Raw genomic sequence first — 144179 nt, 5'->3', positions numbered from 1 at the left:
TAACATGCCCATGATGTTGCTCAAGTATGTGGACTCTTAGGTGGTTACATGCTGAGAAAATAATTATGTGCTACCTTCATTCATACACTGCAACTCGTCCTTGCTCATGGTGAGCATGCAGGGTGCACGTGTGACGCTTAGCATGATAAACGTCAGGCGACATCCGCTCATGTACTGAGAATATGTCTACTCCAGAATGCTTAAATAACTGAATCAATCATGAAAAACAGCCAACTCAAAACAACCTGAAAGGAAAGAAGCACCACCGACCCTTAAAGAAAAAGAAGACAAGAAGAAACGGGTTAACTATTTTACATTGTTTTCCGGTTATCCAAAAATAAGTTTGCATGAAAAAAGGTCCGAGACAGGCTGCTGTTTCTTACACTTTCAAGATGACATCAACACTACTATTGTTTTACAATATAAAGTAAATTTTTATTACACCACATCCTCAGCTTCAATTAAAGTTGTCCTTTCTGGGTGACCTGTAAAACCAAAGGTGCAATACAATTAATTATACGGCTATGTTGCTCGTATGAACGATTAAAAAAAGCACTAAAATAAACATGGCATAACCCAGGACCTTTGTTGTGTTGTTTTTTCATTTTGTGTTATTTTTGTCCTACTGGCACAATTTCAGTTCTTGAAACCGACTTTCGTGAAAAACCTATTGAGCACGATTTTCTATAACAACAAATATTACATGGCTGCACAATACTTTTTGCCTGAATGAAAATGTGGCTAAGAAATTTATTATTATTTTGAAGCAGCCAGTTTTTATGGCCAGTCACAGAAAATGGAGCAGATGCCGTTGGTGCTGTGCTGCATGCGACCACACCGTGTAAAGTGGTGTCCATAAATGTATTTCTTCCTGCAACAAGATGTTGAAAAGTGTGTGCTTGAGATCGTTATTTCCGACTCTTCCCGCAATGCTTTCGGTACAATTCCAGGTTAGTTGCATGTGTTTTAGAGTGATTTCTACCTGTTTTTGTCGCGTCCATATGTAACATAATTTTCTTTGACTGCAAATGGTTGAAGCACCAAGGAGATTACACAGGTCTTACATTGTAGCTACATGAAATCGCATCATTTCTCGTCGCAAGTGCGAACACCGCCTCATCTCGCGACATGCGTCGCGCACCCGACGTGCCCGTGTTTCGGCTCGGTTTCGGCTAGCTTGCTCATAGGGATACATTAACACAACGTCTTACATAACCACCCGGGAGCGTCCGATCTTGAGCTGGCTAGCGCGTCGTAAGAAACTTCTTTTCTTTCATATAGAACAGACACATTTGAACATCTTGTTGCAGGAAGAAATAAATTTAATACGCACGTTTGCTTCCAACACCTGTATCCCAGACCGCAAAGTTCGCGTCTTTTAACAGACGCAGAACTTCTGGAACCTTGGAACTCCACGATGAATCTCTATGGGTGTTTGTTTACTACTCGCCGACAGAGGTACGACAAGGCTGCAAGTCAGCCTACCGTCCCGCTATGCATCCAAATAACTACGAAGATGACTTGGTTTGACAAGTCAAAGTAGTTTTTTCGCACTGATGAGTCCCACGCTGTTCGTCGATTGGTACATGTGTACGCTGAAGCCACTAAGCAAAAAGGCGGTGAGCACCAGAGCCGTAGCCAGAAAGTTTTTTCGGAGGGGGTTATGGGTTATCGGAAAGGAGGATATTTGCCGAAAGGGGCGCGAAGTCTGGCTTACGGGCTTCTTGGAAAAACTTTCGGAGAGAATTCCGACCCTCCAACCCACCCACCCCCCTCCTCTCGCTACGTCCCTGGCGTTGGTAGTGTTGAGATTGCTTGAAGGGGGAAAGTACGTGCGAGGTTACGAAGTTGGTCTTGCAGGGAAAAAAGACTGAATGAGACTGACGGCGCATGCTATACAAATGGTGGTCGAACCGTTTTGTCAAGAACCATCAACCATTTTTTTTTGTTCAGTTCCAGCTCGGGTTCAGAGGGCTAAAAAAACAATGCACGCCGATCCACCCTGTGAGGTTACTGGGAAAGCAAAGCTGTAAACGAGACCCACAACAGTTGCACTTGCGACGTTACTTGAATTCACACACGTGGCTCTTCAAAGACTGAAACCAGAAACAAGTGAAATGCACTTAACCACACCCTTCATTACTTTGAAGAGATATCCTTTGCTAAGGTTTACTAATGATTTACATGATTGCATGATTTACTAATGGTGAGTAAATTAGTGATGATGAGGTTTATCGTGCCGACGCTACTCAGGTGATGAGGCGCGCCATAGTGGAGGGCTCCTGGTTAATTTCGACCACCTATGTATTTTTAACGGGCGCCAAAATCTTAAACACATGGGCGTCCCACTAATGGTGGTTGGTTGAGTTGTATTGGTGAATCACATGAGAGAAAACTCTTCTTTTATAAAATTAAAGCAAGCTCAAACCCGGTGTTAGACGAACTCACTTCTCCGTCTCTGCCGCCACCGACGGAGGCCATGATATCGGCGACAGAGACGGAGAAGTGAGCAGTCATACGTTGGTGTGAGCTTTTTTTAATTTTTACTAACTCCTAGCGCATGCGCAAGGCGCGCACGCTGCTGCTACACGTGCCGTGGGCGTGGGCGTGCTACACAGTGGCGCGAGAGGTCGCGTGACGCTATCACGTGGCATTCAGCGACAACGCAGGGGGCAAACCTAGAGATGCGCTCGGTATCGGCAAGACAACGGGCTACCGCTTTGCTTCCCAATTCGTTCCAGGTTTGATTCGTGGCGGTGCCAGTAACTTCTTTTATTTGTTCGCGGCAGTTCCCTGTTGACACCAATGGTCGCGACAGAACCTTTGGTGGGTAGAGGTAAAATCTTCGCTTGAATAATGGTTCTGGTTCAGTTCACGCACTCACAAGCGCAGACATAACACACACACACACACACACACACACACACACACACACACACACACACACACACACACCCTGAACCGCCATTAAGACAACTCTAAAAAACCATGATGGTTTGTTCGTCTTATCAGAAGCCCTCCCCAAAAAAGAATCAGCAACACGACCAGGTTCATGCAAATATCTTGCTTGAAGACAATGAATGAAGTAGATTTACAATGGAGGAAAAAGAAAAAAATCATTTGAGTGCGCAACTTAATAGAAGACTGTCTTCAAGTGCTCTTGCCTCGTTTATTGCAGTCCAAGTGACGACGGAGAGCGTACGCGCGCTACCTCAAGTGACAACACAGCAGAAACAGAGAGGGAACTCCTTGCTTCCGCGGTGGTGACGCGGTAGGACTTGCGACAGGAACCAACGCGAACTCACATTGTCCCACTGAGCAAATGCATTGGTCAGGAGAGCTGCTACGTTTGCGAACAGGAAGTCTCTGTCGTTGCTTTTTCTTTTACTTTTTATAACCCCTAGTTTTGCACCTCTCTTCTCCAGAGCAGAGCGGCCACAAAACGTGCCCTCACTTTATTATTTGGTTGCTTTGCCGCTGGCTCCGCGGGTTGAAGGGTGGGAGAAGTGGTAGCTTTATCCGCGAGTTTGATTGAAGCTGTGGTTTTCTTTATACTTTTCTTACCCTCTGGTCGCGTGAATGCCTCGCTGCACCCCGCGAAGACTGTGATATTTGCTAGCCAGAATTGCCAGCAGTAGGGGTCACCCTGAAGTGTTAGTGTCTAGCGAAGAGTACGTGCAAGGCTGTTCGTCTTAAGCGATTTTTTTTTCATTGGGTCACCCCCCCTTGCAGTTTTTCAAATCAGTTGTTTGCCAAGGTCTTTGTTAGTATCTCACGTGGTTTTAGGGGCGAAGCTCCCCTTGCTCGGGCCCTGTCCCGTCCCTCGTTGATGCTGTATACGGCACGGCACATTAATGATGATTGCGGCAGGATCCCCCTAGGGATTGGCTAACTAAAGTTTGGCCGATGAGGACAAAACGTTGAACGCGTTAGTTGCTACCCAACAAGGAGAAGAAGAAGAAGAAGAGGTTGTCGTTCGTCGCCCGCGAGAAGGCAACGCATCGGTACAGAACGGAATTCAAACACGGTCCATTCGTGCACGTCGGAGACTTCAACGTGGACATCATGGCGGTTGTCCCGTTACGGTCTCTGGTGCAGCTCGAAGGACCACAAGCGTCCCACCAATGTCAGAGGGACCTGTATCGATATTGCCTTCTCTAACTTCCAAATACAACCTGTCATCCAAGACCCTCTCGCCACGTACTTCACCGACCACGAAATTATAATCTTCAAAGGAAAGCGCTTCCCACAGTTTTGTAATCAGTATTGTAATCCTTGTATATAATTTCATCGATATGTAAATGATTATACCTTGTGTGTATATAAGTGTATAGAATTGCATCGATATGTAAATAATAAACACCATGTATATAAGTGTACATGAAGACACCCCTACAACAACGTGTCGAGTCTTCAAATGATGTGCGGGCGAATGTTTCACGCTTTTACTGATAAGCATTCGAGCTTCGCCCCCCTCATCACCATTCACTTTGTGGAGATGGCGGAATTTTTATGCAGTTCTTTTTACCAGTGATTTTTCTTTTGAGCTCACCCATCATGTAATGCCTGTTGTCCAGGCCTTTGAGGTATCAAAATAAATAAAAATAAATACATAAACCAAACATTCATATATGCTGTTCGGCATAAGCGAGAATTCATCTTAATTGAATTTGTGTTAGCGGGAATTCACTTTATATTGAACCACGTCGACGAAACAGCAACGGTGAATGCTGACGTTTCAGCTGGAGGACTAGTCCTAATTGGTTCTCATCAGAGTGGTGTTCCGCTAAGCTTCAAAAAAATAACAGGCTTGAGCCTGGCCTGTTATTTTTATAGCTTAACTCAGTGTTGAACAAAAATAACAGGTAATGTTGACTAGGTATGCGGAGAGGCGCCCTTTTAAGATAGGGAATGAAATACTAGAACAAGTAGATTATTGCAGTTTGCAAGTACCTTTTGGCAAATTATCAGGAGTGAAGTAATGAATGTGTGCTTTTGGGGATGGCTTATGCGGTGGAAACTTGGCATGTCACCAAGCGCCTTGAACACAAACTTTAACCGTCCCGACGAACCACACACACACACACACACACACACAAATAAAATGATACTTCGAAATAAGAAAGCAGCAGCATTCATCAGGGAACGAACTCACGCAGAAGGTATTCTGGTGCAAGACAGGCGAATAAAGTGGGGTTGGGAAGGCCATGTAATGCGCAATAAGGACAACAGGTGGACTCTCCGTCATTTACCCGAACGGCTAACAAGGGGCGGCACACGAAAGTCTGGACGAAAAGATGGGCTAAGAAAATTCGGGGCGAAGGATGGACTTGTTGAACTCGCGGAGCGGAAACTGGTTGGAATCTTTGAGAGACGCCCTTGCCCTGCAGTGGACACAAACAGGATACTGATGCTGATTATGATAAGGGTGATTCAGTGTTGACTAGATAAGGTGGTTGTGGACGAACTGCCGACACGCTTCTCAGGAAGCTGTCAAGATGAGGGTTGGTGCCTACTCACCGGATGGGTGGGAGCTTTTAGAAGACTGTGGGAGTGTTCAGTGCTTAGCTCAAAATGGCGTCATCATCAATGGCGCAGAACTGAATCTCTCTCTACGCTTTTTGGAAACCTGAACCGATGCGAGATAGCAGAGGATAGAATATACATACTAAAACGCATTCTTAAATGCACTGGTGTACGTGTTCGAAGTAAAGGCCTACCCCATTTCAAGCACTCAGGATGGCTGAGCCGTCACAGTGTAGGACGGTGCGTGATGCACGCACCGTTGTAATACTGCCAGTTTACGGCGCAGTACTTTGTTGCAGAACTTGCAGAATGCACCATGTACAACGTGGCGTTTCCACCCATACAGAACAGCGTGGCTGAAGCTAAAGAATTCCGTTTATTTAAATATCTTAACGTTTGTATACACTGTGTGTTGCAGTAGATCTACTACCCGCTGTTGGCTGTTGAAACATTCCGAAATGGAAGGCATCACAAATTGTTTCATGGCTTATCACTAAGCCCCCACCGCTTGTGTTGCCGGTGTGCGAGAATGAATTTAGCCATCTACAAAGCAGTATTTTTCCTAAAAAAGCACGGTCTCAAATAAAGGCCGCAGAGATTGGGCTCGGTTATATTAATAATAATAATAATAATAATAATATAATAATAATATAATATAATAATAATAATAATAATAATAATAATATTATTATTAATAATAATAATAATGAAACTTTATTTCTGTTCCACAAACACAGCTTGGCTCAAACATGATTGGCTCTTCAACCTCTATTTCAGCCACAGGAAAAGCAGGGCCGCGTTTCGCATCATGTGGCCCCACACTTGGTACACGACGGTCTTCCAAGACCCGCGTCGTAGAGGAAGCTTGGCCAGGCATCGCTTCACTTGGCCCCACACCTGGCAGACGACGTTCTTCCAAGATCCAAGATCCTCGGTTTTTTAGGAAATTGGGGTGCTGGATCCCCACTTTGGTGGGAGAAGGGCGGCCAAACGGCGGGGTACACGCCCTCGCCCTCGCCCTCGAAGGTGTCCACTAACTGCCCCTCGTCGCTGCATTCCCCTCCGTGGCTGTGAACAAGGCTGCCAGTCTGGAAAATGTCATGACATTTTTGGTAAGGGAACTACAATTAATACGTTTGAAACACAATTACACAACAATGCAACAATTATTCCTGCACCTTTAAACCAGAAGAGCCTTGCCAATAGTGTTGATACTATATTTCCATTAAGCTTTAGCCAATACTGACATTACGCTAACCGTACCATTCATCACTGTCAATCACTATTAACTATTACTTCAATCCTGAATAATTTTAAAACACCATAATCCGCCGTAATAGATCTTAAGCAGGAGTTATTCCGCCTAATTTACTTTATTCCCGCCTTACTAATCTAATTTACTTATTCCCGCCTTACTAATCAACAATTCATTCACTTTGGCAATAATTATCTCGGATGGCATCCTTTTGTTCGCATGTGGCCTTGCTTTGTTCACTTGGGTTTTTCATCAATCTAGTCGGCACCAGGGTCATCCAAGGTCAAGCTTCCAATAAGACATAAGGATTTCGCCTTTAAAAAGCGGGCGTGTGGTGCCCGTAACAGACAAACGCCTCCTGGTGCGGCGCTCCGTAGCACGAGGCATTCTATGTCGCGAGGTGCAGCGAGCCAAACAGCCGGCGTGCATAGGGCACCGGTGTCCCGGATCAAAAAAAATTCGCCGCGTATCTGCTCCTTTCGTTGCAAATGTCGTCAAAAGACGATAGTCTTTGTAGTCATTTGCCGAGGAAAGGCCCCCCCCCTTTTACTTTCCCGCACACATGTCACGCTGTTCCTGTTCTGTCGCGCTCATCCCAAGGTACACACACTAAAGGTTTGCACAAGGCGATTTGAATTTACCGCGTTCCACTGCTACAGGCCGGGTTCCTCGATGCCAGCGCTGCAGTACGGCGGAGACGCGCGTGAATGGAGGCGGTCGACTACAAGGTTCATAGAACCGCGTGGCCGTGCTCCACGTGCGTTCCAAGCAGAACGTGGAAACTAGTTAGTGGGGCCTTTCGTTGCTGTTGCCGCGTGATTTTTCATATGCCGCCAGGAGGTGGCGGTTTTCTGCGGTAGATGTAGAATATCATTTGCTATCGAAAACCAAACACCCATGAATTTTTATTAAAGAAACACCGTAAATCTCCCTTGTGTACTAATTTTCTGTCTTATATTTGCGTAATGTCTTGTTCTTGTACGACAAAGTTGAGAAGTATGAACATATAAACCGGGCTTAGACATTTACATTTGGCTGTGAGTATATAAGACTATATCGGAATATCAATTTTTCGTTGGCCGGGTGGCTGAATCGAGTTACAGACAGACAGACGGACAGACAGACAGACAGACAGACAGACATACATACAGACAGACCAAAATTTCTGGGTTTAAGTAGCCCAAGAAAGACTATCGTCTTTAAAAGGCCCACTCGAGCGGCGTTGCACAGCGCGCGAGTTGCACTCGGCAGTAGCGAGAGGTGGCCGTCCCCGCCAGTACATAGCAGAAGAAGGGAGGGGAAGAACGAGCAGCGAGCATCGGTGCGAGGTGTAGGAACTGGAAGCACGCGACAAGACTGCAAAGCCCTACGACAACGAGAGGCGAAAAAACGGCGTCTCGGCCTTTCAGCTGGAAATTCACGATTTCTCGTTCACAGCCCATTAAAGGTGCTTAGGTGTGCTCGGGTATTTTTGTTTTACGAGAAACGTGCGCCAGCGCCACAAAGTGTCGTTTCTCTCACACCATCCTGCCCCGACAATTAGATGACGTCGCAGCTGCGATCACACACACGCAAAACCGCAGGAGTAAGTATGGCGGCTTTCTTGCAAGTTTCACCTACACATGTGCAAGGCCGTGCATCCGAGGTCCAGTGCGTCCAAGCTAGCTCATCGAAACTGTGCACGGCCGGTTTCCTTACCTTGCTTATTATGGGGTCCACGGTCTTGCCTGCCGATTTCTTTTCCGCGGCCACCTCGTCCGCGTCACTCCGCGATGGAGCTGGTACGTCTGTGGCTTGGGGGCAGTCGGTGCAGTGAAAGGCTTTGGTCGACCTAGCGCTAAGTTGCGCCAGGAGTTGACGCTCTTGGTCCTCCTCTGGGTGCAACTTCCGGCACTGTTGGACGTGAACATCCAGCCATCCTTTGAGTACTATGTGAGACGGGATTAGAGGACACACTAGCAACCTGTCCTCTTCACGTCGTGGAAACATACGCCGCTTGGCGTCCAACTCAGGGTGTAGCAGTCTGCACTGGTTGACGTGCACCTGGTACCAACCTCTCAGGATGAGATGGGCCGGATCGATTGGGCATCTGCTCAGCATCCCAGCGTCGTTCATGCTTGCCATCAAGGTGGAACAAATGTGCCACGTGCCGATTTGTCTTGGCTGGGCTGCTTACTTTGAGGATGATTGCGGGCACTGTGGCGTGGCACGTGCACGCGGCCGGGGGTGGGGGATCTGCCAGTGAACGCGGGACCCTTGGACAGCCTCATAGGGCATCCAGAAGTGCTGTTTATTAAGGCGAAATCCTTTCCACGGCCGGTCTGAACGCTCTCGCTTGCTCCGCGCTCGCTCGCTCGCTCCGTTTTTTTAAATGCAGAGCATTTCAGTAACTCACGATGTCACCCGCGTTGACGTCTGTAGTCGTAGTCCGCACCCCTCCCCCTACGCTATATAAAAAAAATACTATCCGGCGCCTGGTTTCGATCCCTCGACCCTGCGGGCGGAACGCGATCTACATGGTGCTCTACCCACTGCGCCTCAAAGCCGACACAGAATGGGAGGCTACGAACGCGCCTTATATCCTTGACTCATTCAAACTACGTCAAGAAGCTGCTGATACAACGCATTCACTACCACCACCTCCCGAAAAACTAAACGTTAACGAAATACACCTACACCCTATGCGACGCATTTACTCGAGTCCCCCTCGCGGGGAGATGGGTCCAATTTTTTGTTTGCCGCCCGAGCAGCGGCCGCGATTACATCAGAGCTGTTCGTATACAGACATGACTGTGCGCTCTGCGTGAGGGCATATCGAGGCAACCCTTCGCAGGGTGCACGTGCGCTTGCATCAAGGCGCCCTAACCCTTCAATGCGCGTTGCGCCGCGAGCGCATTACTCCTATTAATTGCTTTTTTTTACAGCGAAGAAGCGTGCCTCTAACCAGCCAAGGAAATTTTCGTATCCGCGTCAGCTGAAAACTCCCAGGCTACTACTGACTACACAAACAAACTATTGGCACCGCCAGGGAACGAGCCTGGGCCCGCATAGAGAACAGGAGCAAGAGCTCGTCGTACTTGCCGGCTGATACCCCTTCTAACGGTCCTTTCGAAGGCCTTCGAACGCATTGTCTATCGAGGGAACTGCCAGTCCGCCCTGTCTACACGGCACACCTCAAAGGCCGTTGGGTCAACTGTCAGTTGAGCCGTCAGAGCTGCTGGAACTCCGTTGAGAGTTTCGATGGCCGTTGATACGTGGTTGGCACAACCTCGTCCACAGCGGTGATGCAATAGCGTTGCGTGAAATAACGTGGTTAAGGTGAACATTTTGACAGACCTCTTTCTGTTTGGGAAGTTACTCACCAAACTGAAATTTAATCATGCTCCAACCAATACGTAGACAAAACCCGACGTTTCGAAGCCGGCTCGGCTTCTTCTTCAGGGGTGACTGGGGCCACGCTGCAGCTGCGTCTTATAGTCTTTCACTGTTGCTGCCCTCGCGCAAAGCCCTTCGCTGCGGCACGTAAGCCCTTCGATGTACACACAAGGATTACGTGCGCAGCGAAGGGCTTTGCTCGAAGGCAGCAACAGTGAAAAACTATAAGACGCAGGTGCAGCGTGGCCCCCTCACCCCTGAACAAGAAGCTGAGCCGGCTTCGAAACGTCGGGTTTTGTCTACGTATTGGTTGGAGCATGATTAAATTTCAGTTTAACAACGTACGTGCAAAAAAAAAAAACGGGCATAAAAAAAACCACGTTGAATTTTCTGTTTGTATCAGCTGCAGCTCGAGGGGCGCTAATTTTATACCCTGTAACTCAATATATAGGGACCGGGCGGCCGTTGTAAGGCACCACCGTCGCTTCAGCGAACAGCGCCGCCCGTGGCGAACCGTTCGTCAGTGGAATGCCGGTGGCGGTCAGCGCAGTGTTATTGTGCATGGATTTCTGTCGTTTTTCTGCGGTGCGGTTTGCAAAGCGTAGATAACTACAGGGGCTTCTTTCAGATCGGTAAATCTTGAGCGCGGATATGACCTTTACGAGGCATGCCATGTGTGTAATTTACGCCCATACTCAGTATTTACAAATAGCAGACGAAGCCCAATGCGCCAAGCTGGAATCAAGCTGGAAGTGAAAGTCCTCATGTGCAGCTTTCCCGCTCATAGCAGTCCTTTGAACAGTGATTACTCTGTAATTTTTTATTAAATTCAAAGTTCTTTTGCGAAGCTAATATTTGGGGTGAAAACGTGCTTTGTGCACAGTTTCAAGTCGCGCACGTTGCGCGACTAGGTTCCTGATCCATGGAAAGCATCCCTTAGAAATGCATGGGACATAAAATTTGGCAGCTAATTATACAGATAATATTCAGAATGCTTGAAAAATCTTTCAGAGTTTTGATCTTCACGTTGACTTCTGGCTTTGTGCCAAATATCACTTTCCTGAAGTAGTTTTGCTAGGTTCCTGAGAAGTCGGAATTTTGAGCGAGAAAGCTGGGTATGTTCCTTCATGCAATTTTTTTATGCCTGCATGCAGTTTCGCGTATCGAGGAGTATATTTCAGCTAAATGCTCCCACAAAGCTGGTGTGTGCGACCGATTCAGGAATGCTGCGTCGCTGGCCTTTGGCAGTTGACGAAACAGCATCGTGCACAAGCGAAAGACAAAGTTGAGGGGAGCCTTCTATGATTTACCTCAAAACAGAAATTGTGATGGACGATGCTTCCGTAAATTCATTAGCTGCGGCTGAAACGTGTTTAATTTCTCAGAAATGCTCTTACTACAGTCATCGCGAATTGTTTACAGAATAAATACCGCATGATAGAACGTTATTGCTTGTCGCGGAGAAGCATTGCTTTACAAGAATTGCAACGGTTGCTGGCTAGTATTGGTTAATGGTTTTTCAAAAATCAATTCCTGCGTGGCTGAAGGACGATAGACAAAGGGTGCCGGAAACCTGTGCTCAGTTTTACAACTGAATGCTGCGGTCGTTTTACAAGCTGCCTCGTACTCTTGAAAAATCATGCACTTCTCCATCTAACGACGATGACGGTTTCTCGCAAAACTTTCTGGTGCGGCTTTCATTGGTGTCCTTCTGGAATTAAACTTTGACTACTTGAGCTTCGAATTTGACCAGCACGCAGTTTGGTCTTTTAATCGCAGCGTGTTTGACCAATTCCATTCGATTTCGCGCGAAGAAATCTTTGCGTTCAGCCATGGTGATCATTAGACGGAGGGCTAGATGATTTTGCTGCTTAATTTCGAACTTCCGTTTTTTAGGCAACTAATCACGCGGTTTTGGCGTCTTCACAAGGCATTACACGATTTTTTAGGAACTCTGTAAATATTACTTAAGCATTAAAAAACACCGGCTGACGTTAACACTGCCACATTTTTAACTATCGGTGCCAGAATTTATTTTATGCAGGTGGCAAAACGGGAAACGGAGGAGGGATGATTTGTAGCTTGGGCAGTTGTTTGGGTGAATAACTTTGGCTGATAAAATGACCACCACAAACGTGGGAGTTCCACTTTTGCATTCAGGCTCCCATGCTGTCACAGTGTTGCTCAACAAAACCGAAGGCACAAAGCTCACGGTTACAGGAAGTAAGTGTAAACTACCGCAACATTTCTACGGCTACACGGTAATCTAGCTCGTACGCAAGTGACTTTCTCTTCAAAGCACACGTATGGAGGTATCCCAGCGCTAAGGCTGGAGTGGAAACCAGAGTCATTAGAGCCATTGAAGATAATTTAAAATGGTTGAAAGGAATAGTAATATTCATAATAGTTTTATTCCTACTCAGATCGCGCGGAGCCCTGTGCAGAGCGCTGCAAAAAGCGCTCATGTCAGTGTAGACCGTTCCGAAAGTTAGAAGCGTCAGATAAGTTTATGTAGCTGTTAGTGCATTTGAGAGGAAATTAATACTAATAATAGCACTTTTATTCTCACTCAGAACGGGTGGAGCCAAGCGTAGATCTCTGCAAACAGCGCTCATGCCATTGTAGCCGATACCCAACTTTAGAAGCGTCCGACAAGCTTGCGTAGCCGTTACTGCATCTAAGAACCCAACACATCTGTCTAGATTTCGTTTCATCTCACATGTCCGCCCACAACACCACCAAAACATTCAAATCACCGAAGCAACACGACAAAAACAACAGGGGACTGTGTAGTCCAATGCACCGGCTCACTCCACTCACGAGGGGAGCGCCGAGAGGAGGCGCCACCCGTCCAGCTTGCCGGACCGTTGCGAAACTCCGCTTCAGAATCCGGGCGGCGCTAGCTCCCCTGCTATGGTGGCTAGAGGCACGGCCGCTGGATGAGAGCGCACGCAAGGTGCGGCCTGCCGCGTCGCCCGAATTTCAGCGGGCGAGGGAGTGAGTGGCGGTGTTTACGTTTGCCGCCGCTTGACTCCCTCACGGCGCTAGCGTTCGGGTACTGGTTTCGGGCCGGAGCGGGGCGGTCCGAGCGCTTGCGCCGACTGAGAGACACCGCCAAAGCACGGGTTTTAAAGATATTGTTGTCCTTCCTGGTGTACTCAACCGCGAAAACTGTCTGTCCGCATGTATGTATGTCTGTCAGTCTGTCGCTCGATTCAGCCGCCCGGCCGTGACTGAATCAGCCAGAAGTTCAAATAATTCTTGAATGAGATGTAGGCAATGCATTTTCAATCTAGCAAATCTAAAAAGATGCTCCACATTCGACAACATTGTTAAAAAAAGATAATATTCGACAAAAAGATAGTAACCAACGGTTAGCTTTGTCTGAAAACGTCTCACACATAGCGCGTAAACCGCGCGTTGCACAGTTTAAAGCCGCGAGTTGATTAGTTACAGTTCAAGCGGCAGCTATTTGGTGGGACTTTGTTCGTCCGAAATTTCAAAAATGTCCCCTTTTCTTGGGAAACGCGGTGTCGACAAATGGGAGAGCGACGAATATTTGCCGGCGACGGAATAAAGCTTGCCTTAAAGACACTTTATTGCAAAAACATGTCGGCCGGCCAGAATGCGCACCTTATAAAACGGGGACACGCGATAGGATGGTTGAAAAAACGATTTCAAAAGACTATACATTTTGCTATGCGTGTCTTTTGATAGTTGTATAGAAAGAAAAATAAATGCGACGTGCTGTGTTCGAGAGACAGTGCGTACGGTCCACTCTCCTAGCTGCTAAGCATTTATTAAACTTTGCGATGAGAACTAGCGCTAGGTACATTTCCTCCAGTATTCCATCGCCGATTTAAACCCATATGCATTTATCCCTGAAACTAGCGGCCGGGCTCCTGGAGCAGCACCAGTATGGGCTCAAATTAGTGCGCTCTAAAGACGTTGCGGTAGTTTTGCTCTGTGAACATACTGCGCTTCAATTCGAAATATTTTCGTAGCGTAGGAAATTTTTCACATACGTTATTATTACGTCAGCTTTCTTTTTTGTGTACCCAATCATAATCTCTACGTAATGCAAGAAGTGTAATGCCTTGTATCTGCACAAGAAATGCGTAATCCACGCAGTTTGAACAATAATAATGATATTCTAGATGTAGATTGTTGGTTTAAAATAACAAAGAAAACAAAAAAAGGTCGACTGTTATGCTGGAGAACGCCCAGCGGAGTTGCGATGATTCTGAATCAACTACCTCATGCGGAGTTAACAAGGGGCCGGTACCCATGGATGCTTCATTTGGTCAGACACTGGTGGAATCAGCATCCATGGAGCCGAACAAGCGAGTGCAGATTCAAGTGCTCTTTGATATTGGGGACTTGTTGTCCCGTCACGACATCCCTGAGTTGCTGCGGGAGCTCGTCTTTTTGGTCTAAGCTGTAGCGCCAGAACTTTTGGGAAGTAGCTTTTCCCTCTTCCCGCATAGAGTGCAGCAGGCGCAGATTATGTTCGGCAAGCTTAGTCTGCACTAATGCTTGCACTCTGCGTTTGAGAGTTAGGTAGTGTTGCCAAGTCGTTATTGCCGCCTCGGCGTCACCCGCTTTGACTGCACTATGGTGTTCACGGTTTGCAGCACGACGCGCTTCCCACGCGGTTTCCACCTCACAGTCCCACCAGCGATTCAGCTTTGGTCGGTTGGATCCGCGTGCTCTCCTCATGTGCCGCTGTATAATGGAGCGGAGGACTATCAGAGCATCATCGTACGTAACTGCCTCGCTTCTTCTGTGGTTGCTCTCAAACTCTGCGGCGACTGACTCGATGGCCCGGTCTGGCAGGTAAGTTTCCGTGGTTTCACATGGAAAGCTGTCACGCCTTTTCTGGCCACCATGTGCGAAGTTAAGCAGCAGGCGGTTTTCGTCGCTCCCCAGGATGTGCACGCCAGGCTCATCAACACAGAGCATTCGGAGAAGGTTAGTAAGAAAGGGAGACACCAACGCATAATCAATGGTTGTAGCACTGCCACGCGCACAGTAGGTGAGTGGCCCTTGACAACGTTGACCACGGTTGGCGGTTGCTAACTGCAAGTCACCCGCCAACTGAAGCAGCAACCTGCCATTTGCATCGGTGAATCCATCCAGTTCAGTTACGTGACCACTGAAATCGCCTATAATGACTATTTCTTTGTTCTTGGCCCATTTTCTTGCATCATCTAAAACGCAGGTGAGCAGTTCCGCGTTAGCTGCCTAGCGCGTTGATACAATTAACAGACAGGTACAGGACGCACACTGCCGTAGGTACGCCCAAAAGTTCGCCAAAGGCCGAGAGGTGGTCACGGCACTCCCCCATTTGACGTTTCCAGCGGAGGCCGCGTCGCTAAAGCAAGCCCGTACCTCCACCTTTGCGATCATTTCCCGACCTATTCTGGCCTGCACAGCACCAGTCCTGGTGAATAGACGGTTGCATCTTTATCACGGAGGTACGTTTCTGCTGCTACGTAAACAGACATGCCTTCCTCCTCAAGAGCACGATACAGTTCTGCCCATTTCTGGGTACGCTGGGCATCGTTCATTTTAAATAAGCCTACTTTTATACACCTACGATGTGTGCGTCGACGACTGCGGTGGGTTCACTGCAGCCTAATTTTTCTCCCTACTGCACGCACTGTTGGGTCATGTGGTGGCGAACGAAGTCGCCGACCAGTCGGAACAGGTCGAATCTCGCACTGGGTGGACCCGTTAGCTGCGGGGGTGTTGTCAACAACTGAGGTAAAGGTAAATGTTGGGCAGGAGGAGGAGGCTGGGGCTTGGGTATTATCCCTTAACCCATGGGAGATCCGTACTGCCGCAGGTGCAAAAGGGGTTGGGGGCGGTGACCTTTCCCAAGGGAACGCCTGTGACCAGAGAGGAGTAGCCTGGTACTGTACTTGGTGGTGTGGGTGGGGTGGTGCGTTGACGCTGTGGTCGTTTTGCGTTGCCCTGTGCCCTGGTGACGCAAGGGACTTGCGCTGCTTCGGCGTTTTGGAGTCTTCCGAAGACTGCGGTTTCCGAGCCGTCGTGCGGCCACGGTGGAGTCGATGACCTAAAAATAAATTCCCTCGCACTTCCCCGAGGGGGAGAGTGTGTAAGTGCGAATGCATGGTTGTTGATTGCGCGATTACGGTGGATATCGTGATCTTAATGAGTAGTCGAGAGATTACACACACGCAAACAACTGTAATGTTTGCGAAAGAGAGATCACACACACACACACAACTACAAAGAAAGAAAGATGCATTTATTCACAGACACCTATTTGTGTTGTCGTTGTACTTGATTGCTAGAGCGGATCTCAGCTTTGAAATTTCGTGTCAGTGCTCCTTTAAGCGGGTGCATTAGCCCTCACGCCCGATTCCTGGCCAATCCCCCACGTGGGTATGTGCCATGCACAGACACCTATTTGTGTTGTCGTTGTACTTGATTGCTAGAGCGGATCTCAGCTTTGAAATTTCGTGTCAGTACTCCTTTGGCCGATCCCCCACGTGGGTATGTGCCATGTCAGCGGCCTGGCAGCGCGTGCCCATCTCCCCCCGTTGCCAAGGAAGACGAGGAGATTCTTGGCCAATCCCCCACGTGGGTATGTGCCATGTCAGCGGCCAGGCAGCGCGCGCCCATCTCCCACCGTTGCCAAGGAAGACGAGGAGCCGGCGCACCCGCAGCTGTTGCTATGCGGACGGCGGCGGACGCTTCAGGCTCGCTTAAGAAGTGCATTCGCACTTAAATCCTCTAGTAGCTTGTGGAGAAAGGGACGAGCCGCGGAGCCCCTCCCGATGATGCCTTTAATCGAACACAGTTGACGATGATGATAGTGGGGAACGAGAGAAGGATATCCACTTATTTCACAACATCCTCCCCCGCGCGACAATGAGTATGGTTCGTGGCCAAGAAAGTGTCCAGTCCATGGAGAGCTAATTTCATGTCCGAGTGGGCCAAAAGAGTTCAACACATGCCGGCTTCCACCTCCATCGATTGAAACAATGCCTTGGGTTTTGCGGACCCCTGAACCAAGGTACTGCAGCCCCTTGATGCAGTCTTTTGCTTGTCCGGGTTGAAGGTATTTCTTTCTGTTTCCACAAGTCATTTTCCTTGTTGGAGGCACGTGAGGCTGCGCGTGAGCTGACGTGCTCAACATCGGCTCCGCAGTTAGTGGCAAATTAACAGTGCCAATTCGTGTGAAGAGCTAATCTGTTATTCCCAGCGTGTTCGGGATGACGCAAGGCATCGACTGACACCAATATCGACTAAGGCAAGTGCTTTTTTGTCGATTTGTGGAACTTTGAAGCCATCGAACGGCGCTAGGCCTAGGCGTGGCCGCCGAGGTTCGGCCCTGCGCCGCGCCGGTCGGGGTTGGCTCAACCTTCGAAGATGACAAGTTTAGACGCAGAAATGGAGCCGCCCATTCCATCTACTAGCAATTTCGGCAAGATGAGCGTGGAAGTGGAGGGCGAAGACATTTCGCCGGAGGCAATGAACGAGGCAGGATGGAAAGTTGCCGGTGACCGACTCGCCCGTAGCCAGCAACGAGAGACCGCTTCGGTAACAGACAAGAACGCTACCGCGGCTAGGAAAGCGGCAAATATTGCAAGAAGAACAAGGTCATCAGCAATCAAAGCGGCGAGAATGCCAGCGTTACCCAGGGATAATATCAAAATCGTCATGAGGCCGAGAGGCGAAAATCAACGTGGCCAAGTTAGGCCTGGTCGAAGTGACCGCGGCCGTTCACGCAGCGGCGGGAACCGCCAAGGAAGCCGAATACGAAGACACCCTGTGCGTAAACGCGCAGCAGAATATCATCGTGATCTGCACAGCACAGGAAGAAAGAGCCAGCCGCTACAGCCAAGTCAAAGAGATCGCAGTGAGAGGGCAGAAGTACGAGGTGTGGGCCTACAGAACCGCCCCACATGACACAACCAAGGGAGTCATCAGAGGAATCCCGGCAACCGAAACTCCCGAGGACATCGATGAAAGGGTAGTCAACCGACGCAACCCGCTGGCGCTAGGAACCAAGAGAATAGGAGAGACGACGACGGTCATCGTCGTCTTCAAGGGAACGAAGGTGCCAAACTACGTGAGGTACGGATCGGCGCTGCTACGATGCTCTTTGTACTGCAAGAAGGTGGACGTGTGCTACCAATGCGGTCGAGTAGGCCACCGAAAAGACGTGTGCCCAAACCCGAGCGAAAAACGATGTCCGGGCTGTGACAAGCTTGCCCCGGGGGAAGAACACCCGTGCAAGCCGAAATGCAAGCTATGCGGCGGAGAACACGTGTCGGGCGACAGGTCCTGCAAGGCGCGCTTCAAAACGCCCTAAGTGGTCAGGAAAAGATATTGGGAGCGGCGCCTCGCGTCCGCAGAAGAGGAGCGGCTGCCGCTGGAGCTAGATTTCCCGAAACTGAACCCCGCAAGAAAGGCGAGGTCCCCATCCAGGGGGTCCTCAGAATCTAGAGGCAGATCACCCTCCAGCGGCGGCATTCTACGGAGGCAAAGTCGGAGTCCCAGCGTCACGCGAAAGGGAAGGTCTCCGTCGAGGGAGCGCGTGAGCTGGGCAGACAAGGCCAAGGCTACAAGGAGGACCGGCGAAAAAGAGCCCAAGAAGCAGCAACAAAAGCAGAGCAAAGAGAACGAAGCCATGGAGACTCTTCGAGAAGAGAACAGGGAACTGCATAGAATGCTGGAAGAGATGAAAAAGACCATACAGAGCATGACGGAAACCAATAACCTGGTTGCTACCCCGAGCCCCCCGGTCGCGGCGACGGCAGAACCCCCGCCCAAAGCGCAGCCGATGGATATAACGACCGACGTCCCGGAACCCAGAGAGCCGGCCATAAAGAAGAGAACGGTGGAAAAGCGCGCCACCCAGGATATTAGTAGCATCGACGCCGGCATGGAAGAAAGAATGAGCGGCATCGAGGCGCGCATGGACGACAGATTGAACAAGCTGGAAGCGAAAATGGAGCGGATGTTCGAGACGATAAAGGCGGCCATCGCAGAGAAGAGCAGGCTGGACCACGAGCGGTTCGTAAAAGTAGAGGGGGCCGTCCAACACCTACAGAGCCACATGCAAGCAGTTATCCAATATCAGGACCCGCGCAGCGCACCGCAGGGAGGCATCGCTAGAACGGAACAAGCATGGACCCAGAACCAACAGTGATCATCTGGCAGTGGAACTGCCGCGGCCTGGAAAGGAAGGGGGCGGTACTACTGCAGCACGTCGAGAACAGCAAGAAGAAACCGGACGTGATATTACTGCAGGAAACACTGGCGACGCATCGGCCGCTCCACGGCTACAGAGCGATCTGGTCCGACGAGAAAGGCAGCAGGGGACTGTGCATCATGACCAAAAAGGAGCACACTATGCTGGAAATTCAACTAAAAAATGTCGCAGTCGACCACGTAATCGCCGAGGTGGTAATTGGCAAGAAGGGGAAAGAGAGCGTCTACGTCCTCAACGTGTATAGCAACCCGAGCAAGCGCAAACAACGCTTCAGGGAACTCCTGCACAGGGCGAGCTCGCAGGCAAACGGCTCCAAGCTGCTGGTCTGTGGCGACTTCAACGCCGCTGACCAGTCCTGGGGGTACGCCAAGAGCAACGCCAAGGGCAGGAACCTGGCGCAAGACGCGATCGACAACGGATACGTCCTCGTCACGGACCCCGCCAACCCGACAAGAACGGGAAACTCGGTATCCAGGGATACTACTCCCGACCTCACTTTCGTCAAGAACGTTGCAGCGGAAGACGTCGTGTGGAGAAACACGGGGACGGACTTGGGCAGTGACCACATGATCGTGGAAACTACGATTCGAATGAAGGGGGCTCAAGCGGCACAGACGCGAAAACACACGTGGATCGATTGGGAAGCGTTCAGGAAGCAGAGAAATGAAAGTGCGGAGGGAGATCAACAGATAGAAGACATCGGGGCCTGGATGGAAAGAATCGCCAGTGACGTCAAGGCAGCCACGAGAGAGATCGAAACGGAAGACCAGGTAGACGGCATGGACAGCAGACTGGCCCATCTTATCGAAGCTAAGAAGTCCATACAGGAGAGGTGGACGAAGCAAAGGCTAAATAGGAGGTTGCGAAAAAGGTCGCTGAACTTAACCGCAAGATAGAGGAGCACTGCCGCACGCTCGGCAGCCAAAAATGGGACGAGATATGCAACGCGGCAGACGGACAACTGCACAACGGAAAGACCTGGAATCTGTTCCGGCATCTTCTGGACGCGACAAAGACCAAGTCTCACCAGAGGGACAGGCTGGCGAAGATCATACACGCGGAAATCAAGGAGAAGGGAACGGTGGCGGTGGAAAAGAAGCTTCTGGAGAAGTACATTCCCACCACGCAGAAGGTCTTTCACGGAGGCTATCTCGGAATACCCAACGAGAAGCTAGATAGAGACATTAACGTAGAAGAAGTGCGCACTGCCCTGCAAGAACTAAACAGCAGGTCGGCGCCGGGCCCGGACCGCGTACCGAACAGGGCGCTCAAGAACCTTGACGACGTATCTATCGAGGCACTGACTAAATTCTTCAACAAGTGCTGGAGAACGGGAGTCGTGCCGAAGGAGTGGAAGCACTCGAAGATGATCCTGATCCCCGCCGAGCACAGACAACCTCCGGCCCATTTCGCTCACGTCATGCGTGGGCAAAGTATTGGAGCATGTATTGATGGCGCGATGGCAGGACTACCTGGAGGACAACGACCTCTATCCCGACACCATGATTGGTTTCCGAAGACACCTGTGCACGCAGGATGCTATGATCCAGCTGAAGCACCTAATCGTTGACAGGGACTCCTGGGACTCGAGGGCCATAATGGGTCTCGATCTGCAGGGAGCTTTCGACAACGTCAACCACTCGGCGATTCTAAGTCAAGTATCGAAGCTGAACATGGGAGAGAGAACCCATGCGTACATCAGAAGCTTCCTGACGGGTCGGACGGCAGAGATCACCGCGGGTGACATTGCAACGAATGTCAAAGAGGTCGGGAGCCGAGGCACCCCGCAAGGGTCGGTGATCTCGCCACTCCTATTCAACCTAGTTATGATCGAAGTCGCCAACAGACTCGCAGAGGTGGAGAACGTCGGTCACACTATATATGCTGACGGTATCACCCTGTGGGTCGAGGGCGGCAGTGATGCTCGAGTGGAAGAGGCCCTGCAGCAAGCGGTGAGAGTAGTCGAGGACAGCCTGGAGGGCACAGGCCTGAAATGCTCACCGACCAAGTCCGAGCTGTTGTTGTACAGACCCAAGGAAGGCACGCGCGCCGAGAGAAGGGAACGAGAAGAAATCGCGGTCTACACCAAAGACGGCTCAGTGATCCCCAGGGTATCAGACATCCGCGTCCTGGGCATGCTCCTCAACGAACGCGGAAACAACGGAAGTACGGTGGCACGGGTCGTCGGCAAGGCGGCCAATGCCATCAGACTTATCAAGAGAGTGTCAAACAAAAAGAGGGGGCTACGCGAGGAAAACCTCACAAGACTCGTGCACTCTTTCGTAGTGAGCCACATCACGTACGTGGCCGCCTTCCACAGGTGGAAGAATGGCGAGAAGAATAAGTTGGAAGGGACCATCCGAAAGGCATACAAGGCGGCCATCTGGGTACCCGAGTCTACAAGCACCGGGAGACTGCTCAGCTTAGGCATCCACAACACCCTAGATGAAGTGATTGAAGCTCAGAGAACGGCGCAGCTGGAGAGACTGGCAACAACTAAGACTGGAAGGAGAATCCTCGAACGGCTGGGGCTTCGATACCACGAGCAACAGGGAGTCAAGATGCCGATCCCGGACGAGGTCAGCGGCATGATCCGGGTGGATGCGATCCCGCGTAACGTGCACCCCGACTACAACGAGGGCAGACGAAAAGCGAGGGCCAAGGCACTGGCGGAACTACACGCCGGAGACGCCGGTGCCCGCTACGTAGACGCAGCCGAGTACGAGAACGGAAGCGGTTTCACCGTAACCGTGGTCGACGCCGAGGGCAGCGTCAGGGCGGCGGCCAGTACGAGAAGCGACAAACCAGAAGAAGCTGAGGAAGTGGCCGTAGCACTGGCCCTTAAAGACCTAGGATACACCACTGTTCTCAGCGACCCAAGGCAAGCGGTCAGGAACTTCGCACGAGGAAGGGTCTCCCGAGCTGCGGAGAAAATCCTGAGAGGGGCGCCAACAATCGTGGAAAAGAAGAAAATCAAGTGGTTCCCGGCACACGCAGGAGAGGTGTCGGACATCAGTGCGAACCACAACGAAACCGCACACGCCCGGGCGCGCGAACTATCAGGCCGCGCCGGGCCAAGCGGGGAACGCCCGTGGCACAGCACGAGAGACAGAATGACGGGATACAAGGAAATAACCCAGGCTTATCGACTCGCGAGACGAACGCTCCCACCGCCCTGTAAAGGGCTGAGTAGAGAACAAGCAGTCGTGTACAGGCAACTCCAGACAAGAACGATCATGAGCCCGTCCCTAATGCACAAGATATTCCCGGAGACGCACCCAGACGATACGTGCAGGGTGTGTCGTAAAGCCACCGCGACCCTCGAGCACATTGTCTGGGACTGTCTCAACTTCCCGGAAGAATCCACGACAGGAAGACTGCCACCCGCCTTTGAGGAGGCGAAGCGATCCGATGACCAAAACCTCCAAATCCAGGCCGTCCAGCGGGTCCTCGTAGCGTTGACCAGGCAGGAGCCCGAGCGACCCGATGACGGGAAGCGAGGCTAGGGCCTGGCGGCGACGGCGAGGGCGACTCCGGCCAAGTCTGAAGTCTTAGTGTAAGGCTTTAACCGCCGGCCCAATAAAAGTTTTTCCAATCCAATCCAATCCAATCCAATGTAGCAGCCGGGTGCACGCGAGTCGTACTCTCGTTGCGGGTCTTTTCAGAGCGCACGGTTCGGTTTCTAGTGTTCGCTGCTGTTGCAGTTCTGCGCTTTGAGCAGTGCTTCACTGTGCGTGTTCTTGCATGAAGGTGAATATGTTTCCTTCGTATTCGCAATGTCAGCTGGCAGCGGTGATTGTTTTCAAACATTGGAAAATTATGAGCACAACTATTTTTCAGGACCTCTGTCATTGACCAATTGTTTTTTGCAATCTCTTTCTTTCGCATGTGCTGCTTTCCCAGCGCCTTACGTTTGATCATTGGAGAACAAAGTACTTCGGGCCATAACAACTCTATCATTTTGTCTTCGCCAGAGCAATCGGCGTCTCCACCATTGGTCACTGGAAGCACTGTCTCCCCATCACAAGAAGGCTTCTCTTGGGACATCTCTGGTATAAGGACATCCATGTGAAAGTTCTTCATGGTTTCTTTTGTTTGCGATAGTTCAGTCCTGGTAGGAATCATTGCCTTTCGTTCCAGGAATGTATTGGTAGTGGTCCCTTCTTTGTATTCAGTCTCTTCGGGAGAAAATACAACATACTAGATTCCATTCGCGTTATCTCTGGAAAACTCTCTTTCATTTCCTGCCGGCCTCGATCGTTTTGCGCTCCATGAGTGTGATTCGCATTTGATGATACGTCACTTTCCAAATATCTGGTCCGATTCTCCCGGTGCTTCCTATGTTCTGCTTGAATTCGGTCTTTCATAGACGTCCTTCGGTTTTCTCGAGCTTTCTTTGTTTCATTAATTTTAAGTTCAAGCTTGGATTTCGCCACACAAACTAGATAGTCAAAGTTGAATGCATTTTCAAACTCGGCCTCCAGATTATCACTGTCTGCAGAATATTCCACTTCTCGGTGATCTCGCGTAGTTCATCATGAAGTACTGTTAACTTGGTAGCAAGCTCATTCAACTCACTCATTAAGGGTCGTGTCATTGGGAGGAGGTCTTCAACGTAGCCGATGAATGCCGTGATGTCTTGACGGACGATGCGCCGCCTTTCGAGAAGGGCCTCCATGGTACGGTCCAGCGTCAAGTCGCTTGTAATAGCTGGTGACCGGGCTCAGAAGGCAGAAGACGGCGTCGTCTCCGCATCGGTTGTGTCACTGCTCACGGACATCTCGTGCTCTGTCGGGCAGATATCTCTTGCAGCTGGGTTCGTTCAGTCTTCTTCATCTTCTTGTGCTGCCCCGCTCTCTTCCCAATCGGCTTCTTCCCTGTGCGGCTTCATTTCCGATCTCTAGAGGTGAGGATGCGGTCGAACAGAAGCGGAGTACGCTCGCTGTACCTCACCTCTGGAGGTCCCTTCTCCCGGGCTTCACGGCACCAACATATGTGGAGAAAGGGACGAGCCGCGAGAAAAAAAGCTCGTGAAAGCTCGTGAAAACCTAATTGCTTCTCTCAAAGAACGAGTTCGCGCCGAACGCAGGGAACGCCGGGATAATCAGACCAGATATTTGGAAAGTAGCAAAACTTCATATGCAAATAAAACTCATGGAGCGGAAAATGATGACGGACGACAAGAACTGAACAGGAATTTACAAGATATTACCCGAATGGAAGCCAACGGTCTTGTGAATTCTCCCGTAGAAACTGGAAGCGAGGGAGAGACAACTACCACTACGTTCGTGAAGCGAAAGGCAATGATTTCTACCAGAACTGGACTTGTGCAAACAATGGAAGCCACCAACGACTTGAAGACCGATGACCTGACTCCAAAGATACCCCAGGAGAAGCTTTCTTTTAATGTGGAAACAGTGCTCCAAGAAACCAATGATGGAGAGGGCAAAGGTATGTATCCCGCGATGTTTGACACTGATTTTCCTGGCGAAAGGAAGAGTATATGTTCGTTTAAACCTGACGTACTTAGTCCTCCATTGCTCAAACGTAAGGCACTGAGAAAGCAGCCTGTGCGAAAGAAAGACGGCACTGCTAAAATGAATCGTTCAAGGACAACGGACCTCAATGAGGGCGCTCATAATTTGCAACAGTTTAAAAGGAATTACTGCCGCCAGCTGACGTTGGGAACCCGACGGAAGAATCTTCATTTTCTTGCAAGAAGATGCACAGTGAAGCACGACTCAAAACGCAGAACTGGAACAGTACGGAACACAACAAACCGTATCGTGCGCTTTGAAGAGAGCCGCAACGCGAATGAGACCCACGCACATCCGTCTGCAACAAAGAAAAATGATGCCTCGTCCACACGGAAAGAAATACCCGCCACCAAGACACGCAAAAGCAGCTCAACCAGCCTTAGAAAAGTGCATCTATGCACTTTAGTGTCTCGGTTCTTGGGCCCACCAAATCCAAGACATTCTTACCATCGGTGGAGGTGGAAGCTTACATGTGTTGAACTCTTTTGGCCTACTCGGACATGAAACTAGCTCTCCATGGACTGAACAATTTCTTGGACACGAACCATACTCATTGTGGCGCGGGGGAGGATGCTGTGAAATAAGTGGATATCCTTCTCTCGCGCTCCACTATCATCATCAGAACTGTACTCGATTAAAGGCATCATCGGGAGGGGCTCCGCGGCTCGTCCCTTTCTCCACATATTTTGTGTGTACATCAGCGTGTGGAGGATCCAAGAGAGAAGCACGACCCAGCACCCGTTCTCGTAAGGCGATGGAACAAACTGTGAGCAAGGCAGTGGGCGCAGCTTCGTCTTCTTCATTTCCCCAGCTATCGCCCTCTCCCTGCGCCCATCTTATTTATTTACAACACACTCCCCCCCGGCCAGAAAGGCAAGGACTGGCCTTCAAGATGAGCCTTCGTATGGGGCGCCTGAATATTGTCCCAGTGATCAGGCGAAAATAAATGTTGTCGGACTGTACGCACGGGCGGTGCTTGGAGCGATGATTCGCATCTGATGCTGCGTCCCGCAGTTGCTGTGATGTTCCCTGTGCATCAGGATCACCCGCTTCGCACTGTAGGTCTTGGGGTAGCCGCCGGGGTCGTAAGGAACTCCGATGAGTCGTTGTAGCTCGATGTGCGTCTTGATGACGAGCACGTTTTTGAAGCTGCAGTGGTTGGTCTGTGTGCAAATGACAGCGGCTGCGACAAACCAAACCAGTCTAGCATTAATATAGTTGGTGGGCTTGCCACAATCTCTGGTTCTCAATCTCTGGAGTCGAAGTGACGGTGATTCTGCAATATGCCGTATTGGACACCATCGGGGGAGGTGCCAGGTTCGGAAGCGGTATGCCAGCCGGAGCTTCAAAACTTGAGAAGGAATAGATCTGGGCAGGCATCTGCGGACGCGGTAAAATGTCTGGTGTCTAGCTGGTTCTCGGTCGCAGCTATCCACAGTATGGCGCAAGGCGTGGGTACTCATCTTCCTTCGGGATGGTCGGCGTCGATTCACCTCCTCCCGTCGCGATTTCAAATGGGCCATTTCCTGACCTTTAGGAGCATCGTATAAGTGCATTCTGAGGGTGGCGTCGCCAGGTGACAACTTGAGCACGCAAGGAAGCTCGCTGTGCTTGCTCTCCCCAGGATCACTGAGTTCCCTGATCTGTTTCGTACGCGGATATGCCTCACGAGAAGGGTTGACGGCATGGTCATCGGTTGCAGAAGTGGACGGCAGGAACGCGTCTGCCTTATCGTGACCCTGCGTATCATTCTTGTCGCTCGAAAGCAGCATGATCTCACTGTCGGGGAAGACGGCGAGGCTGGTATTTGGAGGGCATATCGGAACAGTTATTTGACGCTGTGTGAGGTCCTCTGCTTCCATTATACTCGGTTGCGTTGCAGGTGACTCACCGTGAGTGGCGTTGACAGCAGAGTCACCAGGTGCCATCCAAATGGACGAGCCGCTGTTGCCTGCGTGTTCGTCGTGCATGGTGTGCTCGGGCTGTTGTTGGCGCGTCTCTGGCTGAACCCTCGGAACAGCGACAAAGTAGGTGTTCTGCGGTACGTTGGGAACACCCGTGCGCTCTCGATTGTCACTCCTCCAGGTGGTTCGGACGTAGCCATCGGCGGCTGAAATCACAGTGGCTTTGCCAACCGGGTGGAGCATCACGCGCATTTGACACGAGCGCATTTTGTGGTCAAAATGCTGGGATACGGTAACGTCTTCCTTTAGCTTGTCTCCGGTCAGGTTTCCTTGAATTGCAGCGTCGAGGGCCCGTATCTCGCTCGGCGTGTCGTGGAAGTGGTAAATGTTGGCGGTAAGGTCGGTCACATGCAGAGCCGGGTCCTGGAGAAGGGCGTCGATTGCCGTAATGAGCCCTGTAATTTTCTCTCGCAGGAGCCTGCGGCGCAGCTTCAGGCGTTCCAATGGAAGGGGTGGCGTAGAAAAACGAGGGTCGGCTTGGGCACGAGCCATCATTGGCAGCGGTCGAGAGCAAGGCCTCCTGGATCAAATAGCGCGAAAGTTCCAGGCCCCGCGAGCCTCGCAGCCGCTGCGCCGTCAAAGTCAGGTCCGCTCGTGCCTCGAATCCCGGGTTTCGGCACCAGCGTGTGGAGGATCCAAGAGAGAAGCACGACCCAGCACCCGTTCTCGTAAGGCGATGGAACAAACTGTGAGCGAGGCAGTGGGCGCAGCTTCGTCTTCTTCATTTCCCCAGCTATCGCCCTCTCCCTGCGCCCATCTTATTTATTTACAACACAGATTTCACAGATCCTTTCACCGACGAAGCTGATTCCTTGAGGACTGTAGCGGACGCCCTCTTTTTCCCACATCGTGGCGACCCAGCCTTTGTTCAGGTTGACGAACCTATGTCGGGCTCGCTTGCACCATTTTCGCAGCTGGGAATTAGCAAGCAGAACGGCTGCCCGTACCTCTTCGCCCTGATTGGTGACATCAGGTATGGAGCATACCAGCAACCTGGTCGAGCGGTCGGTGCCGCCATCCAGCGCACGCATTACCTGCTCGGGCTGGACTTTCATCACTTGAGTGAGCCCGACATGCACAATACTACAATACAATACATTACTACAATACAATACAATACAATTACAATACAATACTACAATACTACAATACTACAATACAATCCATGTACGATACATGTACAATGCTACTACCCATATAGCGCCATCTATGAGGCGCTGTCAGAAACGACGACTGCGTCGTTGGGAGCAGTACTGCCGAAGTTTAGAAAAGGTCCCCACCCGACGTAATTTCTGCATAGATCAAGTGGGGAGCTAAGTGGACCGACGCGCCGGACCTACCGATGGCCTCACTTTTCTGCTACAACGGGAGCGGCCGTGGTGGGACCGGCTATCCACGCGTGTGTGCGAGCGCGCACGTGCTCGGTGTGTACGTGTGTAGTGTGTGTACTGTGTACTCTGACACTCGTGGGGCTTCCTGACGGTGAAAAATAAAACTACTGTGCCAGGAAAAGCTCTGGTGGTGCTGGTGCAAATACTCGATCCCAAACACCACACCACGGGTGGCAACAATTTCTTAACAATTTCTCCGTATGTGCAAAAAAATGTTCGAACTTCCTGTGGCGCTTGATGTGCCTGTATAGTGTCAAAAAGGATCAGGACCACGAACTTACTTACTAAATGCGCCCGAGCTTGCTTGTTGGTGGGCTGACGAGCAGCAAAGTACCTGGCTTCGGTAACAGCAAAGTTTACGCTGTAGTCATGGGCGTGAAGTAGGTTATGGGTGCCCACATACAGGGCCGTTTACGACACGTTTGAGCATGTAATCGAGGCAGGAACAGAAATTGCGCGGGCAGCCGGTGCATAACGTTGATCAACATCGTGTGTCGGGCCGCCCGCGTCATTTTTTTATTTTACTTTTGAGTTTTGTGTAATAGAGTATGTATCTATAGTAGCCACAAGCTGTCCATTCCTGCGTATCGCCAACTCTCTAAATAATATCCCACGTCGGCTTTATTCGCCTTAATAAGATTTCTCACGCGCCAGATTGCTCAGATCTCGCAAGGTCTCTCATGGCTGCAGGTGGTACAATGTGTCGGGTTCGATTCCCGGCAGCCAAGGCTGCGTTGAATTTACGATGAAGGTGAAAAATTACTGGGCGTATCAGACGTTTCGATCAACACTAAAGATCCCTGAGTGAGATGTCTAATACGCTGCCCCGTGCCTCTTAGCGCGATGTGGTTTCGGCGGCGCACAGAACAACAGTTTTGATTGACTACGCACCAGTTAACAAAAGCATGTTCTACAGGAATACTTGAGTACAAACGGGGGAACGCGCACCTGTACTTTTAGCTCGTATGGGTTCGTAACCCTTGCCTCGAGCTGTTAAAGTTGGCTTTTCCGCAAGGCTGTTAAGCTGTGCAAGAAAGTCACCGGGGCTAAACGTGATTCTAAGAAACGCTTCTGATGTAAAGCAGCTCATCCACAGTGTTTAAGAAACTCTTACGACGCATTATTTTGCAGTGTGACCCTTAAACGTTTCACATCCCTCCTCCAACTCAGCCTTATTTTGGCAAATAAAGGCACTTTCATCATGCAGACACAGGAAAAAAGAAACAGGAAGATGTATAGAACTTATATCCTGCATTCTTTCACGTGCACAATGACACATGCTAGCAGTACCGTTTGTCCAACATGGTTTCCGTTGTGCATTGAAGCAGTTTATTACCAAGCTCTAAAGACTCGCCTAGGCAATTTCACATCACGAATGGTAAAAAAATTATCTCCCTAATTATGTGGAAGCAATGCCCATCCCCATTATTGACATTTTCTAGTTTATCAGAGCTGCTGCAGCCAAGCATTATGGTATTTATAAACTAGAAAATACAGAAAGAGGCCATTTCTCAGTAGAAGGAAATATATACTTATTAGCATCTGCATTGTTTGAATTGTATGCTTTCCAACTGGCAGGGCAACTGCTATTATTTCTATGCCACATTAGATGCCCATGATGTTGCTCAAGTGTGTGGACTCTTAGGTGGTTACATGCTGAGAAAATAATTATGTGCTACCTTCATTCATACACTGCAACTCGTCCTTGCTCATGGTGAGCATGCAGGGTGCACGTGTGACGCTTAGCATGATAAACGTCAGGCGACATCCGCTCATGTACTGAGAATATGTCTACTCCAGAATGCTTAAATAACTGAATCAATCATGAAAAACAGCCAACTCAAAACAACGTGAAAGGAAAGAAGCACCACCGACCCTTAAAGAAAAAGAAGACAAGAAGAAACGGGTTAACTATTTTACATTGTTTTCCGGTTATCCAAAAATAAGTTTGCATGAAAAAAGGTCCGAGACAGGCTGCTGTTTCTTACACTTTCAAGATGACATCAACACTACTATTGTTTTACAATATAAAGTAAATTTTTATTACACCACATCCTCAGCTTCAATTGAAGTTGTCCTTTCTGGGTGACCTGTAAAACCAAAGGTGCAATACAATTAGTTATACGGCTATGTTGCTCGTATGAACGATAAAAAAAAGCACTAAAATAAACATGGCAAAACCCAGGACCTTTGTTGTGTTGTTTTTTCATTTTGTGTTATTTTTGTCCTACTGGCACAATTTAAGTTCTTGAAACCGACTTTCGTGAAAAACCTATTGAGCACGATTTTCTATAACAACCAATATTACATGGCTGCACAATAGTTTTTGCCTGAATGAAAATGTGGCTAAGAAATTTATTATTATTTTGAAGCAGCCAGTTTTTATGGCCAGTCACAGAAAATGGGGGCAGATGCCGTTGGTGCAGTGCTGCATGCGACCACACCGTGTAAAGTGGTGTCCATAAATTTATTTCTTCCTGCAACAAGATGTTGAAAAGTGTGTGCTTGAGATCGTTATTTCCGACTCTTCCCGCAATGCTTTCGGTACAATTCCAGGTTAGTTGCATGTGTTTTAGAGTGATTTCTACCTGTTTTTGTCGCGTCCATATGTAACATAATTTTCTTTGACTGCAAATGGTTGAAGCACCAAGAAGATTACACAGGTCTTACATTGTAGCTACATGAAATCGCATCATTTCTCGTCGCAAGTGCGAACACCGCCTCATCTCGCGACATGCGTCGCGCACCCGACGTGCCCGAGTTTCGGCTCGGTTTCGGCTAGCTTGCTCATAGGGATACATTAACACAACGTCTTACATAACCACCTGGGAGCGTCCGATCTTGAGCTGGCTAGTGCGTCGTAAGAAACTTCTTTTCTTTCATATAGAACAGATACTTTTGAACATCTTGTTGCAGGAAGAAATAAATTTAATACGCACGTTTGCTTCCAACACCTGTATCCCAGACCGCAAAGTTCGCGTCTTTTAACAGACGCAGAACTTCTGGAACCTTGGAACTCCACGATGAATCTCTATGGGTGTTTGTTTACTACTCGCCGACAGAGGTACGACAAGGCTGCAAGTCAGCCTACCGTCCCGCTATGCATCCAAATAACTACGAAGATGACTTGGTTTGACAATCAAAGTAGTTTTTTCGCACTGATGAGTCCCACGCTGTTCGTCGATTGGTACATGTGTACGCTGAAGCCACTAAGCAAAAAGGCGGTGAGCACCAGAGCCGTAGCCAGAAAGTTTTTTCGGAGGGGGTTATGGGTTATCGGAAAGGAGGATATTTGCCGAAAGGGGCGCGAAGTCTGGCTTATGGGCTTCTTGGAAAAACTTTCGGAGAGAATTCCGACCCTCCAACCCACCCACCCCCCTCCTCTCGCTACGTCCCTGGCGTTGGTAGTGTTGAGATTGCATGAAGGGGGAAAGTACGTACGAGGTTACGAAGTTGGTCTAGCAGGGAAAAAAGACTGAATGAGACTGACGGCGCATGCTATACAAATGGTGGTCGAACCGTTTTGTCAAGAACCATCAACCATTTTTTTTTGTTCAGTTCCAGCTCGGGTTCAGAGGGCTAAAAAAACAATGCACGCCGATCCACCCTGTGAGGTTACTGGAAAAGCAAAGCTGTAAACGAGACCCACAACAGTTGCACTTGCGACGTTACTTGAATTCACACACGTGGCTCTTCAAAGACTGAAACCAGAAACAAGTGAAATGCACTTAACCACACCCTTCATTACTTTGAAGAGATATCCTTTGCTAAGGTTTACTAATGATTTACATGATTTACTAATGGTGAGTAAATTAGTGATAATGAGGTTTATCGTGCCGACGCTACTCAGGTGATGAGGCGCGCCATAGTGGAGGGCTCCTGGTTAATTTCGACCACCTATGTATTTTTAACGGGCGCCAAAATCTTAAACACATGGGCGTCCCACTAATGGTGGTTGGTTGAGTTGTATTGGTGAATCACATGAGAGAAAACTCTTCTTTTATAAAATTAAAGCAAGCTCAAACCCGGTGTTAGACGAACTCACTTCTCCGTCTCTGCCGCCACCGACGGAGGCCATGATATCGGCGACAGAGACGGAGAAGTGAGCAGTCATACGTTGGTGTGAGCTTTTTTTAATTTTTACTAACTCCTAGCGCATGCGCAAGGCGCGCACGCTGCTGCTACACGTGCCGTGGGCGTGGGCGTGCTACACAGTGGCGCGAGAGGTCGCGTGACGCTATCACGTGGCATTCAGCGACAACGCAGGGGGCAAACCTAGAGATGCGCTTGGTATCGGCAAGACAACGGGCTCCCGCTTTGTTTCCCAATTCGTTCCAGGTTTGATTCGTGGCGGTGCCAGTAACTTCTTTTATTTGTTCGCGGCAGTTCCCTGTTGACACCAATGGTCGCGACAGAACCCTTGGTGGGTAGAGGTAAAATCTTCGCTTGAATAATGGTTCTGGTTCAGTTCACGCACTCACAAGCGCAGACATAACACACACACAGACACTGAACCGCCATTAAGACAACTCTAAAAAACCATGATGGTTTGTTCGTCTTATCAGAAGCCCTCCCCAAAAAAAGAATCAGCAACACGACCAGGTTCATGCAAATATCTTGCTATAAGACAAAGAATGAAGTAGATTTACAATGGAGGAAAAAGAAAAAAATCATTTGAGTGCGCAACTTAATAGAAGACTGTCTTCAAGTGCTCTTGCCTCGTTTATTGCAGTCCAAGTGACGACGGAGAGCGTACGCGCGCTACCTCAAGTGACAACACAGCAGAAACAGAGAGGGAACTCCTTGCTTCCGCGGTGGTGACGCGGTAGGACTTGCGACAGGAACCAACGCGAACTCACATGGTCCCACTGAGCAAATGCATTGGTCAGGAGAGCTGCTACGTTTGCGAACAGGAATTCTCTGTCGTTGCTTTTTCTTTTACTTTTTATAACCCCTAGTTTTGCACCTCTCTTCTCCAGAGCAGAGCGGCCACAAAACGTGCCCTCACTTTATTATTTGGTTGCTTTGCCGCTGGCTCCGCGGGTTGAAGGGTGGGAGAAGTGGTAGCTTTATCCGCGAGTTTGATTGAAGCTGTGGTTTTCTTTATACTTTTCTTACCCTCTGGTCGCGTGAATGCCTCGCTGCACCCCGCGAAGACTGTGATATTTGCTAGCCAGAATTGCCAGCAGTAGGGGTCACCCTGAAGTGTTAGTGTCTAGCGAAGAGTACGTGCAAGGCTGTTCGTCTTAAGCGATTTTTTTTTCATTGGGTCACCCTCCCTTGCAGTTTTTCAAATCAGTTGTTTGCCAAGGCCTTTGTTAGTATCTCACGTGGTTTTAGGGGCGAAGCTCCCCTTGCTCGGGCCCTGTCCCGTCCCTCGTTGATGCTGTATACGGCACGGCACAATAATGATGATTGCGGCAGGATCCCCCTAGGGATTGGCTAACTAATGATTGGCTGAAGAGGACAAAACGTTGAACGCGTTCGTTGGTACCCAACAAGGAGAAGAGGAAGAAGAAGAGGTTGTCGTTCGTCGCCCGCGAGAAGGCAACGCATCAGTACAGAACGGAATTCAAACACGGTCCATTCGTGCACGTCGGAGACTTCAACGTGGACATTGTAGAAAAGAAGGACGAAGCGGGCGTGAGCACGCGCCAGGATCATCATCGGTAGTTGTTCGAGGACAGCCAATAAAGAAACACGTATCGCTCCGTCTAGGGCTCTGGGCCGTGACTCGCGGTAGCTTCCGCGACATCTTTGGTGCCGAAACCCGGGAAATCGCCCTTCGGAGCATCTCCGCATGGCTTCGTCGATCGACCGCCTTCGAAAGACTCGTGGCGTTGTCAGGAGCGGCGTTACGCGAGCTCTCAACCAGCTGAACGACCTGCTGCAGCAGCCCTATCCCGATGCGGCGACCCTTAGCTCCCACGTCGACTACATCGTGCAGCAAGACGCTGAGCTCACACCGCTCAACGAGAAGATCGCCGAGGCAACGGATGATGACGCGCTGGAGCAAGAGCTCGAGGGAGCGGCAGAGTACAACCGCAAGGTTTCGTACGCCGTCTCTCGGGCACGGTTCCTTCTCAGAAATGCCCAGCCGAACGCTCCCGTAGCCAGCGAAAGCGGGACAGCAGCTGCTTCAGCCCACGATCTGACGGATACGTCATCACGCGTCGTGCCTGCATCACGGCATCGGACAGTCGCCCTCCCGAAACTTCAGATTCCAGCGTTTTCGGGAATTCTGCACGAGTGGCAACCCTTTTGGGATCACTACAGCGTGACCATTCATGACAACGTCGAGCTGACAAAAATCGAGAAATTCAAGTACCTGCTGACGGACTTGATCGGTGATGCCAGGCGAGCCATCGAGGGCATCCGACTCTCGGAAGCAAACTACGACGTTGCGGTGAGCGCCCTCGTTCAACGCTTTGGCCGTCCAGAGTTGCTCATTAACGAGCATATCGATCAACTGCTGGCATTCACACCGATACGTAGCTCGACGAATATCGACAGGCTCCGCGAGTTGTACGACAAGGTACATTTCCGCGTCAGCGCCCTGGAAGCCCTGGGAGTTCCGCAAGAGCAGTATGCCGTGGTTCTCAACCGCGTGCTCCTGCGATGCCTGCCCGATGACATAACCTTGATGTACCGGCAGAGGGCTAAGGAATTGGGCCAAGGGTCGACTGCTGGATCCGCGACGGAATCTGCAATAAAACAAGGACAAGGTTGCCAGGTGAAGCGACTACTGGAGTTCTTGAGGATCCAAATTGAGATTCGCGAGGAAGGGAAGCAAGGGCAGCCTCTATCAACCGCAGCTCATCGGTCCGTCCAGAACGCCGACTTGAACCCCCCAGGACAATCGGAGACACCCGTTCCCTCAGCACTGGCATTGACCGCGGAGACCGAGTCCCCAGCCACACCGGCGTGCCCCTTATGCGACAGCCGCGGTCACAAGGTGGCGGACTGCCGGGTCAGCCAGTCGGCGGCCGAGAAGAGGGCACGATTGCGCAACGCTCGCTGCTGCTTCCGGTGCGGCAGACGCAACCATGTGGCTCGTCAATGCAGAGCGTCGCGCAACCTAACCTGCAGTACCTGCAACGGGCGTCACCTCACCGTGCTGTGTGACGTGCTCCGGCCGTCTGACCACACCACGCCCAGACGAACGCCGCAGGTACAGGCTGGACAAGGTGCACCCCCAACTGTGGTGACGGCTTCGAGCGGGCACTCCGGAGCAACGTCAGTTCTGCTGCCGACGGCTCGAGCCTGGGCAGAGGGTGCTCGACGACGTTTGGTGCGAGTACTTCTGGATACCGGAAGCCAGCGGACGTTCATTCGTCAGGATCTGTCTAAGGCCCTTAAATGCACTGTTCTGGACACAGAAGAGCTAGCGTTGGTAACGTTCGGCAGGACAAGGGCTCACCAGATATTACGCTGCCGGCGAGTAGAGGTGACGCTGCGTGGACAAGCTCGTGGAGATCTGGTCACTTTGGAAGCCTTGGAGGTCCCTGAGATTTGCTCCGTGACCAGTCCGCACCTGGACAGCGCGTCTGCAATCATCCTGGATGAAAGGCGGTACGACATCGCCGACGCCTTCCACCCTCACACATGGAAGGCAAATGAAATCGGCATACTGGTTGGATCGGACGCCTACTGGAAGGTGGCCACAGGCAAAATAGACCGAATCAATGCAGATCTCACAGCTGCAGAAACGGCTCTAGGTTGGACAATTCAAGGAGCACTCAGATCTACGGCTTGTAGATTTACTAGCGCCATGGTCCTCTCGGGTGGCACACAACGGCGTTTAAAATTTGGCGCACGTGCTGTGTGGCGACGGCGGAACTACTGTTCCAGTTCATCGCATGAACCGGAGTCGCCTAATGCCTACCCGAACACTTGCAAGGGATTCAGCGCCAAACGCAAGGTAATTGAAGACGTGACGATGGAGAAAGGGGCGGAAGAAACGGATAGCTCTAGCGAGCAAACACCGAAGGAAGAACCTGCCCAGAAGATGCCCACTTATCAATCCACACGTGGACGCAAGAAAAATCGATCCCCCGAAATGGCCCCGAAAGAATATGCACCTAAGAATCCGACGTCGAACCCGAGCGCGTTATCGAGAGAGGGCACCGCAAGGGCAAGCTCGAGACGGGTCAGTTCTGGAAGTCCAGCAAAGGGGGAGACAAGGACAAACCGAACGCGCCATGCGTGTTTAGCCAACCGTAAACATACGCACGTGGAGAAACGCCAGAAACTTAGTTTGGGCAGCAGCAGCGAAGGAACCAACAGGCAGAGCGTAGAGCGCATCAGCCGTTTCTCAAGGAAAACCGAGGCCAAACAGTGTGCACAGCCATTTGTGTCTGCAGAGCCGGAATGTCAGGTTTCGGGTGGCCGCAAGAACCATCATACGCGGGCCTGTAACCGGAAGGTTTTCACGCTGTCGACTCCATCCCCAAGCGAAGGAAGTCACACGTCCAATACCGACGATGGAGTTGGACGCCATCACAATCGTGATCCTGGGCGACAAGGCTCTTCAATTGCAATGGGGACTTCGCCAAGTGTTACCGCCACATGAGAAGTTTCATGTGCAATCTTCCTGTGTAATAACTGCACGTTTTTGAACTCGCCGACTGACCATCTTGGGCGCGCGGGAAGATGTTGCAAATGAAGAAGAGGGGAAAGCGGGCAGGGGCACGCGGCGCATTATCATCATCGGGAGTTGTTCGAGGACAGCCAATAAAGAAACACGTATTGCTCCGTCTAGGGCTCTGGGCCGTGACTCGCGGTAGGTTCCGCGACAGACATCATGGCGGTTGTCCCATTACGGTCTCTGGTGCAGCTCGAAGGACCACAAGCGTCCCACCAATGTCAGAGGGACCTGTATCGATATTGCCTTCTCTAACTTCCAAATACAACCTGTTATCCAAGACCCTCTCGCCACGTACTTCACCGACCACGAAATTATAATCTTCAAAGGAAAGCGCTTCCCACAGTTTTGTAATCAGTATTGTAATCCTTGTAAATAATTTCATCGATAGGTAAATGATTATACCTTGTGTGTATATAAGTGTATAGAATTGCATCGATATGTAAATAATAAACACCATGTATATAAGTGTACATGAAGACACCCCTACAACAACGTGTCGAGTCTTCAAATGATGTGCGGGCGAATGTTTCATGCTTTTACCGATAAGCATTCGAGCTTCGCCCCTCTCATCATCATTCACTTCGTGGAGATGGCGGAATTTTTATGCAGTTTTTTTTACCAGTGATTTTTTCTTTTGAGCTCACCCATCATGTAATGCCTGTTGTCCAGGCCTTTGAGGTATCAAAATCAATAAAAATTAATACATAAACCAAACATTCATATATGTTGTTCGGCATAAGCGAGAAGTCATCTTAATTGAATTTGTGTTAGCGGGAATTCACTTTATATTGAACCACGTCGACGAAACAGCAACGGTGTATGCTGACGTTTCAGCTGGAGGACTAGTCCTAATTGGTTCTCATCAGAGTGCTGCTCCGCTAAGCTTCAAAAAAATAACAGGCTTGGGCCTGGCCTGTTATTTTTATAGCTTAACTGAGTGTTGAAAAAAAATAACAGGTAATGTTGACTAGGTATGCGGAGAGGCGCCCTTTAGAGATAGGGAATGAAATACTAGAACAAGTAGATTACTGCAGTTTGCAAGTTCCTTTTGGCAAATTATCAGGAGTGAAATAATGAATGTGTGCTTTTGGGGATGGCTTATGCGGCGGAAACTTGGCATGTCACCAAGCGCCTTGAACACAAACTTTAACCGTCCCGACGAACTACACACACACACACACAAATAAAATGATAATTCGAAATAAGAAAGCAGCAGCACTCATCAGGGAACGAACTCACGCAGAAGGTATTCTGGTGCAAGACAAGCGAATAAAGTGGGGTTGGGAAGGCCATGTAATGCGCATTAAGGACAACAGGTGGACTCTCCGTCATTTACCCGAACGGCTAACAAGGGGCGGCACACGAAAGTCTGGACGAAAAGATGGGCTAAGAAAATTCGCGGTGAAGGATGGACTTGTCGAACTCGCGGAGCGGAAACTGGTTGGAATCTTTGAGAGATGCCCTTGCCCTGCAGTGGACACAAACAGGATACTGATGCTGATTATGATAAGGGTGATTCAGTGTTGACTAGATAAGGTGGTTGTGGACGAACTGCCGACACCGTTCTCAGGAAGCTGTCAAGATGAGGGTTGGTGCCTACTCACCGGATGGGTGGGAGCTTTTAGAACACTGTGGGAGTGTTCAGTGCTTAGCTCAAAATGGCGTCATCATCAATGGCGCAGAACTCAATCTCTCTCTACGCTTTTTGGAAACCTGAACCGATGCGAGATAGCAGAGGATAGAATATACATACTAAAACGCATCCTTAAATGCACTGGTGTACGTGTTCGAAGTAAAGGCCTACCCAATTTCAAGCACTCAGGATGGCTGTGCCGTCACAGTGTAGGACGCTGCGTGATGCACGCACCGTTGTAATACTGCCAGTTTACGGCGCAGTACTTTGTTGCAGAACTTGCAGAATGCCCGATGTACAACGTGGCGTTTCCACCCATACAGAACAGCGTGGCTGAAGCTAAAGAATTCCGTTTATTTAAATATCTTAGCGTTTGTATACACTGTGTGTTACAGTAGATCTACTACCCGCTGTTGGCTGCTGAAACATTCCGAAATGGAAGGCATCACAAATTGTTTCATGGTTTATCACTAAGCCCCCACCGCTTGTGTTGCCGGTGTGCGAGAATGAATTTAGCCATCTACAAAGCAGTATTTTTCCTAAAAAAGCACGGTCTCAAATAAAGGCCGCAGAGATTGGGCTCGGCTATAATAATCAATCAATCATTTGATTGATTGATTGAACAAAAAAAATAATAATAATGAAACTTTATTTCTGTTCCACAAACACAGCTTGGCCAAACATGATTGGCTCTTCAACCTATATTTCAGCCACAGGAAAAGCAGGGCCGCGTTTCGCATCATGTGGCCCCACACTTGGTACACGACGGTCTTCCAAGACCCGCGTCGTAGAGGAAGCTTGGCCAGGCATCGCTTCACTTGGCCCCACACCTGGCAGACGACTTTCTTCCAAGATCCAAGATCCTCGGGTCGTTTAGGAAATTGGGGTGCTGGATCCCCACTTTGGTGGAAGAAGGGCGGCCAAACGGTGGGGTACACGCCCTCGCCCTCGTCCTCGAAGTGTCCACTAACTGCCCCTCGTCGCTGCATTCCCCTCCGTGGCTGTCAACAAGGCTGCCAGTCTGGAAAATGTCATGACATTTTTGGTAAGGTAACTACAATTAATACGTTTGAAACACAATTACACACCAATGCAAGAATTATTCCTGCACCTTTAAACCAGAAGAGCCTTGCCAATAGTGTTGATACTATATTTCCATAAAGCTTTAGCTAATACTGACATTACGCTAACCGTACCATTCAACACTGTCAATCACTATTAAATTATACCTCCATCCTGAATAATTTTGAAACACCATAATCTGCCCTAATGGATCTTAACCAGCCCTAATTCAGCCTAGTTTACTTTATTCCCGCCTTACTAATCATTACACTCAATCACTAATCAACAATTAATTCACTTTGGCAATAATTATTTCGGATGGCATCCTTTTGTTCGCATCTGGCCTTGCTTTGTTCACTTGGGTTTTTCATCAATCTAGTCGGCACCAGGGTTATCCAAGGTCAACCTTCCAATAAGACATAAGGATTTCGCCTTTAAAAAGCGGGCCTGTGGTGCCCGTTACAGACAAACGCCTCCTGCTGCGGCGCTCCGTAGCACGAGGCATTCTATATCGCGAGGCGCAGCGAGCCAAACAGCCGGCGTGCATAGGTCACCGGCGTCCCGGATCAAAAAAATTGGCCGCGTATCTGCTCCTTTCGTTGCAAATGTCGTCAAAAGACGATAGTCTTTGTAGGCATTTGCCGAGGAAATGCCCCCCCCTCCCCCTTTTACTTTCCCGCACACATGTCACGCTGTTCCTGTTCTGTCGCGCTCATCCCAAGGTAAACACACTAAAGGTTTGCTCAAGGCGATTTGAATTTACTGCGTTCCACTGCTACAGGCCGGGTTCCTCGATGCCAGCGCTGCAGTACGGCGGAGACGCGCGTGAATGGAGGCGGCCGACTACAAGGTTCATAGAACCGCGTGGCCGTGCTCCACGTGCGTTCCAAGCAGAACGTGGAACCTAGTTAGTGGGGCCTTTCTTTACTGTTGCCGCGTAATTTTTCATATGCCGCCAAGAGGTGGCGGTTTTCTGCGGTAGATGTAGAATATCATTTGCTATCGAAAACGAAACACCCATGAGTTTTTTATTAAAGGAACACTGTAAATCTCCCTTGTGTACTAATTTTCTGTCTTATATTTGCGTAATGTCTTGTTCTTGTTCGACAAAGTTGAGAAGTATGAACATATAAACCGGGCTTAGACATTTACATTTGGCAGTGAGTATATAAGACTATAGCGCAATATCAATTTTACTTTGGCCGGGTGGCTGAATCGAGCTACAGACAGACAGACAGACAGACAGACGGACAGACAGACAGACAGACAGACCAAAATTTCTGGGTTTAAGTAGCCCAAGAAAGACTATCGTCTTTAAAAGGCCCACTCGAGCGGCGTTGCACAGCGCGCGAGTTGCACTCGGCAGTAGCGAGAGGTGGCCGTCCCCGCCAGTACATAGCAGAAGAAGGGAGGGGAAGAACGAGCAGCGAGCATCGGCGCGAGGCGTAGGAATTGGAAGCACGCGACAAGACTGCAAAGCCCTACGACAACGAGAGGCGAAACAACGGCGTCTCGGCATTTCAGCTGGAAATTCACGATTTCTCGTTCACAGCCCATTAAAGGTGCTTAGGTGTGCTCGGGTATTTTTGTTTTACGAGAAACGTGCGCCAGCGCCACAAAGTGTCGTTTCTCTCACACCATCCTGCCCCGACAATTAGATGACGTCGCAGCTGCGACCACACACACGCAAAACCGCAGGAGTAAGTATGGCGGCTTTCTTGCAAGTTTCACCTACACATGTGCAAGGCCGTGCATCCGAGGTCCAGTGCGTCCAAGCTAGCTCATCGAAACTGTGCACGGCCGGTTTCCTTACCTTGCTTATTATGGGGTCCACGGTCTTGCCTGCCGATTTCTTTTCCGCGGCCACCTCGTCCGCGTCACTCCGCGATGGAGCTGGTACGTCTGTGGCTTGGGGGCAGTCGGTGTAGTGAATGGCTTTGGTCGACCTAGCGCTAAGTTGCGCCAGGAGTTGGCGCTCTTGGTCCTCCTCTGGGTGCAACTTCCGGCACTGTTGGACGTGAACATCCAGCCATCCTTTGAGTACTATGTGAGACGGGATTAGAGGACACACTAGCAACCTGTCCTCTTCACGTCGTGGAAACATACGCCGCTTGGCGTCCAACTGAGGGTGTAGCAGTCTGCACTGGTTGACGTGCACCTGGTACCACCCTCTCAGGATGAGATGGGCCGGATCGATTGGGCATCTGCTCAGCATCCCAGCGTCGTTCATGCTTGCCATCAAGGTGGAACAAATGTGCCACGTGCCGATTTGTCTTGGCTGGGCTGCTTACTTTGAGGATGATTGCGGGCACTGTGGCGTGGCACGTGCAGGCGGCCGGAGGTGGGGGATCTGCCAGTGAACGCGGGACCCTTGGACAGCCTCTTAGGGCATCCAGACGTGCTGTTTATTAAGGCGAAATCCTTACCACGGCCGGTCTGAACGCTCTCGCTTGCTCCGCGCTCGCTCGCTCGCTCCGTTTTTTTAAATGCAGAGCATTTCAGTAACTCACGATGTCACCCGCGTTGACGTCCGTCGTCGTAGTCCGCACCCCTCCCCCTACACTATATAAAAAAATACTATCCGGCGCCTGGCTTCGATCCCTCAACCCTGCGGGCGGAACGCAATCTACATCGTGCTCTACCCACTGCGCCTCAAAGCCGACACAGAATGGGAGGCTACGAACGCGCCTTATATTCTTGACTCATCCAAACTACGTCAAGAAGCTGCTCATACAACGCATTCACTACCACCACCTCCCCAAACACTAAACGTTAACGGAATACACCTAGCCCCTATGCGACGCATTTACTCGAGTCCCCCTCGCGGGGAGATGTGCCCAATTTTTTGTTTGCCGCACGAGCAGCAGCCGCGATTACATCAGAGCTGTTCGTATAGAGACATGACTGTGCGCTCTGCGTGAGGGCGTATCGAGGCAACCCTTCGTATGGTGCACGTGCGCTTGCATCAAGGCGCCCTAACCCTTCAAAGCGCGTTGCGCCGCGAGCGCATTACTCCTATTAATTGCTTTTTTTACAGCGAAGAAGCGTGCCTCTAACCAGCCAAGGAAAGTTTCGTATCCGCGTCAGCTGAAAACTCCCAGGCTACTACTGACTACACAAACAAACTATTGGCACCGCCAGGGACCGAGCCTGGGCCCACACAGGGAACAGGAGCAAGAGCCCGTCGTACTTGCCGGCTGATACCCCTTCTAACGGGCCTTTCGAAGGCCTTCGAACGCATTGTCTATCGAGGGAACTGCCATCCACCCTGTCTACACGGCACACCTGAAAGGCCGTTGGGTCAACTGTCAGTTGAGCCGTCAGAGCTGCTGGAACTCCGTTGAGAATTTCGATGGCCGTCGAAACGCGGTTGGCACAACCTCGTCCACAGCGGTGATGCAATAGCGTTGCGTGAAATAACGTGGTTAAGGTGAACATTTTGACAGACCTCTTTCTGGTTGGGAAGTTAATCACTAAACTGAAATTTAATTATGCTCCAACCAATACGTAGACAAAACCCGACGTTTCGAAGCCGGCTCGGCTTCTTCTTCAGGGGTGACTGGGGCCACGCTGCAGCTGCGTCTTATGGTTTTTCACTGTTGCTGCCCTCGCGCAAAGCCCTTCGCTGCGGCACGTAAGCCCTTCAATGTACACACACGGATTACGTGCGCAGCGAAGGGCTTTGCGCGAAGGCAGCAACAGTGAAAAACTATAAGACGCAGCTGCAGCGTGGCCCCCTCACCCCTGAACAAGAAGCCGAGCCGGCTTCGAAACGTCGGGTTTTGTCTACGTATTGGTTGGAGCATAATTAACTTTCCGTTTAACAACGTACGTGCAAAAAAAAAAAAAACGGGCATAAAAAAAACCACGTTGAATTTTCTTTTTGTATCAGCTACAGCTCGAGGGGCGCTAATTTTATACCCTGTAACTCAATATATAGGGACCGGGCGGCCGTTGTATGGCACCACCGTCGCTTCAGCGAACAGCGCCGCCCGTGGCGAACCGTTCGTCAGTGGAATGCCGGTGGCGGTCAGCGCAGTGTTATTGTGCATGGATTTCTGTCGTTTTTCTGCGGTGCGGTTTGCAAAGCGTAGATAACTACAGGGGCTTTTTTCAGATCGGTAAATCTTGAGCGCGGATATGACCTTTACGAGGCATGCCATGTGTGTAATTTACGCCCATACTCAGTATTTACAAATAGCAGACGACGCCCAATGCGCCAAGCTGGAATCAAGCTGGAAGTGAAAGTCCTCATGTGCAGCTTTCCCGCTCATGGCAGTCCTTTGAACAGGGATTACTCTGTAATTTTTTAGCAAAATGCAAAATTCTTTTGCGAAGCTAATATTTGGGGTGAAAACGTGCTTTGTGCACAGTTTCAAGTCGCGCACGTTGCGCGACTAGGTTCCTGAGCCATAAAAATCATCCCTTAGAAATGCATGGGGAATAAAATTTGGCAGAAAATATTCAGAATGCTGGAAAATTCTTTCAGAGTTTTGATCTTCACGTTGACTTCTGGCTTTGTGCCAAATATCACTTTCCTGAAGTAGTTTTGCTAGGTTCCTGAGAAGTCGGAATTTTGAGCGAGAAAGCTGGGTATGTTCCTTCATGCAATTTTTTCGTGCCTGCATGCAGTTTCGCGTATCGAGGAGTATATTGCAGCTAAATGCTCCCACAAAGCTAAGCTGGTGTGTGCGACCGATTCAGGAATGCTGCGTCGCTGGCCTTTGGCAGTTGACGAAACAGCATCGTGCACAAGCGAAAGACAAAGTTGAGGGGAGCCTTCTATGATTTACCTCAAAACAGAAATTGTGATGGACGATGCTTCCGTAAATTCATTAGCTGCGGCTGAAACGTGTTTAATTTCTCAGAAATGCTCTTACTACAGTCATCGCGAATTGTTTACAGAATAAATACCGCATGATAGAACGTTATTGCTTGTCGCGGAGAAGCATTGCTTTACAAGAATGGCAATGGTTGCTGGCTAGTATTGGTTAATGGTTTTTCAAAAATCAATTCCTGCGTGGCTGAAGGACGATAGACAGAAGGGTGCCGAAAACCTGTGCTCAGTTTTACAACTGAATGCTGCGGTCGTTTTACAAGCTGCCACGTACTCTTGAAAAATCATGCACTTCTCCATCTAACGACGATGACGGTTTCTCGCAAAACTTTCCCGTGCTGCTTTCATTGGTTGCCTTCTGGAATTAAACTTTGATTACTTGAGCTTCGAATTTGACCAGCACGCACTTTGGTCTTTTAATCGCAGCGTGTTTGACCAATTCCATTCGATTTCGCGCGAAGAAAGCTTTGCGTTCAGCCATGGTGATCAGTAGACGGAGGGCTAGTTTGCTGCTTAATTTCGAACTTCCGTTTTTTAGGCAACTAATCACGCGGTTTTGGCGTCTTCACAAGGCATTACACGATTTTTTATGTACTCTTTAAATATTACTTAAGCATTAAAAACACCGGCTGACGTTAACACTGCCACATTTTCAAAGGGACAGACAACCGATTTCTGTCGCGTCTATGTTCTCTAGCTCATATGAAAGCCAGCGTTTTATATAGCCCGGTAACCACAAGCAATTTCTAAACAAACTGGCGGAAATAATTTTAATTTGGCAGCAAACTTCCTGAAATCGGAAGGGTGGCGGTTCGTAGTGTCGAAACTTGACACTACAATATGTGTCCCTGTCACGTGACCTGCAAACCTAGCAGCTACTGTGACTGCTGAAACGTTTTTACGTATTGAAAACCTTTTAACACAAGTATTTGTACAAGGTTAAATAGTATATGTATTTCTAAACATTACTTTGAAAATTCTAAAGACACGCCGCCCGCCGCCGCTGTGTTGCTCTCAGTGTGGCTAACTGAGCCACCGTGCCCAGAATCAACGGCAGCGTTCAGTGAACAGACCCAGCGAAGGAGCTTTGACGATTCTGTCCGAGTCAGGGGCGTTTATTCTGCCAAAATATTTGATTCCAGTTTCCAAATACGCCAACGGCAGCTTAAAAAAAAAGAACATCGCGCCCGGGGAGAATCGAACTTCCCGCGCCTCCACAACGTGAAGCCAGATTCTACCTATCGTCTATCCCAACAGATGGCGCATTCGTGCAAAATAGACCGTTGCATTAAAAAAAACACGTAAAGGAACAGGAAAGCCTGTGATTCAAACGTTTTTAGCTGGGAAGAAGTTTTTAAATATCGTTTTTTATTTCGCATACAGACAAAAGTATGTTCGAGCTACTCTATGTCATGGTTGCCAGCATTAGTTTTTTGGAGGGACACATACGGCTCGTAGATCAAAAAATTCGATTTAAAAAGTTCTAGAGCGTTATCAGCAAAACCGTTTCTCGTCAAGGTGCTTTAAGTGATGCCCTTTCATTTGGGATAGAGAATAATACTCGACAAAAATCGGTTGTCTGTCCCTTTACCTATCGGTGCCAGAATTTATTTCACGCAGGTGGCAAAACGGGAAACGGAGGAGGGATGATTTGTAGCTTGGGCAGTTGTGTGGGTGAATAACTTGGGCTGATAAATCTACCACCACAAACGTGGGAGTTCCACTTCTGCATTCAGGCTCCCATGCTGTCACAGTGTTGCTCAACAAAACCGATGGCACAAAGCTCACGGTTACAGGAAGTAAATGTAAACTACCGCAACATTTCTACGGCTACACGGTAATCTAGCTCGTTTGATTCAAGCTGTGGTTTTCTTTATACTTTTCTTACCCTCTGGTCGCGTGAATGGCTCGCTGCACCCCGCGAAGACTGTGATATTTGCTAGCCAGTATTGCCAGCAGTAGGGGTCACCCTGAAGTGTTAGTGTCTACCGAAGAGTACGTGCAAGGCTGTTCGTCTTAAGCGATTTTTTTTTCATTGGGTCACCCTGCCTTGCAGTTTTTCAAATCAGTTGTTTGCCAAGTTCTTTGTTAGTATCTCACGTGGTTTTAGGGGCGAAGCTCCCCTTGCTCGGGCCCTGTCCCGTCCCTCGTTGATGCTGTATACGCCACGGCACATTAATGATGATTGCGGCCGGATCCCCCTAGGGATTGGCTAACTAAAGATTGGCCGAAGAGGACAAAACGTTGAACGCGTTAGTTGCTACCCAACAAGGAGAAGAAGAAGAAGAAGAGGTTGTCGTTCGTCGCCCGCGAGAAGGCAACGCATCGGTACAGAACGGAATTCAAACACGGTCCATTCGTGCACGTCGGAGACTTCAACGTGGACATCATGGCGGTTGTTCCGTTACGGTCTCTGGTGCAGCTCGAAGGACCACAAGCGTCCCACCAACGTCAGAGGGACCTGTATCGAATCGAAACTGCCTTCTCCAACTTCCAAATACAACCTGTCATCCAAGACCCTCTCGCCACGTACTTCACCGATCACGAAATTATAATCTTCAAAGGAAAGCGCTTCCCACAGTTTTGTAATCAGTATTGTAATCCTTGTATATAATTTCATCGATATGTAAATGATTATACCTTGTGTGTATATAAGTGTATAGAATTGCATCGATATGTAAATAATAAACACCATGTATATAAGTGTACATGAAGACACCCCTACAACAACGTGTCGAGTCTTCAAATGATGTGCGGGCGAATGTTTCACGCTTTTACCGATAAGCATTCGAGCTTCGCCCATCTCATCATCATTCACTTCGTGGAGATGGCGGAATTTTTATGCAGTTCTTTTTACCAGTGATTTTTCTTTTGAGCTCACCCATTATGTAATGCCTGTTGTCCAGGCCTTTGAGGTATCAAAATAAATAAAAATAAATACATAAACCAAACATTCATATATGTTGTTCGGCATAAGCGAGAATTCATCTTAATTGAATTTGTGTTCGCGGGAATTCACTTTATATTGAACCACGTCGACGAAACAGCAACGGTGTATGCTGATGTTTCAGCTGGAGGACTAGTCCTAATTGGTTCTCATCAGAGTGCTGATCCGCTAAGCTTCAAAAAAATAACAGGCTTGGGCCTGGCCTGTTATTTTTATAGCCTAACTGAGTGTTGAAAAAAAATAACAGGTAATGTTGACTAGGTATGCGGAGAGGCGCCCTTTAGAGATAGGGAATTAAATACTAGAACAAGTAGATTACTGCAGTTTGCAAGTACCTTTTGGCAAATTATCAGGAGTGAAATAATGAATGTGTGCTTTTGGGGATGGCTTATGCGGCAGAAACTTGGCATGTCACCAAGCGCCTTGAACACAAACTTTAACCGTCCCGACGAACCACACACACACACACACACAAATAAAATGATACTTCGAAATAAGAAAGCAGCAGCATTCATCAGGGAACGAACTCACGCAGGAGGTATTCTGGTGCAAGACAAGCGAATAAAGTGGGGTTGGGAAGGCCATGTAATGCGCATTAGGACAACAGGTGGACTCTCCGTCATTTACCCGAACGGCTAACAAGGGGCGGCACACGAAAGTCTGGACGAAAAGATGGGCTAAGAAAATTCGCGGTGAAGGATGGACTTGTCGAACTCGCGGAGCGGAAACTGGTTGGAATCTTTGAGAGACGCCCTTGCCCTGCAGTGGACACAAACAGGATACTGATGCTGATTATGATAAGGGTGATTCAGTGTTGACTAGATAAGGTGGTTGTGGACGAACTGCCGACACGCTTCTCAGGAAGCTGTCAAGATGAGGGTTGGTGCCCACTCACCGGATGGGTGGGAGCTTTTAGAAGACTGTGGGAGTGTTCTGTGCTTAGCTCAAAATGACGTCAGCATCAATGGCGCAGAACTCAATCTCTCTCTACCCTTTTTGGAAACCTGAACCGATGCGAGATAGCAGAGGATAGAATATACATACTAAAATGCATGCTTAAATGCACTGGTGTACGTGTTCGAAGTAAAGGCCTACCCAATTTCAAGCACTCAGGATGGCTGTGCCGTCACAGTGTAGGACGCTGCGTGATGCACGCACCGTTGTAATACTGCCAGTTTACGGCGCAGTACTTTGTTGCAGAACTTGCAGAATGCCCGATGTACAACGTGGCGTTTCCACCCATACAGAACAGCGTGGCTGAAGTAAAGAATTCCGTTTATTTAAATATCTTAGCGTTTGTATACACTGTGTGTTGCAGTAGATCTAAACATTCCGAAATGGAAGGCATCACAAATTGTTTCATGGTTTATCACTAAGCCCCCACCGCTTGTGTTGCCGGTGTGCGAGAATGAATTTAGCCATCTACAAAGCAGTATTTTTCCTAAAAAAGCACGGTCTCAAATAAAGGCCGCAGAGATTGGGCTCGGTTATATTAATAATAATAATAATAATGAAACTTTATTTCTGTTCCACAAACACAGCTTGGCTCAAACATGATTGGCTCTTCAACCTCTATTTCAGCCACAGGAAAAGCAGGGCCGCGTTTCGCATCATGTGGCCCCACACTTGGTACACGACGGTCTTCCAAGACCCGCGTCGTAGAGGAAGCTTGGCCAGGCATCGCTTCACTTGGCCCCACACCTGGCAGACGACGTTCTTCCAAGATCCAAGATCCTCGGGTCGTTTAGGAAATTGGGGTGCTGGATCCCCACTTTGGTGGAAGAAGGGCGGCCAAACGGCGGGGTACACGCCCTCGCCCTCGCCCTCGAAGGTGTCCACTAACTGCCCCTCGTCGCTGCATTCCCCTCCGTGGCTGTGAACAAGGCTGCCAGTCTGGAAAATGTCATGACATTTTTGGTAAGGTAACTACAATTAATACGTTTGAAACACAATTACACAACAATGCAACAATTATTCCTGCACCTTTAAACCAGAAGAGCCTTGCCAATAGTGTTGATACTATATTTCCATTAAGCTTTAGCCAATACTGACATTACGCTAACCGTACCATTCATCACTGTCAATCACTATTAAATAATATCTCCATCCTGAATAATTTTGAAACACCATAATCCGCCCTAATGGATCTTAACCAGCCTTAATTCAGCCTAGTTTACTTTATTCCCGCCTTACTAATAATTACACTCAATCACTAATCAACAATTCATTCACTTTGGCAATAATTATCTCGGATGGCATCCTTTTGTTCGCATGTGGCCTTGCTTTGTTCACTTGGGTTTTTCATCAATCTAGTCGGCACCAGGGTCATCCAAGGTCAACCTTCCTATAAGAAATAAGGATTTCGCCTTTAAAAAGCGGGCCTGTGGTGCCCGTAACAGACAAACGCCTCCTGCTGCGGCGCTCCGTAGCACGAGGCATTCTATATCGCGAGGCGCAGCGAGCCAAACAGCCGGCGTGCATAGTGCACCGGCGTGCCGGATCAAAAAAATTGGCCGCGTATCTGCTCCTTTCGTTGCAAATGTCGTCAAAAGACGATAGTCTTTGTAGGCATTTGCCGAGGAAATGCCCCCCCCCCCTTTTACTTTCAGGCACACATGTCACGCTGTTCCTGTTCTGTCGCGCTCATCCCAAGGTAAACACCCTAAGGGTTTGCTCAAGGCGATTTGAATTTACCGCGTTCCACTGCTACAGGCCGGGTTCCTCGATGCCAGCGCTGCAGTACGGCGGAGACGCGCGTGAATGGAGGCGGCCGACTACAAGATTCATAGAACCGCGTGGCCGTGCTCCACGTGCGTTCCAAGCAGAACGTGGAACCTAGTTAGTGGGGCCTTTCGTTGCTGTTGCCGCGTAATTTTTCATATGCCGCCAAGAGGTGGCGGTTTTCTGCGGTAGATGTAGAATATCATTTGCTATCGAAAAACCAAACACCCAGGAATTTTTTATTAAAGGAACACTGTAAATCTCCCTTGTGTACAAATTTTCTGTCTTATATTTGCGTAATGTCTTGTTCTTGTTCGACAAAGTTGAGAAGTATGAACATATAAACCGGGCTTAGACATTTACATTTGGCTGTGAGTATATAAGACTATAGCGCAATATCAATTTTTCGTTGGCCGGGTGGCTGAATCGAGTTACAGACAGACGGACAGACAGACAGACAGACAGACAGACAGACATACATACAGACAGACCAAAATTTCTGGGTTTAAGTAGCCCAAGAAAGACTATCGTCTTTAAAAGGCCCACTCGAGCGGCGTTGCACAGCGCGCGAGTTGCACTCGGCAGTAGCGAGAGGTGGCCGTCCCCGCCAGTACATAGCAGAAGAAGGGAGGGGAAGAACGAGCAGCGAGCATCGGCGCGAGGCGTAGGAACTGGAAGCACGCGACAAGACTGCAAAGCCCTACGACAACGAGAGGCGAAAAAACGGCGTCTCGGCCTTTCAGCTGGAAATTCACGATTTCTCGTTCACAGCCCATTAAAGGTGCTTAGGTGTGCTCGGGTATTTTTGTTTTACGAGAAACGTGCGCCAGCGCCACAAAGTGTCGTTTCTCTCACACCATCCTGCCCCGACAGTTAGATGACGTCGCAGCTGCGATCACACACACGCAAAACCGCAGGAGTAAGTATGGCGGCTTTCTTGCAAGTTTCACCTACACATGTGCAAGGCCGTGCATCCGAGGTCCAGTGCGTCCAAGCTAGCTCATCGAAACTGTGCACGGCCGGTTTCCTTACCTTGCTTATTATGGGGTCCACGGTCTTGCCTGCCGATTTCTTTTCCGCGGCCACCTCGTCCGCGTCACTCCGCGATGGAGCTGGTACGTCTGTGGCTTGGGGGCAGTCGGTGTAGTGAATGGCTTTGGTCGACCTAGCGCTAAGTTGCGCCAGGAGTTGGCGCTCTTGGTCCTCCTCTGGGTGCAACTTCCGGCACTGTTGGACGTGAACATCCAGCCATCCTTTGAGTACTATGTGAGACGGGATTAGAGGACACACTAGCAACCTGTCCTCTTCACGTCGTGGAAACATACGCCGCTTGGCGTCCAACTCAGGGTGTAGCAGTCTGCACTGGTTGACGTGCACCTGGTACCACCCTCTCAGGATGAGATGGGCCGGATCGATTGGGCATCTGCTCAGCATCCCAGCGTCGTTCGTGCTTGCCATCAAGGTGGAGCAAATGTGCCACGTGCCGATTTGTCTTGGCTGGGCTGCTTACTTTGAGGATGATTGCGGGCACTGTGGCGTGGCACGTGCACGCGGCCGGGGGTGGGGGATCTGCCAGTGAACGCGGGACCCTTGGACAGCCTCATAGGGCATCCAGAAGTGCTGTTTATTAAGGCGAAATCCTTTCCACGGCCGGTCTGAACGCTCTCGCTTGCTCCGCGCTCGCTCGCTCGCTCCGTTTTTTTAAATGCAGAGCATTTCAGTAACTCACGATGTCACCCGCGTTGACGTCTGTAGTCGTAGTCCGCACCCCTCCCCCTACGCAATATAAAAAAAATACTACCCGGCGCCTGGTTTCGATCCCTCGACCCTGCGGGCGGAACGCGATCTACATGGTGCTCTACCCACTGCGCCTCAAAGCCGACACAGAATGGGAGGCTACGAACGCGCCTTATATCCTTGACTCATTCAAACTACGTCAAGAAGCTGCTGATACAACGCATTCACTACCACCACCTCCCCAAACACTAAACGTTAACGAAATACACCTAAACCCTATGCGACGCATTTACTCGAGTCCCCCTCGCGGGGAGATGGGTCCAATTTTTTGTTTGCCGCCCGAGCAGCGGCCGCGATTACATCAGAGCTGTTCGTATACAGACATGACTGTGCGCTCTGCGTGAGGGCATATCGAGGCAACCCTTCGTAGGGTGCACGTGCGCTTGCATCAAGGCGCCCTAACCCTTCAATGCGCGTGGCGCCGCGAGCGCATTACTCCTATTAATTGCTTTTTTTTACCGCGAAGAAGCGTGCCTCTAACCAGCCAAGGAAATTTTCGTATCCGCGTCAGCTGAAAACTCCCAGGCTACTACTGACTACACAAACAAACTATTGGCACCGCCAGGGAACGAGCCTGGGCCCGCATAGAGAACAGGAGCAAGAGCTCGTCGTACTTGCCGGCTGATACCCCTTCTAACGGTCCTTTCGAAGGCCTTCGAACGCATTGTCTATCGAGGGAACTGCCAGTCCACCCTGTCTACACGGCACACCTCAAAGGCCGTTGGGTCAACTGTCAGTTGAGCCGTCAGAGCTGCTGGAACTCCGTTGAGAGTTTCGATGGCCGTCGATACGTGGTTGGCACAACCTCGTCCACAGCGGTGATGCAATAGCGTTGCGTGAAATAACGTGGTTAAGGTGAACATTTTGACAGACCTCTTTCTGTTTGGGAAGTTAATCACCAAACTGAAATTTAATCATGCTCCAACCAATACGTAGACAAAACTCGACGTTTCGAAGCCGGCTCAGCTTCTTCTTCAGGGGTGACTGGGGCCACGCTGCAGCTGCGTCTTATAGTCCTCCACTGTTGCTGCCCTCGCGCAAAGCCCTTCGCTGCGGCACGTAAGCCCTTCGATGTACACACAAGGATTACGTGCGCAGCGAAGGGCTTTGCTCGAAGGCAGCAACAGTGAAAAACTATAAGACGCAGGTGCAGCGTGGCCCCCTCACCCCTGAACAAGAAGCCGAGCCGGCTTCGAAACGTCGGGTTTTGTCTACGTATTGGTTGGAGCATGATTAAATTTCAGTTTAACAACGTACGTGCAAAAAAAAAAAAAAAACGGGCATAAAAAAAACCACGTTGAATTTTCTGTTTGTATCAGCTACAGCTCGAGGGGCGCTAATTTTATACCCTGTAACTCAATATATAGGGATCGGGCGGCCGTTGTAAGGCACCACCGTCGCTTCAGCGAACAGCGCCGCCCGTGGCGAACCGTTCGTCAGTGGAATGCCGGTGGCGGTCAGCGCAGTGTTATTGTGCATGGATTTCTGTCGTTTTTCTGCGGTGCGGTTTGCAAAGCGTAGATAACTACAGGGGCTTCTTTCAGATCGGTAAATCTTGAGCGCGGATATGACCTTTACGAGGCATGCCATGTGTGTAATTTACGCCCATACTCAGTATTTACAAATAGCAGACGAAGCCCAATGCGCCAAGCTGGAATCAAGCTGGAAGTGAAAGTCCTCATGTGCAGCTTTCCCGCTCATAGCAGTCCTTTGAACAGTGATTACTCTGTAATTTTTTATTAAATTCAAAGTTCTTTTGCGAAGCTAATATTTGGGGTGAAAACGTGCTTTGTGCACAGTTTCAAGTCGCGCACGTTGCGCGACTAGGTTCCTGATCCATGGAAAGCATCCCTTAGAAATGCATGGGACATAAAATTTGGCAGCTAATTATACAGATAATATTCAGAATGCTGGAAAATTCTTTCAGAGTTTTGATTTTCACGTTGACTTCTGGCTTTGTGCCAAATATCACTTTCCTGAAGTAGTTTTGCTAGGTTCCTGAGAAGTCGGATTTTTGAGCGAGAAAGCTGGGTATGTTCCTTCATGCAATTTTTTCGTGCCTGCATGCAGTTTCGCGTATCGAGGAGTATATTGCAGCTAAATGCTCCCACAAAGCTAAGCTGGTGTGTGCGACCGATTCAGGAATGCTGCGTCGCTGGCCTTTGGCAGTTGACGAAACAGCATCGTGCACAAGCGAAAGACAAAGTTGAGGGGAGCCTTCTATGATTTACCTCAAAACAGAAATTGTGATGGACGATGCTTCCGTAATTTCATTAGCTGCTGCTGAAACGTGTTTATTTTCTCAGAAATGCTCTTACTACAGTCATCGCGAATTGTTTACAGAATAAATACCGCATGATAGAACGTTATTGCTTGTCGCGGAGAAGCATTGCTTTACAAGAATTGCAACGGTTGCTGGCTAGTATTGGTTAATGGTTTTTCAAAAATCAATTCCTGCGTGGCTGAAGGACGATAGACAAAGGGTGCCGAAAACCTGTGCTCAGTTTTACAACTGAATGCTGCGGTCGTTTTACAAGCTGCCTCGTACTCTTGAAAAATCATGCACTTCTCCATCTAACGACGATGACGGTTTCTCGCAAAACTTTCTCGTGCGGCTTTCATTGGTGTCCTTCTGGAATTAAGCTTTGACTACTTGAGCTTCGAATTTGACCAGCACGCAGTTTGGTCTTTTAATCGCAGCGTGTTTGACCAATTCCATTCGATTTCGCGCGAAGAAATCTTTGCGTTCAGCCATGGTGATCATTAGACGGAGGGCTAGATGATTTTGCTGCTTAATTTCGAACTTCCGTTTTTTAGGCAACTAATCACGCGGTTTTGACGTCTTCACAAGGCATTACACGATTTTTTAGGAACTCTGTAAATATTACTTAAGCATTAAAAAACACCGGCTGACGTTAACACTGCCACATTTTTAACTATCGGTGCCAGAATTTATTTTATGCAGGTGGCAAAACGGGAAACGGAGGAGGGATGATTTGTAGCTTGGGCAGTTGTTTGGGTGAATAACTTTGGCTGATAAAATGATCACCACAAACGTGGGAGTTCCACTTTTGCATTCAGGCTCCCATGCTGTCACAGTGTTGCTCAACAAAACCGAAGGCACAAAGCTCACGGTTACAGATAGTAAGTGTAAACTACCGCAACATTTCTACGGCTACACGGTAATCTAGCTCGTACGCAAGTGACTTTCTCTTCAAAGCACACGTATGGAGGTATTCCAGCGCTAAGGCTGGAGTGGAAACCAGAGTCATTAGAGCCATTGAAGATAATTTAAAATGGTTGAAAGGAATAGTAATATTCATAATAGTTTTATTCCTACTCAGATCGCGCGGAGTCATGTGCAGAGCGCTGCAAAAAGCGCTCATGTCAGTGTAGACCGTTCCGAAAGTTAGAAGCGTCAGATAAGTTTATGTAGCTGTTAGTGCATTTGAGAGGAAATTAATACTAATAATAGCACTTTTATTCTCACTCAGAACGGGTGGAGCCAAGCGTAGATCTCTGCAAACAGCGCTCATGCCATTGTAGCCGATACCCAACTTTAGAAGCGTCCGACAAGCTTGCGTAGCCGTTACTCCATCTAAGAACCCAACACATCTGTCTAGATTTCGTTTCATCTCACATGTCCGCCCACAACACCACCAAAACATTCAAATCACCGAAGCAACACGACAAAAACAACAGGGGACTGTGTAGTCCAATGCACCGGCTCACTTCACTGACGAGGGGAGCGCCGAGAGGAGGCGCCACCCGTCCAGCTGCCCGGACCGTTGCGAAACTCCGCTTCAGAATCCGGGCGGCGCTAGCTCCCCTGCTATGGTGGCTAGAGGCACGGCCGCTGGATGAGAGCGCACGCAAGGTGCGGCCTGCCGCGTCGCCCGGATTTCAACGGGCGAGGGAGTGAGTGGCGGTGTTTACGTTTGCCGCCGCTTGACTCCCTCACGGCGCTAGCGTTCGGGTACTGGTTTCGGGCCGGAGCGGGGCGGTCCGAGCGCTTGCGCCGACTGAGAGACACCGCCAACGCACGGGTTTTAAAGATATTGTTGTCCTTCCTGGGGTACTCAACCGCGAAAACTGTCTGTCCGCATGTATGTATGTCTGTCAGTCTGTCGCTCGATTCAGCCGCCCGGCCGTGACTGAATCAGCCAGAAGTTCAAATAATTCTTGAATGAGATGTAGGCAATGCATTTTCAATCTAGCAAATCTAAAAAGATGCTCCACATTCGACAACATTGTTAAAAAAAGATAATATTCGACAAAAAGATAGTAACCAACGGTTAGCTTTGTCTGAAAACGTCTCACACATAGCGCGTAAACCGCGCGTTGCACAGTTTAAAGCCGCGAGTTGATTAGTTACAGTTCAAGCGGCAGCTATTTGGTGGGACTTTGTTCGTCCGAAATTTCAAAAATGTCCCCTTTTCTTGGGAAACGCGGTGTCGACAAATGGGAGAGCGACGAATATTTGCCGGCGACGGAATAAAGCTTGCCTTAAAGACACTTTTATTGCAAAAACATGTCGGCCGGCCAGAATGCGCACCTCATAAAACGGGGACACGCGATAGGATGGTTGAAAAAACGATTTCAAAAGACTATACATTTTGCTATGCGTGTCTTTTGATAGTTGTATAGAAAGAAAAATAAATGCGACGTGCTGTGTTCGAGAGACAGTGCGTACGGTCCACTCTCCTAGCTGCTAAGCATTTATTAAACTTTGCGATGAGAACTAGCGCTAGGTACATTTCCTCCAGTATTCCATCGCCGATTTAAACCCATATGCATTTATCCCTGAAACTAACGGCCGGGCTCCTGGAGCAGCACCAGTATGGGCTCAAATTAGTGCGCTCTAAAGACGTTGCGGTAGTTTTGCTCTGTGAACATACTGCGCTTCAATTCGAATTATTTTCGTAGCGTAGGAAATTTTTCACATACGTTATTATTACGTCAGCTTTCTTTTTTGTGTACCCAATCATAATCTCTACGTAATGCAAGAAGTGTAATGCCTTGTATCTGCACAAGAAATGCGTAATTCACGCAGTTCGAACAATAATAATGATATTCTAGATGTAGATTGTTGGTTTAAAATAACAAAGAAAACAAAAAAAGGTCGACTGTTATGCTGGAGAACGCCCAGCGGAGTTGCGATGATTCTGAATCAACTACCTCATGCGGAGTTAACAAGGGGCCGGTACCCATGGATGCTTCATTTGGTCAGACACTGGTGGAATCAGCATCCATGGAGCCGAACAAGCGAGTGCAGATTCAAGTGCTCTTTGATATTGGGGACTTGTTGTCCCGTCACGACATCCCTGAGTTGCTGCGGGAGCTCGTCTTTTTGGTCTAAGCTGTAGCGCCAGAACTTTTGGGAAGTAGCTTTTCCCTCTTCCCGCATAGAGTGCAGCAGGCGCAGATTATGTTCGGCAAGCTTAGTCTGCACTAATGCTTGCACTCTGCGTTTGAGAGTTAGGTAGTGTTGCCAAGTCGTTATTGCCGCCTCGGCGTCACCCGCTTTGACTGCACTACGGTGTTCACGGTTTGCAGCGCGACGCGCTTCCCACGCGGTTTCGACCTCACAGTCCCACCAGCGATTCAGCTTTGGTCGGTTGGATCCGCGTGCTCTCCTCATGTGCCGCTGTATAATGGAGCGGAGGACTATCAGAGCATCATCGTACGTAACTGCCTCGCTTCTTCTGTGGTTGCTCTCAAACTCTGCGGCGACTGACTCGATGGCCCGGTCTGGCAGGTAAGTTTCCGTGGTTCACATGAAAGCTGTCACGCCTTTTCTGGCCACCATGTGCGAAGTTAAGCAGCAGGCGGTTGTCGTCGCTCCCCAGGATGTGCACGCCAGGCTCATCAACACAGAGCATTCGGAGAAGGTTAGTAAGACGGGGAGACACCAACGCATAATCAATGGTTGTAGCACTGCCACGCGCACAGTAGGTGAGTGGCCCTTGACAACGTTGACCACGGTTGGCGGTTGCTAACTGCAAGTCACCCGCCAACTGAAGCAGCAACCTGCCATTTGCATCGGTGAATTCATCCAGTTCAGTTACGTGACCACTGAAATCGCCTATAATGACTATTTCTTTGTTCTTGGCCCATTTTCTTGCATCATCTAAAACGCAGGTGAGCAGTTCCGCGTTAGCTGCCTAGTGCGTTGATACAATTAACAGACAGGTACAGGACGCACACTGCCGTAGGTACGCCCAAAAGTTCGCCAAAGGCCGAGAGGTGGTCACGGCACTCCCCCATTTGACGTTTCCAGCGGAGGCCGCGTCGCTAAAGCAAGCCCGTACCTCCACCTTTGCGATAATTTCCCGACCTATTCTGGCCTGCCCAGCACCAGTCCTGGTGAATAGGCGGTTGCATCTTTATCACGGAGGTACGTTTCTGCTGCTACGTAAACAGACATGCCTTGCTCCTCAAGAGCACGATACAGTTCTGCCCATTGCTGGGTACTCCGGGCATCGTTCATTTTAAATAAGCCTACTTTTATACACCTACGATGTGTGCGTCGACGACTGCGGTGGGTTCACTGCAGCCTAATTTTTCTCCCTACTGCACGCACTGTTGGGTCATGTGGTGGCGAACGAAGTCGCCGACCAGTCGGAACAGGTCGAATCTCGCACTGGGTGGACCCGTTAGCTGCGGGGGTGTTGTCCACAACTGAGGTAAAGGTAAATGTTGGGCAGGAGGAGGAGGCTGGGGCCGGGGTATTATCCCTTAACCGATGGGAGATCCGTACTGCCGCAGGTGCAAAAGGGGTTGGGGGCGGTGACCTTTCCCAAGGGAACGCCTGTGACCAGAGAGGAGTAGCCTGGTACTGTACTTGGTGGTGTGGGTGGGGTGGTGCGTTGACGCTGTGGTCGTTTTGCGTTGCCCTGTGCCCTGGTGACGCAAGGGACTTGCGCTGCTTCGGCGTTTTGGAGTCTTCCGAAGACTGCGGTTTCCGAGCCGTCGTGCGGCCACGGTGGAGTCGATGACCTAAAAAAAAATTCCCTCGCACTTCCCCCAGGGGGAGAGTGTGTAAGTGCGAATGCATGGTTGTTGATTGCGCGATTACGGTGGATATCGTGATCTTAATGAGTAGTCGAGAGATTACACACACGCAAACAACTGTAATGTTCGCGAAAGAGAGATCACACACACACACACAACTACAAAGAAAGAAAGATGCATTTATTCACAGACACCTATTTGTGTTGTCGTTGTACTTGATTGCTAGAGCGGATCTCAGCTTTGAAATTTCGTGTCAGTGCTCCTTTAAGCGGGTGCATTAGCCCTTCTCACGCCCGATTCCTGGCCAATCCCCCACGTGGGTATGTGCCATGCACAGACACCTATTTGTGTTGTCGTTGTACTTGATTGCTAGAGCGGATCTCAGCTTTGAAATTTCGTGTCAGTACTCCTTTGGCCGATCCCCCACGTGGGTATGTGCCATGTCAGCGGCCTGGCAGCGCGTGCCCATCTCCCCCCGTTGCCAAGGAAGACGAGGAGATTCTTGGCCAATCCCCCACGTGGGTATGTGCCATGTCAGCGGCCAGGCAGCGCGCGCCCATCTCCCACCGTTGCCAAGGAAGACGAGGAGCCGGCGCACCCGCAGCTGTTGCTATGCGGACGGCGGCGGAATGCGGACGGCGGCGGACGCTTCAGGCTCGCTTAAGAAGTGCATTCGCACTTAAATCCTCTAGTAGCTTGTGGAGAAAGGGACGAGCCGCGGAGCCCCTCCCGATGATGCCTTTAATCGAACACAGTTGACGATGATGATAGTGGGGAACGAGAGAAGGATAACCACTTATTTCACAACATCCTCCCCCGCGCGACAATTAGTATGGTTCGTGGCCAAGAAAGTGTCCAGTCCATGGAGAGCTAATTTCATGTCCGAGTGGGCCAAAAGAGTTCAACACATGCCGGCTTCCACCTCCATCGATGGAAACAATGCCTTGGCTTTTGCGGACCTCTGAACCAAGGTACTGCAGCCCCTTGATGCAGTCTTTTGCTTGTCCGGGTTGAAGGTATTTCTTTCTGTTTCCACAAGTCATTTTTCCTTGTTGGAGGCACGTGAGGCTGCGCGTGAGCTGACGTGCTCAACATCGGCTCCGCAGTTAGTGGCAAATTAACAGTGCCAATTCGTGTGAAGAGCTAATCTGTTATTCCCAGCGTGTTCGGGATGACGCAAGGCATCGACTGACACCAATATCGACTAAGGCAAGTGCTTTTTTGTCGATTTGTGGAACTTTGAAGCCATCGAACGGCGCTAGGCCTAGGCGTGGCCGCCGAGGTTCGGCCCTGCGCCGCGCCGGTCGGGGTTGGCTCAACCTTCGAAGATGACAAGTTTAGACGCAGAAATGGAGCCGCCCATTCCATCTACTAGCAATTTCGGCAAGATGAGCGTGGAAGTGGAGGGCGAAGACATTTCGCCGGAGGCAATGAACGAGGCAGGATGGAAAGTTGCCGGTGACCGACTCGCCCGTAGCCAGCAACGAGAGACCGCTTCGGTAACAGACAAGAACGCTACCGCGGCTAGGAAAGCGGCAAATATTGCAAGAAGAACAAGGTCATCAGCAATCAAAGCGGCGAGAATGCCAGCGTTACCCAGGGATAATATCAAAATCGTCATGAGGCCGAGAGGCGGAATCAACGTGGCCAAGTTAGGCCTGGTCGAAGTGACCGCGGCCGTTCACGCAGCGGCGGGAACCGCCAAGGAAGCCGAATACGAAGACACCCTGTGCGTAAACGCGCAGCAGAATATCATCGTGATCTGCACAGCACAGGAAGAAAGAGCCAGCCGCTACAGCCAAGTCAAAGAGATCGCAGTGAGAGGGCAGAAGTACGAGGTGTGGGCCTACAGAACCGCCCCACATGACACGACCAAGGGAGTCATCAGAGGAATCCCGACAACCGAAACTCCCGAGGACATCGATGAAAGGGTAGTCAACCGACGCAACCCGCTGGCGCTAGGAACCAAGAGAATAGGAGAGACGACGACGGTCATCGTCGTCTTCAAGGGAACGAAGGTGCCAAACTACGTGAGGTACGGATCGGCGCTGCTACGATGCTCTTTGTACTGCAAGAAGGTGGACGTGTGCTACCAATGCGGTCGAGTAGGCCACCGAAAAGACGTGTGCCCAAACCCGAGCGAAAAACGATGTCCGGGCTGTGACAAGCTTGCCCCGGAAGAAGAACACCCGTGCAAGCCAAAATGCAAGCTATGCGGCGGAGAACACGTGTCGGGCGACAGGTCCTGCAAGGCGCGCTTCAAAACGCCCTAAGTGGTCAGGAAAAGATATTGGGAGCGGCGCCTCGCGTCCGCAGAAGAGGAGCGGCTGCCGCTGGAGCTAGATTTCCCGAAACTGAACCCCACAAGAAAGGCGAGGTCCCCATCCAGGGGGTCCTCGGAATCTAGAGGCAGATCACCCTCCAGCGGCGGCATTCTACGGAGGCAAAGTCGGAGTCCCAGCGTCACGCGAAAGGGAAGGTCTCCGTCGAGGGAGCGCGTGAGCTGGGCGGACAAGGCCAAGGGTACAAGGAGGACCGGCGAAAAAGAGCCCAAGAAGCAGCAACAAACGCAGAGCAAAGAGAACGAAGCCATGGAGACTCTTCGAGAAGGGAACAGGGAACTGCATAGAATGCTGGAAGAGATGAAAAAGACCATACAGAGCATGACGGAAACCAATAACCTGGTTGCTACCCCGAGCCCCCCGGTCGCGGCGACGGCAGAACCCCCGCCCAAAGCGCAGCCGATGGATATAACGACCGACGTCCCGGAACCCAGAGAGCCGGCCATAAAGAAGAGAACGGTGGAAAAGCGCGCCACCCAAGATATTAGTAGCATCGACGCCGGCATGGAAGAAAGAATGAGCGGCATCGAGGCGCGCATGGACGACAGATTGAACAAACTGGAAGCGAAAATGGAGCGGATGTTCGAGACGATAAAGGCGGCCATCGCAGAGAAGAGCAGGCTGGACCACGAGCGGTTCGTAAAAGTAGAGGGGGCCGTCCAACACCTACAGAGCCACATGCAAGCAGTTATCCAATATCAGGACCCGCGCAGCGCACCGCAGGGAGGCATCGCTAGAACGGAACAAGCATGGACCCAGAACCAACAGTGATCATCTGGCAGTGGAACTGCCGCGGCCTGGAAAGGAAGGGGGCGGTACTACTGCAGCACGTCGAGAACAGCAAGAAGAAACCGGACGTGATATTACTGCAGGAAACACTGGCGACGCATCGGCCGCTCCACGGCTACAGAGCGATCTGGTCCGACGAGAAAGGCAGCAGGGGACTGTGCATCATGACCAAAAAGGAGCACACTATGCTGGAAATTCAACTAAAAAATGTCGCAGTCGACCACGTAATCGCCGAGGTGGTAATTGGCAAGAAGGGGAAAGAGAGCGTCTACGTCCTCAACGTGTATAGCAACCCGAGCAAGCGCAAACAACGCTTCAGGGCACTCCTGCACAGGGCGAGCTCGCAGGCAAACGGCTCCAAGCTGCTGGTCTGTGGCGACTTCAACGCCGCTGACCAGTCCTGGGGGTACGCCAAGAGCAACGCCAAGGGCAGGAACCTGGCGCAAGACGCGATCGACAACGGATACGTCCTCGTCACGGACCCCGCCAACCCGACAAGAACGGGAAACTCGGTATCCAGGGATACTACTCCCGACCTCACTTTCGTCAAGAACGTTGCAGCTGAAGACGTCGTGTGGAGAAACACGGGGACGGACTTGGGCAGTGACCACATGATCGTGGAAACTACGATTCGAATGAAGGGGGCTCAAGCGGCACAGACGCGAAAACACACGTGGATCGATTGGGAAGCGTTCAGGAAGCAGAGAAATGAAAGTGCGGAGGGAGATCAACAGATAGAAGACATCGGGGCCTGGATGGAAAGAATCACCGGTGACGTCAAGGCAGCCACGAGAGAGATCGAAACGGACGACCAGGTAGACGGCATGGACAGCAGACTGGCCCATCTTATCGAAGCTAAGAAGTCCATACAGGAGAGGTGGACGAAGCAAAGGCTAAATAGGAGGTTGCGAAAAAGGTCGCTGAACTTAACCGCAAGATAGAGGAGCACTGCCGCACGCTCGGCAGCCAAAAATGGGACGAGATATGCAACGCGGCAGACGGACAAGTGCACAACGGAAAGACCTGGAATCTGTTCCGGTATCTTCTGGACGCGGCAAAGACCAAGTCTCACCAGAGGGACAGGCTGGCGAAGATCATGCACGCGGAAATCAAGGAGAAGGGAACGGTGGCGGTGGAAAAGAAGCTTCTGGAGAAGTACATTCCCACCACGCAGAAGGTCTTTCACGGAGGCTATCTCGGAATACCCAACGAGAAGCTAGATAGAGACATTAACGTGGAAGAAGTGCGCACTGCCCTGCAAGAACTAAACAGCAGGTCGGCGCCGGGCCCGGACCGCGTACCGAACAGGGCGCTCAAGAACCTTGACGACGTATCTATCGAGGCACTGACTAAATTCTTCAACAAGTGCTGGAGAACGGGAGTCGTGCCGAAGGACTGGAAGCACTCGAAGATGATCCTGATCCCCGCCGAGCACAGACAACCTCCGGCCCATTTCGCTCACGTCATGCGTGGGCAAAGTATTGGAGCATGTATTGATGGCGCGATGGCAGGACTACCTGGAGGACAACGACCTCTATCCCGACACCATGATTGGTTTCCGAAGACACCTGTGCACGCAGGATGCTATGATCCAGCTGAAGCACCTAATCGTTGACAGGGACTCCCGGGACTCGAGGGCCATAATGGGTCTCGATCTGCAGGGAGCTTTCGACAACGTCAACCACTCGGCGATTCTAAGTCAAGTATCGAAGCTGAACATGGGAGAGAGAACCCATGCGTACATCAGAAGCTTCCTGACGGGTCGGACGGCAGAGATCACCGCGGGTGACATTGCAACGAATGTCAAAGAGGTCGGGAGCCGAGGCACCCCGCAAGGGTCGGTGATCTCGCCGCTCCTATTCAACCTAGTTATGATCGAAGTCGCCAACAGACTCGCAGAGGTGGAGAACGTCGGTCACACTATATATGCTGACGATATCACCCTGTGGGTCGAGGGTGGCAGTGATGCTCGAGTGGAAGAGGCCCTGCAGCAAGCGGTGAGAGTAGTCGAGGACAGCCTGGAGGGCACAGGCCTGAAATGCTCACCGACCAAGTCCGAGCTGTTGTTGTACAGACCCAAGGAAGGCACGCGCGCCGAGAGAAGGGAACGAGAAGAAATCGCGGTCTACACCAAAGACGGCTCAGTGATCCCCAGGGTATCAGACATCCGGGTCCTGGGCATGCTCCTCAACGAACGCGGAAACAACGGAAGTACGGTGGCACGGGTCGTCGGCAAGGCGGCCAATGCCATCAGACTTATCAAGAGAGTGTCAAACAAAAAGAGGGGGCTACGCGAGGAAAACCTCACAAGCCTCGTGCACTCTTTCGTAGTGAGCCACATCACGTACGTGGCCGCCTTCTACAGGTGGAAGAATGGCGAGAAGAATAAGTTGGAAGGGACCATCCGAAAGGCATACAAGGCGGCCATCGGGGTACCCGAGTCTACAAGCACCGGGAGACTGCTCAGCCTAGGCATCCACAACACCCTAGATGAAGTGATTGAAGCTCAGAGAACGGCGGAGCTGGAGAGACTGGCAACAACTAAGACTGGAAGGAGAATCCTCGAACGGCTGGGGCTTCGATACCACGAGCAACAGGGAGTCAAGATGCCGATCCCGGACGAGGTCAGGGGCATGTACCTGGTGGATGCGATCCCGCGTAACGTGCACCCCGACTACAACGAGGGCAGACGAAAAGCGAGGGCCAAGGCACTGGCGGAACTACACGCCGGAGACGCGGGTGCCCGCTACGTAGACGCAGCCGAGTACGAGAACGGAAGCGGTTTCACCGTAACCGTGGTCGACGCCGAGGGCAGCGTCAGGGCGGCGGCCAGTACGAGAAGCGACAAACCAGAAGAAGCTGAGGAAGTGGCCGTAGCACTGGCCCTTAAAGACCTAGGATACACCACTGTTCTCAGCGACCCAAGGCAAGCGGTCAGGAACTTCGCACGAGGAAGGGTCTCCCGAGCTGCGGAGAAAATCCTGAGAGGGGCGCCAACAATCGTGGAAAAGAAGAAAATCAAGTGGTTCCCGGCACACGCAGCAGAGGTGTCGGACGTCAGTGCGAACCACAACGAAACCGCACACGCCCGGGCGCGCGAACTAACAGGCCGCGCCGGGCCAAGCGGGGAACGCCCGTGGCACAGCACGAGAGACAGAATGACGGGATACAAGGAAATAACCCAGGCTTATCGACTCGCGAGACGAACGCTCCCACCGCCCTGCAAAGGGCTGAGTAGAGAACAAGCAGTCGTGTACAGGCAACTCCAGACAAGAACGATCATGAGCCCGTCCCTAATGAACAAGATGTTCCCGGAGACGCACCCAGACGATACGTGCAGGGTGTGTCGTAAAGCCACCGCGACCCTCGAGCACATTGTCTGGGACTGTCTCAACTTCCCGGAAGAATCCACGACAGGAAGACTGCCACCCGCCTTTGAGGAGGCGAAGCGATCCGATGACCAAAACCTCCAAATCCAGGCCGTCCAGCGGGTCCTCGTAGCGTTGACCAGGCAGGAGCCCGAGCGAACCGATGACGGGAAGCGAGGCTCGGGCTTGGCGGGGACGGCGAGGGCGACTCCGGCCAAGTCTGAAGTCTTAGTGTAAGGCTTTAACCGCCGGCCCAATAAAAGTTTTTCCAATCCAATCGAATCCAATCCAATGTAGCAGCCGGGTGCACGCGAGTCGTACTCTCGTTGCGGGTCTTTTCAGAGCGCACGGTTCGGTTTCTAGTGTTCGCTGCTGTTGCAGTTCTGCGCTTTGAGCAGTGCTTCACTGTGCGTCTTCTTGCATGAAGGTGAATATGTTTCCTTCGTATTCGCAATGTCAGCTGGCAGCGGTGATTGTTTTCAAACATTGGAAAATTATGAGCACAACTATTTTTCAGGACCTCTGTCATTGACCAATTGTTTTTTGCAATCTCTTTCTTTCGCATGTGCTGCTTTCCCAGCGCCTTACGTTTGATCATTGGAGAACAAAGTACTTCGGGCCATAACAACTCTATCATTTTGTCTTCGCCAGAGCAATCGGCGTCTCCACCATTGGTCACTGGAAGCACTGTCTCCCCATCACAAGAAGGCTTCTCTTGGGACATCTCTGGTATAAGGACATCCATGTGAAAGTTCTTCATGGTTTCTTTTGTTTGCGATAGTTCAGTCCTGGTTGGAATTGTAGCGGCATCATCGCGATCGCAATCATCAGCGCCACTATCATCATCCACATCCTTTCACCACTATCATCATCAGTGGACTGGCACATCAGCAGTGCCACGCGCCTCGCGAGAAGGAAACTAGATCGAACACGACCGTGCAGCTGGGCGGCAGCTTGTCCACGCCGCTCCCACTCCTGGCCGGGCCTACGCGCACCAATAAAGTGTGGGAAGCCTCATCAACCACAACGACCGAGTCTGCTTCCTACAAGTGGTGACCCGGACGTTGCCTACAAGTGGTGACCCGGAGGTTCCGCGCCTGATACCCGGCCAGCGGCACACCGACATGGTGACGTGGGGGGACCCGCCGATACCAGCGTTCGAGCCACGGCACCTCAGGGGATGGTTCTTTAAGTTCGAGGCTACCCTCTTGCTAAACCACGTCACTGTACAGCCTCTGAAGAACTCCATCCTTTGGGAGACGCTTCCGCCCGAGCTCCGCTGCGTCCTCGTCCTCCCACCGCCCAGCGCCACCCCCTACGACGACCTTCGCGCTGCCGTGCTCGCGCACTACGGCCTCACGGACGACCTGTTTCGGCCCGCACCAGAGGAGGTACACGCACGCTCTCCGCACACACAGCAGCCGCTCATTGTACCCTCTGCGCCATCGCCTTCGTCCGCGGCCACTAGTATCGGCCACCTAGACGCCACCTCCAGCGCGGCAGCCGCCCCTACACCGACGCCACCGACGACACTTGTAGCAGACGACGTCACCGAAACCCACCAGTCACAGCCCGCCTCTGCCCCTTCTACCGCCTCATGCGAGGGCTCTGGTGAGCTATTTTCCGGTGTTACCACGAAATCCGTTCCAACCTCGTCACCCGCTACACCACCATCGCTCGTCATATGCCCCGCTAAGTTGACAGACTGCCCTGCTCCGCTGCAGTCACAGCATGACTCACGTGAGACGTACGTCGTGGCATCCAAAGCCAACGCAAACGAACTGACGTCTCTCATAGTGACGCCGTCAACGCCTAAGCCGAAATCTAAAGGTAGTGAAGCCGCTAACCATGCCGACAACGTTCCGGCTTCCCAACCTTTAGAACAACACACCCAAATCCTTGTTGAAGAGACCGTTGACAAGGCATCTACGACTACAGCGCAGCTGCATGCGTTGCAAGAGCTTTCTCGCGTCCACGACCAGCAAGCGCTCACAAAGCCCAACGCTCCGGCAGCACGCGCCCAAGTGCGTAACGGCTCGATGTCGCCACCAGTTCAGCGTGCTTCCGCCAAGCGGCACCGACATCGCCCTAAGCACCTGCCGCCAAAACAAGCTGCATCGCGAGCACTCCTGAGGCGCACTCCAACAAGCCATCAGCGCGGTCCTGCCCAGCACCGTTCATACACGCTCTGCCAACAGCAACTGCTGTTTTGGGCCCATCATCGCCATTCCGGGTCTCGGGCGCCTCGAACTCACGTCACGAGGCGGCTGCACCCGAACCAGTGCTCAAAACGTCGCCGTCAAGGCTATAAACCTGCTCGTACTAGCAGCCGAACGCAAGCGGACATTCGTCACAAAGGGCTGCGCGTAGAGCGCCGGTTCTGCAAACATCGCCTTGTCGTCCGCGCAGCGGCCGCAGCTCGCGTTACTCTTTCTTCGGGGCTGCTCCACCCTGCGCCAACCCGTCCCAACCCCCACTCCCAGTCTCGTCCACCAGAGGTTTCCCCACATCCCGGACGCTACCTCGCCGACAACCAGGACCGTGCCGTTAGTCAACCCCTGCCACTTGACCACTGCCTGCCCACGGACTCTTCCTGACAACGCACAAATTGGCATACCTGTACATAGTTTGTTTCCCGCCACATCTTTCATCTGTCTTTCAACCGTTATACATCTGTCATCTTAACGCGCTACGCGCTAGGGGGGGAGCCCTGTAGCGGCATCATCGCGATCGCAATCAGCGCCACTATCATCATCAGTGGACTGGCACGTCAGCAGTGCCACGCGCCTCGCGAGAAGGAAACTAAATCGAACACGACCGTGCAGCTAGGCGGTCACTTGCCATCGCCGCTCCGACTCCTGGCCGGGCCTACGCGCACCAATAAAATGTGGGAAGCCTCATCAACCACAACGACCGAGTCTGCTTCCTACAAGTGGTGAGCCCTGTAGCGGCATCATCGCGATCGCAATCAGCGCCACTATCATCATCAGTGGACTGGCACGTCAGCAGTGCCACGCGCCTCGCGAGAAGGAAACTAAATCGAACACGACCGTGCAGCTAGGCGGACGCTTGTCTCTACGCCGCTCCCACTCCAGTTCCGGCCGGGCCTTGCGCACCCCAATAAAATGTAGGAAGCCACAGCGCACCTCACCGAGTCCACGGCTCCGCTTTCCTACAAGTGGGGACCCGGACGTGATCCCCGGCCAGCGGCACACCGACATGGTGACGTGGGGGGACCCGCCGATACCAGCGTTCGAGCCACGGCACCTCAGAGGATGGTTCTTCAAGTTCGAGGCTACCCTCTTGCTCAACCACGTCACTGTACAGCCTCTGAAGAACTCCATCTTTTGGGAGACGCTTCCGCTCGAGCTCCGCTGCGTCCTCGTCCTCCCACCGCCCAGCGCCACCCCCTATGATGACCTTCGCGCTGCCGTGCTCAGGCACTACGGCTTCGGGGACGACTGCTTTCGGCCTGCAGCAGATGAGGTACCGGCACGGTCTGCGCACGCTTCACCGCCGCATGCAGCACACGAGGTACCCGCACGGCTCGCGCATACTACGACGCCACACACGGTACCCTCCGTGCAACCCAGCACGGCGACGTCCTCCACCACCGAGGCCGGCGACCCACTCTCCATCTGCAGCACGGCAGCCCCACCTTCACCGCCCGGAGTTGAACCAGACGGCATCGCACGCGCTTACCGACCACCTCCCGCCTCGCCCGCTTCTGCAACGCCACGCCAAGGCACTGGTGAGCGAAACAATATTGAAACAGCCGAACCTACACCTAGCGCACTTCCAGCGGACGACGTCACGGAAACCCACCAGTCACAGCCCGCCTCGACCGCTTTTACTACTCCAGGCGAGGGCTCTGGTGATTGCCGTTGCTCTGTGACCGTGCAATCTTGCCGATACTCGTCGCCAGCTACGCCAGCGTTGCACGTGAAGTCTACCACGACGTTGACGCTACGCCCGGCTCCACTCCAATCAGGGCCTGACTCGGGTGCAACGTACATCGTGCCACCCTTCGCGGAGACCAACAACACAGCCACGACTTCTGCTCCGCATCAAACGCCCCGAGAGCACCTCGTGAACCGCGACGTGCAGGATGACCAGGAGTGCGTTCGTGAAACTCAACGCCGACGTCGCCATCGACACCTTAAGCGCCCGTCGCGGAAACGAGTTTCATTGCTGGTACTTCTGCGACGCACTCTTACGAGACCTCATCGCAATCTTGACCAGCGTCTTTTCTACACCCGCTGTCAACGGCGACTGCTGTTTTGGGCCCATCATCGTCATTCCGGGTCTCGGGCGCCTCGAACTCACGTCACGAGGCGGCTGCACCCGAACCAGTGCTCAAAACGTCGCCGTCAAGGCTATAAACCTGCTCGTACTAGCAGCCGAACGCAAGCGGACATTCGTCACAAAGGGCTGCGCGTAGAGCGCCGGTTCTGCAAACATCGCCTTGTCGTCCGCGCAGCGGCCGCAGCTCGCGTTACTCTTTCTTCGGGGCTGCTCCACCCTGCGCCAACCCGTCCCAACCCCCACTCCCAGCCTCGTCCACCAGAGGTTTCCCCACATCCCGGACGCTATCTCGCCGACGACCAGGACCGTGCCGTTAGTCAATCCCTGCCACCTGACCACTGCCTGCGCACGGACTCTTCCTGACAACGGACAAATTGTGCATACCTGTACATAGTTTGTTTCCCACCACACTTGTTATACATCTGTCATCTTAACGCGCTACGCGCTAGGGGGGGAGTCCTGTAGCGGCATCATCGCGATCGCAATCATCAGCGCCACTATAATCATCCACATCCTTTCACCACTATCATCATCAGTGGACTGGCACGTCAGCAGTGCCACGCGCCTCGCGAGAGGGCCACAAGATCGAACACGACCGTGCAGCACTTGTAGGAAGCAGACTCGGTCGTTGTGGTTGATGAGGCTTCCCACATTTTATTGGTGCGCGTAGGCCCGGCCAGAAGTGGGAGCGGCGTGGACAAGCTGCCGCCCAACTGCACGGTCGTGTTCGATCTAGTTTCCTTCTCGCGAGGCGCGTGGCACTGCTGACGTGCCAGTCATCATCAGTGGACTCTGATGATGACTTCCCAACCGTGACAGCGTGCTGTCACGGTTGGGAAGTCCCGCAGCAAGGTGGCGAACGGTTCATCGGCAACTGTAGCACAGGATGGTGCTAGATTAGCGGCTGCCTCCGCTGACACACCTTGCACTGAGAGGAGTGTGGTAGCATCAAGTAGGCGCTGCCGCTTTAGGTCGACGAGAAGGCCATGTTTTGCGAGGAAGTCGGCACCGAGGATGGCGGTGCGAACGTCGGCGACGAGAAAAACCCACCGGAAAACTCGGCGGAGCCCCAGGTTTAGAGTGAGTGAGCGTTGCTTGTAGACGGGTATGCGCGTGCCGTTCACTGCTTGTAAATGCGAGGTGGCACGAGAAGCACGATCCGAGCGTGTAGCGGGCAAAACGCTAACCTGGGCACCGGTATCCACGAGAAACCTCTGTCCGGTGGTGCGGTCGGTGACGTGAAAGAGGCGACATTCCTGTGTTGGGCCGAGATCGCTTGTCGCCGTTAGCGGGAGCCCTGTAGCGGCATCATCGCGATCGCAATCATCAGCGCCACTATCATCATCCACATCCTTTCACCACTATCATCATCAGTGGACTGGCACATCAGCAGTGCCACGCGCCTCGCGAGAAGGAAACTAGATCGAACACGACCGTGCAGCTGGGCGGCAGCTTGTCCACGCCGCTCCCACTCCTGGCCGGGCCTACGCGCACCAATAAAGTGTGGGAAGCCTCATCAACCACAACGACCGAGTCTGCTTCCTACAGAATCATTGCCTTTCGTTCCAGGAATGTATTGGTAGTGGTCCCTTCTTTGTATTCAGTCTCTTAAGGAGAAAATACAACATACTAGCTTCCATTCGCGTTATCTCTGGAAAACTCTTTCATTTCCTGCCGGCCTCGATCGTTTTGCGCTCCATGAGTGTGATTCGCATTTGATGATACGTCACTTTCCAAATATCTGGTCCGATTCTCCCGGTGCTTCCTATGTTCTGCTTGAATTCGGTCTTTCATAGACGTCCTTCGGTTTTCTCGAGCTTTCTTTGTTTCATTAATTTTAAGTTCAAGCTTGGATTTCGCCACACAAACTAGATAGTCAAAGTTGAATGCATTTTCAAACTCGGCCTCCAGATTATCACTGTCTGCAGAATATTCCACTTCTCGGTTATCTCGCGTAGTTCATCATGAAGTACTGTTAACTTGGTAGCAAGCTCATTCAACTCACTCATTAAGGGTCGTGTCATTGGGAGGAGGTCTTCAACGTAGCCGATGAATGCCGTGATGTCTTGACGGACGATGCGCCGCCTTTCGAGAAGGGCCTCCATGGTACGGTCCAGCATCAAGTCGCTTGTAATAGCTGGTGACCGGGCTCAGAAGGCAGAAGACACCGTCGTCTCCGCATCGGTTGTGTCACTGCTCACGGACATCTCGTGCTCTGTCGGGCAGATATCTCTTGCAGCTGGGTTCGTTCAGTCTTCTTCATCTTCTTGGGCTGCCCCGCTCTCTTCCCAATCGGCTTCTTCCCTGTGCGGCTTCATTTCCGATCTCTAGAGGTGAGGATGCGGTCGAACAGAAGCGGAGTACGCTCGCTGTAGCTCACCTCTGGAGGTCCCTTCTCCCGGGCTTCACGGCACCAACATATGTGGAGAAAGGGACGAGCCGCGAGATAGAAAGCTCGTGAAAGCTCGTGAAAACCTAATTGCTTCTCTCAAAGAACGAGTTCGCGCCGAACGCAGGGAACGCCGGGATAATCAGACCAGATATTTGGAAAGTAGCAAAACTTCATATGCAAATCAAACTCATGGAGCGGAAAATGATGACGGACGACAAGAACTGAACAGGAATTTCCAAGATATTACCCGAATGGAAGCCAACGGTCTTGTGAATTCTCCCGAAGAAACTGGAAGCGAGGGAGAGACAACTACCACTACGTTCGTGAAGCGAAAGGCAATGATTTCTACCAGAACTGGACTTGTGCAAACAATGGAAGCCACCAACGACTTGAAGACCGACGACCGGACTCCAAAGATACCCCAGGAGAAGCTTTCTTTTAATGTGGAAACAGTGCTCCAAGAAACCAATGATGGAGAGGGCAAAGGTATGTATCCCGCGATGTTTGACACTGATTTTCCTGGCGAAAGGAAGAGTATATGTTCGTTTAAACCTGACGTACTTAGTCCTCCATTGCTCAAACGTAAGGCACTGAGAAAGCAGCGCGTGCGAAAGAAAGACGGCACTGCTAAAATGAATCGTTCAAAGACAACGGACCTCAATGAGGGCGCTCATAATTTGCAACAGTTTAAAAGGAATTACTGCCGCCAGCTGACGTTGGGAACCCGACGGAAGAATCTTCATTTTGTTTCAAGAAGATGCACAGTGAAGCACGACTCAAAACGCAGAACTGGAACAGTACGGAACACAACAAACCGTATCGTGCGCTTTGAAGAGAGCCGCAACGCGAATGAGACCCACGCACATCCGTCTGCAACAAAGAAAAATGATGCCTCGTCCACACGGAAAGAAATACCCGCCACCAAGACACGCAAAAGCAGCTCAACCAGCCTTAGAAAAGTGCATCTATGCACTTTAGTGTCTCGGTTCTTGGGCCCACCAAATCCAAGACATTCTTACCATCGGTGGAGGTGGAAGCTTACATGTGTTGAACTCTTTTGGCCTACTCGGACATGAAACTAGCTCTCCATGGACTGAACAATTTCTTGGACACGAACCATACTCATTGTGGCGCGGGGGAGGATGCTGTGAAATAAGTGGATATCCTTCTCTCGCGCTCCACTATCATCATCAGAACTGTGCTCGATTAAAGGCATCATCGGGAGGGGCTCCGCGGCTCGTCCCTTTCTCCACATATTTTGTGTGTACATCAGCGTGTGGAGGATCCAAGAGAGAAGCACGACCCAGCACCCGTTCTCGTAAGGCGATGGAACAAACTGTGAGCAAGGCAGTGGGCGCAGCTTCGTCTTCTTCATTTCCCCAGCTATCGCCCTCTCCCTGCGCCCATCTTATTTATTTACAACACACTCTCCCCCGGCCAGAAAGGCAAGGACTGGCCTTCAAGATGAGCCTTCGTATGGGGCGCCTGAATATTGTCCCAGTGATCAGGCGAAAATAAATGTTGTCGGACTGTACGCACGGGCGGTGCTTGGAGCGATGATTCGCATCTGATGCTGCGTCCCGCAGTTGCTGTGATGTTCCCTGTGCATCAGGATCATCCGCTTCGCACTGTAGGTCTTGGGGTAGCCGCCGGGGTCGTAGGGAACTCCGATGAGTCGTTGTAGCTCGATGTGCGTCTTGATGACGAGCACGTTTTTGAAGCTGCAGTGGTTGGTCTGTGTGCAAATGACAGCGGCTGCGACAAACCAAACCAGTCTAGCATAAATATTGTTGGTGGGCTTGCCACAATCTCTGGTTCTCAATCTCTGGAGTCGAAGTGACGGTGATTCTGCACTATGCCGTATTGGACACCATCGGGGGAGGTGCCAGGTTCGGAAGCGGTATGCCAGCCGGAGCTTCAAAACTTGAGAAGGAATAGATCTGGGCAGGCATCTGCGGACGCGGTGAAATCTCTGGTGTCTAGCTGGTACTCGGTCGCAGCTATCCACAGTATGGCGCAAGGCGTCTGTACTCATCTTCCTTCGGGATGGTCGGCGTCGATTCACCTCCTCCCGTCGCGATTTCAAATGGGCCATTTCCTGACCTTTAGGAGCATCGTATAAGTGCATTCTGAGGGTGGCGTCGCCAGGTGACAACTTGAGCACGCAAGGAAGCCCGCTGTGCTTGCTCTCCCCAGGATCACTGAGTTCCCTGATCTGTTTCGTACGCGGATATGCCTCACGAGAAGGGTAGACGGCATGGTCATCGGTTGCAGAAGTGGACGGCAGGAACGCGTCTGCCTTATCGTGACCCTGCGTATCATTCTTGTCGCTCGAAAGCAGCATGATCTCACTGTCGGGGAAGACGGCGAGGCTGGTATTTGGAGGGCATATCGGAACAGTTATTTGACGCTGTGTGAGGTCCTCTGCTTCCATTATACTCGGTTGCGTTGCAGGTGACTCACCGTGAGTGGCGTTGACAGCAGAGTCACCAGGTGCCATCCAAATGGACGAGCCGCTGTTGCCTGCGTGTTCGTCGTGCATGGTGTGCTCGGGCTGTTGTTGGCGCGTCTCTGGCTGAACCCTCGGAACAGCGACAAAGTAGGTGTTCTGCGGTACGTTGGGAACACCCGTGCGCTCTCGATTGTCACTCCTCCAGGTGGTTCGGACGTAGCCATCGGCGGCTGAATTCACAGTGGCTTTGCCAACCGGGTGGAGCATCACGCGCATTTGACACGAGCGCATTTTGTGGTCAAAATGCTGGGATACGGTAACGTCTTCCTTTAGCTTGTCTCCGGTCAGGTTTCCTTGAATTGCAGCGTCGAGGGCCCGTATCTCGCTCGGCGTGTCGTGGAAGTGGTAAATGTTGGCGGTAAGGTCGGTCACATGCAGAGCCGGGTCCTGGAGAAGGGCGTCGATTGCCGTAATGAGCCCTGTAATTTTCTCTCGCAGGAGCCTGCGGCGCAGCTTCAGGCGTTCCAATGGAAGGGGTGGCGTAGAAAAACGAGGGTCGGCTTGGGCACGAGCCATCATTGGCAGCGGTCGAGAGCAAGGCCTCCTGGATCAAATAGCGCGAAAGTTCCAGGCCCCGCGAGCCTCGCAGCCGCTGCGCCGTCAAAGTCAGGTCCGCTCGTGCCTCGAATCCCGGGTTTCGGCACCAGCGTGTGGAGGATCCAAGAGAGAAGCACGACCCAGCACCCGTTCTCGTAAGGCGATGGAACAAACTGTGAGCGAGGCAGTGGGCGCAGCTTCGTCTTCTTCATTTCCCCAGCTATCGCCCTCTCCCTGCGCCCATCTTATTTATTTACAACACAGATTTCACAGATCCTTTCACCGACGAAGCTGATTCCTTGAGGACTGTAGCGGACGCCCTCTTTTTCCCACATCGTGGCGACCCAGCCTTTGTTCAGGTTGACGAACCTATGTCGGGCTCGCTTGCACCATTTTCGCAGCTGGGAATTAGCAAGCAGAACGGCTGCCCGTACCTCTTCGCCCTGATTGGTGACATCAGGTATGGAGCATACCAGCAACCTGGTCGAGCGGTCGGTGCCGCCATCCAGCGCACGCATTACCTGCTCGGGCTGGACTTTCATCACTTGAGTGAGCCCGACATGCACAATACTACAATACAATACATTACTACAATACAATACAATACAATTACAATACAATACTACAATACTACAATACAATCCATGTACGATACATGTACAATGCTACTACCCATATAGCGCCATCTATGAGGCGCTGTCAGAAACGACGACTGCGTCGTTGGGAGCAGTACTGCCGAAGTTTAGAAAAGGTCCCCACCCGACGTAATTTCTGCATAGATCAAGTGGGGAGCTAAGTGGACCGACGCGCCGGACCTACCGATGGCCTCACTTTTCTGCTACAACGGGACCGGCCGTGGTGGGACCGGCTATCCACGCGTGTGTGCGAGCGCGCACGTGCTCGGTGTGTACGTGTGTAGTGTGTGTACTGTGTACTCTGACACTCGTGGGGCTTCCTGACGGTGAAAAATAAAACTACTGTGCCAGGAAAAGCTCTGGTGGTGCTGGTGCAAATACTCGATCCCAAACACCACACCACGGGTGGCAACAATTTCTTAACAATTTCTCCGTATGTGCAAAAAAATGTTCGAACTTCCTGTGGCGCTTGATGTGCCTGTATAGTGTCAAAAAGGATCAGGACCACGAACTTACTTACTAAATGCGCCCGAGCTTGCTTGGTGGTGGGCTGACGAGCAGCAAAGTACCTGGCTTCGGTAACAGCAAAGTTTACGCTGTAGTCATGGGCGTGAAGTAGGTTATGGGTGCCCACATACAGGGCCGTTTACGACACGTTTGAGCATGTAATCGAGGCAGGAACAGAAATTGCGCGCGCAGCCGGTGCATAACGTTGATCAACATCGTGTGTCGGGCCGCCCGCGTCATTTTTTTATTTTACTTTTGAGTTTTGTGTAATAGAGTATGTATCTATAGTAGCCACAAGCTGTCCATTCCTGCGTATCGCCAACTCTAAATAATATCCCACGTCGGCTTTATTCGCCTTATTAAGATTTCTCACGCGCCAGATTGCTCAGATCTCGCAAGGTCTCTCATGGCTGCAGGTGGTACAATGTCTCGGGTTCGATTCCCGGAAGCCAAGGCTGCGTTGAATTTACGATGAAGGTGAAAAATTACTGGGCGTATCAGACGTTTCGATCAACACTAAAGATCCCTGAGTGAGATGTCTAATACGCTGCCCCGTGCCTCTTAGCGCGATGTGGTTTCGGCGGCGCACAGAACAACAGTTTTGATTGACTACGCACCAGTTAACAAAAGCATGTTCTACAGGAATACTTGAATACAAACGGGGGAACGCGCACCTGTACTTTTAGCTCGTATGGGTTCGTAACCCTTGCCTCGAGCTGTTAAAGTTGGCTTTTCCGCAAGGCTGTTAAGCTGTGCAAGAAAGTCACCGGGGCTAAACGTGATTCTAAGAAACGCTTCTGATGTAAAGCAGCTCATCCACAGTGTTTAAGAAACTCTTACGACGCATTATTTTGCAGTGTGACCCTTAAACGTTTCACATCCCTCCTCCCACTCAGCCTTATTTTGGCAAATAAAGGCACTTTCATCATGCAGACACAGGAAAAAAGAAACAGGAAGATGTATAGAACTTATATCCTGCATTCTTTCACGTGCACAATGACACATGCTAGCAGTACCGTTTGTCCAACATGGTTTCCGTTGTGCATTGAAGCATTTTTTTACCAAGCTCTAAAGACTCGCCTAGGCAATTTCACATCACGAATGGTAAAAAAATTATCTCTTAAATTATGTGGAAGCAATGCCCATCCCCATTATTGACATTTTCTAGTTTATCAGAGCTGCTGCAGCCAAGCATTATGGTATTTATAAACTAGAAAATACAGAAAGAGGCCATTTCTCAGTAGAAGGAAATATATACTTATTAGCATCTGCATTGTTTGAATTGTATGCTTTCCAACTGGCAGGGCAACTGCTATTATTTCTATGCCACATAAGATGCCCATGATGTTGCTCAAGTATGTGGACTCTTAGGTGGTTACATGCTGAGAAAATAATTATGTGCTACCTTCATTCATACACTGCAAGTCGTCCTTGCTCATGGTGAGCATGCAGGGTGCACGTGTGACGCTTAGCATGATAAACGTCAGGCGACATCCGCTCATGTACTGAGAATATGTCTACTCCAGAATGCTTAAATAACTGAATCAATCATGAAAAACAGCCAACTCAAAACAACCTGAAAGGAAAGAAGCACCACCGACCCTTAAAGAAAAAGAAGACAAGAAGAAACGGGTTAACTATTTTACATTGTTTTCCGGTTATCCAAAAATAAGTTTGCATGAAAAAAGGTCCGAGACAGGCTGCTGTTTCTTACACTTTCAAGATGACATCAACACTACTATTGTTTTACAATATAAAGTAAATTTTTATTACACCACATCCTCAGCTTCAATTTAAGTTGTCCTTTCTGGGTGACCTGTAAAACCAAAGGTGCAATACAATTAGTTATACGGCTATGTTGCTCGTATGAACGATAAAAAAAAGCACTAAAATAAACATGGCAAAACCCAGGACCTTTGTTGTGTTGTTTTTTCATTTTGTGTTATTTTTGTCCTACTGGCACAATTTCAGTTCTTGAAACCGACTTTCGTGAAAAACCTATTGAGCACGATTTTCTATAACAACCAATATTACATGGCTGCACAATACTTTTTGCCTGAATGAAAATGTGGCTAAGAAATTTATTATATTTTGAAGCAGCCAGTTTTTATGGCCAGTCACAGAAAATGGGGGCAGATGCCGTTGGTGCAGTGCTGCATGCGACCACACCGTGTAAAGTGGTGACCATAAATGTATTTCTTCCTGCAACAAGATGTTGAAAAGTGTGTGCTTGAGATCGTTATTTCCGACTCTTCCCGCAATGCTTTCGGTACAATTCCAGGTTAGTTGCATGTGTTTTAGAGTGATTTCTACCTGTTTTTGTCGCGTCCATATGTAACATAATTTTCTTTGACTGCAAATGGTTGAAGCACCAAGGAAATTACACAGGTCTTACATTGTAGCTACATGAAATCGCATCATTTCTCGTCGCAAGTGCGAACACCGCCTCATCTCGCGACATGCGTCGCGCACCCGACGTGCGCGAGTTTCGGCTCGGTTTCGGCTAGCTTGCTCATAGGGATACATAACACAACGTCTTACATAACCACCCGGGAGCGTCCGATCTTGAGCTGGCTAGTGCGTCGTAAGAAACTTCTTTTCTTTCATATAGAACAGACACTTTTGAACATCTTGTTGCAGGAAGAAATAAATTTAATACGCACGTTTGCTTCCAACACCTGTACCCCAGACCGCAAAGTTCGCGTCTTTTAACAGACGCAGAACTTCTGGAACCTTGGAACTCCACGATGAATCTCTATGGGTGTTTGTTTACTACTCGCCGACAGAGGTACGACAAGGCTGCAAGTCAGCCTACCGTCCCGCTATGCATCCAAATAACTACGAAGATGACTTGGTTTGACAAGTCAAAATAGTTTTTTCGCACTGATGAGTCCCTCGCTGTTCGTCGATTGGTACATGTGTACGCTGAAGCCACTAAGCAAAAAGGCGGTGAGCACCAGAGCCGTAGCCAGAAAGTTTTTTCGGAGGGGGTTATGGGTTATCGGAAAGGAGGATATTTGCCGAAAGGGGCGCGAAGTCTGGCTTACGGGCTTCTTGGAAAAACTTTCGGAGAGAATTCCGACCCTCCAACCCACCCACCCCCCTCCTCTCGCTACGTCCCTGGCGTTGGTAGTGTTGAGATTGCTTGAAGGGGGAAAGTACGTGCGAGGTTACGAAGTTGGTCTTGCAGGGAAAAAAGACTGAATGAGACTGACGGCGCATGCTATACAAATGGTGGTTGAACCGTTTTGTCAAGAACCATCAACCATTTTTTTTTGTTCAGTTCCAGCTCGGGTTCAGAGGGCTAAAAAAACAATGCACGCCGATCCACCCTGTGAGGTTACTGGGAAAGCAAAGCTGTAAACGAGACCCACAACAGTTGCACTTGCGACGTTACTTGAATTCACACACGTGGCTCTTCAAAGACTGAAACCAGAAACAAGTGAAATGCACTTAACCACACCCTTTATTACTTTGAAGAGATATCCTTTGCTAAGGTTTACTAATGATTTACATGATTGCATGATTTACTAATGGTGAGTAAATTAGTGATGATGAGGTTTATCGTGCCGACGCTACTCAGGTGATGAGGCGCGCCATAGTGGAGGGCTCCTGGTTAATTTCGACCACCTATGTATTTTTAACGGGCGCCAAAATCTTGAACACATGGGCGTCCCACTAATGGTGGTTGGTTGAGTTGTATTGGTGAATCACATGAGAGAAAACTCTTCTTTTATAAAATTAAAGCAAGCTCAAACCCGGTGTTAGATGAACTCACTTCTCCGTCTCTGCCGCCACCGACGGAGGCCATGATATCGGCGACAGAGACGGAGAAGTGAGCAGTCATACGTTGGTGTGAGCTTTTTTTAATTTTTACTAACTCCTAGCGCATGCGCAAGGCGCGCACGCTGCTGCTACACGTGCCGTGGGCGTGGGCGTGCTACACAGTGGCGCGAGAGGTCGCGTGACGCTATCACGTGGCATTCAGCGACAACGCAGGGGGCAAACCTAGAGATGCGCTCGGTATCGGCAAGACAACGGGCTACCGGTTTGTTTCCCAATTCTTTCCAGGTTTGATTCGTGGCGGTGCCAGTAACTTCTTTTATTTGTTCGCGGCAGTTCCCTGTTGACACCAATGGTCGCGACAGAACCCTTGGTGGGTAGAGGTAAAATCTTCGCTTGAATAATGGTTCTGGTTCAGTTCACGCACTCACAAGCGCAGACATAACACACACACACACACACACACACACACACTGAACCGCCATTAAGACAACTCTAAAAAAACATGATGGTTTGTTCGTCTTATCAGAAGCCCTCCCCAAAAAAAGAATCAGCAACACGACCAGGTTCATGCAAATATCTTGCTTGAAGACAATGAATGAAGTAGATTTACAATGGAGGAAAAAGAAAAAAATCATTTGAGTGCGCAACTTAATAGAAGACTGTCTTCAAGTGCTCTTGCCTCGTTTATTGCAGTCCAAGTGACGACGGAGAGCGTACGCGCGCTACCTCAAGTGACAACACAGCAGAAACAGAGAGGGAACTCCTTGCTTCCGCGGTGGTGACGCGGTAGGACTTGCGACAGGAACCAACGCGAACTCACATTGTCCCACTGAGCAAATGCATTGGTCAGGAGAGCTGCTACGTTTGCGAACAGGAAGTCTCTGTCGTTGCTTTTTCTTTTACTTTTTATAACCCCTAGTTTTGCACCTCTCTTCTCCAGAGCAGAGCGGCCACAAAACGTGCCCTCACTTTATTATTTGGTTGCTTTGCCGCTGGCTCCGCGGGTTGAAGGGTAGGAGAAGTGGTAGCTTTATCCGCGAGTTTGATTGAAGCTGTGGTTTTCTTTATACTTTTCTTACCCTCTGGTCGCGTGAATGCCTCGCTGCACCCCGCGAAGACTGTGATATTTGCTAGCCAGAATTGCCAGCAGTAGGGGTCACCCTGAAGTGTTAGTGTCTAGCGAAGAGTACGTGCAATTGTTCGTCTTAAGCGATTTTTTTTCATTGGGTCACCCTCCCTTGCAGTTTTTCAAATCAGTTGTTTGCCAAGGTCTTTGTTAGTATCTCACGTGGTTTTAGGGGCGAAGCTCCCCTTGCTCGGGCCCTGTCCCGTCCCTCGTTGATGCTGTATACGGCACGGCACATTAATAATGATTGCGGCAGGATCCCCCTAGGGATTGGCTAACTAAAGTTTGGCCGATGAGGACAAAACGTTGAACGCGTTAGTTGCTACCCAACAAGGAGAAGAAGAAGAAGAAGAGGTTGTCGTTCGTCGCCCGCGAGAAGGCAACGCATCGGTACAGAACGGAATTCAAACACGGTCCATTCGTGCACGTCGGAGACTTCAACGTGGACATCATGGCGGTTGTCCCGTGACGGTCTCTGGTGCAGCTCGAAGGACCACAAGCGTCCCACCAATGTCAGAGGGACCTGTATCGATATTGCCTTCTCTAACTTCCAAATACAACGTGTCATCCAAGACCCTCTCGCCACGTACTTCACCGACCACGAAATTATAATCTTCAAAGGAAAGCGCTTCCCACAGTTTTGTAATCAGTATTGTAATCCTTGTATATAATTTCATCGATATGTAAATGAATATACCTTGTGTGTATATAAGTGTATAGAATTGCATCGATATGTAAATAATAAACACCATGTATATAAGTGTACATGAAGACACCCCTACAACAACGTGTCGAGTCTTCAAATAATGTGCGGGCGAATGTTTCACGCTTTTACTGATAAGCATTCGAGCTTCGCCCCTCTCATCACCATTCACTTCGTGGAGATGGCGGAATTTTTATGCAGTTCTTTTTACCAGTGATTTTTCTTTTGAGCTCACCCATCATGTAATGCCTGTTGTCCAGGCCTTTGAGGTATCAAAATAAATAAAAATAAATACATAAACCAAACATTCATATATGTTGTTCGGCATAAGCGAGAATTCATCTTAATTGAATTTGTGTTAGCGGGAATTCACTTTATATTGAACCACGTCGACGAAACAGCAACGGTGAATGCTGACGTTTCAGCTGGAGGACTAGTCCTAATTGGTTCTCATCAGAGTGCTGTTCCGCTAAGCTTCAAAAAAATAACAGGCTTGAGCCTGGCCTGTTATTTTTATAGCTTAACTCAGTGTTGAACAAAAATAACAGGTAATGTTGACTAGGTATGCGGAGAGGCGCCCTTTTAAGATAGGGAATGAAATACTAGAACAAGTAGATTACTGCAGTTTGCAAGTACCTTTTGGCAAATTATCAGGAGTGAAATAATGAATGTGTGCTTTTGGGGATGGCTTATGCGGTGGAAACTTGGCATGTCACCAAGCGCCTTGAACACAAACTTTAACCGTCCCGTCGAACCACACACACACACACACACACACACAAATAAAATGATACTTCGAAATAAGAAAGCAGCAGCATTCATCAGGGAACGAACTCACGCAGAAGGTATTCTGGTGCAAGACAAGCGAATAAAGTGGGGTTGGGAAGGCCATGTAATGCGCAATAAGGACAACAGGTGGACTCTCCGTCATTTACCCGAACGGCTAACAAGGGGCGGCACACGAAAGTCTGGACGAAAAGATGGGCTAAGAAAATTCGGGACGAAGGATGGACTTGTTGAACTCGCGGAGCGGAAACTGGTTGGAATCTTTGAGAGACGCCCTTGCCCTGCAGTGGACACAAACAGGATACTGATGCTGATTATGATAAGGGTGATTCAGTGTTGACTAGATAAGGTGGTTGTGGACGAACTGCCGACACGCTTCTCAGGAAGCTGTCAAGATGAGGGTTGGTGCCTACTCACCGGATGGGTGGGAGCTTTTAGAAGACTTTGGGAGTGTTCAGTGCTTAGCTCAAAATGGCGTCATCATCAATGGCGAAGAACTCAATTTCTCTCTACGCTTTTTGGAAACCTGAACCGATGCGAGATAGCAGAGGATAGAATATACATACTAAAACGCATTCTTAAATGCACTGGTGTACGTGTTCGAAGTAAAGGCCTACCCCATTTCAAGCACTCAGGATGGCTGAGCCGTCACAGTGTAGGACGGTGCGTGATGCACGCACCGTTGTAATACTGCCAGTTTACGGCGCAGTACTTTGTTGCAGAACTTGCAGAATGCCCCATGTACAACGTGGCGTTTCCACCCATACAGAACAGCGTGGCTGAAGCTAAAGAATTCCGTTTATTTAAATATCTTAGCGTTTGTATACACTGTGTGTTGCAGTAGATCTACTACCCGCTGTTGGCTGCTGAAACATTCCAAAATGGAAGGCATCACAAATTGTTTCATGGCTTATCACTAAGCCCCCACCGCTTGTGTTGCCGGTGTGCGAGAATGAATTTAGCCATCTACAAAGCAGTATTTTTCCTAAAAAAGCACGGTCTCAAATAAAGGCCGCAGAGATTGGGCTCGGTTATATTAATAATAATAATAATAATAATAATAATAATAATAATAATAATAATATAATAATAATAATAATAATAATAATAATAATAATAATAATAATAATAATAATAATAATAATAATAATAATAATAATAATAATAATAATATTATTATTATTAATAATAAAAATAATGAAACTTTATTTCTGTTCCACAAACACAGCTTGGCTCAAACATGATTGGCTCTTCAACCTCTATTTCAGCCACAGGAAAAGCAGGGCCGCGTTTCGCATCATGTGGCCCCACACTTGGTACACGACGGTCTTCCAAGACCCGCGTCGTAGAGGAAGCTTGGCCAGGCATCGCTTCACATGGCCCCACACCTGGCAGACGACGTTCTGCCAAGATCCAAGATCCTCGGGTTGTTTAGGAAATTGGGGTGCTGGATCCCCACTTTGGTGGGAGAAGGGCGGCCAAACGGCGGGGTACACGCCCTCGCCCTCGCCCTCGAAGGTGTCCACTAACTGCCCCTCGTCGCTGCATTCCCCTCCGTGGCTGTGAACAAGGCTGCCAGTCTGGAAAATGTCATGACATTTTTGGTAAGGTAACTACAATTAATACGTTTGAAACACAATTACACAACAATGCAACAATTATTCCTGCACCTTTAAACCAGAAGAGCCTTGCCAATAGTGTTGATACTATATTTCCATTAAGCTTTAGCCAATACTGACATTACGCTAACCGTACCATTCATCACTGTCAATCACTATTAAATAATACTTCAATCCTGAATAATTTTAAAACACCATAATCCGCCGTAATAGATCTTAAGCAGGAGTTATTCCGCCTAATTTACTTTATTCCCGCCTTACTAATCATTACACTCAATCACTAATCAACAATTCATTCACTTTGGCAATAATTATCTCGGATGGCATCCTTTTGTTCGCATGTGGCCTTGCTTTGTTCACTTGGGTTTTTCATCAATCTAGTCGGCACCAGGGTCATCCAAGGTCAAGCTTCCAATAAGACATAAGGATTTCGCCTTTAAAAAGCGGGCGTGTGGTGCCCGTAACAGACAAACGCCTCCTGGTGCGGCGCTCCGTAGCACGAGGCATTCTATGTCGCGAGGTGCAGCGAGCCAAACAGCCGGCGTGCATAGGGCACCGGCGTCCCGGATCAAAAAAAATTCGCCGCGTATCTGCTCCTTTCGTTGCAAATGTCATCAAAAGACGATAGTCTTTGTAGGCATTTGCCGAGGAAATTGCCCCCCCCCCCCCTTTTACTTTCCCGCACACAAGTCACGCTGTTCCTGTTCTGTCGCGCTCATCCCAAGGTACACACACTAAAGGTTTGCTCAAGGCGATTTGAATTTACCGCGTTCCACTGCTACAGGCCGGGTTCCTCGATGCCAGCGCTGCAGTACGGCGGAGACGCGCGTGAATGGAGGCGGTCGACTACAAGGTTCATAGAACCGCGTGGCCGTGCTCCACGTGCGTTCCAAGCAGAACGTGGAAACTAGTTAGTGGGGCCTTTCGTTGCTGTTGCCGCGTGATTTTTCATATGCCGCCAGGAGGTGGCGGTTTTCTGCGGTAGATGTAGAATATCATTTGCTATCGAAAACCAAACACCCATGAATTTTTATTAAAGGAACACTGTAAATCTCCCTTGTATACAAATTTTCTGTCTTATATTTGCGTAATGTCTTGTTCTTGTACGACAAAGTTGAGAAGTATGAACATATAAACCGGGCTTAGACATTTACATTTGGCTGTGAGTATATAAGACTATAGCGCAATATCAATTTTTCGTTGGCCGGGTGGCTGAATCGAGTTACAGACAGACAGACGGACAGACAGACAGACAGACAGACAGACATACATACAGACAGACCAAAATTTCTGGGTTTAAGTAGCCCAAGAAAGACTATCGTCTTTAAAAGGCCCACTCGAGCGGCGTTGCACAGCGCGCGAGTTGCACTCGGCAGTAGCGAGAGGTGGCCGTCCCCGCCAGTACATAGCAGAAGAAGGGAGGGGAAGAACGAGCAGCGAGCATCGGCGCGAGGCGTAGGAATTGGAAGCACGCGACAAGACTGCAAAGCCCTACGACAACGAGAGGCGAAAAAACGGCGTCTCGGCCTTTCAGCTGGAAATTCACGATTTCTCGTTCACAGCCCATTAAAGGTGCTTAGGTGTGCTCGGGTATTTTTGTTTAGCGAGGAAAGTGGGCCAGCGCCACAAAGTGTCGTTTTTCTCGCACCATCCTGCTCCGACAATTAGATGACGTCGCAGCTGCGACCACACACACGCAAAACCGCAGGAGTAAGTATGGCGGCTTTCTTGCAAGTTTCACCTACACATGTGCAAGGCCGTGCATCCGAGGTCCAGTGCGTCCAAGCTAGCTCATCGAAACTGTGCACGGCCGGTTTCCTTACCTTGCTTATTATGGGGTCCACGGTCTTGCCTGCCGATTTCTTTTCCGCGGCCACCTCGTCCGCGTCACTCCGCGATGGAGCTGGTACGTCAGTGGCTTGGGGGCAGTCGGTGTAGTGAATGGCTTTGGTCGACCTAGCGCTAAGTTGCGCCAGGAGTTGGCGCTCTTGGTCCTCCTCTGGGTGCAACTTCCGGCACTGTTGGACGTGAACATCCAGCCATCCTTCGAGTACTATGTGAGACGGGATTAGAGGACACACTAGCAGCCTGTCCTCTTCACGTCGTGGAAACATACGCCGCTTGGCGTCCAACTCAGGGTGTAGCAGTCTGCACTGGTTGACGTGCACCTGGTACCACCCTCTCAGGATGAGATGGGCCGGATCGATTGGGCATCTGCTCAGCATCCCAGCGTCGTTCATGCTTGCCATCAAGGTGGAACAAATGTGCCACGTGCCGATTTGTCTTGGCTGGGCTGCTTACTTTGAGGATGATTGCGGACACTGTGGCGTGGCACGTGCAGGCGGCCGGAGGTGGGGGATCTGCCATTGAACGCGGGACCCTTGGACAGCCTCATAGGGCATCCAGACGTGCTGTTTATTAAGGCGAAATCCTTACCACGGCCGGTCTGAACGCTCTCGCTTGCTCCGCGCTCGCTCGCTCGCTCCGTTTTTTTAAATGCAGAGCATTTCAGTAACTCACGATGTCACCCGCGTTGACGTCCGTCGTCGTAGTCCGCACCCCTCCCCCTACACTATATAAAAAAAATACTATCCGGCGCCTGGCTTCGATCCCTCAACCCTGCGGGCGGAACGCAATCTACATGGTGCTCTACCCACTGCGCCTCAAAGCCGACACAGAATGGGAGGCTACGAACGCGCCTTATATTCTTGACTCATCCAAACTACGTCAAGAAGCTGCTCATACAACGCATTCACTACCACCACCTCCCCAAACACTAAACGTTAACGGAATACACCTAGCCCCTATGCGACGCATTTACTCGAGTCCCCCTCGCGGGGAGATGGGCCCAATTTTTTGTTTGCCGCACGAGCAGCGGCCGCGATTACATCAGAGCTGTTCGTATACAGACATGACTGTGCGCTCTGCGTGAGGGCGTATCGAGGCAACCCTTCGTATGGTGCACGTGCGCTTGCATCAAGGCGCCCTAACCCTTCAAAGCGCGTTGCGCCGCGAGCGCATTACTCCTATTAATTGCTTTTTTTTACAGCGAAGAAGCGTGCCTCTAACCAGCCAAGGAAAGTTTCGTATCCGCGTCAGCTGAAAACTCCCAGGCGACTACTGACTACACAAACAAACTATTGGCACCGCCAGGGACCGAGCCTGGGCCCACATAGGGAACAGGAGCTAGAGCCCGTCGTACTTGCCGGCTGATACCCCTTCTAACGGGCCTTTCGAAGGCCTTCGAACGCTTTGTCTATCGAGGGAACTGCCAGTCCACCCTGTCTACACGGCACACCTGAAAGGCCGTTGGGTCAACTGTCAGTTGAGCCGTCAGAGCTGCTGGAACTCCGTTGAGAGTTTCGATGGCCGTCGAAACGCGGCTGGCACAACCTCGTCCACAGCGGTGATGCAATAGCGTTGCGTGAAATAACGTGGTTAAGGTGAACATTTTGACAGACCTCTTTCTGGTTGGGAAGTTAATCACTAAACTGAAATTTAATTATGCTCCAACCAATACGTAGACAAAACCCGACGTTTCGAAGCCGGCTCGGCTTCTTCTTCAGGGGTGACTGGGGCCACGCTGCAGCTGCGTCTCATGGTTTTTCACTGTTGCTGCCCTCGCGCAAAGCCCTTCGCTGCGGCACGTAAGCCCTTCAATGTACACACACGGATTACGTGCGCAGCGAAGGGCTTTGCCCGAAGGCAGCAACAGTGAAAAACTATAAGACGCAGCTGCAGCGTGGCCCCCTCACCCCTGAACAAGAAGCCGAGCCGGCTTCGAAACGTCGAGTTTTGTCTACGTATTGGTTGGAGCATATTTAAATTTCCGTTTAACAACGTACGTTCAAAAAAAAAAACGGGCATAAAAAAACCACGTTGAATTTTCTTTTTGTATCAGCTACAGCTCGAGGGGCGCTAATTTTATACCCTGTAACTCAATATATAGGGACCAGGCGGCCGTTGTATGGCACCACCGTCGCTTCAGCGAACAGCGCCGCCCGTGGCGAACCGTTCGTCAGTGGAATGCCGGTGGCGGTCAGCGCAGTGTTATTGTGCATGGATTTCTGTCGTTTTTCTGCGCTGCGGTTTGCAAAGCGTAGATAACTACAGGGGCTTTTTTCAGATCGGTAAATCTTGAGCGCGGATATGACCTTTAGGAGGCATGCCATGTGTGTAATTTACGCCCATACTCAGTATTTACAAATAGCAGACGACGCCCAATGCGCCAAGCTGGAATCAAGCTGGAAGTGAAAGTCCTCATGTGCAGCTTTCCCGCTCATGGCAGTCCTTTGAACAGGGATTACTCTGTAATTTTTTAGCAAAATGCAAAATTCTTTTGCGAAGCTAATATTTGGGGTGAAAACGTGCTTTGTGCACAGTTTCAAGTCGCGCACGTTGCGCGACTAGGTTCCTGAGCCATTAAAATCATCCCATAGAAATGCATGGGGAATAAAATTTGGCAGAAAATATTCAGAATGCTGGAAAATTCTTTCAGAGTTTTGATCTTCACGTTGACTTCTGGCTTTGTGCCAAATATCAATTTCCTGAAGTAGCTTTGCTAGGTTCCTGAGAAGTCAGAATTTTGAGCGAGAAAGCTGGGTATGTTCCTTCATGTAATTTTTTCGTGCCTGCATGCAGTTTCGCGTATCGAGGAGTATATTGCAGCTAAATGCTCCCACAAAGCTAAGCTGGTGTGTGCGACCGATTCAGGAATGCTGCGTCGCTGGCCTTTGGCAGTTGACGAAACAGCATCGTGCACAAGCGAAAGACAAAGTTGAGGGGAGCCTTCTATGATTTACCTCAAAACAGAAATTGTGATGGACGATGCTTCCGTAAATTCATTAGCTGCGGCTGAAACGTGTTTAATTTCTCAGAAATGCTCTTACTACAGTCATCGCGAATTGTTTACAGAATAAATACCGCATGATAGAACGTTATTGCTTGTCGCGGAGAAGCATTGCTTTACAAGAATTGCAATGGTTGCTGGCTAGTATTGGTTAATGGTTTTTCAAAAATCAATTCCTGCGTGGCTGAAGGACGATAGACAGAAGGGTGCCGAAAACCTGTGCTCAGTTTTACAACTGAATGCTGCGGTCGTTTTACAAGCTGCCACGTACTCTTGAAAAATCATGCACTTCTCCATCTAACGACGATGACGGTTTCTCGCAAAACTTTCCCGTGCTGCTTTCATTGGTTGCCTTCTGGAATTAAACTTTGATTACTTGAGCTTCGAATTTGACCAGCACGCAGTTTGGTCTTTTAATCGCAGCGTGTTTGACCAATTCCATTCTATTTCGCGCGAAGAAAGCTTTGCGTTCAGCCATGGTGATCAGTAGACGGAGGGCTAGATGATTTTGCTGCTGAATTTCGAACTTCCGTTTTTTAGGCAACTAATCACGCGGTTTTGGCGTCTTCACAAGGCATTACACGATTTTTTATGTACTCTTTAAATATTACTTAAGCATTAAAAAACACCGGCTGACGTTAACACTGCCACATTTTTAAAGGGACAGACAACCGATTTCTGTCGCGTCTATGTTCTCTAGCTCATATGAAAGCCGGCGTTTTATATAGCCCGGTAACCACAAGCAATTTCTAAACAAACTGGCGGAAATAATTTTAATTTGGCAGCAAACTTCCTGAAATCGGAAGGGTGGCGGTTCGTAGTGTCGAAACTTGACACTACAATATGTGTCCCTGTCACGTGACCTGCAAACCTAGCAGCTACTGTGACTGGTGAAACGTTTATTTACGTATTGAAAACCTTTTAACACAAGTATTTGTACAAGGTTAAATAGTATATGTATTTCTAAACATTACTTTGAAAATGCTAAAGACACGCCGCCCGCCGCCGCTGGGTTGCTCTCAGTGTGGCTAACTGAGCCACCGTGCGCAGAATCAACGGCAGCGTTCAGTGAACAGACCCAGCGAAGGAGCTTTGACGATTCTGTCCGAGTCAGGGGCGTTTGTTCTGCCAAAATATTTGATTCCAGTTTCCAAATACGCCAACGGCAGCTTAAAAAAAAAAGAACATCGCGCCCGGGGAGAATCGAACTTCCCGCGCCTCCACAACGTGAAGCCAGATTCTACCTATCGTCTATCCCAACAGATGGCGCATTCGTGCAAAATAGACCGTTGCATTAAAAAAAACACGCAAAGGAACAGGAAAGCCTGTGATTCAAACGTTTTTAGCTGGGAAGAAGTTTTTAAATATCGTTTTTTATTTCGCATACAGACAAAAGTATGTTCGAGCTACTCTATGTCATGGTTGCCAGCATTAGTTTTTTGGAGGGACACATACGGCTCGTAGATCAAAAAATTCGATTTAAAAAGTTCTAGAGCGTTATCAGCAAAACCGTTTCTCGTCAAGGTGCTTTAAGTGATGCCCTTTCATTTGGGATAGAGAATAATACTCGACAAAAATCGGTTGTCTGTCCCTTTACCTATCGGTGCCAGAATTTATTTCACGCAGGTGGCAAAACGGGAAACGGAGGAGGGATGATTTGTAGCTTGGGCAGTTGTGTGGGTGAATAACTTGGGCTGATAAACCTACCACCACAAACGTGGGAGTTCCACTTCTGCATTCAGGCTCCCATGCTGTCACAGTGTTGCTCAACAAAACCGAAGGCACAAAGCTCACGGTTACAGGAAGTAAGTGTAAACTAGCGCAACATTTCTACGGCTACACGGTAATCTAGCTCGTTTGATTCAAGCTGTGGTTTTCTTTATACTTTTCTTACCCTCTGGTCGCGTGAATGGCTCGCTGCACCCCGCGAAGACTGTGATATTTGCTAGCCAGTATTGCCAGCAGTAGGGGTCACCCTGAAGTGTTAGTGTTTACCGAAGAGTACGTGCAAGGCTGTTCGTCTTAAGCGATTTTTTTTTTCATTGGGTCACCCTCCCTTGCAGTGTTTCAAATCAGTTGTTTGCCAAAGTCTTTGTTAGTATCTCACGTGGTTTCAGGGGCGAAGCTCCCCTTGCTCGGGCCCTGTCCCGTCCCTCGTTGATGCTGTATACGGCACGGCACATTAATGATGATTGCGGCAGGATCCCCCTAGGGATTGGCTAACTAAAGATTGGCCGAAGAGGACAAAACGTTGAACGCGTTAGTTGCTACCCAACAAGGAGAAGAAGAAGAAGAAGAGGTTGTCGTTCGTCGCCCGCGAGAAGGCAACGCATCGGTACAGAACGGAATTCAAACACGGTCCATTCGTGCACGTCGGAGACTTCAACGTGGACATCATGGCGGTTGTTCCGTTACGGTCTCTGGTGCAGCTCGAAGGACCACAAGCGTCCCACCAACGTCAGAGGGACCTGTATCGAATCGATACTGCCTTCTCCAACTTCCAAATACAACCTGTCATCCAAGACCCTCTCGCCACGTACTTCACCGACCACGAAATTATAATCTTCAAAGGAAAGCGCTTCCCACAGTTTTGTAATCAGTATTGTAATCCTTGTATATAATTTCATCGATATGTAAATGATTATACCTTGTGTGTATATAAGTGTATAGAATTGCATCGGTATGTAAATAATAAACACCATGTATATAAGTGTACATGAAGACACCCCTACAACAACGTGTCGAGTCTTCAAATGATGTGCGGGCGAATGTTTCACGCTTTTACCGATAAGCATTCGAGCTTCGCCCCTCTCATCATCATTCACTTCGTGGAGATGGCGGAATTTTTATGCAGTTTTTTTTACCAGTGATTTTTCTTTTGAGCTCACCCATCATGTAATGCCTGTTGTCCAGGCCTTTGAGGTATCAAAATAAATAAAAATAAATACATAAACCAAGCATTCATATATGTTGTTCGGCATAAGCGAGAATTCATCTTAATTGAATTTGTGTTAGCGGGAATTCACTTTATATTGAACCACGTCGACGAAACAGCAACGGTGTATGCTGACGTTTCAGCTGGAGGACTAGTCCTAATTGGTTCTCATCAGAGTGCTGATCCGCTAAGCTTCAAAAAAATAACAGGCTTGGGCCTGGCCTGTTATTTTTATAGCTTAACTGAGTGTTGAAAAAAAATAACAGGTAATGTTGACTAGGTATGCGGAGAGGCGCCCTTTAGAGATAGGGAATGAAATACTAGAACAAGTAGATTACTGCAGTTTGCAAGTACCTTTTGGCAAATTATCAGGAGTGAAATAATGAATGTGTGCTTTTGGGGATGGCTTATGCGGCGGAAACTTGGCATGTCACCAAGCGCCTTGAACACAAACTTTAACCGTCCCGACGAACCACACACACACACACAAATAAAATGATACTTCGAAATAAGAAAGCAGCAGCATTCATCAGGGAACGAACTCACGCAGGAGGTATTCTGGTGCAAGACAAGCGAATAAAGTGGGGTTGGGAAGGCCATGTAATGCGCATTAAGGACAACAGGTGGACTCTCCGTCATTTACCCGAACGGCTAACAAGGGGCGGCACACGAAAGTCTGGACGAAAAGATGGGCTAAGAAAATTCGCGGTGAAGGATGGACTTGTCGAACTCGCGGAGCGGAAACTGGTTGGTATCTTTGAGAGACGCCCTTGCCCGGCAGTGGACACAAACAGGATCCTGATGCTGATTATGATAAGGGTGATTCAGTGTTGACTAGATAAGGTGGTTGTGGACGAACTGCCGACACGCTTCTCAGGAAGCTGTCAAGATGAGGGTTGGTGCCTACTCACCGGATGGGTGGGAGCTTTTAGAAGACGGTGGGAGTGTTCTGTGCTTAGCTCAAAATGACGTCAGCATCAATGGCGCAGAACTCAATCTCTCTCTACCCTTTTTGGAAACCTGAACCGATGCGAGATAGCAGAGGATAGAATATACATACTAAAATGCATCCTTAAATGCACTGGTGTACGTGTTCGAAGTAAAGGCCTACCCCATTTCAAGCACTCAGGATGGCTGTGCCGTCACAGTGTAGGACGGTGCGTGATGCACGCACCGTTGTAATACTGCCAATTTACGGTGCAGTACTTTGTTGCAGAACTTGCAGAATGCCCGATGTACAACGTGGCGTTTCCACCCATACAGAACAGCGTGGCTGAAGCTAAAGAATTCCGTTTATTTAAATATCTTAGCGTTTGTATACACTGTGTGTTGCAGTAGATCTAAACATTCCGAAATGGAAGGCATCACAAATTGTTTCATGGTTTATCACTAAGCCCCCACCGCTTGTGTTGCCGGTGTGCGAGAATGAATTTAGCCATCTACAAAGCAGTATTTTTCTAAAAAAGCACGGTCTCAAATAAAGGCCGCAGAGATTGGGCTCGGTTATATTAATAATAATAATAATAATGAAACTTTATTTCTGTTCCACAAACACAGCTTGGCTCAAACATGATTGGCTCTTCAACCTCTATTTCAGCCACAGGAAAAGCAGGGCCGCGTTTCGCATCATGTGGCCCCACACTTGGTACACGACGGTCTTCCAAGACCCGCGTCGTAGAGGAAGCTTGGCCAGGCATCGCTTCACTTGGCCCCACACCTGGCAGACGATGTTCTTCCAAGATCCAAGATCCTCGGGTCGTTTAGGAAATTGGGGTGCTGGATCCCCACTTTGGTGGAAGAAGGGCGGCCAAACGGCGGGGTACACGCCCTCGCCCTCGCCCTCGAAGGTGTCCACTAACTGCCCCTCGTCGCTGCATTCCCCTCCGTGGCTGTGAACAAGGCTGCCAGTCTGGAAAATGTCATGACATTTTTGGTAAGGTAACTACAATTAATACGTTTGAAACACAATTACACAACAATGCAACAATTATTCCTGCACCTTTAAACCAGAAGAGCCTTGCCAATAGTGTTGATACTATATTTCCATTAAGCTTTAGCCAATACTGACATTACGCTAACCGTACCATTCATCACTGTCAATCACTATTAAATAATACCTCCATCCTGAATAATTTTGAAACACCATAATCCGCCCTAATGGATCTTAACCAGCCTTAATTCAGCCTATTTTACTTTATTCCCGCCTTACTAATCATTACACTCAATCACTAATCAACAATTCATTCACTTTGGCAATAATTATCTCGGATGGCATCCTTTTGTTCGCATGTGGCCTTGCTTTGTTCACTTGGGTTTTTCATCAATCTAGTCGGCACCAGGGTCATCCAAGGTCAACCTTCCAATAAGACATATGGATTTCGCCTTTAAAAAGCGGGCGTGTAGTGCCCGTAACAGACAAACGCCTCCTGCTGCGGCGCTCCGTAGCACGAGGCATTCTATATCGCGAGGCGCAGCGAGCCAAACAGCCGGCGTGCATAGGGCACCGGCGTCCCGGATCAAAAAAATTGGCCGCGTATCTGCTCCTTTCGTTGCAAATGTCGTCAAAAGACGATAGTCTTTGTAGGCATTTGCCGAGGAAATGCCCCCCCCCCTTTTACTTTCAGGCACACATGTCACGCTGTTCCTGTTCTGTCGCGCTCATCCCAAGGTAAACACCCTAAGGGTTTGCTCAAGGCAATTTGAATTTACCGCGTTCCAATGCTACAGGCCGGGTTCCTCGATGCCAGCGCTGCAGTACGGCGGAGACGCGCGTGAATGGAGGCGGCCGACTACAGGATTCATAGAACCGCGTGGCCGTGCTCCACGTGCGTTCCAAGCAGAACGTGGAACCTAGTTAGTGGGGCCTTTCGTTGCTGTTGCCGCGTAATTTTTCATATGCCGCCAAGAGGTGGCGGTTTTCTGCGGTAGATGTAGAATATCATTTCTATCGAAAAACCAAACACCCAGGAATTTTTTATTAAAGGAACACTGTAAATCTCCCTTGTGTACAAATTTTCTGTCTTATATTTGCGTAATGTCTTGTTCTTGTTCGACAAAGTTGAGAAGTATGAACATATAAACCGGGCTTAGACATTTACATTTGGCTGTGAGTATATAAGACTATAGCGCAATATCAATTTTTCGTTGGCCGGGTGGCTGAATCGAGTTACAGACAGACAGACGGACAGACAGACAGACAGACAGACAGACATACATACAGACAGACCAAAATTTCTGGGTTTAAGTAGCCCAAGAAAGACTATCGTCTTTAAAAGGCCCACTCGAGCGGCGTTGCACAGCGCGCGAGTTGCACTCGGCAGTAGCGAGAGGTGGCCGTCCCCGCCAGTACATAGCAGAAGAAGGGAGGGGAAGAACGAGCAGCGAGCATCGGCGCGAGGCGTAGGAACTGGAAGCACGCGACAAGACTGCAAAGCCCTACGACAACGAGAGGCGAAAAAACGGCGTCTCGGCCTTTCAGCTGGAAATTCACGATTTCTCGTTCACAGCCCATTAAAGGTGCTTAGGTGTGCTCGGGTATTTTTGTTTTACGAGAAACGTGCGCCAGCGCCACAAAGTGTCGTTTCTCTCACACCATTCTGCCCCGACAATTAGATGACGTCGCAGCTGCGATCACACACACGCAAAACCGCAGGAGTAAGTATGGCGGCTTTCTTGCAAGTTTCACCTACACATGTGCAAGGCCGTGCATCCGAGGTCCAGTGCGTCCAAGCTAGCTCATCGAAACTGTGCACGGCCGGTTTCCTTACCTTGCTTATTATGGGGTCCACGGTCTTGCCTGCCGATTTCTTTTCCGCGGCCACCTCGTCCGCGTCACTCCGCGATGGAGCTGGTACGTCTGTGGCTTGGGGGCAGTCGGTGTAGTGAAAGGCTTTGGTCGACCTAGCGCTAAGTTGCGCCAGGAGTTGACGCTCTTGGTCCTCCTCTGGGTGCAACTTCCGGCACATTTGGACGTGAACATCCAGCCATCCTTTGAGTACTATGTGAGACGGGATTAGAGGACACACTAGCAACCTGTCCTCTTCACGTCGTGGAAACATACGCCGCTTGGCTTCCAACTCAGGGTGTAGCAGTCTGCACTGGTTGACGTGCACCTGGTACCACCCTCTCAGGATGAGATGGGCCGGATCGATTGGGCATCTGCTCAGCATCCCAGCGTCGTTCATGCTTGCCATCAAGGTAGAACAAATGTGCCACGTGCCGATTTGTCTTGGCTGGGCTGCTTACTTTGAGGATGATTGCGGGCACTGTGGCGTGGCACGTGCACGCGGCCGGGGGTGGGGGATCTGCCAGTGAACGCGGGACCCTTGGACAGCCTCATAGGGCATCCAGAAGTGCTGTTTATTAAGGCGAAATCCTTTCCACGGCCGGTCTGAACGCTCTCGCTTGCTCCGCGCTCGCTCGCTCGCTCCGTTTTTTTAAATGCAGAGCATTTCAGTAACTCACGATGTCACCCGCGTTGACGTCTGTAGTCGTAGTCCGCACCCCTCCCCCTACGCTATATAAAAAAAATACTATCCGGCGCCTGGTTTCGATCCCTCGACCCTGCGGGCGGAACGCGATCTACATGGTGCTCTACCCACTGCGCCTCAAAGCCGACACAGAATGGGAGGCTACGAACGCGCCTTATATCCTTGACTCATTCAAACTACGTCAAGAAGCTGCTGATACAACGCATTCACTACCACCACCTCCCCAAAAACTAAACGTTAACGAAATACACCTACACCCTATGCGACGCATTTACTCGAGTCCCCCTCGCGGGGAGATGGGTCCAATTTTTTGTTTGCCGCCCGAGCAGCGGCCGCGATTACATCAGAGCTGTTCGTATACAGACATGACTGTGCGCTCTGCGTGAGGGCATATCCAGGCAACCCTTCGTAGGGTGCACGTGCGCTTGCATCAAGGCGCCCTAACCCTTCAATGCGCGTTGCGCCGCGAGCGCATTACTCCTATTAATTGCTTTTTTTTACAGCGAAGAAGCGTGCCTCTAACCAGCCAAGGAAATTTTCGTATCCGCGTCAGCTGAAAACTCCCAGGCTACTACTGACTATAGAAACAAACTATTGGCACCGCCAGGGAACGAGCCTGGGCCCGCATAGAGAACAGGAGCAAGAGCTCGTCGTACTTGCCGGCTGATACCCCTTCTAACGGTCCTTTCGAAGGCCTTCGAACGCATTGTCTATCGAGGGAACTGCCAGTCCGCCCTGTCTACACGGCACACCTCAAAGGCCGTTGGGTCAACTGTCAGTTGAGCCGTCAGAGCTGCTGGAACTCCGTTGAGAGTTTCGATGGCCGTCGATACGTGGTTGGCACAACCTCGTCCACAGCGGTGATGCAATAGCGTTGCGTGAAATAACGTGGTTAAGGTGAACATTTTGACAGACCTCTTTTTGTTTGGGAAGTTAATCACCAAATTGAAATTTAATCATGCTCCAACCAATACGTAGACAAAACCCGACGTTTCGAAGCCGGCTCGGCTTCTTCTTCAGGGGTGACTGGGGCCACGCTGCAGCTGCGTCTTATAGTCTTTCACTGTTGCTGCCCTCGCGCAAAGCCCTTCGCTGCGGCACGTAAGCCCTTCGATGTACACACAAGGATTACGTGCGCAGCGAAGGGCTTTGCTCGAAGGCAGCAACAGTGAAAAACTATAAGACGCAGGTGCAGCGTGGCCCCCTCACCCCTGAACAAGAAGCCGAGCCGGCTTCGAAACGTCGGGTTTTGTCTACGTATTGGTTGGAGCATGATTAAATTTCAGTTTAACAACGTACGTGCAAAAAAAAAACGGGCATAAAAAAAACCACGTTGAATTTTCTGTTTGTATCAGCTGCAGCTCGAGGGGCGCTAATTTTATACCCTGTAACTCAATATATAGGGACCGGGCGGCCGTTGTAAGGCACCACCGTCGCTTCAGCGAACAGCACCGCCCGTGGCGAACCGTTCGTCAGTGGAATGCCGGTGGCAGTCAGCGCAGTGTTATTGTGCATGGATTTCTGTCGTTTTTCTGCGGTGCGGTTTGCAAAGCGTAGATAACTACAGGGGCTTCTTTCATATCGGTAAATCTTGAGCGCGGATATGACCTTTACGAGGCATGCCATGTGTGTAATTTACGCCCATACTCAGTATTTACAAATAGCAGACGAAGCCCAATGCGCCAAGCTGGAATCAAGCTGGAAGTGAAAGTCCTCATGTGCAGCTTTCCCGCTCATAGCAGTCCTTTGAACAGTGATTACTCTGTAATTTTTTATTAAATTCAAAGTTCTTTTGCGAAGCTAATATTTGGGGTGAAAACGTGCTTTGTGCACAGTTTCAAGTCGCGCACGTTGCGCGACTAGGTTCCTGATCCATGGAAAGCATCCCTTAGAAATGCATGGGACATAAAATTTGGCAGCTAATTATACAGATAATATTCAGAATGCTGGAAAATTCTTTCAGAGTTTTGATCTTCACGTTGACTTCTGGCTTTGTGCCAAATATCACTTTCCTGAAGTAGTTTTGCTAGGTTCCTGAGAAGTCGGAATTTTGAGCGAGAAAGCTGGGTATGTTCCTTCATGCAATTTTTTTATGCCTGCATGCAGTTTCGCGTATCGAGGAGTATATTTCAGCTAAATGCTCCCACAAAGCTGGTGTGTGCGACCGGTTCAGGAATGCTGCGTCGCTGGCCTTTGGCAGTTGACGAAACAGCATCGTGCACAAGCGAAAGACAAAGTAGAGGGGAGCCTTCTATGATTTACCTCAAAACAGAAATTGTGATGGACGATGCTTCCGTAAATTCATTAGCTGCGGCTGAAACGTGTTTAATTTCTCAGAAATGCTCTTACTACAGTCATCGCGAATTGTTTACAGAATAAATACCGCATGATAGAACGTTATTGCTTGTCGCGGAGAAGCATTGCTTTACAAGAATTGCAACGGTTGCTGGCTAGTATTGGTTAATGGTTTTTCAAAAATCAATTCCTGCGTGGCTGAAGGACGATAGACAAAGGGTGCCGAAAACCTGTGCTCAGTTTTACAACTGAATGCTGCGGTCGTTTTACAAGCTGCCTCGTACTCTTGAAAAATCATGCACTTCTCCATCTAACGACGATGACGGTTTCTCGCAAAACTTTCTCGTGCGGCTTTCATTGGTGTCCTTCTGGAATTAAACTTTGACTACTTGAGCTTCGAATTTGACCAGCACGCAGTTTGGTCTTTTAATCGCAGTGTGTTTGACCAATTCCATTCGATTTCGCGCGAAGAAATCTTTGCGTTCAGCCATGGTGATCATTAGACGGAGGGCTAGATGATTTTGCTGCTTAATTTCGAACTTCCGTTTTTTAGGCAACTAATCACGCGGTTTTGGCGTCTTCACAAGGCATTACACGATTTTTTAGGAACTCTGTAAATATTACTTAAGCATTAAAAAACACCGGCTGACGTTAACACTGCCACATTTTTAACTATCGGTGCCAGAATTTATTTTATGCAGGTGGCAAAACGGGAAACGGAGGAGGGATGATTTGTAGCTTGGGCAGTTGTTTGGGTGAATAACTTTGGCTGATAAAATGACCACCACAAACGTGGGAGTTCCACTTTTGCATTCAGGCTCCCATGCTTTCACAGTGTTGCTCAACAAAACCGAAGGCACAAAGCTCACGGTTACAGGAAGTAAGTGTAAACTACCGCAACATTTCTACGGCTACACGGTAATCTAGCTCGTACGCAAGTGACTTTCTCTTCAAAGCACACGTATGGAGGTATCCCAGCGCTAAGGCTGGAGTGGAAACCAGAGTCATTAGAGCCATTGAAGATAATTTAAAATGGTTGAAAGGAATAGTAATATTCATAATAGTTTTATTCCTACTCAGATCGCGCGGAGCCATGTGCAGAGCGCTGCAAAAAGCGCTCATGTCAGTGTAGACCGTTCCGAAAGTTAGAAGCGTCAGATAAGTTTATGTAGCTGTTTGTGCATTTGAGAGGAAATTAATACTAATAATAGCACTTTTATTCTCACTCAGAACGGGTGGAGCCAAGCGTAGATCTCTGCAAACAGCGCTCATGCCATTGTAGCCGATACCCAACTTTAGAAGCGTCCGACAAGCTTGCGTAGCCGTTACTGCATCTAAGAACCCAACACATCTGTCTAGATTTCGTTTCATCTCACATGTCCGCCCACAACACCACCAAAACATTCAAATCACCGAAGCAACACGACAAAAACAACAGGGGACTGTGTAGTCCAATGCACCGGCTCACTCCACTGACGAGGGGAGCGCCGAGAGGAGGCGCCACCCGTCCAGCTGCCCGGACCGTTGCGAAACTCCGCTTCAGAATCCGGGCGGCGCTAGCTCCCCTGCTATGGTGGCTAGAGGCACGGCCGCTGGATGAGAGCGCACGCAAGGTGCGGCCTGCCGCGTCGCCCGGATTTCAACGGGCGAGGGAGTGAGTGGCGGTGTTTACGTTTGCCGCCGCTTGACTCCCTCACGGCGCTAGCGTTCGGGTACTGGTTTCGGGCCGGAGCGGGGCGGTCCGAGCGCTTGCGCCGACTGAGAGACACCGCCAACGCACGGGTTTTAAAGATATTGTTGTCCTTCCTGGGGTACTCAACCGCGAAAACTGTCTGTCCGCATGTATGTATGTCTGTCAGTCTGTCGCTCGATTCAGCCGCCCGGCCGTGACTGAATCAGCCAGAAGTTCAAATAATTCTTGAATGAGATGTAGGCAATGCATTTTCAATCTAGCAAATCTAAAAAGATGCTCCACATTCGACAACATTGTTAAAAAAAGATAATATTCGACAAAAAGATAGTAACCAACGGTTAGCTTTGTCTGAAAACGTCTCACACATAGCGCGTAAACCGCGCGTTGCACAGTTTAAAGCCGCGAGTTGATTAGTTACAGTTCAAGCGGCAGCTATTTGGTGGGACTTTGTTCGTCCGAAATTTCAAAAATGTCCCCTTTTCTCGGGAAACGCGGTGTCGACAAATGGGAGAGCGACGAATATTTGCCGGCGACGGAATAAAGCTTGCCTTAAAGACACTTCTATTGCAAAAACATGTCGGCCGGCCAGAATGCGCACCTCATAAAACGGGGACACGCGATAGGATGGTTGAAAAAACGATTTCAAAAGACTATACATTTTGCTATGCGTGTCTTTTGATAGTTGTATAGAAAGAAAAATAAATGCGACGTGCTGTGTTCGAGAGACAGTGCGTACGGTCCACTCTCCTAGCTGCTAAGCATTTATTAAACTTTGCGATGAGAACTAGCGCTAGGTACATTTCCTCCAGTATTCCATCGCCGATTTAAACCCATATGCATTTATCCCTGAAACTAACGGCCGGGCTCCTGGAGCAGCACCAGTATGGGCTCAAATTAGTGCGTTCTAAAGACGTTGCGGTAGTTTTGCTCTGTGAACATACTGCGCTTCAATTCGAATTATTTTCGTAGCGTAGGAAATTTTTCACATACGTTATTATTACGTCAGCTTTCTTTTTTGTGTACCCAATCATAATCTCTACGTAATGCAAGAAGTGTAATGCCTTGTATCTGCACAAGAAATGCGTAATTCACGCAGTTCGAACAATAATAATGATATTCTAGATGTAGATTGTTGGTTTAAAATAACAAAGAAAACAAAAAAAGGTCGACTGTTATGCTGGAGAACGCCCAGCGGAGTTGCGATGATTCTGAATCAACTACCTCATGCGGAGTTAACAAGGGGCCGGTACCCATGGATGCTTCATTTGGTCAGACACTGGTGGAATCAGCATCCATGGAGCCGAACAAGCGAGTGCAGATTCAAGTGCTCTTTGATATTGGGGACTTGTTGTCCCGTCACGACATCCCTGAGTTGCTGCAGGAGCTCGTCTTTTTGGTCTAAGCTGTAGCGCCAGAACTTTTGGGAAGTAGCTTTTCCCTCTTCCCGCATAGAGTGCAGCAGGCGCAGATTATGTTCGGCAAGCTTAGTCTGCACTAATGCTTGCACCCTGAGTTTGAGAGTTAGGTAGTGTTGCCAAGTCGTTATTGCCGCCTCGGCGTCACCCGCTTTGACTGCACTACGGTGTTCATGGTTTGCAGCGCGACGCGCTTCCCACGCGGTTTCCACCTCACAGTCCCACCAGCGATTCAGCTTTGGTCGGTTGGATCCGCGTGCTCTCCTCATGTGCCGCTGTATAATGGAGCGGAGGACTATCAGAGCATCATCGCACGTAACTGCCTCGCTTCTTCTGTGGTTGCTCTCAAACTCTGCGGCGACTGACTCGATGGCCCGGTCTGGCAGGTAAGTTTCCGTGGTTTCACATGGAAAGCTGTCACGCCTTTTCTGGCCACCATGTGCGAAGTTAAGCAGCAGGCGGTTGTCGTCGCTCCCCAGGATGTGCACGCCAGGCTCATCAACACAGAGCATTCGGAGAAGGTTAGTAAGACGGGGAGACACCAACGCATAATCAATGGTTGTAGCACTGCCACGCGCACAGTAGGTGAGTGGCCCTTGACAACGTTGACCACGGTTGGCGGTTGCTAACTGCAAGTCACCCGCCAACTGAAGCAGCAACCTGCCATTTGCATCGGTGAATCCATCTAGTTCAGTTACGTGACCACTGAAATCGCCTATAATGACTATTTCTTTGTTCTTGGCCCATTTTATTGCATCATCTAAAACGCAGGTGAGCAGTTCCATGTTAGCTGCCTAGTGCGTTGATACAATTAACAGACAGGTACAGGACGCACACTGCCGTAGGTACGCCCAAAAGTTCGCAAAGGCCGAGAGGTGGTCACGGCACTCCCCCATTTGACGTTTCCAGCGGAGGCCGCGTCGCTAAAGCAAGCCCGTACCTCCACCTTTGCGATCATTTCCCGACCTATTCTGGCCTGCCCAGCACCAGTCCTGGTGAATAGGCGGTTGCATCTTTATCACGGAGGTACGTTTCTGCTGCTACGTAAACAGACATGCCTTCCTCCTCAAGAGCACGATACAGTTCTGCCCATTTCTGGGTACGCCGGGCATCGTTCATTTTAAATAGGCCTACTTTTATACACCTACGATGTGTGCGTCGACGACTGCGGTGGGTTCACTGCAGCCTAATTTTTCTCCCTACTGCACTGCACTGTTGGGTCATGTGGTGGCGAACGAAGTCGCCGACCAGTCGGAACAGGTCGAATCTCGCACTGGGTGGACCCGTTAGCTGCGGGGGTGTTGTCCACAACTGAGGTAAAGGTAAATGTTGGGCAGGAGGAGGAGGCTGGGGCCGGGGTATTATCCCTTAACCCATGGGAGATCCGTACTGCCGCAGGTGCAAAAGGGGTTGGGGGCGGTGACCTTTCCCAAGGGAACGCCTGTGACCAGAGAGGAGTAGCCTGGTACTGTACTTGGTGGTGTGGGTGGGGTGGTGCGTTGACGCTGTGGTCGTTTTGCGTTGCCCTGTGCCCTGGTGACGCAAGGGACTTGCGCTGCTTCGGGGTTTTGGAGTCTTCCGAAGACTGCGGTTTCCGAGCCGTCGTGCGGCCACGGTGGAGTCGATGACCTAAAAAAAAATTCCCTCGCACTTCCCCGAGGGGGAGAGTGTGTAAGTGCGAATGCATGGTTGTTGATTGCGCGATTACGGTGGATATCGTGATCTTAATGAGTAGTCGAGAGATTACACACACGAAAACAACTGTAATGTTCGCGAAAGAGAGATCACACACACACACACAACTACAAAGAAAGAAAGATGCATTTATTCACAGACACCTATTTGTGTTGTCGTTGTACTTGATTGCTAGAGCGGATCTCAGCTTTGAAATTTCGTGTCAGTGCTCCTTTAAGCGGGTGCATTAGCCCTTCTCACGCCCGATTCCTGGCCAATCCCCCACGTGGGTATGTGCCATGCACAGACACCTATTTGTGTTGTCGTTGTACTTGATTGCTAGAGCGGACCTCAGCTTTGAAATTTCGTGTCAGTACTCCTTTGGCCGATCCCCCACGTGGGTATGTGCCATGTCAGCGGCCTGGCAGCGCGTGCCCATCTCCCCTTGTTGCCAAGGAAGACGAGGAGATTCTTGGCCAATCCCCCACGTGGGTATGTGCCATGTCAGCGGCCAGGCAGCGCGCGCCCATCTCCCACCGTTGCCAAGGAAGACGAGGAGCCGGCGCACCCGCAGCTGTTGCTATGCGGACGGCGGCGGAATGCGGACGGCGGCGGACGCTTCAGGCTCGCTTAAGAAGTGCATTCGCACTTAAATCCTCTAGTAGCTTGTGGAGAAAGGGACGAGCCGCGGAGCCCCTCCCGATGATGCCTTTAATCGAACACAGTTGACGATAATGATAGTGGGGAACGAGAGAAGGATAACCACTTATTTCACAACATCCTCCCCCGCGCGACAATTAGTATGGTTCGTGGCCAAGAAAGTGTCCAGTCCATGGAGAGCTAATTTCATGTCCGAGTGGGCCAAAAGAGTTCAACACATGCCGGCTTCCACCTCCATCGATGGAAACAATGCCTTGGCTTTTGCGGACCTCTGAACCAAGGTACTGCAGCCCCTTGATGCAGTCTTTTGCTTGTCCGGGTTGAAGGTATTTCTTTCTGTTTCCACAAGTCATTTTTCCTTGTTGGAGGCACGTGAGGCTGCGCGTGAGCTGACGTGCTCAACATCGGCTCCGCAGTTAGTGGCAAATTAACAGTGCCAATTCGTGTGAAGAGCTAATCTGTGATTCCCAGCGTGTTCGGGATGACGCAAGGCATCGACTGACACCAATATCGACTAAGGCAAGTGCTTTTTTGTCGATTTGTGGAACTTTGAAGCCATCGAACGGCGCTAGGCCTAGGCGTGGCCGCCGAGGTTCGGCCCTGCGGCGCGCCGGTCGGGGTTGGCTCAACCTTCGAAGATGACAAGTTTAGACGCAGAAATGGAGCCGCCCATTCCATCTACTAGCAATTTCGGCAAGATGAGCGTGGAAGTGGAGGGCGAAGACATTTCGCCGGAGGCAATGAACGAGGCAGGATGGAAAGTTGCCGGTGACCGACTCGCCCGTAGCCAGCAACGAGAGACCGCTTCGGTAACAGACAAGAACGCTACCGCGGCTAGGAAAGCGGCAAATATTGCAAGAAGAACAAGGTCATCAGCAATCAAAGCGGCGAGAATGCCAGCGTTACCCAGGGATAATATCAAAATCGTCATGAGGCCGAGAGGCGGAATCAACGTGGCCAAGTTAGGCCTGGTCGAAGTGACCGCGGCCGTTCACGCAGCGGCGGGAACCGCCAAGGAAGCCGAATACGAAGACACCCTGTGCGTAAACGCGCAGCAGAATATCATCGTGATCTGCACAGCACAGGAAGAAAGAGCCAGCCGCTACAGCCAAGTCAACGAGATCGCAGTGAGAGGGCAGAAGTACGAGGTGTGGGCCTACAGAACCGCCCCACATGACACGACCAAGGGAGTCATCAGAGGAATCCCGACAACCGAAACTCCCGAGGACATCGATGAAAGGGTAGTCAACCGACGCAACCCGCTGGCGCTAGGAACCAAGAGAATAGGAGAGACGACGACGGTCATCGTCGTCTTCAAGGGAACGAAGGTGCCAAACAACGTGAGGTACGGATCGGCGCTGCTACGATGCTCTTTGTACTGCAAGAAGGTGGACGTGTGCTACCAATGCGGGCGAGTAGGCCACCGAAAAGACGTGTGCCCAAACCCGAGCGAAAAACGATGTCCGGGCTGTGACAAGCTTGCCCCGGGGGAAGAACACCCGTGCAAGCCGAAATGCAAGCTATGCGGCGGAGAACACGTGTCGGGCGACAGGTCCTGCAAGGCGCGCTTCAAAACGCCCTACGTGGTCAGGAAAAGATATTGGGAGCGGCGCCTCGCGTCCGCAGAAGAGGAGCGGCTGCCGCTGGAGCTAGATTTCCCGAAACTGAACCCCGCAAGAAAGGCGAGGTCCCCATCCAGGGGGTCCTCGGAATCTAGAGGCAGATCACCCTCCAGCGGCGGCATTCTACGGAGGCAAAGTCGGAGTCCCAGCGTCACGCCAAAGGGAAGGTCTCCGTCGAGGGAGCGCGTGAGCTGGGCGGACAAGGCCAAGGGTACAAGGAGGACCGGCGAAAAAGAGCCCAAGAAGCAGCAACAAAAGCAGAGCAAAGAGAACGAAGCCATGGAGACTCTTCGAGAAGAGAACAGGGAACTGCGTAGAATGCTGGAAGAGATGAAAAAGACCATACAGAGCATGACGGAAACCAAAAACCTGGTTGCTACCCCGAGCCCCCCGGTCGCGGCGACGGCAGAACCCCCGCCCAAAGCGCCGCCGATGGATATAACGACCGACGTCCCGGAACCCAGAGAGCCGGCCATAAAGAAGAGAACGGTGGAAAAGCGCGCCACCCAGGATATTAGTAGCATCGACGCCGGCATGGAAGAAAGAATGAGCGGCATCGAGGCGCGCATGGACGATAGATTGAACAAGCTGGAAGCGAAAATGGAGCGGATGTTCGAGACGATAAAGGCGGCCATCGCAGAGAAGAGCAGGCTGGACCACGAGCGGTTCGTAAAAGTAGAGGGGGCCGTCCAACACCTACAGAGCCACATGCAAGCAGTTATCCAATATCAGGACCCGCGCAGCGCACCGCAGGGAGGCATCGCTAGAACGGAACAAGCATGGACCCAGAACCAACAGTGATCATCTGGCAGTGGAACTGCCGCGGCCTGGAAAGGAAGGGGGCGGTACTACTGCAGCACGTCGAGAACAGCAAGAAGAAACCGGACGTGATATTACTGCAGGAAACACTGGCGACGCATCGGCCGCTCCACGGCTACAGAGCGATCTGGTCCGACGAGAAAGGCAGCAGGGGACTGTGCATCATGACCAAAAAGGAGCACACTATGCTGGAAATTCAACTAAAAAATGTCGCAGTCGACCACGTAATCGCCGAGGTGGTAATTGGCAAGAAGGGGAAAGAGAGCGTCTACGTCCTCAACATGTATAGCAACCCGAGCAAGCGCAAACAACGCTTCAGGGCACTCCTGCACAGGGCGAGCTCGCAGGCAAACGGCTCCAAGCTGCTGGTCTGTGGCGACTTCAACGCCGCTGACCAGTCCTGGGGGTACGCCAAGAGCAACGCCAAGGGCAGGAACCTGGCGCAAGACGCGATCGACAACGGATACGTCCTCGTCACGGACCCCGCCAACCCGACAAGAACGGGAAACTCGGCATCCAGGGATACTACTCCCGACCTCACTTTCGTCAAGAACGTTGCAGCGGAAGACGTCGTGTGGAGAAACACGGGGACGGACTTGGGCAGTGACCACATGATCGTGGAAACTACGATTCGAATGAAGGGGGCTCAAGCGGCACAGACGCGAAAACACACGTGGATCGATTGGGAAGCGTTCAGGAAGCAGAGAAATGAAAGTGCGGAGGGAGATCAACAGATAGAAGACATCGGGGCCTGGATGGAAAGAATCACCGGTGACGTCAAGGCAGCCAAGAGAGAGATCGAAACGGACGACCAGGTAGACGGCATGGACAGCAGACTGGCCCATCTTATCGAAGCTAAGAAGTCCATACAGGAGAGGTGGACGAAGCAAAGGCTAAATAGGAGGTTGCGAAAAAGGTCGCTGAACTTAACCGCAAGATAGAGGAGCACTGCCGCACGCTCGGCAGCCAAAAATGGGACGAGATATGCAACGCGGCAGACGGACAACTGCACAACGGAAAGACCTGGAATCTGTTCCGGCATCTTCTGGACGCGACAAAGACCAAGTCTCACCGGAGGGACAGGCTGGCGAAGATCATACACGCGGAAATCAAGGAGAAGGGAACGGTGGCGGTGGAAAAGAAGCTTCTGGAGAAGTACATTCCCACCACGCAGAAGGTCTTTCACGGAGGCTATCTCGGAATACCCAACGAGAAGCTAGATAGAGACATTACGTAGAAGAAGTGCGCACTGCCCTGCAAGAACTAAACAGCAGGTCGGCGCCGGGCCCGGACCGCGTACCGAACAGGGCGCTCAAGAACCTTGACGACGTATCTATCGAGGCACTTACTAAATTCTTCAACAAGTGCTGGAGAACGGGAGTCGTGCCGAAGGAGTGGAAGCACTCGAAGATGATCCTGATCCCCGCCGAGCACAGACAACCTCCGGCCCATTTCGCTCACGTCATGCGTGGGCAAAGTATTGGAGCATGTATTGATGGCGCGATGGCAGGACTACCTGGAGGAAAACGACCTCTATCCCGACACCATGATTGGCTTCCGAAGACACCTGTGCACGCAGGATGCTATGATCCAGCTGAAGCACCTAATCGTTGACAGGGACTCCCGGGACTCGAGGGCCATAATGGGTCTCGATCTGCAGGGAGCTTTCGACAACGTCAACCACTCGGCGATTCTAAGTCAAGTATCGAAGCTGAACATGGGAGAGAGAACCCATGCGTACATCAGAAGCTTCCTGACGGGTCGGACGGCAGAGATCACCGCGGGTGACATTGCAACGAATGTCAAAGAGGTCGGGAGCCGAGGCACCCCGCAAGGGTCGCTGATCTCGCCGCTCCTATTCAACCTAGTTATGATCGAAGTCGCCAACAGACTCGCAGAGGTGGAGAACGTCGGTCACACTATATATGCTGACGATATCACCCTGTGGGTCGAGGGCGGCAGTGATGCTCGAGTGGAAGAGGCCCTGCAGCAAGCGGTGAGAGTAGTCGAGGACAGCCTGGAGGACACAGGCCTGAAATGCTCACCGACCAAGTCCGAGCTGTTGTTGTACAGACCCAAGGAAGGCACGCGCGCCGAGAGAAGGGAACGAGAAGAAATTGCGGTCTACACCAAAGACGGCTCAGTGATCCCCAGGGTATCAGACATCCGCGTCCTGGGCATGCTCCTCAACGAACGCGGAAACAACGGAAGTACGGTGGCACGGGTCGTCGGCAAGGCGGCCAATGCCATCAGACTTATCAAGAGAGTGTCAAACAAAAAGAGGGGGCTACGCGAGGAAAACCTCACAAGACTCGTGCACTCTTTCGTAGTGAGCCACATCACGTACGTGGCCGCCTTCCACAGGTGGAAGAATGGCGAGAAGAATAAGTTGGAAGGGACCATCCGAAAGGCATACAAGGCGGCCATCGGGGTACCCGAGTCTACAAGCACCTGGGAGACTGCTCAGCCTAGGCATCCACAACACCCTAGATGAAGTGATTGAAGCTCAGAGAACGGCGCAGCTGGAGAGACTGGCAACAACTAAGACTGGAAGGAGAATCCTCGAACGGCTGGGGCTTCGATACCACGAGCAACAGGGAGTCAAGATGCCGATCCCGGACGAGGTCAGGGGCATGTACCTGGTGGATGCGATCCCGCGTAACGTGCACCCCGACTACATCGAGGGCAGACGAAAAGCGAGGGCCAAGGCACTGGCGGAACTACACGCCGGAGACGCGGGTGCCCGCTACGTAGACGCAGCCGAGTACGAGAACGGAAGCGGTTTCACCGTAACCGTGGTCGACGCCGAGGGCAGCGTCAGGGCGGCGGCCAGTACGAGAAGCGACAAACCAGAAGAAGCTGAGGAAGTGGCCGTAGCACTGGCCCTTAAAGACCTAGGATACACCACTGTTCTAAGCGACCCAAGGCAAGCGGTCAGGAACTTCGCACGAGGAAGGGTCTCCCGAGCTGCGGAGAAAATCCTGAGAGGGGCGCCAACAATCGTGGAAAAGAAGAAAATCAAGTGGTTCCCGGCACACGCAGGAGAGGTGTCGGACGTCAGTGCGAACCACAACGAAACCGCACACGCCCGGGCGCGCGAACTAACAGGCCGCGCCGGGCCAAGCGGGGAACGCCCGTGGCACAGCACGAGAGACAGAATGACGGGATACAAGGAAATAACCCAGGCTTATCGACTCGCGAGACGAACGCTCCCACCGCCCTGCAAAGGGCTGAGTAGAGAAGAAGCAGTCGTGTACAGGCAACTCCAGACAAGAACGATCATGAGCCCGTCCCTAATGCACAAGATGTTCCCGGAGACGCACCCAGACGATACGTGCAGGGTGTGTCGTAAAGCCACCGCGACCCTCGAGCACATTGTCTGGGACTGTCTCAACTTCCCGGAAGAATCCACGACAGGAAGACTGCCACCCGCCTTTGAGGAGGCGAAGCGATCCGATGACCAAAACCTCCAAATCCAGGCCGTCCAGCGGGTCCTCGTAGCGTTGACCAGGCAGGAGCCCGAGCGACCCGATGACGGGAAGCGAGGCTCGGGCCTGGCGGCGACGGCGAGGGCGACTCCGGCCAAGTCTGAAGTCTTAGTGTAAGGCTTTAACCGCCGGCCCAATAAAAGTTTTTCCAATCCAATCCAATTCAATCCAATGTAGCAGCCGGGTACACGCGAGTCGTACTCTCGTTGCGGGTCTTTTCAGAGCGCACGGTTCGGTTTCTAGTGTTCGCTGCTGTTGCAGTTCTGCGCTTTGAGCAGTGCTTCACTGTGCGTCTTCTTGCATGAAGGTGAATATGTTTCCTTCGTATTCGCAATGTCAGCTGGCAGCGGTGATTGTTTTCAAACATTGGAAAATTATGAGCACAACTATTTTTCAGGACCTCTGTCATTGACCAATTGTTTTTTGCAATCTCTTTCTTTCGCATGTGCTGCTTTCCCAGCGCCTTACGTTTGATCATTGGAGAACAAAGTACTTCGGGCCATAACAACTCTATCATTTTGTCTTCACCAGAGCAATCGGCGTCTCCACCATTGGTCACTGGAAGCACTGTCTCCCTATCATAAGAAGGCTTCTCTTGGGACATCTCTGGTATAAGGACATCCATGTGAAAGTTCTTCATGGTTTCTTTTGTTTGCGATAGTTCAGTCCTGGTAGGAATCATTGCCTTTCGTTCCAGGAATGTATTGGTAGTGGTCCCTTCTTTGTATTCAGTCTCTTCGGGAGAAAATACAACATACTAGCTTCCATTCGCGTTATCTCTGGAAAACTCTCTTTCATTTCCTGCCGGCCTCGATCGTTTTGCGCTCCATGAGTGTGATTCGCATTTGATGATACGTCACTTTCCAAATATGTGGTCCGATTCTCCTGGTGCTTCCTATGTTCTGCTTGAATTCGGTCTTTCATAGACGTCCTTCGGTTTTCTCGAGCTTTCTTTGTTTCATTAATTTTAAGTTCAAGCTTGGATTTCGCCACACAAACTAGATAGTCAAAGTTGAATGCATTTTCAAACTCGGCCTCCAGATTATCACTGTCTGCAGAATATTCCACTTCTCGGTGATCTCGCGTAGTTCATCATGAAGTACTGTTAACTTGGTAGCAAGCTCATTCAACTCACTCATTAAGGGTCGTGTCATCGGGAGGAGGTCTTCAACGTAGCCGATGAATGCCGTGATGTCTTGACGGACGATGCGCCGCCTTTCGAGAAGGGCCTCCATGGTACGGTCCAGCGTCAAGTCGCTTGTAATAGCTGGTGACCGGGCTCAGAAGGCAGAAGACGGCGTCGTCTCCGCATCGGTTGTGTCACTGCTCATGGACATCTCGTGCTCTGTCGGGCAGATATCTCTTGCAGCTGGGTTCGTTCAGTCTTCTTCATCTTCTTGGGCTGCCCCGCTCTCTTCCCAATCGGCTTCTTCCCTGTGCGGCTTCATTTCCGATCTCTAGAGGTGAGGATGCGGTCGAACAAAAGCGGAGTACGCTCGCTGTAGCTCACCTCTGGAGGTCCCTTCTCCCGGGCTTCACGGCACCAACATATGTGGAGAAAGGGACGAGCCGCAAGAAAGAAAGCTCGTGAAAGCTCGTGAAAACCTAATTGCTTCTCTCAAAGAACGAGTTCGCGCCGAACGCAGGGAACGCCGGGATAATCAGACCAGATATTTGGAAAGTAGCAAAACTTCATATGCAAATCAAACTCATGGAGCGGAAAATGATGACGGACGACAAGAACTGAACAGGAATTTCCAAGATATTACCCGAATGGAAGCCAACGGTCTTGTGAATTCTCCCGAAGAAACTGGAAGCGAGGGAGAGACAACTACCACTACGTTCGCGAAGCGAAAGGCAATGATTTCTACCAGAACTGGACTTGTGCAAACAATGGAAGCCACCAACGACTTGAAGACCGATGACCTGACTCCAAAGATACCCCAGGAGAAGCTTTCTTTTAATGTGGAAACAGTGCTCCAAGAAACCAATGATGGAGAGGGCAAAGGTATGTATCCCGCGATGTTTGACACTGATTTTTCTGGCGAAAGGAAGAGTATATGTTCGTTTAAACCTGACGTACTTAGTCCTCCATTGCTCAAACGTAAGGCACTGAGAAAGCAGCGCGTGCGAAAGAAAGACGGCACTGCTAAAATGAATCGTTCAAGGACAACGGACCTCAATGAGGGCGCTCATAATTTGCAACAGTTTAAAAGGCATTACTGCCGCCAGCTGACGTTGGGAACCCGACGGAAGAATCTTCATTTTCTTGCAAGAAGACGCACAGTGAAGCACGACTCAAAACGCAGAACTGGAACAGTACGGAAAACAACAAACCGCATCGTGCGCTTTGAAGAGAGCCGCAACGCGAATGAGACCCACGCACATCCGTCTGCAACAAAGAAAAATGATGCCTCGTCCACACGGAAAGAAATACCCGCCACCAAGACACGCAAAAGCAGCTCAACCAACCTTAGAAAAGTGCATCTATGCACTTTAGTGTCTCGGTTCTTGGGCCCACCAAACCCAAGACATTCTTACCATTGGTGGAGGTGGAAGCTTACATGTGTTGAACTCTTTTGGCCTACTCGGACATGAAACTAGCTCTCCATGGACTGAACAATTTCTTGGACACGAACCATACTCATTGTGGCGCGGGGGAGGATGCTGTGAAATAAGTGGATATCCTTCTCTCGCGCTCCACTATCATCATCAGAACTGTGCTCGATTAAAGGCATCATCGGGAGGGGCTCCGCGGCTCGTCCCTTTCTCCACATATTTTGTGTGTACATCAGCGTGTGGAGGATCCAAGAGAGAAGCACGACCCAGCACCCGTTCTCGTAAGGCGATGGAACAAACTGTGAGCAAGGCATTGGGCGCAGCTTCGTCTTCTTCATTTCCCCAGCTATCGCCCTCTCCCTGCGCCCATCTTATTTATTTACAACACACTCCCCACCGGCCAGAAAGGCAAGGACTGGCCTTCAAGATGAGCCTTCGTATGGGGCGCCTGAATATTGTCCCAGTGATCAGGCGAAAATAAATGTTGTCGGACTGTACGCACGGGCGGTGCATGGAGCGATGATTCGCATCTGATGCTGCGTCCCGCAGTTGCTGTGATGTTCCCTGTGCATCAGGATCACCCGCTTCGCACTGTAGGTCTTGGGGTAGCCGCCGGGGTCGTAAGGAACTCCGATGAGTCGTTGTAGCTCGATGTGCGTCTTGATGACGAGCACGTTTTTGAAGCTGCAGTGGTTGATCTGTGTGCAAATGACAGCGGCTGCGACAAACCAAACCAGTCTAGCATAAATATTGTTGGTGGGCTTGCCACAATCTCTGGTTCTCAATCTCTGGAGTCGAAGTGACGGTGATTCTGCACTATGCCGTATTGGACACCATCGGGGGAGGTGCCAGGTTCGGAAGCGGTATGCCAGCCGGAGCTTCAAAACTTGAGAAGGAATAGATCTGGGCAGGCATCTGCGGACGCGGTGAAATGTCTGGTGTCTAGCTGGTACTCAGTCGCAGCTATCCACAGTATGGCGCAAGGCGTGGGTACTCATCTTCCTTCGGGATGGTCGGCGTCGATTCACCTCCTCCCGTCGCGATTTCAAATGGGCCATTTCCTGACCTTTAGGAGCATCGTATAAGTGCATTCTGAGGGTGGCGTCGCCAGGTGACAACTTGAGCACGCAAGGAAGCCCGCTGTGCTTGCTCTCCCCAGGATCACTGAGTTCCCTGATCTGTTTCGTACGCGGATATGCCTCACGAGAAGGGTAGACGGCATGGTCATCGGTTGCAGAAAAGGACGGCAGGAACGCGTCTGCCTTATCGTGACCCTGCGTATCATTCTTGTCGCTCGAAAGCAGCATGATCTCACTGTCGGGGAAGACGGCGAGGCTGGTATTTGGAGGGCATATCGGAACAGTTATTTGACGCTGTGTGAGGTCCTCTGCTTCCATTATACTCGGTTGCGTTGCAGGTGACTCACCGTGAGTGGCGTTGACAGCAGTCACCAGGTGCCATCCAAATGGACGAGCCGCTGTTGCCTGCGTGTTCGTCGTGCATGGTGTGCTCGGGCTGTTGTTGGCGCGTCTCTGGCTGAACCCTCGGAACAGCGACAAAGTAGGTGTTCTGCGGTACGTTGGGAACACCCGTGCGCTCTCGATTGTCACTCCTCCAGGTGGTTCGGACGTAGCCATCGGCGGCTGAATTCACAGTGGCTTTGCCAACCGGGTGGAGCATCACGCGCATTTGACACGAGCGCATTTTGTAGTCAAAATGTTGGGATACGGTAACGTCTTCCTTTAGCTTGTCTCCGGTCAGGTTTCCTTGAATTGCAGCGTCGAGGGCCCGTATCTCGCTCGGCGTGTCGTGGAAGTGGTAAATGTTGGCGGTAAGGTCGGTCACATGCAGAGCCGGGTCCTGGAGAAGGGCGTCGATTGCCGTAATGAGCCCTGTAATTTTCTCTCGCAGGAGCCTGCGGCGCAGCTTCAGGCGTTCCAATGGAAGGGGTGGCGTAGAAAAACGAGGGTCGGCTTGGGCACGAGCCATCATTGGCAGCGGTCGAGAGCAAGGCCTCCTGGATCAAATAGCGCGAAGGTTCCAGGCCCCGCGAGCCTCGCAGCCGCTGCGCCGTCAAAGTCAGGTCCGCTCGTGCCTCGAATCCCGGGTTTCGGCACCAGCGTGTGGAGGATCCAAGAGAGAAGCACGACCCAGCACCCGTTCTCGTAAGGCGATGGAACAAACTGTGAGCGAGGCAGTGGGCGCAGCTTCGTCTTCTTCATTTCCCCAGCTATCGCCCTTTCCCTGCGCCCATCTTATTTATTTACAACACAGATTTCACAGATCCTTTCACCGACGAAGCTGATTCCTTGAGGACTGTAGCGGACGCCCTCTTTTTCCCACATCGTGGCGACCCAGCCTTTGTTCAGGTTGACGAACCTATGTCGGGCTCGCTTGCACCATTTTCGCAGCTGGGAATTAGCAAGCAGAACGGCTGCCCGTACCTCTTCGCCCTGATTGGTGACATCAGGTATGGAGCATACCAGCAACCTGGTCGAGCGGTCGGTGCCGCCATCCAGCGCACGCATTACCTGCTCGGGCTGGACTTTCATCACTGGAGTGAGCCCGACATGCACAATACTACAATACAATACATTACTACAATACAATACAATACAATTACAACACAATACTACAATACTACAATACTACAATACAATCCATGTACGATACATGTACAATGCTACTACCCATATAGCGCCATCTATGAGGCGCTGTCAGAAACGACGACTGCGTCGTTGGGAGCAGTACTGCCGAAGTTTAGAAAAGGTCCCCACCCGACGTAATTTCTGCATAGATCAAGTGGGGAGCTAAGTGGACCGACGCGCCGGACCTACCGATGGCCTCACTTTTCTGCTACAACGGGACCGGCCGTGGTGGGACCGGCTATCCACGCGTGTGTGCGAGCGCGCACGTGCTCGGTGTGTACGTGTTTAGTGTGTGTACTGTGTACTCTGACACTCGTGGGGCTTCCTGACGGTGAAAAATAAAACTACTGTGCCAGGAAAAGCTCTGGTGCTGCTGGTGCAAATACTCGATCCCAAACACCACACCACGGGTGGCAACAATTTCTTAACAATTTCTCCGTATGTGCAAAAAAATGTTCGAACTTCCTGTGGCGCTTGATGTGCCTGTATAGTGTCAAAAAGGATCAGGATCACGAACTTACTTACTATATGCGCCCGAGCTTGCTTGGTGGCGGGCTGACGAGCAGCAAAGTACCTGGCTTCGGTAACAGCAAAGTTTACGCTGTAGTCATGGGCGTGAAGTAGGTTATGGGTGCCCACATACAGGGCCGTTTACGACACGTTTGAGCATGTAATCGAGGCAGGAACAGAAATTGCGCGGGCAGCCGGTGCATAACGTTGATCAACATCGTGTGTCGGGCCGCCCGCGTCATTTTTTTATTTTACTTTTGAGTTTTGTGTAATAGAGTATGTATCTATAGTAGCCACAAGCTGTCCATTCCTGCGTATCGCCAACTCTCTAAATAATATCTCAACGTCGGCTTTATTCGCCTTAATAAGATTTCTCACGCGCCAGATTGCTCAGATCTCGCAAGGTCTCTCATGGCTGCAGGTGGTACAATGTCTCGGGTTCGATTCCCGGCAGCCAAGGCTGCGTTGAATTTACGATGAAGGTGAAAAATTACTGGGCGTATCAGACGTTTCGATCAACACTAAAGATCCCTGAGTGAGATGTCTAATACGCTGCCCCGTGCCTCTTAGCGCGATGTGGTTTCGGCGGCGCACAGAACACCAGTTTTGATTGACTACGCACCAGTTAACAAAAGCATGTTCTACAGGAATACTTGAGTACAAACGGGGGAACGCGCACCTGTACTTTTAGCTCGTATGGGTTCGTAACCCTTGCCTCGAGCTGTTAAAGTTGGCTTTTCCGCAAGGCTGTTAAGCTGTGCAAGAAAGTCACCGGGGCTAAACGTGATTCTAAGAAACGCTTCTGATGTAAAGCAGCTCATCCACAGTGTTTAAGAAACTCTTACGACGCATTATTTTGCAGTGTGACCCTTAAACGTTTCACATCCCTCCTCCCACTCAGCCTTATTTTGGCAAAAAAAGGCACTTTCATCATGCAGACACAGGAAAAAAGAAACAGGAAGATGTATAGAACTTTTATCCTGCATTCTTTCACGTGCACAATGACACATGCTAGCAGTACCGTTTGTCCAACATGGTTTCCGTTGTGCATTGAAGCAGTTTATTACCAAGCTCTAAAGACTCGCCTAGGCAATTTCACATCACGAATGGTAAAAAAATTATCTCTTAAATTATGTGGAAGCAATGCCCATCCCCATTATTGACATTTTCTAGTTTATCAGAGCTGCTGCAGCCAAGCATTATGGTATTTATAAACTAGAAAATACAGACAGAGGCCATTTCTCAGTAGAAGGAAATATATACTTATTAGCATCTGCATTGTTTGAATTGTATGCTTTCCAACTGGCAGGGCAACTGCTATTATTTCTATGCCACATAAGATGCCCATGATGTTGCTCAAGTATGTGGACTCTTAGGTGGTTACATGCTGAGAAAATAATTATGTGCTACCTTCATTCATACACTGCAACTCGTCCTTGCTCATGGTGAGCATGCAGGGTGCACGTGTGACGCTTAGCATGATAAACGTCAGGCGACATCCGCTCATGTACTGAGAATATGTCTACTCCAGAATGCTTAAATAACTGAATCAATCATGAAAAACAGCCAACTCAAAACAACCTGAAAGGAAAGAAGCACCACCGACCCTTAAAGAAAAAGAAGATAAGAAGAAACGGGTCAACTATTTTACATTGTTTTCCGGTTATCCAAAAATAAGTTTGCATGAAAAAAGGTCCGAGACAGGCTGCTGTTTCTTACACTTTCAAGATGACATCAACACTACTATTGCTTTACTTGCTTTACAATATAAAGTAAATTTTTATTACACCACATCCTCAGCTTCAATTGAATTTGTCCTTTCTGGGTGACCTGTAAAACCAAAGGTGCAATACAATTAGTTATACGGCTATGTTGCTCGTATGAACGATAAAAAAAAGCACTAAAATAAACATGGCAAAACCCAGGACCTTTGTTGTGTTGTTTTTTCATTTTGTGTTATTTTTGTCCTACTGGCACAATTTCAGTTCTTGAAACCGACTTTCGTGAAAAACCTATTGAGCACGATTTTCTATAACAACCAATATTACATGGCTGCACAATACTTTTCGCCTGAATGAAAATGTGGCTAAGAAATTTATTATTATTTTGAAGCAGCCAGTTTTTATGGCCAGTCACAGAAAATGGGAGCAGATGCCGTTGGTGCAGTGCTGCATGCGACCACACCGTGTAAAGTGGTGTCCATAAATGTATTTCTTCCTGCAACAAGATGTTGAAAAGTGTGTGCTTGAGATCGTTATTTCCGACTCTTCCCGCAATGCTTTCGGTACAATTCCAGGTTAGTTGCATGTGTTTTAGAGTGATTTCTACCTGTTTTTGTCGCGTCCATATGTAACATAATTTTCATTGACTGCAAATGGTTGAAGCACCAAGGAGATTACACAGGTCTTACATTGTTGCTACATGAAATCGCATCATTTCTCGTCGCAAGTGCGAACACCGCCTCATCTCGCGACATGCGTCGCGCACCCGACGTGCCCGAGTTTCGGCTCGGTTTCGGCTAGCTTGCTCATAGGGATACATAACACAACGTCTTACATAACCACCCGGGAGCGTCCGATCTTGAGCTGGCTAGTGCGTCGTAAGAAACTTCTTTTCTTTCATATAGAACAGACACTTTTGAACATCTTGTTGCAGGAAGAAATAAATTTAATACGCACGTTTGCTTCCAACACCTGTATCCCAGACCGCAAAGTTCGCGTCTTTTAACAGACGCAGAACTTCTGGAACCTTGGAACTCCACGATGAATCTCTATGGGTGTTTGTTTACTACTCGCCGACAGAGGTACGAGAAGGCTGCAAGTCAGCCTACCGTCCCGCTATGCATCCAAATAACTACGAAGATGACTTGGTTTGACAAGTCAAAGTAGTTTTTTCGCACTGATGAGTCCCACGCTGTTCGTCGATTGGTACATGTGTACGCTGAAGCCACTAAGCAAAAAGGCGGTGAGCACCAGAGCCGTAGCCAGAAAGTTTTTTCGGAGGGGGTTATGGGTTATCGGAAAAGAGGATATTTGCCGAAAGGGGCGCGAAGTCTGGCTTACGGGCTTCTTGGAAAAACTTTCGGAGAGAATTCCGACCCTCCAACCCACCCACCCCCCTCCTCTCGCTACGTCCCTGGCGTTGGTAGTGTTGAGATTGCTTGAAGGGAGAAAGTACGTGCGAGGTTACGAAGTTGGTCTTGCAGGGAAAAAAGACTGAATGAGACTGACGGCGCATGCTATACAAATGGTGGTCGAACCGTTTTGTCAAGAACCATCAACCATTTTTTTTTGTTCAGTTCCAACTCGGGTTCAGGAGGCTAAAAAAACAATGCACGCCGATCCACCCTGTGAGGTTACTGGGAAAGCAAAGCTGTAAACGAGACCCACAACAGTTGCACTTGCGACGTTACTTGAATTCACACACGTGGCTCTTCAAAGACTGAAACCAGAAACAAGTGAAATGCACTTAACCACACCCTTCATTACTTTGAAGAGATATCCTTTGCTAAGGTTTACTAATGATTTACATGATTGCATGATTTACTAATGGTGAGTAAATTAGTGATGATGAGGTTTATCGTGCCGACGCTACTCAGGTGATGAGGCGCGCCATAGTGGAGGGCTCCTGGTTAATTTCGACCACCTATGTATTTTTAACGGGCGCCAAAATCTTGAACACATGGGCGTCCCACTAATGGTGGTTGGTTGAGTTGTATTGGTGAATCACATGAGAGAAAACTCTTCTTTTATAAAATTTAAGCAAGCTCAAACCCGGTGTTAGACGAACTCACTTCTCCGTCTCTGCCGCCACCGACGGAGGCCATGATATCGGCGACAGAGACGGAGAAGTGAGCAGTCATACGTTGGTGTGAGCTTTTTTTAATTTTTACTAACTCCTAGCGCATGCGCAAGGCGCGCACGCTGCTGCTACACGTGCCGTGGGCGTGGGCGTGCTACACAGTGGCGCGAGAGGTCGCGTGACGCTATCACGTGGCATTCAGCGACAACGCAGGGGGCAATCCTAGAGATGCGCTCGGTATCGGCAAGACAACAGGCTCCCGCTTTGTTTCCCAATCCCAATTCGTTCCAGGTTTGATTCGTGGCGGTGCCAGTAACTTCTTTTATTTGTTCGCGGCAGTTCCCTGTTGACACCAATGGTCGCGACAGAACCCTTGGTGGGTAGAGGTAAAATCTTCGCTTGAATAATGGTTCTGGTTCAGTTCACGCACTCACAAGCGCAGACATAACACACACACACACACGCACACACACACACACTGAACCGCCATTAAGACAACTCTAAAAAACCATGATGGTTTGTTCGTCTTATCAGAAGCCCTCCCCAAAAAAAGAATCAGCAACACGACCAGGTTCATGCAAATATCTTGCTATAAGACAAAGAATGAAGTAGATTTACAATGGAGGAAAAAGAAAAAAATCATTTGAGTGCGCAACTTAATAGAAGACTGTCTTCAAGTGCTCTTGCCTCGTTTATTGCAGTCCAAGTGACGACGGAGAGCGTACGCGCGCTACCTCAAGTGACAACACAGCAGAAACAGAGAGGGAACTCCTTGCTTCCGCGGTGGTGACGCGGTAGGACTTGCGACAGGAACCAACGCGAACTCACATTGTCCCACTGAGCAAATGCATTGGTCAGGAGAGCTGCTACGTTTGCGAACAGGAAGTCTCTGTCGTTGCTTTTTCTTTTACTTTTTATAACCCCTAGTTTTGCACCTCTCTTCTCCAGAGCAGAGCGGCCACAAAACGTGCCCTCACTTTATTATTTGGTTGCTTTGCCGCTGGCTCCGCGGGTTGAAGGGTGGGAGAAGTGGTAGCTTTATCCGCGAGTTTGATTGAAGCTGTGGTTTTCTTTATACTTTTCTTACCCTCTGGTCGCGTGAATGCCTCGCTGCACCCCGCGAAGACTGTGATATTTGCTAGCCAGAATTGCCAGCAGTAGGGGTCACCCTGAAGTGTTAGTGTCTAGCGAAGAGTACGTGCAAGGCTGTTCGTCTTAAGCGATTTTTTTTTCATTGGGTCACCCTCCCTTGCAGTTTTTGAAATCAGTTGTTTGCCAAGGCCTTTGTTAGTATCTCACGTGGTTTTAGGGGCGAAGCTCCCCTTGCTCGCGCCCTGTCCCGTCCCTCGTTGATGCTGTATACGGCACGGCACAATAATGATGATTGCGGCAGGATCCCCCTAGGGATTGGCTAACTAATGATTGGCTGAAGAGGACAAAACGTTGAACGCGTTCGTTGGTACCCAACAAGGAGAAGAGGAAGAAGAAGAGGTTGTCGTTCGTCGCCCGCGAGAAGGCAACGCATCAGTACAGAACGGAATTCAAACACGGTCCATTCGTGCACGTCGGAGACTTCAACGTGGACATTGTAGAAAAGAAGGACGAAGCGGGCGTGAGCACGCGCCAGGATCATCATCGGTAGTTGTTCGAGGACAGCCAATAAAGAAACACGTATCGCTCCGTCTAGGGCTCTGGGCCGTGACTCGCGGTAGCTTCCGCGACATCTTTGGTGCCGAAACCCGGGAAATCGCCCTTCGGAGCATCTCCGCATGGCTTCGTCGATCGACCGCCTTCGAAAGACTCGTGGCGTTGTCAGGAGCGGCGTTACGCGAGCTCTCAACCAGCTGAACGACCTGCTGCAGCAGCCCTATCCCGATGCGGCGACCCTTAGCTCCCACGTCGACTACATCGTGCAGCAAGACGCTGAGCTCACACCGCTCAACGAGAAGATCGCCGAGGCAACGGATGATGACGCGCTGGAGCAAGAGCTCGAGGGAGCGGCAGAGTACAACCGCAAGGTTTCGTACGCCGTCTCTCGGGCACGGTTCCTTCTCAGAAATGCCCAGCCGAACGCTCCCGTAGCCAGCGAAAGCGGGACAGCAGCTGCTTCAGCCCACGATCTGACGGATACGTCATCACGCGTCGTGCCTGCATCACGGCATCGGACAGTCGCCCTCCCGAAACTTCAGATTCCAGCGTTTTCGGGAATTCTGCACGAGTGGCAACCCTTTTGGGATCACTACAGCGTGACCATTCATGACAACGTCGAGCTGACAAAAATCGAGAAATTCAAGTACCTGCTGACGGACTTGATCGGTGATGCCAGGCGAGCCATCGAGGGCATCCGACTCTCGGAAGCAAACTACGACGTTGCGGTGAGCGCCCTCGTTCAACGCTTTGGCCGTCCAGAGTTGCTCATTAACGAGCATATCGATCAACTGCTGGCATTCACACCGATACGTAGCTCGACGAATATCGACAGGCTCCGCGAGTTGTACGACAAGGTACATTTCCGCGTCAGCGCCCTGGAAGCCCTGGGAGTTCCGCAAGAGCAGTATGCCGTGGTTCTCAACCGCGTGCTCCTGCGATGCCTGCCCGATGACATAACCTTGATGTACCGGCAGAGGGCTAAGGAATTGGGCCAAGGGTCGACTGCTGGATCCGCGACGGAATCTGCAATAAAACAAGGACAAGGTTGCCAGGTGAAGCGACTACTGGAGTTCTTGAGGATCCAAATTGAGATTCGCGAGGAAGGGAAGCAAGGGCAGCCTCTATCAACCGCAGCTCATCGGTCCGTCCAGAACGCCGACTTGAACCCCCCAGGACAATCGGAGACACCCGTTCCCTCAGCACTGGCATTGACCGCGGAGACCGAGTCCCCAGCCACACCGGCGTGCCCCTTATGCGACAGCCGCGGTCACAAGGTGGCGGACTGCCGGGTCAGCCAGTCGGCGGCCGAGAAGAGGGCACGATTGCGCAACGCTCGCTGCTGCTTCCGGTGCGGCAGACGCAACCATGTGGCTCGTCAATGCAGAGCGTCGCGCAACCTAACCTGCAGTACCTGCAACGGGCGTCACCTCACCGTGGTGTGTGACGTGCTCCGGCCGTCTGACCACACCACGCCCAGACGAACGCCGCAGGTACAGGCTGGACAAGGTGCACCCCCAACTGGGGTGACGGCTTCGAGCGGGCACTCCGGAGCAACGTCAGTTCTGCTGCCGACGGCTCGAGCCTGGGCAGAGGGTGCTCGACGACGTTTGGTGCGAGTACTTCTGGATACCGGAAGCCAGCGGACGTTCATTCGTCAGGATCTGTCTAAGGCCCTTAAATGCACTGTTCTGGACACAGAAGAGCTAGCGTTGGTAACGTTCGGCAGGACAAGGGCTCACCAGATATTACGCTGCCGGCGAGTAGAGGTGACGCTGCGTGGACAAGCTCGTGGAGATCGGGTCACTTTGGAAGCCTTGGAGGTCCCTGAGATTTGCTCCGTGACCAGTCCGCACCTGGACAGCGCGTCTGCAATCATCCTGGATGAAAGGCGGTACGACATCGCCGACGCCTTCCACCCTCACACATGGAAGGCAAATGAAATCGGCATACCGGTTGGATCGGACGCCTACTGGAAGGTGGCCACAGGCAAAATAGACCGAATCAATGCAGATCTCACAGCTGCAGAAACGGCTCTAGGTTGGACAATTCAAGGAGCACTCAGATCTACGGCTTGTAGATTTACTAGCGCCATGGTCCTCTCGGGTGGCACACAACGGCGTTTAAAATTTGGCGCACGTGCTGTGTGGCGACGGCGGAACTGCTGTTCCAGTTCATCGCATGAACCGGAGTCGCCTAATGCCTACCCGAGCACTTGCAAGGGATTCAGCGCCAAACGCAAGGTAATTGAAGACGTGACGATGGAGAAAGGGGCGGAAGAAACGGATAGCTCTAGCGAGCAAACACCGAAGGAAGAACCTGCCCAGAAGATGCCCACTTATCAATCCACACGTGGACGCAAGAAAAATCGATCCCCCGAAATGGCCCCGAAAGAATATGCACCTAAGAATCCGACGTCGAACCCGAGCGCGTTATCGAGAGAGGGCACCGCAAGGGCAAGCTCGAGACGGGTCAGTTCTGGAAGTCCAGCAAAGGGGGAGACAAGGACAAACCGAACGCCCCATGCGTGTTTAGCCAACCGTAAACATACGCACGTGGAGAAACGCCAGAAACTTAGTTTGGGCAGCAGCAGCGAAGGAACCAACAGGCAGAGCGTAGAGCGCATCAGCCGTTTCTCAAGGAAAACCGAGGCCAAACAGTGTGCACAGCCATTTGTGTCTGCAGAGCCGGAATGTCAGGTTTCGGGTGGCCGCAAGAACCATCATACGCGGGCCTGTAACCGGAAGGTTTTCACGCTGTCGACTCCATCCCCAAGCGAAGGAAGTCACACGTCCAATACCGACGATGGAGTTGGACGCCATCACAATCGTGATCCTGGGCGACAAGGCTCTTCAATTGCAATGGGGACTTCGCCAAGTGTTACCGCCACATGAGAAGTTTCATGTGCAATCTTCCTGTGTAATAACTGCACGTTTTTGAACTCGCCGACTGACCATCTTGGGCGCGCGGGAAGATGTTGCAAATGAAGAAGAGGGGAAAGCGGGCAGGGGCACGCGGCGCATTATCATCATCGGGAGTTGTTCGAGGACAGCCAATAAAGAAACACTTCTCGCTCCGTCTAGGGCTCTGGGCCGTGACTCGCGGTAGGTTCCGCGACAGACATCATGGCGGTTGTCCCGTTACGGTCTCTGGTGCAGCTCGAAGGACCACAAGCGTCCCACCAATGTCAGAGGGACCTGTATCGATATTGCCTTCTCTAACTTCCAAATACAACCTGTTATCCAAGACCCTCTCGCCACGTACTTCACCGACCACGAAATTATAATCTTCAAAGGAAAGCGCTTCCAACAGTTTTGTAATCAGTATTGTAATCCTTGTATATAATTTCATCGATATGTAAATGATTATACCTTGTGTGTATATAAGTGTATAGAATTGCATCGATATGTAAATAATAAACACTATGTATATAAGTGTACATGAAGACACCCCTACAACAACGTGTCGAGTCTTCAAATGATGTGCGGGCGAGTGTTTCACGCTTTTACCGATAAGCATTCGAGCTTCGCCCCTCTCATCATCATTCACTTCGTGGAGATGGCGGAATTTTTATGCAGTTTTTTTTACCAGTGATTTTTTCTTTTGAGCTCACCCATCATGTAATGCCTGTTGTCCAGGCCTTTGAGGTATCAAAATAAATAAAAATTAATACATAAACCAAACATTCATATATGTTGTTCGGCATAAGCGAGAAGTCATCTTAATTGAATTTGTGTTAGCGGGAATTCACTTTATATTGAACCACGTCGACGAAACAGCAACGGTGTATGCTGACGTTTCAGCTGGAGGACTAGTCCTAATTGGTTCTCATCAGAGTGCTGCTCCGCTAAGCTTCAAAAAAATAACAGGCTTGGGCCTGGCCTGTTATTTTTATAGCTTAAGTGAGTGTTGAAAAAAAATAACAGGTAATGTTGACTAGGTATGCGGAGAGGCGCCCTTTAGAGATAGGGAATGAAATACTAGAACAAGTAGATTACTGCAGTTTGCAAGTACCTTTTGGCAAATTATCAGGAGTGAAATAATGAATGTGTGCTTTTGGGGATGGCTTATGCGGCGGAAACTTGGCATGTCACCAAGCGCCTTGAACACAAACTTTAACCGTCCCGACGAACTACACACACACACAAATAAAATGATACTTCGAAATAAGAAAGCAGCAGCATTCATCAGGGAACGAACTCACGCAGAAGGTATTCTGGTGCAAGACAAGCGAATAAAGTGGGGTTGGGAAGGCCATGTAATGCGCATTAAGGACAACAGGTGGACTCTCCGTCATTTACCCGAACGGCTAACAAGGGGCGGCACACGAAAGTCTGTACGAAAAGATGGGCTAAGAAAATTCGCGGTGAAGGATGGACTTGTCGAACTCGCGGAGCGGAAACTGGTTGGAATCTTTGAGAGATGCCCTTGCCCTGCAGTGGACACAAACAGGATACTGATGCTGATTATGATAAGGGTGATTCAGTGTTGACTAGATAAGGTGGTTGTGGACGAACTGCCGACACCGTTCTCAGGAAGCTGTCAAGATGAGGGTTGGTGCCTACTCACCGGATGGGTGGGAGCTTTTAGAACACTGTGGGAGTGTTCAGTGCTTAGCTCAAAATGGCGTCATCATCAATGGCGCAGAACTCAATCTCTCTCTACGCTTTTTGGAAACCTGAACCGACGCGAGATAGCAGAGGATAGAATATACATACTAAAACGCATCCTTAAATGCACTGGTGTACGTGTTCGAAGTAAAGGCCTACCCAATTTCAAGCACTCAGGATGGCTGTGCCGTCACAGTGTAGGACGCTGCGTGATGCACGCACCGTTGTAATACTGCCAGTTTACGGCGCAGTACTTTGTTGTAGAACTTGCAGAATGCCCGATGTACAACGTGGCGTTTCCACCCATACAGAACAGCGTGGCTGAAGCTAAAGAATTCCGTTTATTTAAATATCTTAGCGTTTGTATACACTGTGTGTTACAGTAGATCTACTACCCGCTGTTGGCTGCTGAAACATTCCGAAATGGAAGGCATCACAAATTGTTTCATGGTTTATCACTAAGCCCCCACCGCTTGTGTTGCCGGTGTGCGAGAATGAATTTAGCCATCTACAAAGCAGTATTTTTCCTAAAAAAGCACGGTCTCAAATAAAGGCCGCAGAGATTGGGCTCGGTTATAATAATCAATCAATCATTTGATTGATTGATTGAAAAAAAAAATAATAATATTAATAATGAAACTTTATTTCTGTTCCACAAACACAGCTTGGCCAAACATGATTGGCTCTTCAACCTCTATTTCAGCCACAGGAAAAGCAGGGCCGCGTTTCGCATCATGTGGCCCCACACTTGGTACACGACGGTCTTCCAAGACCCGCGTCGTAGGGGAAGCTTGGCCAGGCATCGCTTCACTTGGCCCCACACCTGGCAGACGACTTTCTTCCAAGATCCAAGATCCTCGGGTCGTTTAGGAAATTGGGGTGCTGGATCCCCACTTTGGTAGAAGAAGGGCGGCCAAACGGCGGGGTACACGCCCTCGCCCTCGCCCTCGAAGGTGTCCACTAACTGCCCCTCGTCGCTGCATTCCCCTCCGTGGCTGTCAACAAGGCTGCCAGTCTGGAAAATGTCATGACATTTTTGGTAAGGTAACTACAATTAATACGTTTGAAACACAATTACACACCAATGCAAGAATTATTCCTGCACCTTTAAACCAGAAGAGCCTTGCCAATAGTGTTGATACTATATTTCCATTAAGCTTTAGCTAATACTGACATTACGCTAACCGTACCATTCAACACTGTCAATCACTATTAAATTATACCTCCATCCTGAATAATTTTGAAACACCATAATCTGCCCTAATGGATCTTAACCAGCCCTAATTCAGCCTAGTTTACTTTATTCCCGCCTTACTAATCATTACACTCAATCACTAATCAACAATTAATTCACTTTGGCAATAATTATTTCGGATGGCATCCTTTTGTTCGCATCTGGCCTTGCTTTGTTCACTTGGGTTTTTCATCAATCTAGTCGGCACCAGGGTTATCCAAGGTTAACCTTCCAATAAGACATAAGGATTTCGCCTTTAAAAAGCGGGCGTGTAGTGCCCGTAACAGACAAACGCCTCCTGCTGCGGCGCTCCGTAGCACGAGGCATTCTATATCGCGAGGCGCAGCGAGCCAAACAGCCGGCGTGCATAGGGCACCGGCGTCCCGGATCAAAAAAATTGGCCGCGTATCTGCTCCTTTCGTTGCAAATGTCGTCAAAAGACGATAGTCTTTGTAGGCATTTGCCGAGGAAATGCCCCCCCTCCCCCTTTTACTTTCCCGCACACATGTCACGCTGTTCCTGTTCTGTCGCGCTCATCCCAAGGTAAACACACTAAAGGTTTGCTCAAGGCGATTTGAATTTACCGCGTTCCACTGCTACAGGCCGGGTTCCTCGATGCCAGCGCTGCAGTACGGCGGAGACGCGCGTGAATGGAGGCGGCCGACTACAAGGTTCATAGAACCGCGTGGCCGTGCTCTACGTGCATTCCAAGCAGAACGTGGAACCTAGTTAGTGGGGCCTTTCTTTACTGTTGCCGCGTAATTTTTATATGCCGCCAAGAGGTGGCGGTTTTCTGCGGTAGATGTAGAATATCATTTGCTATCGAAAACGAAACACCCATGAATTTTTTATTAAAGGAACACTGTAAATCTCACTTGTGTACTAATTTTCTGTCTTATATTTGCGTAATGTCTTGTTCTTGTTCGACAAAGTTGAGAAGTATGAACATATAAACCGGGCTTAGACATTTACATTTGGCTGTGAGTATATAAGACTATAGCGCAATATCAATTTTACTTTGGCCGGGTGGCTGAATCGAGTTACAGGCAGACAGACAGACAGACGGACAGACAGACAGACAGACAGACAGACCAAAATTTCTGGGTTTAAGCAGCCCAAGAAAGACTATCGTCTTTAGAAGGCCCACTCGAGCGGCGTTGCACAGCGCGCGAGTTGCACTCGGCAGTAGCGAGAGGTGGCCGTCCCCGCCAGTACATAGCAGAAGAAGGGAGGGGAAGAACGAGCAGCGAGCATCGGCGCGAGGCGTAGGAACTGGAAGCACGCGACAAGACTGCAAAGCCCTACGACAACGAGAGGCGAAACAACGGCGTCTCGGCATTTCAGCTGGAAATTCACGATTTCTCGTTCACAGCCCATTAAAGGTGCTTAGGTGTGCTCGGGTATTTTTGTTTTACGAGAAACGTGCGCCAGCGCCACAAAGTGTCGTTTCTCTCACACCATCCTGCCCCGACAATTAGATGACGTCGCAGCTGCGACCACACACACGCAAAACCGCAGGAGTAAGTATGGCGGCTTTCTTGCAAGTTTCACCTACACATGTGCAAGGCCGTGCATCCGAGGTCCAGTGCGTCCAAGCTAGCTTATCGAAACTGTGCACGGCCGGTTTCCTTACCTTGCTTATTATGGGGTCCACGGTCTTGCCTGCCGATTTCTTTTCCGCGGCCACCTCGTCCGCGTCACTCCGCGATGGAGCTGGTACGTCTGTGGCTTGGGGGCAGTCGGTGTAGTGAATGGCTTTGGTCGACCTAGCGCTAAGTTGCGCCAGGAGTTGGCGCTCTTGGTCCTCCTCTGGGTGCAACTTCCGGCACTGTTGGACGTGAACATCCAGCCATCCTTTGAGTACTATGTGAGACGGGATTAGAGGACACACTAGCAACCTGTCCTCTTCACGTCGTGGAAACATACGCCGCTTGGCGTCCAACTGAGGGTGTAGCAGTCTGCACTGGTTGACGTGCACCTGGTACCACCCTCTCAGGATGAGATGGGCCGGATCGATTGGGCATCTGCTCAGCATCCCAGCGTCGTTCATGCTTGCCATCAAGGTGGAACAAATGTGCCACGTGCCGATTTGTCTTGGCTGGGCTGCTTACTTTGAGGATGATTGCGGGCACTGTGGCGTGGCACGTGCAGGCGGCCTGAGGTGGGGGATCTGCCAGTGAACGCGGGACCCTTGGACAGCCTCATAGGGCATCCAGACGTGCTGTTTATTAAGGCGAAATCCTTACCACGGCCGGTCTGAACGCTCTCGCTTGCTCCGCGCTCGCTCGCTCGCTCCGTTTTTTTAAATCCAGAGCATTTCAGTTACTCACGATGTCACCCGCGTTGACGTCCGTCGTCGTAGTCCGCACCCCTCCCCCTACACTATATAAAAAAAATACTATCCGGCGCCTGGCTTCGATCCCTCAACCCTGCGGGCGGAACGCAATCTACATGGTGCTCTACCCACTGCGCCTCAAAGCCGACACAGAATGGGAGGCTACGAACGCGCCTTATATTCTTGACTCATCCAAACTACGTCAAGAAGCTGCTCATACAACGCATTCACTACCACCACCTCCCCAAACACTAAACGTTAACGGAATACACCCAGCCCCTATGCGACGCATTTACTCGAGTCCCCCTCGCGGGGAGATGTGCCCAATTTTTTGTTTGCCGCACGAGCAGCGGCCGCGATTACATCAGAGCTGTTCGTATACAGACATGACTGTGCGCTCTGCGTGAGGGCGTATCGAGGCAACCCTTCGTATGGTGCACGTGCGCTTGCATCAAGGCGCCCTAACCCTTCAAAGCGCGTTGCGCCGCGAGCGCATTACTCCTATTAATTGCTTTTTTTTACAGCGAAGAAGCGTGCCTCTAACCAGCCAAGGAAAGTTTCGTATCCGCGTCAGCTGAAAACTCCCAGGCTACTACTGACTACACAAACAAACTATTGGCACCGCCAGGGACCGAGCCTGGGCCCACATAGGGAACAGGAGCAAGAGCCCGTCGTACTTGCCGGCTGATATCCCTTCTAACGGGCCTTTCGAAGGCCTTCGAACGCATTGTCTATCGAGGGAACTGCCAGTCCACCCTGTCTACACGGCACACCTGAAAGGCCGTTGGGTCAACTGTCAGTTGAGCCGTCAGAGCTGCTGGAACTCCGTTGAGAGTTTCGATGGCCGTCGAAACGCGGTTGGCACAACCTCGTCCACAGCGGTGATGCAATAGCGTTGCGTGAAATAACGTGGTTAAGGTGAACATTTTGACAGACCTCTTTCTGGTTGGGAAGTTAATCACTAAACTGAAATTTAATTATGCTCCAACCAATACGTAGACAAAACCCGACGTTTCGAAGCCGGCTCGGCTTCTTCTTCAGGGGTGACTGGGGCCACGCTGCAGCTGCGTCTTATGGTTTTTCACTGTTGCTGCCCTCGCGCAAAGCCCTTCGCTGCGGCACGTAAGCCCTTCAATGTACACACAGGGATTACGTGCGCAGCGAAGGGCTTTGCGCGAAGGCAGCAACAGTGAAAAACTATAAGACGCAGCTGCAGCGTGGCCCCCTCACCCCTGAACAAGAGGCCGAGCCGGCTTCGAAACGTCGGGTTTTGTCTACGTATTGGTTGGAGCATAATTAAATTTCCGTTTAACAACGCACGTGCAAAAAAAAAAAACGGGCATAAAAAAAACCACGTTGAATTTTCTGTTTGTATCAGCTACAGCTCGAGGGGCGCTAATTTTATACCCTGTAACTCAATATATAGGGACCGGGCGGCCGTTGTAAGGCACCACCGTCGCTTCAGCGAACAGCGCCGCCCGTGGCGAACCGTTCGTCTGTGGAATGCCGGTGGCGGTCAGCGCAGTGTTATTGTGCATGGATTTCTGTCGTTTTTCTGCGGTGCGGTTTGCAAAGCGTAGATAACTACAGGGGCTTTTTTCAGATCGGTAAATCTTGAGCGCGGATATGACCTTTACGAGGCATGCCATGTGTGCAATTTACGCCCATACTCAGTATTTACAAATAGCAGACGACGCCCAATGCGCCAAGCTGGAATCAAGCTGGAAGTGAAAGTCCTCATGTGCAGCTTTCCCGCTCATGGCAGTCCTTTGAACAGGGATTACTCTGTAATTTTTTAGCAAAATGCAAAATTCTTTTGCGAAGCTAATATTTGGGGTGAAAACGTGCTTTGTGCACAGTTTCAAGTCGCGCACGTTGCGCGACTAGGTTCCTGAGCCATGAAAATCATCCCCTAGAAATGCATGGGGAATAAAATTTGGCAGAAAATATTCAGAATGCTGGAAAATTCTTTCAGAGTTTTGATCTTCACGTTGACTTCTGGCTTTGTGCCAAATATCACTTTCCTGAAGTAGTTTTGCTAGGTTCCTGAGAAGTCGGAATTTTGAGCGAGAAAGCTGGGTATGTTCCTTCATGCAATTTTTTCGTGCCTGCATGCAGTTTCGCGTATCGAGGAGTATATTGCAGCTAAATGCTCCCACAAAGCTAAGCTGGTGTGTGCGACCGATTCAGGAATGCTGCGTCGCTGGCCTTTGGCAGTTGACGAAACAGCATCGTGCACAAGCGAAAGACAAAGTTGAGGGGAGCCTTCTATGATTTACCTCAAAACAGAAATTGTGATGGACGATGCTTCCGTAAATTCATTAGCTGCGGCTGAAACGTGTTTAATTTCTCAGAAATGCTCTTACTACAGTCATCGCGAATTGTTTACAGAATAAATACCGCATGATAGAACGTTATTGCTTGTCGCGGAGAAGCATTGCTTTACAAGAATGGCAATGGTTGCTGGCTAGTATTGGTTAATGGTTTTTCAAAAATCAATTCCTGCGTGGCTGAAGGACGATAGACAGAAGGGTGCCGAAAACCTGTGCTCAGTTTTACAACTGAATGCTGCGGTCGTTTTACAAGCTGCCACGTACTCTTGAAAAATCATGCACTTCTCCATCTAACGACGATGACGGTTTCTCGCAAAACTTTCCCGTGCTGCTTTCATTGGTTGCCTTCTGGAATTAAACTTTGATTACTTGAGCTTCGAATTTGACCAGCACGCAGTTTGGTCTTTTAATCGCAGCGTGTTTGACCAATTCCATTCGATTTCGCGCGAAGAAAGCTTTGCGTTCAGCCATGGTGATCAGTAGACGGAGGGCTAGATGATTTTGCTGCTTAATTTCGAACTTCCGTATTTTAGGCAACTAATCACGCGGTTTTGGCGTCTTCACAAGGCATTACACGATTTTTTATGTACTCTTTAAATATTACTTAAGCATTAAAAAACACCGGCTGACGTTAACACTGCCACATTTTTAAAGGGACAGACAACCGATTTCTGTCGCGTCTATGTTCTCTAGCTCATATGAAAGCCAGCGTTTTATATAGCCCGGTAACCACAAGCAATTTCTAAACAAACTGGCAGAAATAATTTTAATTTGGCAGCAAACTTCCTGAAATCGGAAGGGTGGCGGTTCGTAGTGTCGAAACTTGACACTACAATATGTGTCCCTGTCACGTGACCTGCAAACCTAGCAGCTACTGTGACTGCTGAAACGTTTATTTACGTATTGAAAACCTTTTAACACAAGTATTTGTACAAGGTTAAATAGTATATGTATTTCTAAACATTACTTTGAAAATTCTAAAGACACGCCGCCCGCCGCCGCTGGGTTGCTCTCAGTGTGGCTAACTGAGCCACCGTGCCCAGAATCAACGGCAGCGTTCAGTGAACAGACCCAGCGAAGGAGCTTTGACGATTCTGTCCGAGTCAGGGGCGTTTGTTCTGCCAAAATATTTGATTCCAGTTTCCAAATACGCCAACGGCAGCTTAAAAAAAAAGAACATCGCGCCCGGGGAGAATCGAACTTCCCGCGCCTCCACAACGTGAAGCCAGATTCTACCTATCGTCTATCCCAACAGATGGCGCATTCGTGCAAAATAGACCGTTGCATTAAAAAAAACACGTAAAGGAACAGGAAAGCCTGTGATTCAAACGTTTTTAGCTGGGAAGAAGTTTTTAAATATCGTTTTTTATTTCGCATACAGACAAAAGTATGTTCGAGCTACTCTATGTTATGGTTGCCAGCATTAGTTTTTTGGAGGGACACATACGGCTCGTAGATCAAAAAATTCGATTTAAAAAGTTCTAGAGCGTTATCAGCAAAACCGTTTCTCGTCAAGGTGCTTTAAGTGATGCCCTTTCATTTGGGATAGAGAATAATACTCGACAAAAATCGGTTGTCTGTCCCTTTACCTATCGGTGCCAGAATTTATTTCACGCAGGTGGCAAAACGGGAAACGGAGGAGGGATGATTTGTAGCTTGGGCAGTTGTGTGGGTGAATAACTTGGGCTGATAAATCTACCACCACAAACGTGGGAGTTCCACTTCTGCATTCAGGCTCCCATGCTGTCACAGTGTTGCTCAACAAAACCGAAGGCACAAAGCTCACGTTTACAGGAAGTAAATGTAAACTACCGCAACATTTCTACGGCTACACGGTAATCTAGCTCGTTTGATTCAAGCTGTGGTTTTCTTTATACTTTTCTTACCCTCTGGTCGCGTGAATGGCTCGCTGCACCCCGCGAAGACTGTGATATTTGCTAGCCAGTATTGCCAGCAGTAGGGGTCACCCTGAAGTGTCAGTGTCTACCGAAGAGTACGTGCAAGGCTGTTCGTCTTAAGCGATTTTTTTTTCATTGGGTCACCCTCCCTTGCAGTTTTTCAAATCAGTTGTTTGCCAAGGTCTTTGTTAGTATCTCACGTGGTTTTAGGGGCGAAGCTCCCCTTGCTCGGGCCCTGTCCCGTCCCTCGTTGATGCTGTATACGGCACGGCACATTAATGATGATTGCGGCAGGATCCCCCTAGGGATTGGCTAACAAAAGATTGGCCGAAGAGGACAAAACGTTGAACGCGTTAGTTGCTACCCAACAAGGAGAAGAAGAAGAAGAAGAGGTTGTCGTTCGTCGCCCGCGAGAAGGCAACGCATCGGTACAGAACGGAATTCAAACACGGTCCATTCGTGCAAGTCGGAGACTTCAACGTGGACATCATGGCGGTTGTTCCGTTACGGTCTCTGGTGCAGCTCGAAGGACCACAAGCGTCCCACCAACGTCAGAGGGACCTGTATCGAATCGATACTGCCTTCTCCAACTTCCAAATACAACCTGTCATCCAAGACCCTCTCGCCACGTACTTCACCGACCACGAAATTATAATCTTCAAAGGAAAGCGCTTCCCACAGTTTTGTAATCAGTATTGTAATCCTTGTATATAATTTCATCGATATGTAAATGATTATACCTTGTGTGTATATAAGTGTATAGAATTGCATCGATATGTAAATAATAAACACCATGTATATAAGTGTACATGAAGACACCCCTACAACAACGTGTCGAGTCTTCAAATGATGTGCGGGCGAATGTTTCACGCTTTTACCGATAAGCATTCGAGCTTCGCCCCTCTCATCATCATTCACTTCGTGGAGATGGCGGAATTTTTATGCAGTTTTTTTTACCAGTGATTTTTTCTTTTGAGCTCACCCATCATGTAATGCCTGTTGTCCAGGCCTTTGAGGTATCAAAATAAATAAAAATTAATACATAAACCAAACATTCATATATGTTGTTCGGCATAAGCGAGAAGTCATCTTAATTGAATTTGTGTTAGCGGGAATTCACTTTATATTGAACCACGTCGACGAAACAGCAACGGTGTATGCTGACGTTTCAGCTGGAGGACTAGTCCTAATTGGTTCTCATCAGAGTGCTGCTCCGCTAAGCTTCAAAAAAATAACAGGCTTGGGCCTGGCCTGTTATTTTTATAGCTTAACTGAGTGTTGAAAAAAAATAACAGGTAATGTTGACTAGGTATGCGGAGAGGCGCCCTTTAGAGATAGGGAATGAAATACTAGAACAAGTAGATTACTGCAGTTTGCAAGTACCTTTTGGCAAATTATCAGGAGTGAAATAATCAATGTGTGCTTTTGGGGATGGCTTATGCGGCAGAAACTTGGCATGTCACCAAGCGCCTTGAACACAAACTTTAACCGTCCCGACGAACCACACACACACACACACAAATAAAATGATACTTCGAAATAAGAAAGCAGCAGCATTCATCAGGGAACGAACTCACGCAGGAGGTATTCTGGTGCAAGACAAGCGAATAAAGTGGGGTTGGGAAGGCCATGTAATGCGCATTAAGGACAACAGGTGGACTCTCCGTCATTTACCCGAACGGCTAACAAGGGGCGGCACACGAAAGTCTGGACGAAAAGATGGGCTAAGAAAATTCGCGGTGAAGGATGGACTTGTCGAACTCGCGGAGCGGAAACTGGTTGGAATCTTTGAGAGACGCCCTTGCCCTGCAGTGGACACAAACAGGATACTGATGCTGATTATGATAAGGGTGATTCAGTGTTGACTAGATAAGGTGGTTGTGGACGAACTGCCGACACGCTTCTCAGGAAGCTGTCAAGATGAGGGTTGGTGCCTACTCACCGGATGGGTGGGAGCTTTTAGAAGACTGTGGGAGTGTTCTGTGCTTAGCTCAAAATGACGTCAGCATCAATGGCGCAGAACTCAATCTCTCTCTACCCTTTTTGGAAACCTGAACCGATGCGAGATAGCAGAGGATAGAATATACATACTAAAATGCATCCTTAAATGCACTGGTGTACGTGTTCGAAGTAAAGGCCTACCCCATTTCAAGCACTCAGGATGGCTGTGCCGTCACAGTGTAGGACGGTGCGTGATGCACGCACCGTTGTAATACTGCCAATTTACGGCGCAGTACTTTGTTGCAGAACTTGCAGAATGCCCGATGTACAATGTGGCGTTTCCACCCATACAGAACAGCGTGGCTGAAGCTAAAGAATTCCGTTTATTTAAATATCTTAGCGTTTGTATACACTGTGTGTTGCAGTAGATCTAAACATTCCGAAATGGAAGGCATCACAAATTGTTTCATGGTTTATCACTAAGCCCCCACCGCTTGTGTTGCCGGTGTGCGAGAATGAATTTAGCCATCTACAAAGCAGTATTTTTCCTAAAAAAGCACGGTCTCAAATAAAGGCCGCAGAGATTGGGCTCGGTTATATTAATAATAATAATAATAATGAAACTTTATTTCTGTTCCACAAACACAGCTTGGCTCAAACATGATTGGCTCTTCAACCTCTATTTCAGCCACAGGAAAAGCAGGGCCGCGTTTCGCATCATGTGGCCCCACACTTGGTACACGACGGTCTTCCAAGACCCGCGTCGTAGAGGAAGCTTGGCCAGGCATCGCTTCACTTGGCCCCACACCTGGCAGACGACGTTCTTCCAAGATCCAAGATCCTCGGGTTGTTTAGGAAATTGGGGTGCTGGATCCCCACTTTGGTGGGAGAAGGGCGGCCAAACGGCGGGGTACACGCCCTCGCCCTCGCCCTCGAAGGTGTCCACTAACTGCCCCTCGTCGCTGCATTCCCCTCCGTGGCTGTGAACAAGGCTGCCAGTCTGGAAAATGTCATCACATTTTTGGTAAGGTAACTACAATTAATACGTTTGAAACACAATTACACTCCAATGCAACAATTATTCCTGCACCTTTAAACCAGAAGAGCCTTGCCAATAGTGTTGATACTATATTTCCATTAAGCTTTAGCCAATACTGACATTACGCTAACCGTACCATTCATCACTGTCAATCACTATTAAATAATACCTCCATCCTGAATAATTTTGAAACACCATAATCCGCCCTAATGGATCTTAACCAGCCTTAATTCAGCCTAGTTTACTTTATTCCCGCCTTACTAATCATTACACTCAATCACTAATCAACAATTCATTCACTTTGGCAATAATTTTCTCGGATGGCATCCTTTTGTTCGCATGTGGCCTTGCTTTGTTCACTTGGGTTTTTCATCAATCTAGTCGGCACCAGGGTCATCCAAGGTCAACCTTCCAATAAGACATAAGGTTTTCGCCTTTAAAAAGCGGGCGTGTAGTGCCCGTAACAGACAAACGCCTCCTGCTGCGGCGCTCCGTAGCACGAGGCATTCTATATCGCGAGGCGCAGCGAGCCAAACAGCCGGCGTGCATAGGGCACCGGCGTCCCGGATCAAAAAAATTGGCCGCGTATCTGCTCCTTTCGTTGCAAATGTCGTCAAAAGACGATAGTCTTTGTAGGCATTTGCCGAGGAAATGCCCCCCCCCTTTTACTTTCAGGCACACATGTCACGCTGTTCCTGTTCTGTCGCGCTCATCCCAAGGTAAACACCCTAAGGGTTTGCTCAAGGCGATTTGAATTTACCGCGTTCCACTGCTACAGGCCGGGTTCCTCGATGCCAGCGCTGCAGTACGGCGGAGACGCGCGTGAATGGAGGCGGCCGACTACAAGATTCATAGAACCGCGTGGCCGTGCTCCACGTGCGTTCCAAGCAGAACGTGGAACCTAGTTAGTGGGGCCTTTCGTTGCTGTTGCCGCGTAATTTTTCATATGCCGCCAAGAGGTGGCGGTTTTCTGCGGTAGATGTAGAATATCATTTGCTATCGAAAAACCAAACACCCAGGAATTTTTTATTAAAGGAACACTGTAAATCTCTCTTGTGTACAAATTTTCTGTCTTATATTTGCGTAATGTCTTGTTCTTGTTCGACAAAGTTGAGAAGTATGAACATATAAACCGGGCTTAGACATTTACATTTGGCTGTGAGTATATAAGACTATAGCGCAATATCAATTTTTCGTTGGCCGGGTGGCTGACTCGAGTTACAGACAGACAGACGGACAGACAGACAGACAGACAGACAGACAGACAGACAGACATACATACAGACAGACCAAAATTTCTGGGTTTAAGTAGCCCAAGAAAGACTATCGTCTTTAAAAGGCCCACTCGAGCGGCGTTGCACAGCGCGCGAGTTGCACTCGGCAGTAGCGAGAGGTGGCCGTCCCCGCCAGTACGTAGCAGAAGAAGGGAGGGGAAGAACGAGCAGCGAGCATCGGCGCGAGGCGTAGGAACTGGAAGCACGCGACAAGACTGCAAAGTCCTACGACAACGAGAGGCGAAAAAACGGCGTCTCGGCCTTTCAGCTGGAAATTCACGATTTCTCGTTCACAGCCCATTAAAGGTGCTTAGGTGTGCTCGGGTATTTTTGTTTCACGAGAAACGTGCGCCAGCGCCACAAAGTGTCGTTTCTCTCACACCATCCTGCCCCGACAATTAGATGACGTCGCAGCTGCGATCACACACACGCAAAACCGCAGGAGTAAGTATGGCGGCTTTCTTGCAAGTTTCACCTACACATGTGCAAGGCCGTGCATCCGAGGTCCAGTGCGTCCAAGCTAGCTCATCGAAACTGTGCACGGCCGGTTTCCTTACCTTGCTTATTATGGGGTCCACGGTCTTGCCTGCCGATTTCTTTTCCGCGGCCACCTCGTCCGCGTCACTCCGCGATGGAGCTGGTACGTCTGTGGCTTGGGGGCAGTCGGTGTAGTGAATGGCTTTGGTCGACCTAGCGCTAAGTTGCGCCAGGAGTTGGCGCTCTTGGTCCTCCTCTGGGTGCAACTTCCGGCACTGTTGGACGTGAACATCCAGCCATCCTTTGAGTACTATGTGAGACGGGATTAGAGGACACACTAGCAACCTGTCCTCTTCACGTCGTGGAAACATACGCCGCTTGGCGTCCAACTCAGGGTGTAGCAGTCTGCACTGGTTGACGTGCACCTGGTGCCACCCTCTCAGGATGAGATGGGCCGGATCGATTGGGCATCTGCTCAGCATCCCAGCGTCGTTCATGCTTGCCATCAAGGTGGAACAAATGTGCCACGTGCCGATTTGTCTTGGCTGGGCTGCTTACTTTGAGGATGATTGCGGGCACTGTGGCGTGGCACGTGCACGCGGCCGGGGGTGGGGGATCTGCCAGTGAACGCGGGACCCTTGGACAGCCTCATAGGGCATCCAGAAGTGCTGTTTATTAAGGCGAAATCCTTTCCACGGCCGGTCTGAACGCTCTCGCTTGCTCCGCGCTCGCTCGCTCGCTCCGTTTTTTTAAATGCAGAGCATTTCAGTAACTCACGATGTCACCCGCGTTGACGTCTGTAGTCGTAGTCCGCACCCCTCCCCCTACGCTATATAAAAAAAATACTATCCGGCGCCTGGTTTCGATCCCTCGACCCTGCGGGCGGAACGCGATCTACATGGTGCTCTACCCACTGCGCCTCAAAGCCGACACAGAATGGGAGGCTACGAACGCGCCTTATATCCTTGACTCATTCAAACTACGTTAAGAAGCTGCTGATACAACGCATTCACTACCACCACCTCCCCAAACACTAAACGTTAACGAAATACACCTACACCCTATGCGACGCATTTACTCGAGTCCCCCTCGCGGGGAGATGGGTCCAATTTTTTGTTTGCCGCCCGAGCAGCGGCCGCGATTACATCAGAGCTGTTCGTATACAGACATGACTGTGCGCTCTGCGTGAGGGCATATCGAGGCAACCCTTCGTAGGGTGCACGTGCGCTTGCATCAAGGCGCCCTAACCCTTCAATGCGCGTTGCGCCGCGAGCGCATTACTCCTATTAATTGCTTTTTTTTTACAGCGAAGAAGCGTGCCTCTAACCAGCCAAGGAAATTTTCGTATCCGCGTCAGCTGAAAACTCCCAGGCTACTACTGACTACACAAACAAACTATTGGCACCACCAGGGAACGAGCCTGGGCCCGCATAGAGAACAGGAGCAAGAGCTCGTCGTACTTGCCGGCTGATACCCCTTCTAACGGTCCTTTCGAAGGCCTTCGAACGCATTGTCTATCGAGGGAACTGCCAGTTCGCCCTGTCTACACGGCACACCTCAAAGGCCGTTGGGTCAACTGTCAGTTGAGCCGTCAGAGCTGCTGGAACTCCGTTGAGAGTTTCGATGGCCGTCGATACGTGGTTGGCACAATTTCGTCCACAGCGGTGATGCAATAGCGTTGCGTGAAATAACGTGGTTAAGGTGAACATTTTGACAGACCTCTTTCTGTTTGGGAAGTTAATCACCAAACTGAAATTTAATCATGCTCCAACCAATACGTAGACAAAACCCGACGTTTCGAAGCCGGCTCGGCTTCTTCTTCAGGGGTGACTGGGGCCACGCTGCAGCTGCGTCTTATAGTCTTTCACTGTTGCTGCCCTCGCGCAAAGCCCTTCGCTGCGGCACGTAAGCCCTTCGATGTACACACAAGGATTACGTGCGCAGCGAAGGGCTTTGCTCGAAGGCAGCAACAGTGAAAAACTATAAGACGCAGGTGCAGCGTGGCCCCCTCACCCCTGAACAAGAAGCCGAGCCGGCTTCGAAACGTCGGGTTTTGTCTACGTATTGGTTGGAGCATGATTAAATTTCAGTTTAACAACGTACGTGCAAAAAAAAAAACGGGCATAAAAAAAACCACGTTGAATTTTCTGTTTGTATCAGCTACAGCTCGAGGGGCGCTAATTTTATACCCTGTAACTCAATATATAGGGACCGGGCGGCCGTTGTAAGGCACCACCGTCGCTTCAGCGAACAGCGCCGCCCGTAGCGAACCGTTCGTCAGTGGAATGCCGGTGGCGGTCAGCGCAGTGTTATTGTGCATGGATTTCTGTCGTTTTTCTGCGGTGCGGTTTGCAAAGCGTAGATAACTACAGGGGCTTCTTTCAGATCGGTAAATCTTGAGCGCGGATATGACCTTTACGAGGCATGCCATGTGTGTAATTTACGCCCATACTCAGTATTTACAAATAGCAGACGAAGCCCAATGCGCCAAGCTGGAATCAAGCTGGAAGTGAAAGTCCTCATGTGCAGCTTTCCCGCTCATAGCAGTCCTTTGAACAGTGATTACTCTGTAATTTTTTATTAAATTCAAAGTTCTTTTGCGAAGCTAATATTTGGGGTGAAAGCGTGCTTTGTGCACAGTTTCAAGTCGCGCACGTTGCGCGACTAGGTTCCTGATCCATGGAAAGCATCCCTGAGAAATGCATGGGACATAAAATTTGGCAGCTAATTATACAGATAATATTCAGAATGCTGGAAAATTCTTTCAGAGTTTTGATCTTCACGTTGACTTCTGGCTTTGTGCCAAATATCACTTTCCTGAAGTAGTTTTGCTAGGTTCCTGAGAAGTCGGAATTTTGAGCGAGAAAGCTGGGTATGTTCCTTCATGCAATTTTTTCGTGCCTGCATGCAGTTTCGCGTATCGAGGAGTATATTGCAGCTAAATGCTCCCACAAAGCTAAGCTGGTGTGTGCGACCGATTCAGGAATGCTGCGTCGCTGGCCTTTGGCAGTTGACGAAACAGCATCGTGCACAAGCGAAAGACAAAGTTGAGGGGAGCCTTCTATGATTTACCTCAAAACAGAAATTGTGATGGACGATGCTTCCGTAATTTCATTAGCTGCGGCTGAAACGTGTTTATTTTCTCAGAAATGCTCTTACTACAGTCATCGCGAATTGTTTACAGAATAAATACCGCATGATAGAACGTTATTGCTTGTCGCGGAGAAGCATTGCTTTACAAGAATTGCAACGGTTGCTGGCTAGTATTGGTTAATGGTTTTTCAAAAATCAATTCCTGCGTGGCTGAAGGACGATAGACAAAGGGTGCCGAAAACCTGTGCTCAGTTTTACAACTGAATGCTGCGGTCGTTTTACAAGCTGCCTCGTACTCTTGAAAAATCATGCACTTCTCCATCTAACGACGATGACGGTTTCTCGCAAAACTTTCTCGTGCGGCTTTCATTGGTGTCCTTCTGGAATTAAACTTTGACTACTTGAGCTTCGAATTTGACAAGCACGCAGTTTGGTCTTTTAATCGCAGCGTGTTTGACCAATTCCATTCGATTTCGCGCGAACAAATCTTTGCGTTCAGCCATGGTGATCATTAGACGGAGGGCTAGATGATTTTGCTGCTTAATTTCGAACTTCCGTTTTTTAGGCAACTAATCACGCGGTTTTGGCGTCTTCACAAGGCATTACACGATTTTTTAGGAACTCTGTAAACATTACTTAAGCATTAAAAAACACCGGCTGACGTTAACACTGCCACATTTTTAACTATCGGTGCCAGAATTTATTTTATGCAGGTGGCAAAACGGGAAACGGATGAGGGATGATTTGTAGCTTGGGCAGTTGTTTGGGTGAATAACTTTGGCTGATAAAATGACCACCACAAACGTGGGAGTTCCACTTTTGCATTCAGGCTCCCATGCTGTCACAGTGTTGCTCAACAAAACCGAAGGCACAAAGCTCACGGTTACAGGAAGTAAGTGTAAACTACCGCAACATTTCTACGGCTACACGGTAATCTAGCTCGTACGCAAGTGACTTTCTCTTCAAAGCACACGTATGGAGGTATCCCAGCGCTAAGGCTGGAGTGGAAACCAGAGTCATTAGAGCCATTGAAGATAATTTAAAATGGTTGAAAGGAATAGTAATATTCATAATAGTTTTATTCCTACTCAGATCGCGCGGAGCCATGTGCAGAGCGCTGCAAAAAGCGCTCATGTCAGTGTAGACCGTTCCGAAAGTTAGAAGCGTCAGATAAGTTTATGTAGCTGTTAGTGCATTTGAGAGGAAATTAATACTAATAATAGCACTTTTATTCTCACTCAGAACGGGTGGAGCCAAGCGTAGATCTCTGCAAACAGCGCTCATGCCATTGTAGCCAATACCCAACTTTAGAAGCGTCCGACAAGCTTGCGTAGCCGTTACTGCATCTAAGAACCCAACACATCTGTCTAGATTTCGTTTCATCTCACATGTCCGCCCACAACACCACCAAAACATTCAAATCACCGAAGCAACACGACAAAAACAACAGGGGACTGTGTAGTCCAATGCACCGGCTCACTCCACTGACGAGGGGAGCGCCGAGAGGAGGCGCCACCCGTCCAGGTGCCCGGACCGTTGCGAAACTCCGCTTCAGAATCCGGGCGGCGCTAGCTCCCCTGCTATGGTGGCTAGAGGCACGGCCGCTGGATGAGAGCGCACGCAAGGTGCGGCCTGCCGCGTCGCCCGGATTTCAACGGGCGAGGGAGTGGGTGGCGGTGTTTACGTTTGCCGCCGCTTGACTCCCTCACGGCGCTAGCGTTCGGGTACTGGTTTCGGGCCGGAGCGGGGCGGTCCGAGCGCTTGCGCCGACTGAGAGACACCGCCAACGCACGGGTTTTAAAGATATTGTTGTCCTTCCTGGGGTACTCAACCGCGAAAACTGTCTGTCCGCATGTATGTATGTCTGTCAGTCTGTCGCTCGATTCAGCCGCCCGGCCGTGACTGAATCAGCCAGAAGTTCAAATAATTCTTGAATGAGATGTAGGCAATGCATTTTCAATCTAGCAAATCTAAAAAGATGCTCCACATTCGACAACATTGTTAAAAAAAGATAATATTCGACAAAAAGATAGTAACCAACGGTTAGCTTTGTCTGAAAACGTCTCACACATAGCGCGTAAACCGCGCATTGCACAGTTTAAAGCCGCGAGTTGATTAGTTACAGTTAAAGCGGCAGCTATTTGGTGGGACTTTGTTCGTCCGAAATTTCAAAAATGTCCCCTTTTCTCGGGAAACGCGGTGTCGACAAATGGGAGAGCGACGAATATTTGCCGGCGACGGAATAAAGCTTGCCTTAAAGACACTTCTATTGCAAAAACATGTCGGCCGGCCAGAATGCGCACCTCATAAAACGGGGACACGTGATAGGATGGTTGAAAAAACGATTTCAAAAGACTATACATTTTGCTATGCGTGTCTTTTGATAGTTGTATAGAAAGAAAAATAAATGCGACGTGGTGTGTTCGAGAGACAGTGCGTACGGTCCACTCTCCTAGCTGCTAAGCATTTATTAAACT

The sequence above is a fragment of the Haemaphysalis longicornis genome, unplaced genomic scaffold (genome assembly GCF_048455015.1).
Source record: "Haemaphysalis longicornis isolate Haplotype H1 unplaced genomic scaffold, Haemaphysalis longicornis Haplotype H1 scaffold_1, whole genome shotgun sequence".
NCBI classification, from domain to species: domain Eukaryota; kingdom Metazoa; phylum Arthropoda; class Arachnida; order Ixodida; family Ixodidae; genus Haemaphysalis; species Haemaphysalis longicornis.
Note: the sequence above shows the minus strand (reverse complement) of the source record.